Raw genomic sequence first — 103,234 nt, 5'->3', positions numbered from 1 at the left:
CCTGTCACAGGTCACTGTCACCTTGCTCTCTGCTCGTTTGCATTGAGGACCCTCGAATCAGACCGGAATGATTATTTCCTCCGGGCGGGAGGAGCCGGGACAGGGCGGGAGGAGCCGGGATAGAGCGGGAGGAGCCGGGAGAGGGAAGGAGGAGCCGGGATAGAGCGGGAGGAGCCGGGACAGAGCGGGAGGAGCCGGGATAGAGCGGGAGGAGCCGGGACAGAGCGGGAGGAGCCGGGAGAGGGAAGGAGGAGCCGGGATAGAGCGGGAGGAGCCGGGATAGAGCGGGAGGAGCCGGGACAGAGCGGGAGGAGCCGGGACAGAGCGGGAGGAGCCGGGATAGAGCGGGAGGAGCCGGGAGAGGGAAGGAGGAGCCGGGATAGAGCGGGAGGAGCCGGGACAGAGCGGGAGGAGCCGGGATAGAGCGGGAGGAGCCGGGACAGAGCGGGAGGAGCCGGGATAGAGCGGGAGGAGCCGGGATAGAGCGGGAGGAGCCGGGATAGAGCGGGAGGAGCCGGGACAGGGCGGGAGGAGCCGGGAGAGGGAAGGAGGAGCCGGGGCCCAGCAGGAGGAGCCGGGACAGGGAAGGAGGAGCCGGGAGAGGGAAGGAGGAGCCGGGAGAGGGAAGGAGGAGCCGGGAGAGGGAAGGAGGAGCCGGGACAGGGAAGGAGGAGCCGGGACAGGGAAGGAGGAGCCGGGACAGGGAAGGAGGAGCCGGGAGAGGGAAGGAGGAGCCGGGAGAGGGAAGGAGGAGCCGGGACAGGGAAGGAGGAGCCGGGAGAGGGAAGGAGGAGCCGGGGCCCAGCAGGAGCGGCCGCACCGGGCGCAGGCGCCGCTCCTCCATCCGCCGCTCGGCCCGGCCTGGCCCGGTGAGGATCCGCGGACCCCGCACGGGGCAGCGGAGCAAGGGGGGACAGCGGGGCGGGGGCTGCGGTGGGTCCGGGGTGCAGGGATGGGGGATAACGGGGGATGGTGATGGTGATGGTGATGATGATGATGGTGATGATGGGCTGGAGGCAGCACGTGGCGCTGGGGGTGCGCTGGGAGAAGGGGGAGCAGAGAGCGGGATGGGGGCCGGGGGGTCCAGGGATGGGGGATAACGGGGTGCGGAGGTGCTGGGGATGGGCAGGAAAAGGGGATTTGGGGATGGGGGATAACGGGGTGCAGACGGAGCCAAGCACAGGGGGCGGGTGAGATTTGTAAGGGGTGCTGGGTATCCATGGGCGGGGGTTTGCGGCTGTCCCTCCACGTGTGTCCCTGTCCCACCACGTGTGTCCCCATCCCTGTCCCTGTCCCACCACGTGTGTCCCTATCCCTGTCCCTGTCCCACCATGTGTGTCCCTATCCCTGTCCCACCACGTGTGTCCCTATTCCTGTCCCTGTCCCACCACGTGTGTCCCTATCCCTGTCCCTGTCCCACCATGTGTGTCCCTATTCCTATCCCTGTCCCACCATGTGTGTCCCTCTCCCACCACGTGTGTCCCTATTCCTGTCCCTGTCCCACCACGTGTGTCCCTATTCCTGTCCCTGTCCCACCATGTGTGTCCCTGTCCCCATCCCAGCGCTGAGTCCCCGTCCCAGCGCTGTGTCCCTGTCCCACTATTGTGTCCCTGTCCCCATCCCAGCGCTGTGTCCCTGTCCCACCATTCTGTCCCTGTCCCACCATTGTGTCCCCATCCCAGCGCTGTGTCCCTGTCCCACCATTCTGTCCCTGTCCCACCATTTTGTCCCCGTCCCACCATTGTGTCCCCGTCCCACCATTCTGTCCCCGTCCCACCATTGTGTCCCCGTCCCAGCTCTGTGTCCCTGTCCCACCATTCTGTCCCCGTCCCAGCTCTGTGTCCCCGTCCCAGCTCTGTGTCCCCGTCCCCGCAGCTCCCCCTGCTGCCACCCGGCTCTGTGCTCCATGGACGGGCTGTTCCTGTCGCCCAGCGAGGATGAGTTCGTGGGCAGGATCGCGGGGGAGCTGCAGCATTTCCTGGAGCAGGGGCAGCACCAGCGGTGAGTGCCTTGCACCATTTTTTGGGGTGAAGGCAGCAGCGTTTGGGGTGTGTCTGTGCAGCTCCAGCTGCTCAGGTTTCTGTGGGATGTCCTGTCCTGCTTCAGGCAGGGTTTGGTGGCCATTGGTGGCTTTTACTGGGTTCAGCTGGATCTATTCCCAAGCCAGTGACCTTTGGAGCCCTTGAGGTGGGTGCTGGGCAGGAGCAGGGCTGGCCATGCTGGGCTCAGCTTCTCATGACCTTAAATATTTGTTTCGGTGCTTTTTTTTAAAATAAAATATCTGGCAAAGAAATTCCCCGTGCAGCAGTCAAGCACTTGGGGACAAATTGTGCAGTGACATTGGATGTGGGGTTTATTTATCCAGTTATTTATCCATTCTTGGTTTGTTCCTGGTTTCTGGAGTGTGCTCAGACTGGGAGGATCAGGAGCAGCTTTCTGCTGCTGCTTCCCAGCCTTTCCCATATGGATACAGCAGGAATGAGAGCCCAGACCTCGTGCTCAGGCATTCCCACCCTCCCCAAACTCTATTTTATATATAAAATCTGTCGATAAGAGATTTCACCTCTTAAAAACCATTACATCCAGCTTGCCTTATTTCTGATTTAAATCCCGTGCTGGGAACGAGTTGGGGGTGAGGTTTGTCCAGTTTTCCCAGCTGGGTGATGCCCTGGGGTCTCTCCTGCAGGGTGCTGCTGTTCCCACCCCTGTCCAGCCGCCTCAGGTACCTGATCCATCGCACCGTGGAGAACATGGAGCTGCTGAGCAGCTTCTCAGTGGGAGAGGGCTGGAGGAGGAGGACAGTCATTTGTCACTCTGCTGTCAGGTGAGCTGGGCTTGGGGCTGGAAACCACCCTGGAGTCCTGGGGAGGGAGGCAGAACTCATCCCAGCCACCCTTTGTCACCTTCTCCTGCCATCCCGGGGTGTCCCAGCCTGGCTTTGGGGTGGAGCAGCCACAGCTCCTCTGGGAGTTCCATCCCAGCCTCTCACCACCCTCCCAGCCAGGAATTCCACCCCAAAATCCCATTCCCTGTGTCCTGGTTCTCTGTCCCATGTCCCCAGTCCCTCCCCAGCTCTCCCAGCCTGGCTCCAGCCCTTGGATCAATCCCATTTAAGGTCTCCCATTACCAGTGGCACCTCCCAGACCCTAAAGAACAGTGGGATTTCCCTTTGGGAATTTGCTGCTTCTCCTTTTCCCCTCTGGGAATTTGATGCTCATTTCCTCTTTGGGAATTTGATGTTTTTCCTCTTCCCTTTGGGAATTTGATGCTCCTTTTCTCTTTGGGAATTTTCTGCTTCTCCTCCTTTTCCCCATTGGGAATTTGCTGCTCTTTTTCCTCTTTGGGAGTTTGATGCTTTTTTCCTCTTTGGGAATTTGTTGCTCCTTTTCCTCTTTGGGAATTTGATGCTCCTTTTCCCTTTGGGATTTGGTTGCTCCTTTCCCCTTTGGGAATTTGATGCTTCCCCTCCATTTCTCTTTGGGAATTTTCTGCCTTGTTTCCTTTTCCTATTGGGAATTTGATGCACTTTTCCTCTTTGGGAATTTGATGCTTCCACTCCATTTCTCTTTGGGAATTTTCTGCCTTTTTTCCTTTTCCCTTTGAGAATTTGATGCTCATTTCCTCTTTGGGAATTTGATGCTTCTACTCCATTTCTCTTTGGGAATTTTCTGCTTCTCTTCCTTTTCCTCTTTGGGATTTGGATGCTCCTTTCCCCATGGGAATTTGATGCTCCTTTTCCCTTTGAGAATTTTCTCCTCCTTTTCCCTTTGGGAATTTTCTCCTCCTTTTCCCTTTGGGAATTTGCTGCTCCTTTTCCTTTTTGGGAATTTGATCATTCTCCTTCTTTTCCTCTTTGGGATTTTGATTCTCCTTTCCCCATTGGGAATTTGATTCTCCTTTCCTCATTGGGAATTTGATTCTCCTTTCCCCATTGGGAATTTGCTGCTCTTCCCCCATTGGAAATTTACTGTTTTCCCCCCATCCCTGTGCATCCCCCTACTCACCTCTCCCCATCCCCTCCCTCCCAGGCTTCCCACCGAGACCACGAGTGACCAAAAACCCGGGACCAACCCCCAACCCCGATTTTGGGGCCGGGGGGGCCGGGGGGGGCCCCGGCTGCGCCCCCCTGGGGACACCCACGGGGACAATTCCCGAATTTCCGTGGGATCAGGCAGGATCACCAGGCCACCCAGGAAGAGGCAGGACAAAGCTCTGTATGTGCCCAAAGGGACCAGGAAAAAAGCCAATTGGAGGGAGAGGGACACCCCCAGCCTGGGGGATGTGGCTGCAGGAGGGGAAAACCCCCAAAATTCCATTGGCAAGGATGGAGGGAAGCAGCAGGAGGAGGAGGAGGATGCAGCAAAAGGCAGCTCTGAGCATCCTCTGTGTGAGGAGAAGGTGCCTCCCTCAGGGGACAGCAGCAATTCCTGTCAGCAGGAAAATCAGGATAGAGACTGTTCCCACCAACAGCAAGAGCCAAGCCATGCCAACATCACCACTGCAGAAAACACAGAATTCCAGCACCAGGAAAACCAACCCAGCCACAATTCCACAGAGCTGGAGCGTGGGGAAAGCTCCTCCCTCTTGGAAAAGCACAGCTGGGCACAGCTGGAGGAGCAGAGCAGCAACAAATCCCCAGCTGCAGATTCCCAGAGCTTCTCCACGCTGGAAAACCCACAGCAGGTGGAGCAAAAACCCCTGGAGAACGTTCTGGAAGGTGCAGGGGAGGCTCAGGCTGATGATCCTGAGAGGATCCAGGGCAGGAGGGAGGAAGAGGAGGACAAGGAAGGCTCAGAGGTGGCTGAGGCTCTGAGCAGGAGGCTGGATTTGGCTGCAGGGGACAGAGAGGGGACGAGGCAGAGCAGCCTGGAGGAGGAGAGCACAGCAGAGCTGCTGGCAGAGGTGAGGGAAACTGGGGAAACTGGGGAGGAATTGGTGCCTGGGAGGATTGGAGGGGAAAATTTGGGGAAGAATTGGTGTCTGAGAGGATTGGAGGGGAAAAATTTTGGGAAAATTTGGGGAAGAATTGGTGTCTGAGAGGATTGGAGGGAAAAATTTGGGGAGGAATTGGTGTCTGAGAGGATTGGAGGGAAAAATTTGGGGGAGGAATTGGTGCCTGGGAGGATTGGAGGGGAAAATTTGGGGAGGAATTGGTGCCTGAGAGGATTGGAGGGGAAAATCTGGGGAAAATTTGGGGAAGAATTGGTGTCTGAGAGGATTGGAGGGAAAAATTTGGGGAGGAATTGGTGCCTGGGATGATTGAAGGGGAAAATCTGGGGAAAATTTGGGGAGGAATTGATCTCTGGAAGGATTGGAGGGGAAAATTTGGGGAGGAATTGGTGTCTGGGATGATTGAAGGGGAAAATTTGGGGAGGAATCAATGCCTGGGAGAATTGGAGAGGAAAATTTGGGGAAGAATTGGTCCCTGAGAGGATTGGAGGGGAAAATCTGGGGAGGAATTGGTGCCTGGGAGAATTGGAGAGGAAAATTTGGGGAAGAATTGGTGCCTGGGAGGATTGGAGGGGAAAAATTGGGGAAAATTTGGGTTCTTGGGAGGATTGGAGGGAAAAATTTGTGAAAATCTGGGGAGGAATCAATCCCTGGGAGGAGATTCCACATCCTTTTGGGGTCGGAGTGGCCAAGGTTGATTTGCAGTGGACGAAACCAAATCCTGACTCATTTTTATATTTGAATTCTCTATTATTTTTTAATTTTTTCATCATTTTGGCTGTTCCCAGATCGTTGGGAATTTGAAAGTGAAGGAGATCAGCATTGAGAGGATCAGCCTGGATTATCCCAGCCCAGGACAGGCTCAACTGAGTGAGGGGGACTTGGGTCACATCACTGAGATCTACGACTTCCCCTCCTCCCTGAGAACTGAGGATCTGATGGGAATCTTCTCAGATTTCCAGTGAGTGACTCCCCTGCACGTTCCAACAAAATCCTGAATTTTTGTTTCACTTTCTCCTCTTTGTGTGCCTCAAACTGCAGCAAAAAATCCCTTTAGGCCTGGTTTAAAACGTAGTGTTACACCAGGGATTGGCAGCAAAATCCTGAATTTTAATTTTTCATCTTCCCCTCTTTGTGTGCCTCAAACTGCAGCAAAAAATCCCTTTTGGCCTGGCTTAAAACCCAATGTTACACCAGGGATTGGCAATAAAATCCTGAATTTTTGTTTCACTTTCTCCTCTTTGTGTGCCTCAAACTGCAGCAAAAAATCCCTTTAGGCCTGGCTTAAAACCCAGTTTTACACCAGGGATTGGCAATAAAATCCTGAATTTTAATTTTTCATCTTCCCCTCTCTGTGCCTTAAAGCAGGAGCAGAGTCAGGCTGGAATTGGCAATAAAATTCTCAATTTTAATTTTTCACCTTTCCCTCTCTGTGCCTCAAACTGCAGCAAAAATCCCTTTAGGCCTGGCTTAAAACCCAGTTTTACACCAGGGAAAATTTCCTCTATAGATCCCTTCAATTAAACCCAATAAATTATAAAATTACATTTAAATTATTCTTTAAAATAATATTTTAATTTATTCTTCAGTGTGGGCAGAGCTGGTCCAGCTCTGATTTTCTCTCCCATTTTCCTTTTCCTTTCTTGGGATAATTCCTGAAAATTCCCTTTACAAATCCCCTTCAATTAAACCCAATAAATTACATTCAAAATTACATTTAAATGATTCTTCACATTAAAAAGGAGACATTTAATGTCATTTTTTTCTTCTTTTCCTACATTTTTTCCCCCCATTTAAAACAGAAATAAAACCATAAATCACTGAAACCCCTCTGGGCTGCTGGGATTTGTTGGGGCTTTGCTTTTCTTGCTTTTAATTAAATTTATTTTCTTTTTTTTTGCAGTGAGAGTGGCTTTAAAATCCAGTGGGTGGATGATACCCACGCCCTGGGAATCTTCTCCAGCCTCTCCACAGGTATTTGGGATGGGACTGGTTTGAACTGGTTTGTACTGGGATTTTGTTGGGCTCATCCTATATTTTATTTTATTTTATTTTATTTTATTTTATTTTATTTTATTTTATTTTATTTTATTCTATTTTATTCTATTCTATTCTATTCTATTTTATCTTATTTTATTCTATTTCATTCTATTTTATTCTATTCTATTCTATTCTATTCTATTCTATTCTATTCTATTCTATTCTATTCTATATTATTTTATTTTATTCTATTCTATTCTATTCTATATTATTTTATTTTATTTTATTTTATTCTATTCTATATTATTTTACTCTATTCTATTCTATTCTATTCTATTCTATTCTATTCTATTCTATTCTATTCTATTCTATTCTATTCTATTCTATTCTATTCTATATTATTTTATTTTATTTATTATTTTTATTTTTATTTTTCCTGTTCCTTTTCCATCCTGGAAAGGTTTTGAGGATTTTCTGGAATTTCTGGGATGGGATGTGGGAACTGGTTTTTAATTGTTTTGTCTGCAAGTGTGTGTAATTATAAATAATGATTATGATGATGATGATAATGATAATAGTAATAATAATAATTTTTATTTTTCCCTCCTTTTTTTGGTGTTTTTTACTGGAAAAAATTAATAATAAATAAATACTACTACTACTACTACTAATAATAATAATGTTTTTTCACTTTTTTTCCCCTTTTTTGGGTATTTTTAACTGGAAAAAAAATCATAATTGTAATAATGTTTTTTCACTTTATTTCCTCTTTTTTTTGGTGTTTTAACTGGAAAAAATTCCTACAAATATCCACTCACCTCCCAAGAACTTTGGGAACAGAATGGCACCAAAACTCTGGAAAAATTCTCTTTTTTTTTTTTGGTGGGGGGACAAAACCCTCCAATTCAGATCAGAGTGATTTCCACCTTCATTTATCCCAACTCTTTTATTTGGGATTTCCTCAAAAACCCTAAAATCTCTTAAAAAAAAACCCCCAAAATTATTTTAAAATAACATTTTTCCTATTTTTTTAAATTCTTCCTGCTATCCCCACCACATTCAGCTGCTTCAACCCAAACTTTGGGAAATGCTGGAATTTTTGAGGGTTCCTGGAGCATAATTTGATTTTTTTTGGGGGGGATTAATTGGAGTTTTTGTTTCCTGCAGCCTCCCAAGCTCTGGGGCGTCGCTACCCCTGCCTGAAGATCCGGCCCCTGATCCACGCCAGCAAACAGGCCCGAGCCAGGGCCCTGCAAAAACCCAGTGAGGCTGATGGCTAAACCCGGCCTAAACCCGGCCTAAACCCGGCCTAAACCAGGCCTAAACCCATTACACCCCCTAAACCCAGCCTAAACCCATTACACCCCCTAAACCCGGCCTAAACCCGGCCTAAACCCAGCCTAAACCAAATCCATCCCCTAAACCCGGCCTAAACCCATTACACCCCCTAAACCCAGCCTAAACCCGGCCTAAACCCAGCCTAAACCAAATCCATCCCCTAAACCCAGCCTAAACCCATTACACCCCCTAAACCCGGCCTAAACCCGACCTAAACCCAGCCTAAACCCATTACACCCCCTAAACCCAGCCTAAACCCGGCCTAAACCCATTACACCCCCTAAACCCGGCCTAAACCCGGCCTAAACCCGGCCTAAACCCATTACACCCCCTAAACCCAGCCTAAACCGAGCCTAAACCCGGCCTAAACCCGGCCTAAACCAAATCCATCCCCTAAACCCATTACACCCCCTAAACCCGGCCTAAACCCAGCCTAAACCCGGCCTAAACCCATTACACCCCCTAAACCCAGCCTAAACCAAATCCACCCCCTAAACCCAGCCTAAACCCATTACACCCTCTAAAACCAGCCCTAAACCCAGCCTAAACCCAATCCATCCCCTAAACCCAGCCCTAAACCCATCCCATCCCCTAAACCCAGCCCTAAACCCAGCCCTAAACCAATTCCATCCCCTAAACCCAGCCCTGAGTCCATTCCATCCCCTAAACCCAGCCCTAAACCCATCCCATCCCCTAAACCCAGCCCTAAACCCAGCCTAAACCAATTCCATCCCCTAAACCCAGCCCTAAATCCATTCCACCCCCTAAACCCAGCCCTAAACCCATTACACCCTCTAAACCCAGCTTAAACCAAATCCACCCCCTAAACCCAGCCCTAAACCCAGCCTAAACCCAGCCCTAACCCATTCCATCCCCTAAACCCAGTCCTGAGTTTATTTAATTTCCTAAATCCATCCCTGAGTTTATTTCATTCCTAAATCCATTAAATTAAATTTTTGCAATTGGGATTATTTTAGAATTGGGATTTCTGGGAATAGGGATTTGTTTAAAATGGGGATATTTTGGAATTGGGATATTTTGAATTGGGATTTTTTTTGGAACTGGGATTTTCTAGAATTGGGATATTTTGGAATTGGGATTTTTTTGGAACTGGGATTTTCTAGAACTGGGATTTTTTTTGAACTGGGATTTTCTAGAATTGGGATATTTTGGAATTGGGATTTTTTTGGAACTGGGATTTTCTAGAACTGGGATTTTCTGGAATTGGGATTTTTTTGGAACTGGGATTTTCTAGAACTGGGATTTTTTTTGAACTGGGATTTTCTAGAATTGGGATATTTTGGAATTGGGATTTTTTTGGAACTGGGATTTTCTAGAACTGGGATTTTCTAGAATTGGGATTTTTTTGGAATTAGGATTTTTTGGAATTGGGATTTTTTTTTGGAACTGGGATATTTTGGAATTGGGATTTTTTTGGAATTGGGATATTTTGGAACTGGGATTTTTTTGAACTGGGATTTTCTAGAATTGGGATATTTTGGAATTAGGATTTTTTGGAACTGGGAATTTTTTACAAGCAAAGCCATCGAATTTCCCAGGAATTTTCTCTTCCCTCTCCCCCTGCACAATCCAAAGGACACAAACCCAATCTCGTGGTTGGCAGAATTTTATTCAGGAAGGAGAAATGATGAAGCTGAGCCATGAACATCAGTTGATTGATTACCATTGATTGATTGATTATTGATTATTGATTGATTTCATTGCCTTTCAATCCCATTGATCACAGGAAAGCAAAGCCATGAACCTCAGCAGCAGCAGAGACTCTGAACCAACAATTCCTGGGATTTTCCAGCTCCCTGCAGTCCCAATAAATTCCAATTTTCATGCTCTGAAGGGACCCTGGCACAATGACAAATTCCTGAGTTTTCAGCACTGCTGGATTTCAAGGAAACACCCCAAAAATTCGATTTATTTGCGTCTCCCCTTCATCTGGTTTTTTTCATTTATTCACTTTTCTCAATCAGGAGAAATTAATTAAACATCATAATTAAGCATTCAGTTTCACTTGATTATTTTCCAAATACAAATTGGGATTTTAAACAGTTGAGTGTCTTTTTTTTTTTTTTTAATTAATTAAACTTCTGGAAAAAACAAGCAAAATCCCCCCTTGCTGTGTAGATAACTGCAAATTGATAACAGATTAATTAATTAATCCCCAAATCTAAATTTTTGTGGGCTTGGTGATATTTTGGTGGATTTATTCCTTGCAGATGGAATTGCAGCCATCCAAAAAAAAAAAAAAAAAAAAGACAAGGGAAGACCAAGGGCCTTCCCAAATTATCTGAAATATTTGGATATAATTTAAAATGCAGAATTTTTGGTTTTTTTCCTTCCATCTTTTGCAAGGATTTTGGGGAGTTTCAATTGGGTCAAACTTTTTTTGGATAAATGAAAAATATTTTGGTTTTGAGGATTTACAATTGGGATCAAGCTTTTTTTTTTTGGATAAATAAAAATATTTTGGTTTTGAGGATTTACAATTGGGATCAAGCTTTTTTTTTGGATAAATGAAAATATTTTGGTTTTGAGGATTTACAATTGGGATCAAGCTTTTTTTTTTTGGATAAATGAAAATATTTTGGTTTTGAGGATTTACAATTGGGATCAAGCTTTTTTTTTTGGATAAATGAAAATATTTTGGTTTTGAGGATTTACAATTGGGATCAAGCTTTTTTTTTGGATAAATGAAAAATATTTTGGTTTTGAGGATTTACAATTGGGATCAAGCTTTTTTTTTGAATAAATAAAAATATTTTGGTTTTGAGGCGTTTCAACTGGGATCAAGCTTTTTTTTGGATAAATGAAAAATATTTTGGTTTTGAGGATTTACAATTGGGATCAAGCTTTTTTTTTTGGATAAATAAAAATATTTTGGTTTTGAGGATTTACAATTGGGATCAAGCTTTTTTTTTGGATAAATAAAAATATTTTGGTTTTGAGGAGTTTCAATTGGGATCAAGCTTCTTTCTGGATAAATGAATAAATTAATTTTTCACAGGGGGATGAGACATTAGAAATTTTACCAGGAATAATTCCTGGAAGAAGATGAAAAGAAGAAAAAACAATTCCCCCACACACCACAAAAAACCTGAAAAACTTTTATGCTGACCAAAAATCCCACTAAAAAAAAAAATAAAAAAAATCCAATTTATCCACCGAGCCACAATAATTCGATACCTACAAATCAACAAAACCCATGGAAAAAATTTTAAAAAATCTGATTTTTGACTGATTTAACAATCAATTTCTCCCTCACCAAACCCCAAGTGGATAAATTTCTCCCATTTTTCCCTCCAGAATTCCTCCAGCTGGGAAAAGAGAGACCACAAACAGACACAGCAGTGGCCAAAAGACTCGTGTCCCACGCCCTGGGCTGGAGGCAAAGGCAGCAGGAACCCACAGAAAATGAAGATTTCCAACCAGAATCCTTGGATCAGCAGGAATAATCCCAAAAAAAACCCCCCAAAAAAAAAGATTTGGGGATGAGCGTGGCTGTTAAATGCAAGCAGAGCATCAGGAAAGTTGGGGATGGGAAAAGTTTTTGGTTTTTTTTGGGAAGTGCTGGAATTCTTTCAAATCACCTGCCAGGGATGAGGTGGTTTCTTTATTCCTGCTCTGTTGAAAAATGAAAATAAAAAGTGTTAAGAGTAAGGAAATTGGAATTTTTTTTTTTTTTTTTCAATTCTAAGCGAGGGTAGGAGTTGAAAAAATTTGTTCTGTGTTTGTTGTAATGTTGTTGTTCAGATATCCCAGGAAACTGAGAGGCAGGGAATCCAAGTTTTTGGGGATTTTTTTCCCTTATTTACAGAATTTCCCTTTTGGGATCTGCTCATTAGAGGGGGGAAAAAAAATATTTTTTTTTTTTTTTTCCCAGAATTTGCCTGTGCTGATGTGCTGGGTTTAAAATCAGCTTCCACCCCCAGCCCAGGCTCTGCTCCTGCTCCAGTCTGGAATTCTGAGGAAAAAAAGGAATTTTTCCAATTGCCAGGAGGTTAAAAACACTTTGCCACATCTGCCCTTTGGACCATTGGAGAAATTTACAAAATATTCAAAATATTTCTGCATTTTTAAACCTCACAACATCCCTGTGAGGTGGGTTTGGGAAGAGTTTGCAGCCAGTTGGAATTCCCTGTGGAATCAGCTGGAATTTCAGATAATTTTGGTTTAGAAGAAGGTGGAAAAACCCCCAAACTTCCCCAAATTTGTCCTCAAACAAACAGAGGAGCACTGGGAATTCCCACAGGAGCAGGGATGAGAGGCAGGAATTCTCACCAGGATTCCCACCCTGATTCATCCTTGGGAAAAAAAAAAAATAAAAAATGGAAAATCCAGTCAGGAGGTGATTTTTGCATTTGTTGGGATGGGAATTCCCAGCTCATCCCTGGGGAATCTGCAGAGTTCTGGGTGCTGAGGGGTCACTTCAGGGAGCTTTGATTCCATCTGAAATTCCATCTGAAATGAAATTCTGTATGAAATAAAATTCCATGTGAAATTCTGTATGAAATGAAATTCTGTGTGAAATGAAATTCCATGTGAAATGAAATTCTGTATGAAATAAAATGATATGTGAGATGGAATTCCATGTGAAATTTGGTATGAAATGAAATTCCATGAGAAATTCCGAGTGAAATGAAATTCCATGAGAAATTCAGAGTGAAATGAAATTCTGTATGAAAGGGAATTCCATGTGACATGGAATTCCATGTGAAATTCTCTATGAAATGAAATTCTATCTGAAAGTCTGAGTGGATTTCCCATGTGAAATTCTTAATGAAATGAAATTCCATCTGAAATGAAATTCTGTATGAAAGGAAATTCTCTGTGAAATGAAATTCCACGCGAGACGGAATTCCTTGTCAAATTCGGTATGAAATGAAATTTCCATGTGAAATTTCCGAGTGAAATTCTGGGTGAAATGAAATTCCATCTGAAATTCAGTGTGAAATTCAGTATGAAAGGAAATCCCATGTGAAATTCTGTTCAAAATTCTCTATAAAATGAAATCCCATGTGAAATGAAATTCTGTATGAAATGAAATTCCAGGAGAAATTCCAGGAGAAATTCCAGGAGCAGTTCTTGTTCTCCCCTCTGGATCCAAGCGTTTCACTGCAGCATTAAATTCAGCTTTACACTGTTCTGCTCACAAAAAGCTGCTCCTTTTTTCCTTTTTTTTTTTTTTTTTTTTTTATTCCCCTTATTTTATATTTTTTTTTTTTTTGCTTTTCCTTTCCTTGTATTCCCTTGCTGCTGAGGAGGAGCCGAGTGCAGGAAGCAGCAGCACGAACAGAGGCGTTGAGAGTGGAAAAAAAACCAAAAAACTGGAAAAAAAATCCCAAATAATGAAGGATTAAAGGCACTTTTTGGGTAGCTGAGTGCAGGAAGAATCTTTGGAATGGTGAAGAGCCAGAGCTGGAATTGCAGGAGGCGCCTAAACTGGGAAGGGAGAGGCGGGTTTTTTTTTTTTTGTTTTTTATTCAGGAATGATCCTGGAATTCCGAGTTTGGTTGAGGCTCGATGTCCTGGGGGGTGCAGTGGTTCGGGAAGGGAGTCCAGGCTTCCTTAAATTAGTGGGAATTCTACCGGGTGGACACGTTGTTATTTGTGAGTCCCCTGGAGTGGTCGAATTTCTGCTCCGTCTCCTCGCTGAAGGAACCGCCTGGAGAGGCCAGAGGGAGAGCAGGGGGTGAGCAGGGCAGGGAAAACAGCTGGAATACTGGGAGAGGGAGGGAAAAACCAGCTGGGAATACTGGGAGAGGGAGGGAAAAAACAGCTGGGAATAGTGGGAGAGGGAGGGAAAAAACAGCTGGGAATACTGGGAGAGGGAGGGAAAAAACAGCTGGGAATAGTGGGAGAGGGAGGGAAAAAAAACCTGGGAATAGTGGGAGAGGGAGGGAAAAAAAACCAGCTGGGAATAGTGGGAGAGGGAGGGAAAAAACAGCTGGGAATAGTGGGAGAGGGAGGGAAAAAAAACCTGGGAATAGTGGGAGAGGGAGGGAAAAACCAGCTGGGAATAGTGGGAGAGGGAGGGAAAAAACAGCTGGGAATAGTGGGAGAGGGAGGAAAAAACCAGCTGGGAATAGTGGGAGAGGGAGGGAAAAAACAGCTGGGAATACTGGGAGAGGGAGGGAAAAAAACCAGCTGGGAATACTGGGAGAGGGAGGGAAAAAACAGCTGGGAATACTGGGAGAGGGAGGGAAAAACCAGCTGGGAATAGTGGGAGAGGGAGGGAAAAAACAGCTGGGAATAGTGGGAGAGGGAGGGAAAAAACAGCTGGGAATAGTGGGAGAGGGAGGGAAAAAAAACCTGGGAATACTGGGAGAGGGAGGGAAAAAAAACCTGGGAATAGTGGGAGAGGGAGGGAAAAAAACCCTGGGAATAGTGGGAGAGGGAGGGAAAAAACAGCTGGGAATACTGGGAGAGGGAGGGAAAAAACAGCTGGGAATAGTGGGAGAGGGAGGGAAAAAACAGCTGGGAATAGTGGGAGAGGGAGGAAAAAACCAGCTGGGAATAGTGGGAGAGGGAGGGAAAAAACAGCTGGGAATAGTGGGAGAGGGAGGGAAAAAAAACCAGCTGGGAATAGTGGGAGAGGGAGGGAAAAAAAACCTGGGAATAGTGGGAGAGGGAGGGAAAAAACAGCTGGGAATAGTGGGAGAGGGAGGGAAAAACAGCTGGGAATAGTGGGAAAGGGAGGGAAAAAACAGCTGGGAATAGTGGGAGAGGGAGGGAAAAAAAACCTGGGAATAGTGGGAAAGGGAAAAACCACCTGGGAATAGTGGGAAAGGAAGGGAAAAACATTTGGGAATATTGGGAGAGGGAAAAACAGTCAGGAATAGCAGGAGGGGAATGGACCAATGCCTGCTGATCGATTGCTCTGGGATCCATTGCTAATTAATGTCATTTTTTTCTTCTTTTCCTGCCATTTTTTCCCATTTAAAACAGAAATAAAACCATAAATCACTGAAACCCCTCTGGGCTGCTGCCTTTTGTTGGGGCTTTGTTTTTCTTGCCTTTAATTGAATTTTTTTTCTTTTTTTTTTGCAGTGAGAGTGGCTTCAAAATCCAGTGGGTGGATGATACCCACGCCCCGGGAATCTTCTCCAGCCTCTCCACAGGTATTTGGGGTGGGACTGGTTTAAACTGGTTTGTACTGGGATTTTGTTGGGCTCATCCTATATTTTATTTTATTTTATTTTTTAAATTTTATTTTATGTTCTTTTCCATCCTGGAAAGGTTTTGAGGATTTTCTGGGATGGGATGTGGGAACTGATTTTTAATTGTTTTGTCTGCAAGTGTGTGTAATCTTTGCCATTATAAATAATAATAATGATAATAGTTATGATGATGATGATGATGATAATAATAATAATAATGTTTTTCCCCTTTTTTCTCTTTGGGATTGGGCAGAACCAGAGCCCTGGAAATGAAGGGCTTAAAGGTTTGGAGTTAATTAAATGAAGTTTTAATTAAATCTTGCCCTAACTGGCACAGCCAGCAGTCCCAGGAGGGTTGGATTGGTCTCTGTGGATTTGCAAAACTGAATTACCAAAATTTCACCAATTTGGTGCTTAAAAAATAAAGTGAGGCCTAACCAGGACTGGGAGGGCTCTGTTTGCTCTGAATCACAACCAGACCCAGATTTTTCTCTAATTAGGACAAAGTGAAAGTTAAAACTTTTATTTTTCACTAGAAATATCTCCCAGCTCAGCAGCAGAGCCTGTGCAACTGTTGGAATGGGTTTCACTTTCCTGAACTAGGTCACAGGCTGAAATGTGACACTCAAAATGGAAATTTTCTGCTAAAATCCCAACAAAATAATGAGAAAAATCTGTGGATTTTTTTTTTTTTTCCAGGAAAAACATTCCTTGAAGAAGGAAATTTTCAGAACTGGTTTGATTTGGAGCTGAGCATCATTTTCTGACCTAAAAAGCCCCCAAGTTAATTCCATTTTAAATGGCTTTGACAATGGACTAAGCCAAATTTAAATCAGTTTTGCTTTGATATTTCCATGACCAAAAAGAACATATCAAGTGATAATATTTTAAATTTTTCCAAGAAAATAAGAGATTTCCCTGACAATCCAGGGATATTTTAATTCCTGTCTGGCACAGCAGGAATTTTTTTCCCCACTTTTTCATTCATTTCCACTGCTTTGTTGGTTTTCCAAAAGAACCCTGGTGACCTGAAGAGATCTCAGCTTGGCAAAATAATTTGATTTTTGGGAAGAAGGGATTTCCCAGACTACTTGTGCCGATGCTGAGATTTCCTGAGGGGAAAACATAAAATTCCTTTTCCAAGAGGAATCCGTGGAGTATTCCTGTGTTGGAACCCTGAAGCCTGGGAGTTCTGAACTTTTTAAAAGTGTTGTTTATCCCTTCTAGGACCCATCCTCTGTGCAGGGAGATATCTCCTGCTAATGGGCCATGTTTAAACCAGCTGGGCAATCATCTTTATCTTTCCCATGACCCACCCTTCATCCAGGAGGTATCACCTGTTAATGGGCCATTGTTAAAAACTGGGTGGGGCAGTGATTCCTATCCCTGTGGGAGATATCTCCTGTTAATGGGCCATTGTTAAAAACTGGCTGTGGCAGTGACCCTGATCTCCTGGCACACGTTCTCTGCTAATGGACCATCTTTAAACCAGCTGGGCAATCATCTTTATCTTCCCACAGCCCATCCTCCCTCCAGGAGATATCTCCTGTTCATGGCCACTGAGTCCCAGGGCATGACTGATAAAATTCAATCATCCCTCTGGGAGATGCTCCACCCAGGGGAGGAGCCAAACATTTCCTACCCAGATAAAAACTGAGATATGGAACAGCAGAGCAGCCTTTCCCACTGGATTCCAGAGGAAAACCAGACCCTTCCACATCATCCCTGAAGCTTCAGAGGAAACTGCACCTTCTCCAGGAGCACTGCTCCAGCTGAGCCACATCTGCCCCTGCAGGAGGATGCAGCACCATTGAATGGGACTGTGCCACCACCCTGACTGACTGACTGTGCCAGCTTGGATTCTGACTCTGGCAGGGTTTGGGATTGTTCTGTGTAATACTGCATTTCTATTTTCATTTTCCTAGTAAAGAACTGTTATTCCTATTGCCATATCTTTGCCTGAGAGCCCCTTAATTTCACCATCACAATAACTTGGATTTAGGGGATTTACATTCTCCATTTCCAGGAGAAGCTCCTGCCTTTCTTAGACCTATCCTCCAAGCCAAGACAGAAAAGAAAAAAGAATAAAAGGACACAAACAGAGCTGGGGGTGCCAGCTCTCACCTATGTGGCAGTTGTACATCCAGATGCGCTGCCCGTCGTAGCGGCTCCGGCATTTCATGACATTGTTGGAATAATCTGACTCTGCCACCTCGTAGTTGGGGTTGATCACAACCTGGGAGGGATGGAGGGATAGAGGTGGAGTTGGTGATTTGGCAGGACGCAGGATCAGTTGTTTTTTATAGCAAATTTTTTTTTTTAGCAGAAAATAAAAATGCGTTTTGTAAGGAGAGAGAAATGACTTGAATAAAGATCAGGGAATAAAGCTTCGCTTAGGGAATCCTGGAATTCTTTGTGTGGGAAGACAGAAGTTGGAGGTGTCAAATGAACAAATTTGTTAAATTCTGGATGTGAGTGGTTAGATGAAAGCAGGAGGAATGTCCCAACCTGGAAGAGGTAATCCCCGGGGGGCACATCGGTGATGTCGATCCACTGGCAGTCGATGTCGTGCCTGTAAACGTCCCAGCAGCCAACTGTGATCCCCTGCTCCCCAAAATTGGCACACTCGTACTGCTTCTGCACATCTAAGGGAGGAGAATCCAGGGAAAAAAGGGTTAAAGCCACAGCAGTTCCCAGAACATTCCTGGTTGCTCCCCACGGGCAGTGATAAACTCCAGTGTGGGGTTTGGGTGAGATTTCAGGAGCTGCCATTGTCAAACACCAGCAGCTGGAGGCTTCTTCTGGAATTCCTCATGTGGTAGGGAGCAGAAAACGCAGAAAATTTGGGGTTTTGGAGCAGCTCAGAGCTGGGATGGAGGGAGCTGAGGGTGGGAAAGAGAATGGGAGATCTGGGGGGTTCTATCATCCATCCATCCATCCATCCATCATCCATCCATCCATCCATCCATCCATCCATCCATCCATCCATCCATCATCCATCCATCCATCCATCCATCATCCATCCATCCATCCATCCATCCATCATCCATCCTCCATTCATCATCCATCCATCTATCCGTCATCCATCCATCCATCATCCATCCATTCATGGATTACATTCATCCATTCATCATCCATCCATCCATCTATCCATCATCCATCCATCCACCACCCATCATCTATCCATCCATCCATCCATTCATCCATCCATCCATCCATCCATCCATCCATCCATCCATCCATCCATCATCCATCCATCCATCATCCATCCATCCATCCATCCATCCATCCATCCATCCATCATCCATCCATCATCCATCCATCCATCCATCCATCCATCCATCCATCCATCCATCATCCATCCATCATCCATCCATCCATCTATCCATCCATTCATGGATTACATTCATCCATTCATCATCCATCCATCCATCTATCCATCATCCATCCATCCATCCATCCATCCACCACCCATCATCTATCCATCATCCATCCATCCATCATCCATCCATCATCCATCCATCCATCCATCCATCCATCATCCATCCATCCATCCATCCATCCATCCATCCATCCACCACCCATCATCCATCCATCCATCCATCCATCCATCCATCCATCCATCCATCCATCCATCCATCCATCCTTTATCCATCATCCATCCATGACCATTTCCTGGCTCCATCCACCTTCATCCCCAGTGAGGAAGAGGATGCCATTCCCAGCACAGGGAGCCCTGGCACTCACCTGCCTCACATTCCGTGTCCTCCAGGCAGAAACTGGCCTTGTGTCCCTCGGCCACCTTGGTGCCATTGAGGTTCAGCAGGTCGTAGTGGGTGAACACCTCCATGCTGTGGTAGTGCCTGTGTGGACAGAGGGATAATTAATTCACCCCCATAATTAATTTTTATTTAATTACCAGGGCTGAAGGGCCGAGTGGAGCTGCCAGGAAATATTCCCTGGGTATGATCCTGTGTGGTTCCACCACTCATCCTGCTCCCTCCTGGGATTTATTCACATGGAATCTCAGGCTGGTTGGGTGGACAGGGATTTAAGGATCATTTAATTCCATCCATGATGGTGGGCAGGGGTTTAAGGATCATTTAATTCCATCCATGATGGTGGGCAGGGATTTAAGGACCATTTAATTCCATCCATGATGGTGGGCAGGGATTTAAGGATCATTTTATTCCATTTATGATGGTGGGCAGGGATTTAAGGATCATTTTATTCCATCCATGATGGTGGGCAGGGGTTTAAGGATCATTTTATTCCATCCATGATGGTGGGCAGGGGTTTAAGGATCATTTAATTCCATCTATGATGGTGGGCAGGGATTTAAGGAGCATTTTATTCCATCCATGATGGTGGGCAGGGGTTTAAGGATCATTTAATTCCATCCATGATGGTGGGCAGGGGTTTAAGGATCATTTAATTTCATTCATGATGGTGGGCAGGGATTTCAGGAGCATTTTATTCCATCCATGATGGTGGGCAGGGATTTCAGGAGCATTTTATTCCATCCCTGTCCATATTTCCCACCATCCCAGGCTGCTCCAAGCCCTGTCCTGGGACCTTTATTAATTCCCTTGCTCCAGCTTTTATGGGATCGCAGAATCCCAATTTATTGTGGCAGGAAGGGCAAAAAATCCACCCAAAAAATCATTCCTTGGAGCAGCCCCATCATTTCCTAGGAATATTCCACACGGAGCTGGCTGTGCTCAGACCTGCCTGCTTTTATTAATTAATTCTTTAAGCAGCAGAATGTGAATTTATCAGCAAAAAACAACAGCTGGAGCAGCTTCTCTCACCCTGCTCAGAGCTGGATTTTCAGCCAGGAGACATTTCCTAGTTTTAAATTGGGATGTGTCTGTGCCATCTCAGCCTGTGGAACATTCCAGCACTTCTGGGCACAGCAAAACTCAGGAGAAAGAGCCTGGAGTCCGTGTTTAAACCCCTGATTAGCAAAGCCAGGCCCAGCAGGGTTTGGGTGATGTTGGTCTCAGGGGACGTTGGGTTTTTTAAGCCCTGCTGCTGACTCGTCAGAGAATTAAGCTGAGCTTTAGCCCAGCTGGACTCCACGGGATTAGCAGAGCAGGAATGACCTGGAAATACCAGATTAAAGCTCAGCTTTGGCTCCATGTGGTCAGGGCTGGGCACAGCAGTGTGGGTGATGCTGATGCAACACCTTGGATTTGAGCCCAGCCTTAGAACTGGGAGCAAATCCAGGGTGAGAGGGACCAGGGAAACAACTGGAGTGGGAGCTAAACCCTCTGTGTGTCACCTCAGCTTTGGGGATGGGTGTCCCAGATTTGGGAATGCCCTGGAACTCTGCTCTGAGACCCAGCAGGGCCCATCTGCAAAGCTCAGCTCAGAGTGAAGCCCAGGTAGGGCCTAATTCAGAACCAGCTGATTAAGAATCAAAAAAAAAAAAATGAAAAAAAAAAAAAAAGAAGAAGGAAAAAGGGCATAAATCCACTCCTTTCCAGCTGTGAAAATAATCAAAGCTTAAACACTTCCATCCACCACCATTGCTCATGGATTTACAGATGGGGGAGGAGCAAAGAGGGAAAGGGTGGAAATTTTTCCTGCTTTACACCTCACAAAAAAAAAAATTAATAAAGAAAAAAAAATGCAGAAATTGCCATCTGCCAGAATGAAATAATTTTTCTCTCCCTGCCTGGGGTCCTCCCCATTTTTATTCCACTTTCACATCCAAACAGGAGCTCCCAGGGCAGGAGGCAAAGCAGAGGCCCAAGGCTGAGGCTGGGCTCTCAATTTGAGGCAGATTTGGCTCAAATCAAGGAATCTGATGTGAGTTTGAGCTTCTGGAGCCTGACTCAGTTTCTGAGCTATGCCTGAGTCACTCCCTGGGCTGTTTACACTCTGCTGCTCACAGACTGGAAAGATTGAAGAGGGATTGAGTTCATCCCTGTCTGCCTAAACACAATCCAGTTTGGAGCACAGATGGCTCCTGCCCTTTTCCTCACCCTTTCCCATCTCACCTCCCTCCCACGCTGTCCAGAATTGCTCCAAGATCCCCCTTTTCCAGTGCTACCTGCACATCTCAGCTCTTTGGGAAGATTAGAAAGAACTCTTAGGTTTAAAATTTACCACTCTGGTGTTTCCTCAGTTTTTTAAACAGGACAGGAGCTGTGCACAGTTATTTTACTGCCGTTTAACTCAAGGGAAAATTCACCTTGTACCAGCCCTGATTTCACAGAAAAGCACCTGGAGGGCCTCCAGCTCCCTTTCCCTGCTAATTTACTGTCTTAATTCCTTGTTAATTACTGTCTTAATTCCTTGAAAATGATGCATTTATGGGATGAATTTTGTTAAAAATGAGCACAAAAACACCTCCCAGCAGAGCTTTGTGTGTGACACTGAGCCCTGTGTGACACTGTCTAGGGCTACAATACAGGATGTGGCCAGAAATGTGAATTCTGTCCCCATCTGCTGGAGCTGGGTGGGGCAGTGACCCTGATCTCCTGGCACATATTATCTGCTAATGGGCCATTGTTAAAAACCAGCTGGGGCAATCATCTTTATCCTTCCCTTGACCCACCCTTCATCCAGGAGGTATCACCTGTTAATGGGCCATTGTTAAAAACTGGGTGTGGCAGCGATTCCTATCCCTGTGGGAGATATCTCCTGTTAATGGGCCATTGTTAAAAACTGGGTGTGGCAGTGACCCTGATCTCCTGGCACACATTATCTGCTAATGGGCCATCTTTAAACCAGATGGGCAATCATCTTTATCTTCCCACAGCCCATCCTCCCTCCAGGAGATATCTCCTGTTCATGGCCACTGAGTCCCAGGGCATGGCTGATAAAATTCCATCATCCCTCTGGGAGATGCTCCACCCAGGGGGAGGAGCCAAACATTTCCTACCCAGAGAAAAACTGAGATTTGGAACAGCAGAGCAGCCTTTCCCACTGGATTCCAGAGGAAAACCAGACCCTTCCACATCATCCCTGCACCTTCAGAGGAAACTGCACCTTCTCCAGGAGCACTGCTCCAGCTGAGCCACATCTGCCCCTGCAGGAGGATGCAGCACCATGGAATGGGACTGTGCCACCACCCTGACTGACTGACTGTGTCAGCTTGGATTCTGACTCAGGCAGGGTTGGGATTGTTCTGTGTAATGCTGCATTTCTATTTTAATTTTCCTAGTAAAGAACTGTTATTCCTATTCCCATATCTTTGCCTGAGAGCCCCTTAATTTCACAATTACAATAATTTGGAGGGAAAGGGTTTACATTCTCCATTTCCAAGAGAAACTCTTGCCTTTCTTAGCAGACACCTGTCCTCCAAACCAGGACAGGCACTGAGCCCAGTGTGGCACATGTGGCACTGAGCTCCACGTGTGCCACCGACCCCCCGTGTGCCACCCACCGGTGACAGTCGTGCCACACCCAGGCGTGGCGCCCGTTCTTGGGCCGAAAGTCGGACTGGCCGTTGTTGTGGATCTGGGAGGAGAAGCGCAGCAGGCGCCGGTAGCCCGAGGTCAGCGAGGTGTTGTGGGCTGAGCTGGCCAGGCAGTTCTCCTCCAGGGCACACTGCAGCAGGAACATGGGCCTGTCCTCCAGGTACGCCGTCTGCTCCACCAGCTCCGCGTTCAGCACCAGGTCAGGGGCGGCTGCAGCGGGGAATGCACGGGTGGAATTAAATAAAACCACCCCAAACGCGGCTGCTGGAGGTGGAGGATGGTCCTGCTGCTGGGGAAGGGGTTTTAAGGATCAGACATTTCCAGATTCACTATCCCAGGTTGCTACAAGCACAGTCCAACCTGGCTTTGGACAGTTGTAGGGTTAGGACAGCCACAGCTTCTATAGAAAATCCACACTAGCCTCTCCCCACCCTCCCAGGGAAGGATTTCTCCTGAATATCCAATCTAATCCTACTCTGAGTTTGAGGAGGAAAATCCTGAGGGGAATCATTCACCATATGGAAATATGGACCTAAAATCCCGTCCTATGGGATGCCATGGGCAGGGACACCTTCCACAATCCCAGCTCGCTCCAAGCTGGCCTTGGACACTTCCAGGCACTGGGCAGCCACAGCTGCTGTGGGAATTCCATCCAGCCCCTCACCACCCTCAAAGAGAACAATTCCTCCTGAATATCCAACCTAATCCTGCTCTGAGTTTGAGTAGGAAAAGGCTGGGGGGGAAGCCATTTACCATACGGGAATAGTTGGCTTTAAATCCCATCCCATCCCAAATCCTACCGCATCCCATCCCATCCCAAGTCCCATCCCATTGATCCTAATGATCCCATCCCATTCCATTGATCCCATTAATTCCACTCATCCCATCCCATCAATCCCATTGATCCCATCCCATCAATCCCATTGATCCCATCGATCCCATTGATCCCATCCCATCCCATCCCATTGATCCCATTGATCTCATCCCATTGATCCTACTGAACCCATCAATCCCATCCCATTTATCCCACTGATTCCATTGATCCCATTGATCTCATTGATCCCATTAATCCCATCCCATTGATCCCATCGATCCCATCGATCCCATCGATCCCATCGATCCCATTGATCCCATTGATCCCATCCCATCGATCTGATTGATTCCATTGATCCCATCCCATCCCATTGATCCCATCCCATTGATCCCATTGATCCCATCCCATTGATTCCATCGATCCCATCCCATCAATCCAATCGATTCCATTGATCCCATCCCATTGATCCCATTGATCCCATCAATCCCATTGATCCCATCCCATCGATCTCATTGATCCCACTGACCCCATCCCACCTTCCCCACCCCCATCTCTCTCCAAGCCAGACTCTCCCACAGCCAGCCCCTCTCTGCCAGGAAGGATTTGCCGCAGTTTTGCCGATCCCAGGTGCCCCCGTGGGATCCATCCCCAGCCACTCACTCTCCGAGCAGGACACGCCGGCCCCGAAGCGTCCCCCTCCCCTGGGGCAGGCCACGTGCGCCCCGTCGTGCCGGCAGTGGGACAGGGACATCTCTGTCCCCGAGCACTTGACCCCGCTCATCACCACGTCGTCGGCGCTCACGTCCCCGTGCCAGTACCACGTTTCCTGGGTGAAACAAATAAAGGCAGGGAAAGGAATTTAACACATTTAATGGTTCTTAAGGGAATATTTACCTGCCTTAAAATGTGGGTTGTTACTCTAGAATAAGATCAGGGCAAGACCCTGAATTATCTAGGAGGATCAAGCCAAAGGATGCTGGAGCAGGGAACTCGGGGAAGCAGAAATTTTGTCAACAAATCCTTAAAAACCTTGAATCCCATCCTGTCCCACCCTTGTCATGGGCAGGGACACCTCTCAGTGTCCCAGGCTGGAACAGCCTGGGCTTGGACACTTTCAGGAATCCAGGGGCAGCCACACTCCTCTGGGAATTCCTCACCACTGTCCAGGGATGAGTTTATTCCCAATATCTCACCTAACTCTGCCCTCTGGCAGTGGGAAGTCATTCCCCTTTATCCCATCATTCCAGTCCCTCCAGAAACTCCCTCTCCTCTCATCATCCCCCATGGGAACAACATCAACTCCCAAACCCCAAAACCTGGGAGAAAAGGGAGAAAGAACCTAAAAAAATCCGATGAGATTTGTCTGTGCCCGCACTGGGAGCAGTTTCCAGGAAAAGAAACCCCCCAAGTCCCACGGCTCCCGTTGGCCCTGGCTGTTTGGGAAGGCTGGGAGCACACAGGGCTGCCCTGTTCTGCACACTGGGGCTTTATGATCCCAGAGCTGGGGCAGCACAAGGGCCTTTTCTGTTCCAAATTCCAGCAGCCTCAGCTTGGGGAAAAAACGTCTTTTCCTTGCTGGACTCTCAGGGCTGTGTCAACAGAGCCAGGAAAGGGCTCAGGGGTGTGGAGATCCTCAGCTGCTGGGGTTTGATGGGGGAAATCAGCTGGAGGAAGCAGTTGTTGGAGCAGGAAAGGGCTCCAGCAGCAGGTGGGCAGCTCAGCCTCCTCCCTGCTGGGTGTCCAAGCCCAGAGTGTCCCCTGAGGACCTGCAGATCCCTCCCTGGCCATGGGGTCTGTCCACGAGCCCAGGGTGGCAGAGATCATGGAATGGTTTGGGTTGGAAAGGACTTAAAGGTCATCCCATGGGCAGGGACACTTTCCACCATGCCAGGCTGCTCCAAGCCCCACCAGCCTGGCCTTGGACACTCCCAGGGGTGGGGCAGAGCTGAGGAGTCATTCCTGGCCCTGCAGAAGCCAGAAGAGTTTGGGGCAGGAGAGGAACAGGGAAAGAAACAGTTGATGGAGATGGACCAAGCCCCACTGCTCAGGGCTGCACTGGAACAGCTACAGGAGCAAAATCTGATTTTTTCAGGTGACCTGACACCAGTTTGAGCCTGACCTCTGCATTTCAGGGAGGGACAAGAACCTGCATGCAGCCAGCAGCCCAAGCAGGGATTGGGGAATGTTGGGAAACCTGAGCTGTGAGAAAACAACAGAGAACTCAGGGAAGCAGAAGGTTTATCACCAAACCCTTAAAAACCTTAAAGCTCATCCAGTCCCACCCCAGCCATGGGCTGGGATATCTCTCATTATTCCAGGTTGCTCCAAGCTGGCCTTGGACACTTCCAGGGATGGGGAAACCACAGATTCTCTGGGAATTCCACCCCAGGACCTCACCCTGGTCCCAGGGAAGAATTTATTCCAAATATTCCACCCAACCCTGCCCTCTGGAAGTAAGACGCCTGTGTCCCATGATTCCAGCTCCTGCTGAAATTCCCTCACTTATCATCCCCATCTCCTCCTGCTCCAAATCCCCACCTCCAGCACCTCTGTCCCACAGAGATTTCACCCTCAGCTCATTCCAGCTCAACCCTCCACTCACCTTTTGGAACTTCCCAACCCCACCCACCCAGAGGCGGTGCCCAGGTAGGGCTGGCGCAGGGGCTCACCTGGAAGGCGTGGCTGGCAAATCCCAGCCCCAGCTGCCTGCAGACCACCATGGCCTCCACGGTGCCCCAGTTGTGGCTGCAGACCGTGCCCCACCGCAGGGTCCCGTTGCGTTCTGCCAGCACCTCCACGCGCCCCTCGTAGGGGTTGCGACCCCCGCTCAGGCGAAGCTGCAGGCACAGAACCCCTAAACACACGGCAAACTCCCGAGGAAAAGCAGGTGGGGAAGAAGGTTTTGTTCCCCCCAAATATTTTGGAATTGTTGGATATGCCCAGCTGGAAGTGACCCAGATTGAAAACCAAGTGTCAGCTTATCATTCCAATTTGTAGGTGAGAATGCTTCTAGTATTTTTTGAAACAAAACTTAAAAATTTTCTTGAAGTTCTTACAAAATGTGTTCTAAGCAAATGAATATATTTTGCTTTAATAACATTGAAACAGGAGAAAACTCCCACTTTTAGCACAGACCTGGAGGAATCCTGGAGGGGGATTTTTTCCCCCACAGACTGGGAAAAAGGAATTCGAACAAGGCTGCCTGAACACATTCCCAATTTTAGAGAAAACGACGCAGGGCACTAGAGGTGTGCAGTGTCTTAGGGTGCAATGCAGGATGTGACCAAAAGTCTGGATTCTGTCATCAGCTGTTAAACCAGCTGGGCAGTGACCCTGATCTCCTGGCACATACTCTCTGCTAATGGGCCATCTTTAAACCAGCTGGGCAATCATCTTTATCCTTCCCATGACCCACCCTTCATCCAGGAGGTATCACCTGTTAATGGGCCATTGTTAAAAACTGGGTGTGGCAGCGATTCCTATCCCTGTGGGAGATATCTCCTGTTAATGGGCCATTGTTTAAAACTGGGTGTGGCAGTGACCCTGATCTCTTGGCACACATTCTCTGCTAATGGGCCATCTTTAAACCAGCTGGGCAATCATCTTTATCTTCCCACAGCCCATCCTCCCTCCAGGAGATATCTCCTGCTCATGGCCAGTGAGTCCCAGTGCATGGCTGATAAAATTACATCATCCCACTGGGAGATGCTCCACCCAGGGGAGGAGCCAAACATTTCCTACCCAGATAAAAACTGAGATTTGGAACACCAGAGCACCTTTCCCACTGGATTCCAGAGGAAAACCAGACCCTTCCACATCATCCCTGCACCTTCAGAGGAAACTGCACCTTCTCCAGGAGCACTGCTCCAGCTGAGCCACATCTGCCCCTGCAGGAGGATGCAGCACCATTGAATGGGACTGTGCCACCACCCTGACTGACTGACTGTGCCAGCTTGGATTCTGACTCTGGCAGGGTTTGGGATTGTTCTGTGTAATACTGCATTTCTATTGTAATTTTCCTAGTAAAGAACTGTTATTTCTATTCCCACATCTTTGCCTGAGAGCCCCTTAATTTCAAAATTACAATAATTTTGGTTTATATTCTCCATTTCCAAGAGAAGCTCTTGCCTTTCTTAGCAGATACCTGTTTTTCAAACCACAACAAGCACCCATCTTTGTGTGGGATCTGGAGGATTGAGGGGAAAACCATCCTGGAATGGAGCAGCTCTCAGAGTCTCCTCCAGGCTCGAGCTCAGGGAGTTCAGTTCTTCTCCCAGCTGGGCAGGGGAAGGTCCAGGCAAACCCAGCAGCAAAATGGGTAGGACCAGCTGCTGGAATTACATTCCCTGGAAAAGCTTCCCTTCCCTGCTCCTGTAGAGCTTGGGAAGGAGCAGTCACAGGAATCTGAGTCTGATTCATGCAGTTATCACAGAATCATGGAATGGTTGTGTCCGAAAATATTCAAAATTTGGTTAAAAATCATCCAGTGCCAAAGGCAGGGACCTTCCCCCATCCCAGGTTGCTCCAAGTCCTGTCCAATCTGTCCTTCCTCATTTTAAGGACTCTGCCTTGTCCAGAGGAGCTCACAAAAGGGAGACTCATCCTCATTTTTCCTCATTTTTTAAATAAAACCTAAATTAAATACTCGCGTCTTGGCTGAAATGATTCCAGCCTGATTCCAGCCCAAAATTCCCGCCCAAAATTCCCTCACACCTGGATCCCTCAGCTCCCCACCTGGTTCTGGAAGCCCATGGCTGGCACGTTGCACCTCACAGCAGCATCTTCCTCGTGGTTGCAGCCCTGGGACTCGGTGTTGAACTTGCAGTCCGTGACCGACTTCTCAAACCCCGTGCAGTCGATCTCGTTCAGGTGGATGGGACCCATTCCTTGGGGAAAAGTAGAGAAAAAAGTAAAACACTCCTTCTGTGTGGTGAGGGAATACCCCAACAGGTTGTGAACACCACAGTGAGCTCCAGAATTCAAAACTTGGAAAAAATCCGCTGATGTTTTTTTAAATAAAACAAACATCTGCTTAAAAATAAAACAAAAATATGTTAAATTTTTTTCCAGTATTCTCTGCGACCCAAGCGTGCAAAAATCCCAGGAAAAGCCAAGTTTCCACTGTTTCATAATTTACAAACTTCTGCTGTAGGGAATTCACAAATTGTGTCTTTTTGGATGGGTCTCTTTGCTGGAATCTGCTCCCAGTCAAGACCTGACATTGAACTGGGACATCGACACGTTGGCTGTGAATAAAAACATCCACAGGGAGGGATGAGGAATCAGGAAAAGAAATCTGGGAAAGGAAAGGAAAGGAAAGGAAAGGAAAGGAAAGGAAAGGAAAGGAAAGGAAAGGAAAGGAAAGGAAAGGAAAGGAAAGGAAAGGAAAGGAAAGGAAAGGAAAAGGAAAGGAAAGGAAAGGAAAGGAAAGGAAAGGAAAGGAAAGGAAAGGAAAGGAAAGGAAAGGAAAGGAAAGGAAAGGAAAGGAAAGGAAAGGAAAGGAAAGGAAAGGAAAGGAAAGGAAAGGAAAAAGGGCAAGGGAAAGGAAAAAGGGCAAGGGAAAGGGAAAAGGGAGCCAAGGGATGCTAATGACATTGAGCAATGAGGGATGAGCAGAAAGAAAAGGGGAAAAAATGTTAAGGGAAGTGTGTGGGAACGCACAGGGAGATCCCAGGCTGTGGATCTGCAGGAACAGCTCATTCCACGTTCTCCTCCCTCACGTGGCAGTCCCCAGGATGATGGAGCTGTTTCTACATCCCATAAACACTGGAATCAGCAGATTCCAGCCTGCCACAAAGAGCGTTTTTGGCAAATCCAGAGGATTTGGTCATTCTTTAAAGCTTCCCAGACTCAGGACACCCACGTGTTGTTTCCTTCTCTTCCCTTCTCCAAGCTGAAGGAATCTCCCCCATTCCTTTATTCTCAAAATTTCTCCCATTCCTTTATTCTCACAACAAGGATTCAGTGTCCTTTTTTTTCTTTTTTTGGTGGTTATTCTCACAACAAGGGCTTGGTGTAATTTTTTTTTTTTTTTTGTTATTCTCACAACAAGGTTTTGATGTCTTTTTTTCTTTTTTTCTTTTTTTTTTTTTTTTTGCAAGTCCACCCCGGGAATGAGATGTGGGAATCACCAGGTGGTTTCAGTTCGCCTTTGAGCACATTTTGGGATTTAAACCAACTCCCAAAGACAGGAAATCCAAACCCAAACCTGGCTCTGAGCTGTTCAAATGCCCTTCTATTTATAATGAGCTAAATTACTGTCCTGCTCTTAAATTGGAGTGTCTGAAGTCTGAGTCCAGGATTTAATTTTTTGCCAGGAACCTTCTAGTAATGCATTACAGCATGGTGTGGTTCTGAAGAACTCAAAGGGAATTTCAGAACAGAAGATGAGATAATTAAGAATTAATTGCTGGAACAGCTGCCTGAGCAAAAGGTCAAACTCATCATCCCCAGGAGTTTTTTTTCAAGGAATCTTTTTAAGTGACAGAATTCCAGTCTGGCCTCAAGATAATTATTAAAGTTAAGGAAGAAATTCCTGGTCCTCAAATTGAACATCCCAACCAAAAATCCTCTGTGCCTTTAGTTATGGGATGTTCTTGGGGGTGGAACATTCCATTCAGGGCACCAGTGAAAGGAATGAGGGATTTGTCTCTACAAACAAACTGTGGTAGATAAAAAACCAGCACTGAGAGATAAAAGAAACAATGGGAAGGATTCCACTGATTGATAAATGGAATGAGAGAGATTTGTCTTTTCAAACAAAGCTGATAAATAAAATTGGATACTGAGAGATGAAAGAAACAATGGGAGCAACCATAAATTCCATAGGAAAAGACAAAGAAGGGGTTATCCATTAGAAAGGGGTCTCAGGTGATTCAGGACCTCTTGAGTACCTCAGCAATGGGGAAAGAAAGAGGGAAATTGGGATAAAAAGGAGGATGTGCCCTCTAAAAACTGGAGACAATGCCCTATGGCCTCTCCCTTTACTCAAATAAAGTTCTGGACTCCTCTGCCTCCTTTCTGGACAGAAATCTCTGGTGTTTGTGGATTCATTTTCCTGACATTCTTTAACATAAATTCCATAGGAAAATAAGAAGTGGGGGTTATCCATTAGAAAGGGGTCTCAGGTGATTCAGGACCTCTCGAGTACCTCAGTTAATGGGGGAAAAAAGAGGGAAATTGGGATAAAAAGGAGGATGTGCCCTCTATAAATTGTAGAGAACGCCGCATGGCCTCTGACAGTCTTTGCCATCAATTCCATAGGAAAAGACAAAGAAGTGGGGGTTATCCATTAGAAAGGGGTCTCAGGTGATTCAGGACCTCTCGAGTACCTCAGTTAATGGGGAAAGAAAGAGGGAAATTGGGATAAAAAGGAGGATGTGCCCTCTATAACTTGTAGACAACGCCGCATGGCCTCTCCCTTTATACAAATAAAGTTTTGGGACTCCTCTGCCTCCTTTCTGGACACAACCCCCCGCTGTTTGCCGACCCACTCTCCTGCCCCCAGGCCTCCCTGGGGCAGTGCTGGGGCTCACCTTGTCCCAGCCTGGCCCCCGTGATGGCCTCCCTGGCGCTGCCAAAGCCCAGCTCGCGGCACACCACGCTGGCCGACACCAGGTTCCAGTTGTCGTCGCACACCGTGCCCCACTCGCCGTTCTTCAGCACCTCCACCCTGCCTTCCCCCGTGTTGGCTCCTCCTTTCAGCCTCACCAGGGGCTGCTGCAAAGGAAACACACACAGCACTGTGATGCTGGTTTGTCTGGCACTGCCCAAGGTGTCTCCTTAGACCTGGGATCACTCAGGGGGTTTGGAGCCCAGGCTCTTCTTAGAGGTTTTCATGGCTGTTTATTGTTTCTTATCTCAGGAACTCTCTGCCCAGCTAGCAGCAATCTGTCCAGCCAGACATCCAGGGCAGAACCTGCCTGGCAGGGCAGGACTCATCTTTTATACTCTAAATTACACCCTAGATATTGACAATAACTTTCCAACACAATACAATCTTGTTAAACTGTCCAGCTTTGTCCCCATCACGTCACCCAGCATGGATGACACGGAGCAGAAGGAGGAAGAGGATCCACACCCCAAATCCTCCATCATGGCCACGAGCCCCTTAATATAAACATTCTAGAAATCTGCTAATTCTACATTCTAACAGTCTAATTTATACTCTATTGATTTTTGCAGCTTGCATTTATTTTCTCAATTGTTCCAAGGAGATAAATCCGGCCCCTGAGACAACTGGGTCTCATTTGAGGGTCTTTGGGGACCCCACCAGGGGGGTCTTAAACCTCCCAGGAAGGCCAGAGGAATACTCTGGGCTCCCACATTTGCCCTTTTTCTTATTTTTTTTTTAATTTTATATGTCCTCTCTTTTCTTCACCCGTAAATATTTAGAGCTCTGTTGGCACTGTTGTCTTTTCCCCAGCCTGTAAATGAAACTCGAGGCAATTTTAGGAAGGAGGGAAAATAAAAGAGGATTTTTTGTATGGAGAATTCAGGAGCAGTTATGGAAAAAAAACCCTCACGCCCATAGGGATATTTATAGGTTGTAGGAAATTAGCATAATTGTTAAAAAGCACTAATTGAGATGATAATGATGCAATTCCCCCCCAGGTTGGAGCCCTGAAGCCTGGGAATTTTGAACTTTTTATGTTTTCTGGCACTGACCCTCAAAAGAATGTTGCTTGTGACTTGAGGCCTTGGAGAATGCTTCCAAAATTGAGTGATTCTTTATAGGGGTAATTTATGGAAATCTGGGCCTAAAAATTATCCTAGAATCACCTGAGACACCTTAAAAAATCCATCATTTTAGGCATTTATTCCAATGCCTAAAATTGCTGGAGGAAAGGTGATTTTTATCCTCAAAGGTTTTGGTGAGCATGGATTTGTTCCTCACACTCTCTTGCGGGCAGAGAATAAAAAATCCCAGTTCTTGGATTTAGGAATCTTTTCCATCTGGGAAAAAAAAAATGGAAAAAACCTCATTTCTCATATTTCTTGAGAGTTTTACAGGAGGGTTGGGAATGGCCCTGAGCCACCAGTGCCCAGCTCCCACCCCTGGGAGGGTAAATAAACCTGAAGGGTTTATTTGCTGTTCACACCTCCAGCCATCCTGGCTTAATCCAGGACTAACGCTGAGCTCCAACCTATAAAACCCACCTGAGTGCTCAGTTCTGACCAATAATAATATATAAATCATCTATCATAAATAATAACGAAATCATAAAGAACGAATGAAAAGCAAAATTAAAAAAAAAAAAAAAAAAAATCGGGCGTTTGCAGTCAGAAATACCCAGCTCCAGTTCCACTCATTTCTGGGTTTATAATATTTAATTATTTCCTGTTAATCACCCACTCCTCTCCCCAGTGCCAAGCAGGGAGCTGCCAATTCCTGGAGCTGGGTTGAGGCACTGAGAGCAGAGATTTGGGTTTGGGAACACCCAAAATCTTTCACTGGGATGACGCCTGGAGCTTTTTCTCCAGGCTGGGGTCACACCAGGGACAAGCAAAGCCTAAACAAAGGCTTAAGGAATTACTTGGCAGCGCGTGCAGGCTCGGGAGATTAACAACGATTTACAAAACCTTTCACCTCCCATCCTGCTGCAGAGAAGAGCCCGGGAGCCAGGCAGGAATTGCATTATTCCCACCAATAATTATTCCAATAATTGTAATAATTATAATAAAAAATATACACAGATATATAAATAAATATACATAATAAAATAATACAATTATTGTTGTCATTCCCATAATAATAATATATAAATACATAAATATAATAGAAATATTATACCTATAAATATATACACAACAATATAAATATAAATATAAATATAAATATAAATATAAATATAAATATAAATATAAATATAAATATAAATATAAATATAAATATAAATATAAATATAAACAATACGACAATAAAATTATTATCGTTCTTATCATAATTGGAATTATTATTATTATGGGTATTATTATTATTATTGTTGTTGTTGTAAGTATTATTATTATTATTATTCCCTAAAACCACTCATGAACAGCCAGAAAATCCAAAATTTCACGCTTTCACAAATCCACAAAACTCTTCAATAAGAAACCTCCAAAATTCCCTCCCCAGCTGGAAAATTTCCCTTGGCACACACCGAGCTCGTGTTTGGTCTTTTCCCAACCCCTGACACTGGGAACGACCAATTCCAGCCTCGTTTTCCAACATTTTTGGAAATATTTTGGAATACCCTGGGATTTTTCCGCTCTGCTCTCCTCCTCTTTAGACTAAACAAATCTTTGCAAGCTCCCTGCGTTTTCCCAGCCTCCCCACAGGACATTTCCTCGCTGAGGACATGGAGGTAGAGGAAATTCCAGCTGATTTCCAGGGGGAAATTCCAGCAGAATTCCAGTGGAAGAGCCCAGCCCAGCAGAGCCGGGCACGGGTTCAGCTGGCTCAGAGCAGGAACGTGACCCAGGGATTTCCTCACTCTTTGCCAGCTGCCCTGGGAGCTGCTCTCTCACCCTTTGGAGGGAAAAAAAAAATGGAATTTGGGAGGGGGAGAGCTCAGCTTATTGCTGAGGAGACATTGGGGGTGAAGGGTTGTATCCCCAGGGTTTCCTGCTCTAATTGGTGGGATTTTGGGAAGGAATTCCTGGCTGGGATGGAATTCCCAGAGGAGCTGTGGCTGCTCCATCCCTGGAAATGTCCAAGACCAGGTGGAGCAGCCTGGGACATTGGGGGTGTCCCTGCCATGGCAGGGGTGACACTGATGGATTTTGATTCCCCTTCCAACCCAAACCATCCCATAATTCTGTTTTTGAATCCATTCAGGAACAGCCCTGAGTTCTGGGAATCTGCTGGGCAGGAAGGACTGCAACCCAGAGAAAGAATTTTTTAGATAAGAAAGAACAAACAACCTTGGAAACCTCAGAAAATGGATTCTGCCTTTCCTTCAGTGCTGGGGCTGGGAAAAACACAGACTCTAAACTGTTGGGGAGGAAATAGAAAAATCTTATAAATATGAGTGCCTAGTGAAAAGTTTTGAAACCATAAGTGAGGTAGAAAATATAGCAATTTTTGACTTTAAGGCTGAAAACAGCCATGTGAAGGTTTAGGGACTCTTCCCTTGTTCAGATAAAGCTAAATGCCACAAATACTAAAAAACCAACAAATATTCTCTTCTAAGTATGTCAGGAAAGGTTTAAAGATAAGCTTTATAGATTAAAAAGCCATAAAACATGGTAATAGAATGATTCCTATAGGTTGCTTGCAAATATTAGGAAATTAGTATTGTGCAGAAGATTGGTTAATGAAAATTAGAATATTCAACATAGAAGAATATTTATAGTATTGTGTTATGAATGTACAAACATGTTGGCTCTATGCAAATATTGGGATAAATGCTCTATGTATAATGTTAAAATAGCATTTTTATATGGATATAGTCTTAGTTAATAGTAAAAGTTAGACATAAGTTTTTTAGAGATAGTTTGCTTAAACTACCTGCTTAATCAAAGATAACAACCCATGAACATGTGATGGGGACCCTGCAGCTGACAAGACAATTATCAACATGCACCAACTGGACCACCACCCAAATTAAAAGGGATAAGGAGAAGAATAAACCACAAGACAAAAACCAGGCATGTTCTAAAAAGGCAGACCCAAGGTCTATGAATATGTAACAAATAGATAAATTGTAAAAAATATTTAAAGGGGTGTTGCCAAGCACCCAGCTGTTTTAACCCTTTGCTTTATGGATGTCTCCTGTTGTCTTTTTATTAAACCTTTTAATTCTCCCAAAACAGTGAATGTGTTTTTCACTTATTGTAAACGGGAAATCGCCTTTTACGCCTCTCACCCTCTTTTATTCTCTTTATGCTCCATCCTCTTCCTTACACTGGACAGTGTAAAGAGTGTTATGTGTTGGAAAATAATTTATGGTATAAAAGATAAGTGCTGCCCCAAGTGCTAGACAGACTTCTGTAACCCAGAGAAAAATTCATTTATCTAATTTAGCCGCGCCCCAATAATAAACTCCAAACTTCACCACCGGAATACAGAATCCTCCTGACTCTGCCCTAACAACCAACAGCACCCCTCACTCTAAACCCCCAGATGTGCTGCCGTGGGGGGGTCTCAGCACACAGACACCCCCGAGGTCCCCCCAGCTCACCTCCTGCCTGAAGGCTTTTCGGAAGCCGCTGTGGCTGCTGGGGGCGAAGGCGCGGCCGGGCACGCAGCTGACCACGGCGGGCATCCCGCTGGCACAGCTGCTGTTGTGGCCAGCCTGGCTGCCCAGCTGGCAGCTGGAGATGTGAGCCTCGCTCCCGCTGCACTCCATGGAGTACGGCCAGTAGTGCTGCTTCCTCCTGCTGGCAAACATCCTGCGGGACAGGCAGGAGGAGGAGGAGGTCAGCGGGTTGCAAATTGTAAAAGGGGGGTTTGGGGGGAGTTGTGGGAGGGAAGTTTTGGGAGGGAAAACACCCTAGGATGAAGTGAGGATTATTTGGAGGATGATCTGTTCATCCAGAGCATGCCTCTGTTGAGATATCACTTAAAAACATGGAATGGATTCCAATATCAAGTGCAGCCACTTAAAGGAAATAAATCCCTACAAGAGATAAAAAATCTGATTATTTGGAGGCTGATCCGTTCATCCACACCATGGATCTGTTGAGATATCATTAAAAGCATAAAATGGATTTCAAGATCAAGTGCAACCACTTGAAGGAAATAAATCCCTGCAAGAGCTAAAAATGTGATTATTTGGAGGCTGATCCGTTCATCCAGAGCATGCCTCTGTTGAGATATCACTTAAAAACATGGAATGGATTCCAATATCAAGTGCAGCCACTTGAAGGAAATAAATCCCTACAAGAGCTAAAAAATCTGATTATTTGGAGGCTGATCCGTTCATCCAGAGCATGGATCTGTTGAGATATCATTAAAAGCATAAAATGGATTTCAAGATCCAGTGCAGCCACTTAAATGAAATAAATCCCTGCAGGAGCTAAAAATCTGATTATTTGGAAGCTGATCCGTTCATCCAGAGCATGCCTCTGTTAAGGTATCACTTAAAAGCATGGAATGGATTCCAAGATCAAGTGCAGCAACTTAAAGGAAATAAATCCTTGCAAGAACTAAAAAATCTGAGTAGGAATCAAAGGTGCAGCTCCAGCCAAGCCACGCTCCCAGAAGTGCAGATCCCACCCCAGGCAGGGACAGGGATAATTCCAAAGAGGATCTGTGCAGATAACTGGGCTGCAGAGCCCCCAAAAAACCTTCCCCTTTCCCTGACCAGCAGCTATCAGCTGGGATTGGGAAAAATCCAAATCCTCTGCGAGTCTGTGTTCACAACCTGAGAGCAATTTCCGAGAGCAGGAGCAGTTCCCCTGCTGACTTGTTCACAGCAGAGCAGCTTGGCAGCAGCTCCTGCTTTGGCTCCCAAAGCTCCTGGAGCTGCTCCAGGCACTCCTGAGGAGGAAAGGGGCACGTGTGATAAACTGGGAAGGGAAGGGATCCAGCTCCATCCCAACTGGGAGGATGCTGGAGAGGAGAGGAATGGAAATACTGGAGGTCAGCTTTAAAAAAGGAGTTCAAAACACAGGGAAGGCTCAGGGGAGCTCAGGCCCTGCTGGGATCTCCACGTGGCTCTGTGGGATCCCAGTGCTGCTCCTCATTCCAGGAATCCCTGCCATGCAGAGCTGGGATCCAGGATTAGCTGTGATAAATGGCACAGCCAGGTGGGTGGAATTTGGGGAGAAAACAGCAGATTTTGGTTTGCTGCAGCACAGAGAGCCTGGAGAAGCACAAAGAGATTTTTTGAGGGGGGTTTTTGGGAGCCCCACTGGGCAGCTCCAGTTTTTCTTTTTTAGGATTCAGATTTTGCAGGGTCACAGCTGTTTGAGGGGACACTTTCCCCCCTGTGCTCACTGAGCTCTGTTGCTCAGCTCAGCATTTCTCCAGCCTCTCCTGGCTCCCAGCCTCTCCCTAATCCTTCCTGGAACCCGATCTGGGCTGAGGCTGGGGCTGGATCCAGCCAGGCTGGAGAGGGAGCTGTGGTTGCATCCCATGATGCTGGAAAATGATGGAGCAGGGCTGAGATCCATCCCAGGGAACAGCAGCAGGACCCTGCCTGCCCTGGGGGCTGTCAGAACCCACCTCTGGCACAGCAGGGACTCCCTGAATTGAGAAAATGAAAAAGAGGATGGGAAAATAGGAATAGAGTTAAAATTTTAAAAATAAATCCTGTGAGGATGAAACACAAAGCAGCCACTTCCCAGGTGGGCTCAGCACAGAAGGAAAGACCTGAAGGAGCTTTTTTTATCCTTCACAGACAGGTCCAGAGAGCTCCATGAACTCCAGAGCAGACAAGAACCAGCCTGACTCAGGGAAGCAGGGATGGGGATGCCTTAGAATAGCAAACAATGACCTCATCCTGGAAATTTCATGAGGCATCAACATCTGGATGGTATTAACAGCCCTGGGGAGGCTGGGGAGAAATGAAGCCCCACCTCGTGTCCCCAGACTGAAAAAAGCAGAATTCAGCTGATCCCCACAGGCAGAACCTCGGGGCTTTGCTGATGTTTGGTTTTTAACACAAAAGGGATCAGTGGGAGCCCAGGGTGATGCTGCTCAGGTCAGAGGTGGGAATGAACATTCCTGCTGGGAGAGTTCAGACAATTCCAGGTCAAGCTGGAATTCAAACCATTTCTAGTGGTGAGGAGAGAGGGATTTTCATCCCAGCAAAGCTTTAAACAAAGCCCCAAGGCTGTGGGAAGGGCTGAGGGGTTGGTTAAGAGAACTCAGGATATTCCATGATTCAGCAGAGAACAAATCATTGCACAAACTCCAGGAAAATTCACCCAAATCCCACTGAGCAGAGGCTGGGGGGCTCCTCCTGGGGACTGTGAGCACATTTGGGAAATTCCAAAAGTTATCAAAGTGCTGCCTTCAGCCTCAGGGAGGAGGGAGGGAAGCCAGGCCTACCAAAACCCTCCAGATCCAGAATTTCCAGGGAAAAACAAACCAGGAGAGTTCCTACTACAAATATTGAAGTGATGAGCTGCTCTGTTATAAACTCTGGGTTTATAATGGGGGAAGCAGACTGGTTAAACTGGGAGTAATGATTGATCCTGGAGCCATTTCTTTGTCCAGTCACAAAGATTCAAAAAGCCATCAGCTCCATCTCTCTGCTCCCAAATTTCTCCTCTCTCCATCAGCAAAATGCATTAAATCCTGCTTTCCCAGCCAGAGCAGGAACTGAGAGAAGGAGTTTCAGCAATTCCTGTATAAAACCCACTGAGAGGAACGAACAAGAGCAGGGACTCAACTTTAGATTTGTTCCATTTCCGAACATAAATCAGCCCCAGAGGCCGAGTTCCAGTCAGGAATAAACCCCTGGCAGTGGGACAACGATGAACTCAGTTGTTTTCTTTTGAGCAAGATCCATCTGCAAATCATTTCACCTCCCAGCACTGTGCAGGGGCTGGGGGCAGTGGGATGTGGGAAGCCTTGAGTAACCTGATCCCAGCTTTTTCTTTTTTTTCCCCTCCAGGCTGCAGAGCAGGAGCAGGATCTGCTCCAGGGAGAAGGGGATTCTCAAATTAAATGGAGGAATCAGGAGAAAAGATTTTTCTGTGGCTTCACAGAAGGGGTTTAGCTCCAGGATGAGCTTTTCCCTCTCCAAAACAAGCCAAGCATCCCCTGGCCCAGGTGAGAAGGTGCCACTGGTCATCCCAGAGCCTCGACCACAAATCCAAGCTCATTCCCAGCCCAGAACTGGGAGCTTTCCCAGTAACACCAGCTGAACATGATGCATCCACCCACAACACAGAGGGAAGCAACCCAGGGAAGAATTCAGATTTTAAACTCTGCTGACAAACAAAACTGTGCAGCTGCCAAAGCTTTACAAGCCTCTCCCATCCAATAAAATGCCATCCCCCTTTATTTTTTCCAACCTGGGATAATGTTTGGCGTGTTTTCCTAAATATTTGTGGGTGCTGGAGCCCAGCAAGGCTGAAAACAAAGAAAGGGAGGGAGGTCTTGGGGTAAACAAGGAAAGGGAGGGAGGTTTTGGGGTAAACAAGGAAAGGGAGGGAGGTTTTGGGGCACTGAGGCTCTTCAGCAGCTGAGATCTCCTGGGCTGGGATTTGGGAGCACTTCCTAATTCCAGCTCAATTCAATGGGATTTTCAGCAGTGCTGAGCTGCTGCTGAACAACCTTCTGTCAGTTTTTCCATTTCCATGTGTCCAAGAGACAGGACAGCTCCTGAGCAGCCTTTTATTTCAGGCAGATGGCTCCAGATGCTCTGGTTAATGCTTTTCTTGGAAAGGCCACAACTGGAAGCAGGAAAAATCTACTTTGTCTGTCTGGAGGTGATTTATTCCCTGCTCCTGCAGGGGGTGAGAATCTCAGGGATGGGTTTGAGGGAAATGTGCTGCACTGGTGGAAGCAAACCCTCCTCAAACTAATATCCAGGGCAATGAATTCCCTGCTCATCTCCTAGGAATCCTGCAGACAGAATTCCAGTGGGTTCATTATTCCTGATTTTCCCTGGTGTTCAGGGCAATGAATTCCAAGTCCTGCAGACAGAATTCCAGTGGGTTCTTTGTTCCTGATTTTCCCTGGTGTCCAGGGCGATGGATTTTCTGCTCATCTCCCTGGGAATCCTGCAGACAGAATTCCAGTGGGTTCTTTATTCCCAATTTTCCCTGGGCTGTTCCAGGCCAAGGATTTCTCCAGCAGATCAGGATTTTGCTAATGAAAGGAACAAACGTGGCCAGGCTGATCCAGAGGGGATGTTCAGAAATAGCAATTCCACAGGCCAGAAGGAGCAGGCAGGAAAACCACAGCTCCTGCCTGGAGCACTCAGCCCTCCCCTGAAGCTGCTCTCCCACTCCCCAGGTCACAGAGCAGCAAAGCAACGAGACAGAATTTCATTTAAACTCTTTTCCATCTGCTTCAGGGGTGTTTTTCCTAAGGAACTGGTGATGAGGGCTGGTGACAAAAAGCAAAGAGAAGAAGTGACAACAAAAAAGTTCAGAGCTCCTGCCTCCCAAGGAAGGGGAAATACAGACTAAACCTTTCCACTTGCAGGTCTGGAAAACACAATGTTCTCCCTATGAATTTATTCCTTCATTTTAAAGGAATCTACAAATCTAGGGAGGAAAAGCAGCACTGAGACCACAGAGGATCCTGTTGCCAGCACCTCCTGGGATGCACGGGCAGGAATTGCACTCAGGGTGGGAAGGAGGAACCTGGGCACAAGGAAGGTTTGTTTCATTCCAAGGAGACTTTTTTGGGAGCTTCCAGCACATCCAGAACTGATCCCAGCTCTGGATCTCTGCACTGGGATGGGGTGAGCAGTTGGAGACTGTTTCCATTATGGAATGACAGGACACAGAAATGGCTTCAAACTGTCAGAGGGCAGGGATGGGGGGATTTTGGGAAGGAATTCCTGCCTGGGAGGGTGGGAGGGGCTGGGATGGAATTCCCAGAGGAGCTGTGGCTGCCCTGGGATCCCTGGAAGTTTCCAAGGCCAGGTTGGAGCACCTTGGGATGGTGGAAGGTGTCCCAGGGAGGCACTAGATGTAAATCCCTTCTAACCCAAACCATTCCATGGTTTTCCCATAGTTGATGGATTCACTGGGACAATTTGCTCCCATCCCTGCTGGAGGAAATGCTCACCCTCGAGCTGGAATTACAAAACAAAACTATTTTTTGGGCCAAGTTTCCCATCTCCCATTCCAGACCCTGTCAAACACTCATCAAGGTCTGCATACCATGGAGCAGCATCTCCTGCCTGCACCAGGGAATTCTGGACCTTCCAAACATTTACACAGATGGAAAATGCCAGAAGGTGCAGTTTCCTCTGAAGCTCCAGGGATGATGTGGAAGGGTCTGGTTTTCCTCTGGAATCCAGTGGGAAAGGCTGCTCTGCTCTTCCAAATCTCAGTTTTTATCTGGGTAGGAAATGTTTGGCTCCTCCCCCTGGGTGGAGCATCTCCCAGTGGGATGATGGAATTTTATCAGCCATGCACTGGGACTAACTGGCCATGAACAGGAGATATCTCCTGGAGGGAGGATGGGCTGTGGGAAGATAAAGATGATTGTCCCAGCTGGTTTAAAGATGGCCCATTAGCAGAGAATGTGTGCCAGGAGATCAGGGTCACTGCCACACCCAGTTTTTAACAATGGCCCATTAACAGGAGATATCTCCCACAGGGATAGGAATCTCTGCCACACCCAGTTTTTAACAATGGCCCATTAACAGGAGATATCTCCCACAGGGATAAGAATCGCTGCCACACCCAGTTTTTAACAATGGCCCATTAACAGGTGATACCTCCTGGATGAAGGGTGGGGCATGGGAAGGATAATGATGATTGCCCAGCTGGTTTTTAACAATGGCCCATTAGCAGGAGATATCTCCCACAGAGATCAGGGTCACTGCCCCACCCGGCTCCAATAGATGGGGACAGAATTCACATTTCTGGACACATCCTGTATTGCAACATGGTTTCACCTGGAATGGTTTGGGTGGCAAAGGAGCTTCAGTCCCAGGGACACCTTCCACTGTCCCAGGTGCTCCAGCTTCTCCTTGGGCATTTCCAGGGATCCAGGGGCAGCCACAGCTGCTCTGGGAATTCCATCCCAGCCCTTCCATCCCGGATAAGAATTTCTTCCCCATATCCCTCTAACCCTTCCCCCTTTATTTCAAACCATTTCCCCCATCCCGTCCCAGCTGGAGGAACAAACTTCTCCTACCCCAGGGTGCCAAAAAGGAATATCTGTGGCTCCCACCAAGCCCTGCCCTCACTTGTAGACGTTGGTGTTGTATTTCCTCTCGCTGGGGAAGCCGAACATCCCGCACACCACCCGGGAGTTCTTCATGGTCCAGTGCTTGTCACAGATCTGCTTCCAGCTGCCCTCGTCCTTCACCTCCACGTAGCCCTCGGTGACCGGGACCCGCTTGCGGTAGGTGGCCAGGATGGGGCGGATGCGGATGTCCTCCACCTGGATGTTCATGTTCTGGGGTAGGAAATAAATGGGAATGATGGTGGGTTAGAGAGAAATGGGTTTTGGAATTTGGAAATGGGGATCACAGCCCAGCTGTGGTTAAAGTTCTGTGGGTGGGGATAAATGGGAATGATGCTGGGTTTCGAAATCTGAGATTTGGAACAGCAGAGCAGCCTTTCCCACTGGATTCCAGAGGAAAACCAGACCCTTCCACATCATCCCTGGAGCTTCAGAGGAAACTGCACCTTCTCCAGGAGCACTGCTCCAGCTGAGCCACATCTGCCCCTGCAGGAGGATGCAGCACCATGGAATGGGACTGTGCCACCACCCTGACTGACTGACTGTGCCAGCTTGGATTCTGACTCTGGCAGGGTTTGGGATTGTTCTGTGTAATACTGCATTTCTATTTTAATTTTCCTAGTAAAGAACTGTTATTCCTAATTCCTATCTCTTTGCCTGAGAGCCCCTTAATTTCAAAACTATAATAATTTGGATTTAGGAGGTTTACATTCTCCATTTCAAAGAGAAGCTCCTGCCTTTATTGGCAGACACCTGTCCTTCAAACCAGGGCACTGGGTTAGATGGAATACTGGGAAAAATTCTTCCCTGTGAGGAGTTGGGATGGAATTCCCAAAGATGTGGCTGCCACATCCCTGGGAGTGTCCAAGGATCAACCTGGGATCATGGGAGGTGTCCCTGCCAATCACAGGGGATGATTTTTAAGCTCCCTTCCAACCCAAACTTTTCTGGAAGTTTATGAAACAAACCTTTCCACCTAGTCTAAATCAATCCTCTGGAAGAGGATTTTTTTTTTTCATTTAAAAAACCCTGTAATTTATTTTTTAAGTAGCCCTACAACAAATCTGCTTTGTCACTTTGATTTCCAGCACTGTTTTCACCTTAATTTACTCCTTGGGGAAATAAATCAAGCTCAGCTTTGTTAGGGCCAGCCTAAACCCCAGAATAGCTCTGGGTGCAGGGAGCTGGAAGCCCTGGCAGGGAAGGAATTTGGGGTTTCCATCCAAAGCCATGATTTCATGTGGAATCAGGGATTCCAAGGTGCTGACAGCACTGCTCTGGCTCCTCCTGCACAGCCAGGACAGGAGCAAATTGTGGAGCAGGATGGATTTCACAGGAGGGCACAGAGCAGGGGCAAAGATTCCAGGGGCAAATCCTGGCTGGAAAATAATCCATGAAGGCACAAAATAGCCCTGCTGGACTCCAGGGGTAAATCCTGGCTGGAAAAAAAATACCTGAGGGCACAAACCAGCCCTGCAGGGCCCCAGGGGCAAATCATGCCTGGAAAATATCCATGAGGGCACAAACCAGCAGGGCCCCAGGGGCAAATTCTGGCTGGAAAAAAAATCCCTGAGGGCACAAACTGGCCCTGCAGGATGCCAGGGACAAATCCTGGCTTGAAAAGATCCACAGGGGCACAAACCAACCCTGCAGAGCCCCAGGGGTAAATCCTGGGTGGAAAAAAAAAACCTCTAAGGACATAAATCAACCCTACATGATGCCAGGGACAAATCCTGGCTGGAGGGGGTAAATCCTGCTTGGAAAAAAATCCTTGAGGGCACAAACCAACTGTGCATAGCCCCAGGGGTAAATCCTGGCTGGAGGGGGCAAATCCTGGTTGGAAAAATAAATCCATGAAGACACAAACCAACCCTGCAGGTTCCCTCAGGGGGAAATTCTGGCTGGAAAAGATCCTTGAGGATCCAAACCAGCCCTGAAGGGCTCCAGGGGCAAATCTTGGCTGGAAGGGGCAAATCTTGGCTAGAAAAAAAATTCCTGAGGGCACAAACCAACCCTGAAGAGCCCCAGGGGTAAATCCTGGCTAAAAAAAAAATCCCTGAGGGCACAAACCGGCCCTGCAGGATGCCAGGGACAAATCCTGGCTGGAGGGGCTAAATCCTGCCTGGAAAAAAATCCTTAAGGGCACAAACCAACTCTGCAGAACTCCAAGGGGCAAATCCTGGCTGGAAAAATAAATCCATGAAGACACAAACCAACCCTGCAGAGGCCCAAGGACAAATCCTGGCTGGGAAAGTTCCTCTGTGGCAAGTGGTTACAAAAGAGCTTCTGAAAAATGGGTGAATTCCTTTCCAGGAGCCCTTTCCTTGTCAAATATGTGCAAACCCACGTGGTCCTGCTCGGGGTTACATCAGAACTGAGGAATCCTCACATTCAGCCACTCGGAAAAGAAAAAAATTGCCCGGAGCTTTAAAGGGCCACGGGGCTGTGGTCAGGGCTGGCAGGGAGGTGGGAGCAGGACCTGCCCAGTCCTGCAGATTCCAGGCTCATCCATTCTCCAGATGCTTTCAGCAGGGCTGGTAGAACAAACAGAGCCCAGGGAAGGGCAGAGAAAGGCATCTGGGGGAGAAAATGGGTCAGGGAGTGGGGCTGGCATCTCCTCCTCAGCTCTGCTCTCTGCCCACACCACCTTGGATAACTCACTTAAAGCTTCCCCCTCTCCTTTTCTTTATTCCTCCCTGCTTTTCTGCCTTTGATTTATCAACATTTACCACCCAGTTTTGCAAATCACTGATTCCCCCTCACCCCCTCAATTCTCCAAAAATCCCACTGGAGCATCCCTCAACCCCAGGAAAACAGGATTTATCCAACACAGGCTGGGCTCCAGTTTTGAAATCCCTCAAGAATTAAAAATAACCCCCGACATACCCAAATTTGTCACATCTGAGGCAATCTCAGGTGTTCCAAGGGTCTGATGTAAGAGGGGATTTAAAACCTCTCTGCTGGAGCCTGAGAAATCCATTTGCAACACGAAGTTTCTCCTGAGCTAGGCAGTTTCTCCTAAAACCTTGCAGGATTTTTTTTTGCCTACGTGCTGTCAGGAAGGTATCGGAGCCTCAGGGCATTCCAGGCTGCTTTCCAAACCCTGCAGCTCGCTTTTCCCTGGTGCAATTTAGGAAATGTTTCCAGCTTTTGCCTTGATGGAGAAATTGTGTTTACCCAGGGTAGTCAGAGGGAACCTTGTTCTTCTGCTTTCCTTACCCTGCCTCATTTTCTACACCAGGGAAAAAAAAAAAAAAAAAAAAGTAATCAAAGCCTTAAATCCACTTGGAAACAGTTCTGGGTGCTGAAGATCTTCAAGTGTTTTTAATAAAACCTTTTAAAAGGGATTAACCCAAAGGCCAGGGAGCCAACACTTCAAATTGTGCTGGGAAAGCACCTGGGAAAAGATGGGAAACAGGAGGAAATCTGCACTGGCAGCTGGGAAAAGTGGGAGAGGGATTTTTCCATCTGTGAGTGTGGGATTTATCCACCCTGAGTAGATTTGGGAGCCACAGTGAGGTGAGGATCAGCCCTGCTGCACATTAGAATCACAGAAATGGGACATGTCTTGGGATGCAACCAGGATGTGGCCAGAAATGTGAATTCTGTCCCCATCTGCTGAAAGTGGGGCAGTGCCCCTGATCTCCTGGCACACATTATCTGCTAATGGGCATCTTTAAACCAGCTGGGCAATCATCTTTATCTTCCCACAGCCCATCCTCCCTCCAGGAGATATCTCCTGTTCATGGCCAGTGAGTCCCAGTGCATGGCTGATAAAATTCCATCATCCCACTGGGAGATGCTCCACCCAGGGGGAGGAGACAAACATTTCCCACCCAGATAAAAACTGAGATTTGGAACAGCAGAGCAGCCTTTCCCACTGGATCCCAGAAGAAAACCAGACCCTTCCACATCATCCCTGGAGCTTCAGAGGAAACTGCACCTTCTCCAGGAGCACTGCTCCAGCTGAGCCACATCTGCCCCTGCAGGAGGATGCAGCACCATGGAATGGGACTGTGCCACCACCCTGACTGACTGACTGTGTCAGCTTGGATTCTGACTCTGGCAGGGTTTGGGATTGTTCTGTGTAATACTGCATTTCTATTTTCATTTTCATAGTAAATAACTGTTATTCCTATTCCCATATCTTTGCCTGAGAGCCCCTTAATTTCAAAATGATAATAATTTGGAGGGAGGGGGTTTTACATTCTCCATTTCCAAGAGAAGCTTCTGCCTTTCTTAGCAGACACCTGTCCTCCAAACCAGGACAGAACATTTCAGCAATGTGTGCTGAAGCCCACATGTGGTTTTCACATGTTTTTTCCTTTCCTTTTTCCTTGGATTTAGACTGGCTGGAGGCCACAGCCAGTCTTTGGGATGAGTTCACACCCAGGGATGCTGCCCCAGGTGCTGCTCCACAGCTCAGCCCTCTGGATTTGTGCTGATTCCAGATGCTGAACATCTGCCCAGTGCTTCCCAGCATCAGCATTCCCACATTTCACCTTTTCCTCATCATTAAACATCCCTTTACTCACTGCTGGGCCACCCCAGGGAAATGGAAAACCTGGAAAAGCCCCCAGGCAAACAGAGGAGTCAAAGGACTCCTGGTTTTATCTTTTGGGTTTGATCTTTTCCAGCCTTAAGGATTCCTGGGAGGGAGCAGCAATTCCCAAACAGAAATCAGGTTCAGACAGAGCAAACTGCTTCTGCAAAGGCCAAAAAATCAGAGAATCAGGCAGAGGAAGAAAAGACCCCACTGAGGATGAGGAGGAGAAAAGTCACCATGATGCAAAAAAAGTTATAAAAATAAAAGCCTCTTGAAAAATGGGAAGCTTGGGAATGCTGGGAGGTACTTTGGGATTTGCCTGTTATTTTTGCAATTATTTCTGCAGCTTAACAAATCAAAAGAAGTTGTTCCAGCTATTTCCAGAAGAGCTCTGAGCACAGCAGGGGTGGGATATCCATGGCTCCAGGACTCCAGATCCCAGAATTTCCCACTCCTGGACTTGAAATTCCTGTATTTCCAACTCCAGGATTGAAATCTCTCAATTTCCTATTCCTACACTTGAGATCTCAGAATTTCCCACTCCAGGACTCCAAATCCCTTAATTTCCCCCTTCCAAGCTGGACATTTGGATGTTTCTTCCCCCCTGACTGACTGGGCTGAGTCCTTATTGGTTTTTTTTTGTTGTTGTTGTTTTTTTTTTTTTTTTTTAATTTTTTTTTTTACAGCAGTGAAAAAATAAGTGGTAAATTGAATTCCTTGCTCTTGGATTTGGGAAAATGTTCCCAGGGCCAATGTGCCACCTCAGGCTCTGGACAAAACTCTCCCATCCCATCCCTCTGCCCCAGAGATGCTGACTCAGACATGAAAAGAAATCCTGCTCCAACCTGGGATTCTGTTTTGTGCATCCAACTCCTTTGTCATCATTATTTCTTTTTTGACCTGTGTTTGCCAAGGACGATTAAAAAAAATGAGAAAAGCAGCAAAAAATGAGGTAACATTTCATTCCTGGAGGGAATTCTTCTCCTGATAGATCCAACAGACCACAATGACATTTTCAGGATCTATCTAAGAGAAAAAACCAATCCAAATCCTATCCCCTTCTCCCTTCCAGGACTGGTCTAGAGCAGGAATTTTTGTGACAGCAAATCCAACCTAAATCCCATCCATTTTTTCCTCCCAGAGCTGGTTTAGAGCAGGGAATTTTGGAATTTTTGTCTGGAACCAAACCCAACCTAAATCCCATCTCCTTTTCCCTCCCAGGGCTGGTTTAGAGCAAGGAATTTTGGAATTTTGTCCGGGAGCAAAATCAACCCAAAATCCATCCATTTTCCCCCCCAGGCTGGTTGAGAGCAGGAATTTTTGATGGAGCAACTCAAGGGTTTGCTCTGGCTCTAAACAAAGAGCAAAACCTCAGAGAGGAATTCAAGGCACTGCAGAGCTCAGCTTTATATTGGAAAAATCAAGAACAAAGGATCAGAATCAGCACACTGAGGGTTCTCCAGGAGAAAAGGCTGCCAGGAGCTTTTTTCCCAATAATTCTTTGGGATTTGAACGGTTTCCTTTGGCTGCAGAGGTTTTGTTGCACTGTTCAATAATGCAAACCCAGGCAGAAATGGTTTATCCTCCACCAGCAGCTGGGCTGATGGTGAAAACAGATTCCAGAGAAAAACTGGGAGCAAACAACACCTGATGGATAAAGCAGATTCCTGAAATCCCCCTCTCTTGTGCTCCAGGGACACGTGGAGAGCAATCCCACAACAAGGAAAACTCTGGGATTGAGAAAAAGCTGAACCCAAACCCTAAACCATGACTGGTTTTAGGGAAACAAAGCTGTGATGGGGATTTGGGATAAGGTTGGGACAGGAGGGAGGGAATGGTTTAAAATTAAAGGGGTGTCTTGGGTTGCAATACAGGATGTGGCCAGAAATGTGAATTCTGTCCCAATCTGCTAAACCAGGTGGGGCAGTGACCCTGATCTCCTGACACATATTATCTGCTAATGGGCCATGTTTAAACCAGCTGGGCAATCATCTTTATCTTCCCACAGCCCATCCTCCCTCCAGGAGATATCTCCTGTTCATGGCCAGTGAGTCCCAGTGCATGACTGATAAAATTCCATCATCCCACTGGGAGATGCTCCACCCAGGGGAGGGAGCCAAACATTTCCTACCCAGATAAAAACTGAGATTTGGAACAGCAGAGCAGCCTTTCCCACTGGATTCCAGAGGAAAACCAGACCCTTCCACATCATCCCTGCACCTTCAGAGGAAACTGCACCTTCTCCAGGAGCACTGCTCCAGCTGAGCCACATCTGCCCCTGCAGGAGGATGCAGCACCATGGAATGGGACTGTGCCACCACCCTGACTGACTGAGGGTGTCAGCTTGGATTCTGACTCTGGCAGGGTTTGGGATTGTTCTGTGTAATACTGCATTGCTATTTTAATTTTCCTAGTAAAGAACTGCTATTCCTATTGCCATATCTTTGCCTGAGAGCCCCTTAATTTCAAAATTATAGTAATTTGGAGGGAGGGGGTTTTACATTCTCCATTTCAAAGAGAAGCCCCTGCCTTTATTGGCAGACACCTGTCCTTCAAGCCAGGACAGGGAGGCAAAGCTGTGACGGAGATTTGGGATAAACGAGGGATAAGGTGGGAGAAATGGTTTGAAATAAAAAGGGGGCAGGGTTAGATGGGATATTGGGCAGAAATCCTTCTCTGAGATGGAATTCCCAGAGGAGCTGTGGCTGCCCCTGGATCCCTGGGCGTGCCCAAGGAAGGGTTGGACAGTGGGATTGGGATTGAAACTCCTTTCCCACCCAAACCATTCCAGGATTCCACGATCTCAGCTGGGACTTCCAGCATCCTACAACACAAACCAGTAAAAAACGAGAGAAAAACACACAAAAACTCTTCCAGGCTGGGCCGTGTTTGCCTCCATCCCAACGCTCTCCTTGCCAGGAGCCACCTCCAGGGCCCCAGAGCTGCTCCTCTCTGCGGGGACACAAAAGCCCTGGCAGAGGCTCCGAGCTCCGTTACGAAACCAGGGAGGGAATCGGGGCCAGCCCAGAGAAAAGGGTTTGTTTTTGAGCCCTCACAAAAGGATTCCTGGCTCGGAAAAGTTTTCACATGAGCCTCCAGTGCTTTTGTTTCCACCCTCTGAAGCAAAGGCTTCCCCACAGCTCTGGGTCTGACCAGGATCCCACCCGATTTTGGGAATATTCCCCTTTGCTTTGTGCTGGTAAATCAGTGATGCCCAGGATGGGTTTTTTGGGTTTTCTCCATGCTCAAACCCAGCCCTTCCCTTTCCTTTTGAAGGGCCCTGAGGATGCTCAGGAATCAGTCCAGGGAGATTGATTCCTGAAATTCCTGTTCCTAGAAATCCCAGGCTGCAGACGCTGCCCTGGCGCTGAGTCTCCCTGGAATTTGGATTTCTCTCTGCTCTGTCCTTGGATTTTTCCATTTCCATTCCTCTCCTGCTTTGAGAGCTCCATGATCCACTCAGACTCCTCTTTCCTTCCCTAAGCCTGACCTGCCCCACTGCCCCTTAAGTAAAATCCATTTAGATCCTTTTTCACTCCCAACAGAGCTCCAGGATTTGTTAGCGTCCAAACATCAGGAATTAAGTCTGAAACTTGAACAAAAAAATTGATTTTTTTTTTTTTTTTCTCCAATCCACAACACACCAAAATCTTTCCTCAGGGGCTTTGTCCATCATAAAAACTCCACTTCCACTAAAACCTCAGCCACCAGAGGAAAACAACTCTTTTTTTCTTCTTGTTTGGGTTTAAACATCTGGAGCTGAGCCTCTGAGTCACCCCAAGGTCCTGGCTGCTACATAAACACGAGAGGATGGGACAAAGCCCTGGGGACAGAGGCTGCACAAAGGGTGAGGGAGCAGAGTTTGAGCCAGGCTTAGGGGCCAGGAGCAGATTTGGGCTGACAAAAGCCTGGCTGAGCTGGGAAAGGCTCCGTGGAGCTGGGGCAGAGGAAAGGGACACAGAGGGGACAGAGCAGGAGGGGCTCAACTTGGGGCAGGCTCAGATTAGGGCAGACTCAGTTTAGGGCAGGCTCAGCTCAGGACAGGCTCAGTTTAGGGCAGGCTCAGCTTGGGACAGGCTCAGTTTAGGGCAAGCTCAGCTCGGGACAGGCTCAGTTTAGGGCAAGTTCAGTTTAGGGCAGGCTCAGCTCAGGACAGGCTCAGTTTAGGGCAAGTTCAGCTTGGGACAGGCTCAGTTTAGGGCAAGCTCAGTTTAGGACAGGCTCAGCTCAGGACAGGCTCAGTTTAGGGAAAGCTCAGCCCTGTCCTGGCAGCCCCAGGGCTGGGGGTTCCTTTCTGTCCTTTCTGCTGAGCTCAAAGTGTCTGGATCAGGCACTGAAACCCGGGGGAATTTATTGCCAAGACACAGCAAGGTCAGGAACACAGAATTAATTAAATTAAATCTGTGCAAAAGACTCCCAAGCTCATTAAGCCCAACCTCTGACCAATCAGCACCTTCTCACCATGACCACCCCACTCTGTCCTCAGGAGAAGTTCAAGATTTGAACAGGAAAATTATCTTTAAAGACCTTTCCAGCCCAAACTCTGATTCCAACCTGCCACAAAGGAGCCACTGAGGCAAATGATCACATTCACTTCGAATTTACAGCACTAAAACACAGTGGGCTCCCCCAAAATCTGATTAATTAACATTTTCCTGAGGTGAGGAGAGGCTGAAGACCCAGAGTCACAAAGCTGCAGAATTTGGCTGCACTTGGGTTTGGAGGAGTAAATATTTATAGCAGAGGGAAACCCAAAGCCTGTTGTCACAACAAACAGGAAAAATAAAACTTAAACAGGCAAAAAAACCTTTTAAACTAATTTTTTACTCTTTCTTTTTACTAATTAAACACTCATGGCTGCAGGACACAGAGATGGGCTGGGGGTGACCTGTGTGACAAATCCCTGCAGTGGGGACAGAGATTCCAGAGAATTTTATGGGGAAAAAAAAAATAAAAATAAAAAAAAGCGTGAAAAGAGGGAGATTTACCTGAGGACAAGGTAAATCTCCAACAGAGCCTGATTTGACTCAAAGCTCCTGAGCAGAACCTCACAGAACCTTTCCCCACTCATTAAAAATCTGGAATTTTCACCAGAATCATGAAATGCTTCGTGTTGGAAGTGACTTAAACCCTGGGACACCTCCCCCCATCCCAAACCCCTCCAAGGACACCTCACCCCACTTTTAACCCAGCACAAGCCAAGCCTTTGAAGAACTGGGCTTTGAAGTGAGATTTTTTTTTCTGCCTCACAAGTACCCAGAGGGGAAATGAAGGCCAGAAATAGCAGCAAGGTCTGACTTGCTAAGCCAGACCTGTCTGGGATAAGGTCTGGCCAAAGCCCCAGGTACCAGAGCTATTTGTGAGCCTCTAAAAGCTGCAGAAATTTGATATATTTAGAGCTTTTTTTATATTTGGAGGCTGTGTGGGAGCACACAGAGGGGAAAGGAGTGGACAGCAAATATTTTGTTCAGGATGTTTTGGGGCGTGCATTGAATCAAATCTCTCTGGTGTGTTGGTTTAAGGAATGCATTAAGGTAAAAATCAGTGACTGTGGTCCTGAAAAGGCAGGAAAGGAGCTGCAGGTGGGTCTGGAATGAGCTGGGATAACACAGAGTGTGAATTTTTCCCCTGGAAAAGCAAGGATGCCATTCCCAGCTTGGGGAACACGAAGGGAATTTGGATTTTCCAGCTCCATCACCCTCCAAGAAATCCTCTAAAATCTGCAGTGAGAGTGGAAAACAGAAAAAAAAAAATGGAATTTTAACAAGGGAGGGATGGAATTCTGGTTTTGCCAGAAGGATTAACCCCTTCCTGCCTGTCTCCCTCCTCCTCGTCACAACTTTCCCACTATTCACCCTCCCCCAAAACACTTCAGGGTTTGGGTTGGAAAGACCTTTAAAGATGATTTTTCTGTTCAAATATTGAACTTTTCTTAAGGACAGCATGGGATGCTCTGGGTGAGAAGGGGCTGATTTGGCTTAATGAGCCTGGAGGTCTTTTTGCACAGATTTAATTCAATTAATTTAATTAATTCTATATTTCTCTGGTCCTGACCTTGCTGTGTCTTGGCAGTAAATTTTCCCAGTGCCCCTTCCCAGCAGGAAAAGGGATGGAAAAGCTCAGGGATGGGAAGAGATGTTTCACAACCCTCAATGGGAAGGGATCTGTCTGAGCACATCCCTATGGAATGGCTGAGGGATTTATGGGATGGAAAATTTCATCCCATCCCACTGACCCACAACTTCTCCAAACTGGGAAGCTGAGCTGGGCTGGTGTCCAATGAAAACAAACTCAGCTCAGGGTTATGGAGTTCCTTGGGAAGGACTGGGGGCTCCTTGTGGGGCACAGCTGAGCCAGCCAGGCCAGATTTGGGCACAAAAATTCACTCTGGGGTCATTTCCTCTCCTGGATTTCCCTGTTCCAAACAATTCCCAGCCAGGCCAGATTTGGGCACAAAAATATCACCCTGGGGTCATTTCTACTCCTGGATTTCCCTGTTCCAAACAATTCCCAGCCAGGCCAGATTTGGGCACAAAAAAATCACCCTGGGGTCATTTCCACTCCTGGATTTCCCTGTTCCAAACAATTCCCAGCCAGGCCAGATTTGGGCACAAAAAAATCACCCTGGGGTCATTTCCACTCCTGGATTTCCCTGTTCTCAGCAATTCCCAGCCAGGCCAGATTTGGGCACAAAAAAAAATCACATTGGGGTTAATTCCACTCTTGGATTTTCCTTGGTCCCAGTAATTCCCAGCCAGGTCAGATTTGGACACAAAAAAAAAAAATCACCCTGGGGTCATTTCCTCTCCTGGATTTTCCTGTTCCCAGCAATTCCCAGCCAGGCCAGATTTGGGCACAAAAAAATCACCTTGGGGTCGTTTCCACTCCTGGATTTTCCTGTTCCAAACAATTCCCAGCCAGGCCAGATTTGGGCACAAAAAAATCACCCTGGGGTCATTTCCTCTCCTGGATTTTCCCTGTTCCCAGCCAGCCCCAGGAAATTTGCACCTAAAGGGTTTTAGGACTTTCTAAATGATGAGGAAAGTCTGTGGGAATTGGGGTTTTTCAGAAGTTTTGGGGTGATCTCATTGTGGCCTTGCAGAGCCTGAAGGAGCTGCTGGAACACAGAGAGGGATTTGGGATTTGGGATGGAGGGACAGGACACAGGGAATGGGTTCCCATGAAAAAGGGGAGATTTGGGTGGGATATTGGGATGGAATGAGGGTTTGAGGGGCTGGGATGGAATTCCCAGAGGAGCTGGATCCCTGGCAATGCCCAAGGCCACCCTGAAGGTGAAAAACCTTTTCCCAAAATCCAGTTAAACCTCTCCTGGCCCAGCTCCAGCTGCTCCCTTGGATCACAGGCACCAAAATCCTGTGAATCCACAGCCTGTGCACACAGATTTGGGATTTGGGAATCACAGCCAGGCTGGGAATGCAGAACCCAACAGCCAAGCTTGGTTTAGCACCTCCAGCCAGGCCTGGTTTAGTAAAGCCTGGTTTAAACAGCAGCTGAAGGACAAACTGACAAATCCCTTCCCCTGGGAATCCTGGTGGGATTGAGCTGGTTGTGCTCTGTCAGAGGTTTCTGACCACAGCAGGGCTCAGAGGAAATTCCAGCCCCCCTCACCCCTCATTCCAAAGGGAAAACATCACTGGGACAAGCTGTGGGCTCCAGGAGGAGCTCACAATGAATTAATGTGAGGAATGATCTACAGAATTCCCAAGAATTGTTGGAAAGGGTAAAGATTTCCAAATTCACCTTCACAGGAGGTTTTGGACTCCCCTAATTCAAGTTTATGACCCCCTTAGGTCACCCTGTTCCTTATTTTAGTCTCCCACTGCTGCCCAGGAGACAAAGCAAAGATAAGAGAAGGAAAAGTCAGAGGGGGAAGGAACTGGAAAATTTGACAGCCAGTTGTGACCCCATGATGGCATCCCAAACATTCCAACTGCTCAGCCCAGCCTCAAGGACAGCAGGGAGGGAAGGGAAGCTCCAGGAGAAAAAAAAAAAATTATAGAGAGAGAATAAAAATCAGCTGGGTTTTGCACAATGGAAGCAGTGGTGTGGTGGTTCATGAAATTCAGGGAGAAACAGAAGAGGTTAAAATTATTCAGGGAGATAAAAATCTGGGAATGGTTTGGGTGGGAAAGGAGGTTAAAATAATTCAAAGAGAAAGGGAGTCTTGGAATTGTTTGGGTGGGAAAGGAGGTCAAAATTATTCCAGGAGATAAAAGATTTAATAATGGTTTGGGTGGGAAAGGAGGTTAAAATCCTATCAGGGAGATAAAAAATCTGGGAATGGTTTGGGTGGAAAGAAGCTTAACATCATTCAGGGGGATAAAAAAAATCCTGAAATGGTTTGGGTGGGAAAGCTCAAAATCACTCAGGGAGATAAAAAAAAAATCCAGGAATGGTTTGGGTGGGAAAGGAGCTTAAAATCATTCAGGGAGAAACAGAATCTTGGAATGGTTTAGGTGGGAAAGGAATTAAAATCACTCAGGGAGATACAAAATCCGGGAATTATTTGGGTGGGAAAGGAAGTTAAAATCCTCCAGTGCCACCCCTACCATGGGCAGGGACAATTCCCAGGTTGATCCAATCTGGTTTTGGGCACTTCCAGGGATGGGGCAGCCACAGCTTCCCTGGAATTCCATTCCAGCCTCTCCCCAACCTCAAAGGGAAGGGTTTTTTCCCTGATTTTCACCTGCTCTGTCAGTTTGTCAGTAAAACAACCTCTGCCCAGGAAATGCAGCATTTCCATCCTGCTCACTGCAACTCCCCAAAAACAAACCCACTTCTCCCTTTCCCATCCCTTTTCTTGCTGCTGGATTCAGGAATCTCTTCAGTCTCATGATCCATCTGAAATTTCAGCACCCCCAGAGCAGCAGCTGAGCTCATTCCCAATTTTCTGCTCACCCAGCCCCGGTGCTGAGCTCATGGAAAAGCAAAAAAAACTCCTCCAAAACTTCCCTGATTAATTCCTGGAGCAGCTCAGGGTGAGGTGACCTCTGTCTAGACTGAACCAAATTTTCTTCCAGGTGTTTTGAGGACTCTCTGTGGTTTCAGAGCAGCCAAAGCCACCCCTGGTGTTCCATGATCCCTCCTGGACACAATGGAACCATTGATGGAGCAGCTTGGGATGATCCCAAGGATTGAGATCCTGGACCTGCAGCCCTTCCCTGGAACTCTGAGCGCTGCCTGCTCATCCCACTGCAGCTCAGGGATTTAAAATTCAAGGGTTCATCCCACTGGCTTTGCTCTGGATGCTCAAATTAAAATGTTTATAGGGGGGTCTTCCCATAAATTTTTGGCCAAGGGTAGTCAGGGAATTGAGACAGATAAAAATCCAAGTAAAGGGAAGTGCTTGAGGGATCACAAACTCCCCAGGATGAGGAGATGAAGGAAAAAATTCCCTTTTAAAAAAATCCCTTTTTTTCCACTCTGAAGGTCTCATCCCAGCTCCCTTCCAGCAGGGAATTGAGACAGCAAAAAGTCCAACAGGGAGGTGCCTGAGGCACAACAAACTTCCCACACTGAGGAAAAAAAAATCTCTTTTTTACCCTTCTGAGGATAAATTGATCATGGGAATAAACTGGGATAAATTGATAATGTGAATAAATATGGGATAAACATGGAATAAATTGATAATGTGAGTAAATATGGTATAAACATGGAATAAATTGATAATGTGAATAAATATGGGATAAACATGGAATAAATTGATAATATGAATAAATTGATAATGTGAGTAAATATGGGAAAAACATGAAATAAATTGATAATGTGAATAAATGTGGGATAAGCACAGGATAAATTCATAATGTGAATAAATATAAGATAAACATGGAATAAATTTATAATGTGAATAAATATGGGATAAACACGGAGTAAATTGATAATATGAATCAATATGGAAAAAACATGGAATAAATTCATAATATGAATAAATATGAGATAAACATGGAATAAATTCATAATGTGAAAAAATATGGGATAAACACAGAATAAATTGATAATGTGAATAAATACGGGATAAACACAGAATAAATTCAGAATGTGAATAAATATGGGATAAACACAGAATAAATTCATAATGTGAATAAATGTGGGATAAACACAGAATAAATTCATAATGTGAATAAATATGAGATAAACACGGAATAAATTGATAATATGAATCAATATGGGAAAAACATGGAATAAATTAATAATATGAATCAATATGAGAAAAACATAGAATTAATTGATAATGTGAAAAAATACGGGATAAACACAGAATAAATTCCTAATGTGAATAAATATGAGATAAACACGGAATAAATTCAGAATGTGAATAAATATGAGATAAACACAGAATAAATTCCTAATGGGAATAAATACGAGATAAACACAGAATAAATTCCTAATGTGAATAAACACAGGATAAAGTGACAATTTCCATCCCTGTCCATGGGACACACCAGATCACCACTTTTACCCCAATTACCTCGATCTGGTTAATCAGGGAGTTGTCAAACTTGAAGCCAGGGATCCTCTTCTCGCTGCACACCACGCCCACGTCCTCGCTGTGCTTGCAGTCGCTCACGCCCCAGCCATTGGAGCCACAGGCAGCCAGGCTGCTCTCCCTGCCCGTGCAGTGCACGTTGTCCAGCCAGATCTTCCCTAAAAAAGGAGGGGAACACAGCTGAGAATCCCACAGGAGGGATCCAGGCTGGATTCCCTAAAATCAGGAATGCAGGAAGTGTTGGGTCTCGCTCTCAATAGCGCCTTGGGTAGTGCGTGTTGTCCAGACAGATTTTCCCTGGAATGGGAGGAAAATAGATGAGATTCCAAGAGGAAACAATTGAGATTCCAAGAGGAAACAATTGAGATTCCAAGAGGAAACAATTGAGATTCCAAGAGGAAACACAACTAAGATTCCAAGAGGAAACACAACTAAGATTCCAAGAGGAAACACAACTAAGATTCCAAGAGAAAAACACAACTGAGATTCCAAAAGGAAAACACAACTGGGATTCCCAGAGGAAACAATTGAGATTCCAAGAGGAAACAATTGAGATTCCAAGAGGAAACACAGCTGAGATTCCAAGAGGAAACACAGCTGAGATTCCAAGAGGAAACACAGCTGAGATTCCCAGAGGAAACACAACTAAGATTCCAAGAGGAAACACAGCTGGGATTCCAAGAGGAAACACAACTGGGATTCCAAGAGGAAAACACAAGTGAGATTCCAAGAGGAAAACACAAGTGAGATTCCAAGAGGAAAACACAACTGGGATTCCCAGAGGAAACACAACTGGGATTCCCAGAGGAAACACAACTGGGATTCCAAGAGGAAACACAACTGGGATTCCAAGAGGAAACACAACTGGGATTCCCAGAGGAAACACAGCTGGGATTCCCAGAGGAAACAACTGGGATTCCAAGAGGAAACACAACTGGGATTCCCAGAGGAAACAACTGGGATTCCAAGAGGAAACACAGCTGAGATTCCAAGAGGAAAACACAACTGGGATTCCAAGAGGAAACACAACTGGGATTCCCAGAGGAAACACAACTGGGATTCCCAGAGGAAACACAACTGGGATTCCCAGAGGAAACACAACTGGGATTCCCAGAGGAAACACAACTGGGATTCCCAGAGGAAAACACAACTGGGATTCCCAGAGGAAACACAACTGGGATTCCCAGAGGAAACAACTGGGATTCCCAGAGGAAAACACAACTGGGATTCCCAGAGGAAACACAGCTGGGATTCTCAGAGGAAACACAACTGGGATTCCAAGAGGAAACACAACTGGGATTCCAAGAGGAAACACAACTGGGATTCCCAGAGGAAAACACAACTGGGATTCCCAAAGGAAACAACTGGGATTCCAAGAGGAAACACAACTGGGATTCCCAGAGGAAACACAGCTGAGATTCCAAGAGAAAAACACAACTGAGATTACAAAAGGAAAACACAACTGGGATTCCCAGAGGAAACACAACTGGGATTCCAAGAGGAAACACAACTGGGATTCCCAGAGGAAAACACAACTGGGATTCCCAAAGGAAACAACTGAGATTCCAAAAGGAAAACACAACTGGGATTCCAAGAGGAAACACAACTGGGATTCCCAGAGGAAACAACTGGGATTCCAAGAGGAAACACAACTGGGATTCCAAGAGGAAACACAACTGGGATTCCCAGAGGAAACACAACTGGGATTCCAAGAGGAAAACACTCCTGCTCTGCCTCCAGAGCCAAAATCCACAAATTTGGGAGCAGATTCCAGGTTTTCAATTTCCCTTGGGTCCCACTCACTCTTTCACAGGACATTTATAGGTGTGAGCACTCAAATATTGTTAAATCCACCCAAACCAGCACCTTCAGCCCTGCTGAGTGGAAGGCTCCAGGGAGGGCAGGAAAAATCTTCTGTAGGATAAAATTCAATCCCAAATCTCGATAAATCCCCTGGGCTGTTGTTATTCTACAGATTTGTTGTTATTCCTGGATTATTTCAGAGTTTTCCTTCTCTAACTCGGTGATTTCAGGAATTCCCACCTGTCACACACAAATATTCTCCTTTCCAGGGGTTTGTCAGGCAGATATTTGGGATTCAGGATATTTGGGATTTTCCACATTTCCACCAGGTGCAAGTTCAGAGGGTGAGAAAGGATAAAACACATCCCAGGATGAGGGGAGTGAAAAAGGTGAAAAAAAGGAAATCTGGATGGTATTTTGGGAAGAAATTCCTCCCTGGGAGGGTGGGGAGAGGCTGGGATGGGATTCCCAGAGGAGCTGGGGCTGCCCCTGGATCCCTGGAATGTCCAAGGCCAGGCTGGAGCAGCCAACAATTTATCACTTCACCGAGCACAGCATGAGAAAGGAACACTCAACATGATCAATTAAACTCAAATTAGGGATTATTTGGGGCTGGAAGATTCTCTCAGTTCCCTAAAATCCAAAACCAAGAACCTTCAGCTGCTCCAGACCCTTCCCCATCCCTGATTTCCAACACTTTCACCTCATGGATCCCAAATACACCCAGCACAGCACAAGAAAAAAAACCACTCAAAACCATCAATTAAACTGAAATTAGGGATTATCTGGGGCTGGAATATTCTCTCAGTTCCCTAAAATCCAAAACCAAGAACCTTCAGCTGCTCCAGACCCTTCCCCATCCCTCTGTCCATCCTTTGGATTCTTTCCAACACTTTCACCTCAAATATCCCAAACATACTCAGCACAGCACCAAACTCCCCAAAACCATCAATTAAACTGAAATTAGAGATTATTGAGAACTGGGAAAAGCCAATTCCCTATTCCAAGAGTTCCTCACCTTCTCCTTTTCCATACTTGGAGCCTGGCAGCCAGGACACAGCCTCCACATATCCCAGCTCCTGATAGAGCAGGAGAGACAAACACCCCAAAACCATCAATTAAACTGAAATTAGAGATTATTGAGAACTGGAAAAATCCAATTCCATATTCCAAGAGCTCCTCACCTTCTCCTTTTCCATACTTGGAGCCTGGCAGCCAGGACACAACCTCCACATATCCCAGCTCCTGATAGAGCAGGAGAGACAAACACCCCAAAACCATCAATTAAACTGAAATTAGAGATTATTGAGAACTGGGAAAATCCAATTCCCTATTCCAAGAGCTCCTCACCTTCTCCTTTTCCATACTTGGAGCCTGGCAGCCAGGACACAGCCTCCACATATCCCAGCTCCTGATAGAGCAGGAGAGACAAACACCCCAAAACCATTAATGGGACTGAAATTAGAGATTATTGAGAACTGGAAAGAGCCAATTTCCTATTCCAAGAGTTCCTCACCTTCTCCTTTTCCATACTTGGAGCCTGGCAGCCAGGACACAGCCTCCACATATCCCAGCTCCCTGCAGGCCACGTGGGCAGCGTGGATGGAGAAGTCGTCGTCGCAGACGGTGCCCCACTCCCCACTGTAGAACACCTCCACCCTGCCCTCATTGTGCTTCCTCTTCTGCCCTGCCAGCCTCAGCTGGATTTTGGGGACGTTTGGGGCTCTCTGGGGGGGCTGGAACACCTGGGGGGCTGGCTCAGGGTAGCCAGGCAGGTATGGCCAGTGCTCGTACTGGGCACAGCTCAGCTCGGCCAGCAGCAGCAGCAGCAGGCAGTGGTTGGAGGGGAAAATTTGGGATCTTCCCATTTTCAGTCCTCAGAGGCTGTCCTGGAAAAAAACAAAAAAAACAAAAAAAAACAAAACAGATTTTGGTTTAAGTTTGTAGTGATGTAAAATTTGTATCTCTTGGAAATTGGGGTTACCAGCCAAAATCGGATCAATTGTTTCTTGTGTCGTGGGCAAAGAAATTGAAACCTCCCCTGTTTATAAATTTAGGTAATTTGCCACATAATTCACCCCAAAAATATGTTTTCTCCAGGGAAAATTCTCCAGGTTGGGAGGTGTAGCAAATTATTTTCCTGTTTCTCCAAAAATCCAGCAGGAAAACTTCATCCAAATCCTGCCAGGACAGAATTGAACCATTTTTTTTCTCCCCATCAAGAATCCAAACCAGGAGGGTGAGGAAATCTCATGGCCAGCAGTGAGGGATTTATCCTAAAATCTGGGTTCCCAATGGGATAAAAGATTTATTTATTTTCCTGCTTCCATCTGTAGAAACTCCAAACATCACCAGACACTTGGCAGAAGCCTTGGATAACCCTGGAATAGTGGAAAATGTCTCCAGGTTTTGGTTGTAAGTCTGGATGGGGATTTATTGACATCCAAGTGCTCCACAAGTTTAATTTTCAGACAGAAAGTGGAAACTTCTCCTGACTCAGAAGAGGAATTCCATGCAGGAATTGAAGCCTGGGAAATCCTGTTCTATTCCTGCTCCCCACTCACACGTGAGGATCCCAAAATTCCTGAGCAATTCCAGAGCTCAGTGGGAAAAACCTCCCCAGACCTTTGGAGTTCTGTTATTTCCTGGCAGCCACAGGAGGGGAGGGAGAAGATTTGGATCCAGAGAAGATGTCTAGGAACTAAAATTCTCTGAAATTTCAACTAAATCTGAAAAAAAAAAAAAAATCCCGGAAAAATCTCGTCTTTGCATAGAGACACAAAATCCATGAAAAACCTTCAAAGCTGCTTGAGGAGGATCAGAATTCCGGGCATTTCCAGGGCTGTGCCTCAGTTTCCCTGGGGGGTTAAACAGGGATGGGGCTCAGAAAATCGAATTGTTCCCCTAAGGGAAGGAAACGCTGCCAGCTCAACCCTGGGGGTGATCAAGGAACAGCTCCAAGCTCTCAATTCCCTTTTTCCTGCTCGAATCCAACCTCTGCAGCCAAGGAGAGGAGCCAAAAGACACAAGAATTTGGGGAAACCATCGGGAGGAGGGGCTGGGGTGGCTCCCGGAGGTGTTAATGACCCGAGCGCTGCCAGATGCCAGAACCTTTCCAAAAATCCCGACCCTGGGAGACCCCGGGAGCAGCTGGGAGGGAGGGAGAGGTCAGGGAAAAGCTCCAGGATGGTTTAATTAGATCCAAGATTAGCCTCGGAGGCTCTAATTGGGATTAGAGCAGATCCAGGTGGTGGAAGTTGAATTTTTGGCAAAGCTTGGCTGAGCTGGAGCCCAAAATGAGTTTGGCTTTTGTTCCCCAGGAATTTTTGGTAAAGGACCCTCAAGGATTATCCTGGCCCTGCAGAGGGAAAGGAGAAAACTCAGAAATCCTGGAGAGAGAGAGAGAGGACAAAGCTCCCTGAGGCAGAGGGGGAATTCTGGCTGGGAAAAATGAGTTTAATAAGGTTATAGCATCACATTCCCAACTCATCCCTGGGAAAAATGGCTCAGGTGGAGCAGCACCACGTCCCAGCTTTGCTGTGGGGTTGGGAGAAGCTCCTGGAGGGGAAAACCACTCAGAAATCCCATTCCAAGAGGAAAAATCCTGGGGGGATTCTGCACCAGATCGGGACAGCAACCAGGAGAAAAAACTTCCACAGGGTTTGCATCCCCCAAAATAAACTCCACCACTCCCTGTGCATGGAGGGTCAAGGAAATTTCCTCAGATTGAGTCAGGAAAAGCAGAATCCAGAGGGATTTGTCCATACTTGGGATTTGGGATTCTCACAAAAAACATCAGCCCAGGGGAAAATTGGGAACTCGGCAGAATCCAGGGAAAGCTTCAGCACTGGAAGGGAATTCCATGCAGGAATTAAATCCTGTGAAATCCTGTTCTATTCCTGCTCCCCACTCACATCCAGGCACGTGGAGATGAGGATCCCAAAATTTTTGAGGGGAGCAGTGCCAGAGCTCAGTGGGAAAAACCTCCCCAGACCTTTGGAATTCCATTATTTGAGCTTCCAAATAATTATTCCTTCACAGCCACAGAAATCCTGGATTTATTCTAGACACTCCAAGACATTTTAGGGCTCTGATATCCAGGAAAATGCTCCTGGGGATGGTTCAGCCACAAGACAAAAAAAACAATTTAAAGGGCACAGGCAGCATCAGGCAGAGCCAGCTGCACCCACACATTATGGGGGCACCAGAAAACCACAAGAAAACAACTTAACATGGAAAATATTCCAGCAAAACCACGGCCCTGCTGCTGGCAGCAGCACTTGGACTCATTTCTGCCTCAGGGCTGAGGGAGCTGCACGTGCTGAGCTCCCTGAGAATAAATCCAGGCTTAAATTTGCAGGAGGTTTGGTTTGGGCTGGATTTTCCCTGTTCTTTTTTTAATATTTTTTTGGGGGGTTCATTTCTCCCCTCACAGCTTTTAACAACCTCCAGATTTATCCCTGACGTCAGGACAATATTTTGGTCTCTCCATTCGAGGGAATCCAAGAGAGAACATTAAAAAAAAATCGTTTTAAAAACGAGAGAATATTATTAGAACATTAAAAAGACAGAACATTTAAAAAATGGAGCAGAGCTGGTGGGGAAGGCAGGAAATGCTCCAGCTCTCCGTGCTCCAGGCTGGAAGCTCAGCTCCATCCCCACTGCAATGTGGAATTTCAGGATTTTAGGTGTTGACTCAGCCCTTTGCTTTCCTGAAGGGAGAAGAGGTGCTGGATTGGAAAAAACATGGAATTGTTTTGGAATGGTGGGATGGGTGGGAAGGGATTTAATCCCACCCAGTGCCGTGGCAGGGACAGCTCCCACTGTCCCAACATTTCCAGGGGTCCAGGAGCAGCCACAGCTCCTCTGGGAATCCATCCCAGCCCCTCTCACCCTCCCAGCCGGGAATTCCATCCCAAAATCCCACCCCTCCCTGCCCTCTGCCAGCGGGATAACACTGCCCCTTGTCCTGGCATTCTCTCATTTTCAATCCCTCTCCCTCCTTTCCGTGGATCTCCCGAAACTCCTAATCCTGACTTTTTCCTCCTCCATCACTTCCCAGGTGTAACAGAGCCAAATCCAGCCAAAAATTCCCTTTTTAATCCAATCCAATCACCAGAAAAATGAAAAACCCCAAACCCCGGCGGGCGCTTCCCTGCTCCCATCCTCATCCAGAGGACAAAAGGAAATTTTGGAATGCAGAACGGGATCCAGAGACGCTCCACAAATGTCCCGATTGTCCCCGGGTGCAGCCGCCTGGAACTGGGAATCCCAGGAATTCCTGCATTCCCAATTCCCCCGTGCATTCCTGGCAGTGGGAACTGGATTTCCTGAGAGTTCTCCAGTCTCTTCTCCACCGGGAACCTCTCTGGAATTATTAAAGGGAATAAAAATAAAACCCTGCCATGAGAGTTTGGACACTTTCTCACGCTGCTCCAAAATCTCCATCCTGTCATGGCTTTCCAAGGGTTAAATAAATCCCCATGGATTAAATCCTAAAAATCAGAGCACAAAGGTCTCCCACAAAGGAAGGATCAGAGGCAGAAAATCCCAATCTCCAGCAGAGACCCCAAGGGAACAAACTCAGAGATTTCCCGGTTGGAAAAAGAGCCACGGGAGGGTTTGGAAAAGACTTTTAACATCCCATCAAATCCAGACCAGCACCTCGTTCACCACCAAACCACATCCAGCTGTTCCAGGGGTGGTGGCTCCTTTTGGGAAATGTCCAGCCCAGGAGGGGGAAGTGCAGCAGGCAGAGGATGGAAAAGTGCAGGTGAAAATTCCATGATTGAGGTTTGATCATTTGATTAAATCTGAGAATCCTGGAATGGTTTGGGTGGGGAGAAAATTTAAATTTATCCCATTCCTGCCATGGAGGGGATAGTGGGGGATAATTCCCACTCTCCCAGCTTGATCCAACCTTTCCTTGGACATTTCCAGGGATCCAGGGGCAGCCACAGCTCCTCTGGGAATTCCATCCCAGCCAGGAATTCCTCCCCAAAATCCCACCTGTCCCTGCTCTTTGTCAGTTTGAAGCCATTCCCTGTGTCCTCCCTTCATCCCTGCCCAGCAAATCCCACAGCTTTTCCTGCAGCACCCACAGAGGGATGGGAAAATCCAATTTTTGTGGTGAACTGGGAATTTCTGGTTCCTCTCAGCCAGGACAGGGATAACCTGGATCCAACATTTCCATCCCTGCTCCTTCCCCACAGCAGGCACAGGGAGCAGAGCAGGAAATCTGGAAATTCCAGGTGGATTCCAGCTGTGCCATGGACAGAAGATGCTCCACCTGTCCCTCTCTTCCCAGCAGAGCTTCTTGTGCCTCCTGGGATGCACTGAGGGGCCAAAACTGGGAGCAAATGGGAATTTGGGGAGATTTGGGGAGAGGCCACGACCTGGATTTGGGAGCTGTTCAGCCGAGCTCCTTCAGGACAGATGCTGGCTGTGGATCCAGATGTTGTTCCCTGAAAAAATTCCATGTCCTTGCAAATTCCAGGGCATTTATCCTTATAAACATCAATATATTATCCTTATAAATCTATCCTTATGGGGATAAATATCTCCTTATAGTGATAAATGTCTCCTTATAAATTTTTCCTTTTAATGATAAATTACTCTTGGTAGAGATGAGGAAAAGTTTTCCTGCTACATTCCCAGATTTCTAAACCAGGATCTCTCTCTCTCCTGGTCTTTAAATCTTTATTTATTTTTATCTCCACACAGCAACATCTGCTTAAATTAAACACCAAAAAAAAAAATCATCTGAAGGTGAAAATTAACCCCAGAGAAAAACTCTGTGTGTGCTGAAGGAGCAGAACTCGGGGTGGAACATCCCAAATTTCCACAGAGAGGATTTCCAGGAGGATCTGGAATCCTGCAAGGCGTGGGGGGGGGGATCATTCTGATGATTTAATTATTTTATGTTTTAATTAATGCTCCCTAATCCACCAGCGGGACAGACGGGCTCCAAACCAGGCTCTTGTTATTCCTGGGAAATCCCCCTTGGAATAACAAACTTGAATGGATTTGCAGTGGAACTTTTCCCCCTCCTCTCCTTTTTTTTTGTCAGATGGGCACAGGAAATGTGGGACAAAGTGGCCAAAAAAGGCTCTGAAAAATCACCTGGGTGAACTGGGGATCATCCCAGTGCCCAAACTGGGAGCTCTGGTTTGAAACCACGCCAGGAATGCTCTGGAAGGGTTCAGGAGGAGAAGGAATAAAAGGGAAAATTAATAAAAATTGCAGAACAGAAAGAAAAGCAGAATGGAGCACAGGGACAGTGAAAATGAATTTAGGAGTGGGATGATGGATTAGAAACCCAGAGCTGTGACTGGGGAAGAATTTTGGGGTCTCAACCTGTCAAAGGAGTGAATTTCCTGCAGAACACGAGGATTTTCCACTCCTTCACCCCGCTGGAGGCAGAACATTGTCCTGTGCAAATCCTGAGGGATTTTTCAAATTGCTCAAACTTCCCTGAAGTTTCTTTTCCCTAAAATTCTCATTTCTGCACCCACCAACCTCCTGCTGGCTTTGACTGGAGAGGAATTCTGACCTTCAGTCTGATTTAAGGATTAAATTTCTCTTAACCACTCATTTTCGGGTTTTTTCCTGCCCTTGGGACCGGGATTATCCAAATTCCCTCCTGGAACACCCAGCATTCGCCCCAAGGTGTGATTCCTCCCTCGGATATTCCAGCAATTCCCATTTTTATTTCATTTTATGTTATTTTAACTGCTCCCTCTCCCCAGCCGAGGAAATTCCACCACTGTGGGTGGCTCAGTGCAGAAGAAGACTGCAAGAAGAAAACTAAATTCAGGATTTTCAGGCTGAATCCAGGAAAAATTGGAATCACTGTGCTGTCACCTCTGTGAGCTGATGGTGGAGATGCTGAATTATTTTCCTGCCGCACTCCCAGATATCCAAACTTGCATCTTCCCCTCTAATATTCTAAATTATCTGGGCTTGGATTTTCTATCTACACGCGGCAACAGCTGTTTAATTAACAATAAAAACTCATGGGGAAGGAAATATTAATTACAATTATTTGTGAGCTCAGCCCGGCTCGGGTTGAACATCCCACGTTTCTCCGGGGCAAATTTCCAGGTGGATATCCCGAAGTAATCCTAAAAATGACCAGGATAAAACAGCAAGAACCCCCAGCAGTGACAGCAGAAAACAATCCTTAATTAATGACATATTTAGCACTTTCTGCCAAACATCTGCCCCGGAGTTTTTACTCTAAATAAAAAAGGAATTATCCAGAGAGGAGAACCCGGGGTGACATTTACCCAACGCTGAGGGCACGAGCCGCGGTTTTCTGCTGGAAATTTGGGATTTTTTACCAAAATCCCTGCTCAGGCATTGCCCGAACTCGCGGGCAGTTTGCAGCTCGTCCTTTATTCCAAAATAAAATTAAAAAAAAAGATAAAATCTCCAGCTCTAAAAGCACCAGGACTTTTTAAAAAGTGAAAATCTTCAGCATCGCAGCCCCACCAAACCAGCTCGGGGCGGGGGGAAGAATTAGGAAAAATACAAATTGATTTTTCCCCTCGATGAGAGAGGGAGAAAAACACATTCGGTGAGAAGAAGGGAAATGAAACTTCCAGCCCCGAAGAAAGGCTTGGAAATGTTGAAATTAATGAACCAGCCGCGCTTTTTGTGGCGATCAAACCCCAAATCCGGCTGGCAGCCCCAAATTTACCTCAATTCGCGGCGGCTTTGCTGGGGGGGAGCTCAGCCCCGTCCCGCTTCATCCACTTCTTCTTTCTCCCGGGCTGGAAAAAAAAAAAATCCTCCTGCAGGCAGGGAAATGTGCGGCGAGGAGCTGCTGCTTCCTGCCAAATTTCAGAGGATTTGCTCCGCAAACCCCTCCCCGGAGCCGCCCCGCCAGCAGCGCTCCTCCCGAGCGGGGGGGCGGCCGCGCATCCCCCCAAAAATTAAAAAAAATACAATTTAAAAGGATGAGAAACATGGTTTTGTATTCGGGGTGTTGGCAGGGAATAAGTGCTGGGGGTTATCGCGGCCCCCCCCGTGGTGAAATTTTAATTTTTAAGTGTTCCGAGGTGATTAAATCCATGGAATTCCAGGTTTTAGGATCCTGGAATTCCCGGGGTTCACCCACATTTAACCTGTCAGCATCCTGCTTTTCCAGCTGCTGAATGTTCCTAAAATTCACCCCTGCAGTCCAAGCCACTTCCAGAGAGAAGGGATCTGTGGGATTTGGGATCTCTAGGATCTCTGGAATTTGGGATCTGTGGGATCTATGGGTTGTGAAATTTCTGGGATATGGGATTTCTGGGATAAGGGATCTGTGGGTTGTGGAATATCTGGGATCTCTGGGATAGGGGATTTCTGGGATGTGGGATTTCTGGGATAAGGGATCTTTGGAATCTCTGGGTTGTGGGATCTCTGGGATATGGGATTTCTGGGATGTGGGATCTCTGGGATAAAGGATCTTTGGAATCTCTGGGTTGTGGAATATCTGGGATATGGGATTTCTGGGATAAGGGATCTCTGGGATGTGGGATCTTGGATAAGGATCTGTGGGATTTGGAATCTGTGGGTTGTGGAATCTCTGGGATCAGTGGGATTTGGGATCTCTGGGATTTCTGGGATATGGGATCTCTGGAATAAGGCATCTGTGGGATTTGGGACTTCTGGGATATGGGATCTCTGGGATTTGGAGCAACCTGGCCTGGGGGAAGGGGATGTGATGGGATGAGCTCTCAGGCCCCTTTTCCCTGCACCAGGAATTCTCAGGGAAGAGACCAAAGCCTGGGAATTGCAGCAGAGCCTCCTCCCCCCGGCTCCGGGGGAAAAGGTGGCCCAGGAGAAGCTGCAGGAGCAATTCCAGGCTGGAAGGAGGGAGGAAGGAAGGAAGGAATGTGTCAGAGTCGGGTCGGGCGAGGACACGGCAGCGCATCCATGAAAAATTCCAGCTGATGGATGGAAGGGAGAGCCCGGGATGAAACATCCCGCAGGAATCCAGCGAAGCTGCTCCGAGCTGGATTCAGGGAATTTGCTGCCCCCTTCGTCCCGCAGCTGGGTAAAACCAGGGAAAAGGGGCTTGGAATCACACAGGGAGAAAGTGCTGCCCGAAAGCTGGGAAATAGGGAAGGCAATTCCCAGATTCCTGAGCCTGTCCTGTCAGAGTGGATCCCGATTTTCAGCATCCAGTGATTTTGCACATGGATTTTTGTCACTCCAAACCCCAATTCCAGCTGAACCCATGGCCTGGCCTCTCTCCCAGCCCCCATTCCCAATCCCACCTTTTCCTCGGGGTGTCCCTGAGGACACACCTGGGCTTTGACCGAGGAGTCCCAGTCATGCTCCCTGCTCCCAAAAATGAGGCACGGGCCGCTGGGTGCTGTAATTCCCCTCATTTGCAGTTCTTTGGGAAAGGCTCATTGCCTCCCCATCCTGCTGTTTGCACCCTGCGGGGCGATTCGACCTCGACAATTCCCGGAGCAGCTCCCTAAAAGCTTTTCCCTGCAGAGATGATCCCGGAGATACCCAAAAATCTGCAGGAATTTTAGGGCCACGTGGTCGTTTTCACACCCAGGGGATCCAGTGGGAAGTTCCTGCCATGGGTGATTGAAGAGCTGGATTCCAATGGCTGAGAAATCCCAAAATTCGGGAGAAATTAATCAGTATTTCCCCTAAAAAAGTTATTTTTGTGTTTAATCCCTGTGGGATTTTCTCCAGTTTAGAATCATGGAATGGTTTGGGGAAGGGACATAAAATTATCATAAAATCTGGGGATGAGGGTCACATCCCAATATAAATCTGGGAATGAGGGTTTGGATCAGGGGTGGGATCCAGGTGATGGCAGGGACAGGAAGGGAGTGTGTCCAGACAGGGACAGAGGGACACAGGGACAGGGGAGATGGGGACAGTGATACAGGGCTAGGACAGGGACACAGGGATGGGACAGGGACAGGGGGAAGGGACAGGGACACAGGGATGGGACAAGAACCCACAGTGGGACAGGGACATAAAGAAGGGACATAGGGGTGGGGACACAGAGACAGGAACAGGGACACTGAGATAGGGAAGGACATAGGGACAGGGACACAGGGACAGGGACAAGGACACAGGGAAGGGACAGGGACTCCGGGATGGGACAGGGACACAGGAACAGGGACACGGGGACAGAGACACAGGGATGGGGATGGAACAGGGACAGGGACTCAGAGACAGGGACATGAGGACAGGGACACAGGGATGGGACAAAGGGATGGGACAGGGACACAGGACAGGGACATGGGGAAAGGACACAGGATGGGATGGCACAAGGACATGGGACAGGAACACAGGGATGGGACAGGAACAGGGGCAGGGACACGGGGACAGGGACACAGGGAAGGGACTCAGGGATGGGACAAGGACAGGGACAGGGACATGGGGAAAGGACACAGGGATGGGACGACACAAGGACACGGGACAGGAACACAGGGATGTGACACAGAGATGGGACAGGGACACAGGGAGAGGGACATGGGGAAGGGACACAGGGATGGGACAAGGACAGGGACACAGGGATCGGACAAGGACAGGGACACAGGGACAGGGACACAGGGACAGGGACACAGGGATGGGACAGGAACACAGGGACAGGGACACAAGGATGGGACAGGCACAAGGACACGGGACAGGGACACAGGGATGGGACAAGGACAGGGACAGAGGACAGGGACACGGGGACAGGGACACGGGGACAGGGACACAGGGACAGGGACACAGGGACAGGGACACGGGGACAGGGACACGGGGACAGGGACACAGGGACAGGGCCACCTCGAGTCCAGCTCGGCTGGCAGCAGCTTCACGCGTTATTTGTCCCCAACAATGGCGAACAATGGGATCGGGAGTGACAAACAGACAATGGGACCGGGACTTTGGGGACAACAATGGCACCAAAGGGACAATGGCACCAAAGGGACGAGGTGGCCCCGGTGTCCCCTTCCCCCTCTGTCCCCCGAATTTCCATCATCACCGGGCTCAGCCTCAGCTTCCCTTTGGGGCTGATTTTCAAGTATAGAAAAAAATATTTTCTATATAATTTATATATCTATAAAATATTTCTATTATACATATATAATATATAATATATAATATTAAATATGTAACATATAATATATAATATATAATACATAATATATATCTATAATATATAATATATATTATATATATTGTATATTATATATAATGTATAAAATGTAAGATATATTATATAATATATACTATATTATGTACTATATGTGCTCTATATTAAATGTTATAGCTCTAAAATATATCTATTTTACATTTTCAATATATATATATATATATATCTATAAAATCTAAAATTTTACTCTAATTTTTTTCTCCTCTATTTCATTTTTTCCCTGATTTTTTCCCATTTTAATTTTTTCCTCTTTTTCCCCCTGGGTTGTTTTTTTTTTAAATAAAATATAAATAAATAAAACCACCCAATTTTCCAGCATTTTCCCACTTTTTGGATGTTTTCCAGCTGAAGAATTCTCAAATTAAAAAAAAAAAAACAAAGCCCAAAAATTCATAGAAATTCAACTTTTAATCATGGACAAATTGACTTTCAAGTAAAATCAACAGTTTTTAAATAAAATATAAATTACCAGAGGACTGGGAAAGACCCTGTGCATGTTCTCCTCTGATTTTCCAGTTTTCTTCACATTCCTGGAGTTTCTGGGAGGTCTCTCCATGATTATGAAACAGAAATTTGGGATTAAAAGGAAAAAGAAGGAGAAGAAATGATGATTTTTATTTTTTTTTTAGAAGCACAGCATTGGATGTGAGAGATTTTCCTTCTCCATCCCAGCAGTGATTCCAGAAAGGAAAAAAAAAAATAAAATCTCCTTAATTTTTTTTTTTTTCTGGTTTTTGGAACTTTTTTCAGATGGCAATTCTGGAATCCAGCAAGGAAAATCCAAGCTCATCCTGTGGGATTTCAAAATTTGGGAATTGAACTCATCCTCTCCTGCACATCCCAAAGTGCAAAATCATTTTTGGCATTTTTCCCTCAGCACCCCATTCTGGAATTCCCAACTCTTGCTGCTCCAAGGGGCAAAAAAAAAGGAGGAACCCTGAGGTAAAAATGGCTTTTTTTTTTGTATTTTTGTATTTTTGTGTTTGTGTGTGTGTGGATGAATCCTCCATCCCAGAAGCTCAGAGGGATCCTGGGATTTTCTCTTTGAAATTTAGAGATTTTGGGGATTTTCTGTTTGAATCTCAGAGGGATCTCAAGATTTTAATGGATAAATCTCAGAGATTTCCTGGGATTTTCTATGGATGAATCTCAGAGGAATCCCAGAATTTTCTCTTTGAGTCTCAGAGATTCCCAGGGATTTTCTAAGGATAAATCTCAGAGATTTCCCAGAATTTTCTATTTTAATCTCAGAGATTTCCCACGATTTTCTATGGATAAATCTCAGAGATTTCCCATTTTAATCTCAGATATTCCCAGGGATTTTCTATGGATAAATCTCAGAGATTTCCAGGGATTTTCTATGGAAAAATCTCAGAGATTTCCCCTTTGACCCTCAGAGATTCCCAGGGATTTTCTATGGATAAATCTCAGATATTCCCAGGGGTTTTCTATGGATAAATCTCAGAGATTTCCCATTTTAATCTCAGATATTCCCAGGGGTTTTCTATGGATAAATCTCAGATATTCCCAGGGGTTTTCTATGGATAAATCTCAGAGATTTCCCATTTTAATCTCAGAGATTTCCCAGACTTTCCTCATTGAATCTCAGAGATTCCCAGGGTTTTTCTATGGATAAATCTCAAAGATTTCCCATTTTAATCTCAGATATTCCCAGGGGTTTTCTATGGATGAATCTCAGATATTCCCAGGAGTTTTCTATGGATAAATCTCACAGATTTCCCATTTGAATCTCAGAGATTTCCCAGACTTTCCTCATTGAATCTCAGAGATTCCCAGGGATTTTCTATGGATAAATCTCAGAGATTCCCAGGGGTTTTCTATGGATAAATCTCAGAGATTTCCCATTTTAATCTCAGATATTCCCAGGGATTTTCTATGGATAAATCTCAGATATTCCCAGGGGTTTTCTATGGATAAATCTCAGAGATTTCCCATTTTAATCTCAGAGATTTCCCAGACTTTCCTCATTGAATCTCAGAGATTCCAGGGTTTTTCTATGGATAAATCTCAGAGATTTCCCATTTTAATCTCAGAGATTTCCCAGACTTTCCTCATTGAATCTCAGAGATTCCCAGGGGTTTTCTATGGATGAATCTCAGATATTCCCAGGGGTTTTCTATGGATGAATCTCAGAGATTTCCCATTTGAATCTCAAAGATTTCCCAGACTTTCCTCATTGAATCTCAGATATTCCCAGGGATTTTCTATGGATAAATCTCAGATATTCCCAGGAGTTTTCTATGGATGTATCTCAGAGATTTCCCATTTGAATCTCAAAGATTTCCCAGACTTTCCTCATTGAATCTCAGATATTCCCAGGGATTTTCTATGGATAAATCTCAGATATTCCCAGGGGTTTTCTATGGATAAATCTCAGATATTCCCAGGGGTTTTCTATGGATGAATCTCAGAGATTTCCCATTTTAATCTCAGAGATTCCCAGGGGTTTTCTATGGATGAATCTCAGAGATTTCCCATTTTAATCTCAGAGATTTCCTGGGATTTCCTCTTCGGATCTCAGAGATTCCCAGGGGTTTCCTATGGATAAATCTCAGAGATTCCCAGGGGTTTTCTATGGATAAATCTCAGATATTCCCAGGGGTTTTCTATGGATAAATCTCAGAGATTTCCCATTTTAATCTCAGAGATTTCCAGGCATTTACTCTTCGGATCTCAGATATTCCCAGGGGTTTTCTATGGATAAATCTCAAAGATTTCCCATTTTAATCTCAGAGATTCCCAGGGGTTTTCTATGGATAAATCTCAGAGATTCCCAGTTTTCTATGGATAAATCTCAGATATTCCCAGGAGTTTTCTATGGATAAATCTCAGATATTCCCAGGAGTTTTCTATGGATGAATCTCAGATATTCCCAGGAGTTTTCTATGGATGAATCTCAGATATTCCCAGGAGTTTTCTATGGATGAATCTCAGAGATTTCCCATTTGAATCTCAAAGATTTCCCAGACTTTCCTCATTGAATCTCAGATATTCCCAGGGATTTTCTATGGATAAATCTCAGATATTCCCAGGAGTTTTCTATGGATGTATCTCAGAGATTTCCCATTTGAATCTCAAAGATTTCCCAGACTTTCCTCATTGAATCTCAGATATTCCCAGGAGTTTTCTATGGATAAATCTCAGATATTCCCAGGGGTTTTCTATGGATAAATCTCAGATATTCCCAGGAGTTTTCTATGGATGTATCTCAGAGATTTCCCATTTGAATCTCAAAGATTTCCCAGACTTTCCTCATTGAATCTCAGATATTCCCAGGGGTTTTCTATGGATAAATCTCAGATATTCCCAGGGGTTTTCTATGGATAAATCTCAGATATTCCCAGGGGTTTTCTATGGATGAATCTCAGATATTCCCAGGGTTTTTCTGGGGGGGCAGCCCCTCCTGGATCCAGAGGGAGGCCGGGCAGTTGCTGTGGATGTGGCGCAGGCGCAGCAGGTACAGCAGGATGGAGAGCAGCACCACCAGGAAACAGGCCAGGAACAGGTAGTGGTTGTACACAAAGGAGAAACTCCTCCAGTGGGAGTGAATCCCACGGAAATTTTCCTGCTGGATGTCCCTGGAAAAGAGCAGAGGGACAAGGGTCACGTCTTAGAGGCAAAATTCTGCTTCCAGCTCGGTGGGAATCAGGCAGGGTGGGAATCAGAGCTCATTTTGGGGAATAAGCTCTAAAAAGCACAATTCAGGCTCTAAAAAACACAAGTTCCCATCTCAAAAATTCCCATCCCAAATGTTTTTCCCAAATTTTTGAGAGGATGTCCCTGGAAAAGAGCAGAGGGACAAGGGTCACGTCTTGGAGGCAAAATTCTGCTTCCAGCTTGGTGGGAATCAGGCAGGGTGGGAATCAGAGCTCATTTTGGGGAATAAGCTTTAAAAAGCACAATTCAGGCTCTAAAAACCACAAGTACCCATCCCCAAAATCCTCTCCCAAATGTTTTTCCCGAATTTTTGACAGGATGTCCCTGGAAAAGAGCAGAAGGACAAGGGTCACGTCTTGGAGGCAAAATTCTGCTTCCAGCTTGGTGGGAATTAGGCAGGGTGGGAATCAGAGCTTATTTGGTGGAATAAGCTCTAAAAAGCACAATTCAGGCTCTAAAAAACACAAGTACACATCCCCAAAATCCTCTCCCAAAGGTTTTTCCCGAATTTTTGAGAGGATGTCCCTGGAAAAGATCAGACAGGTTTTGGAGGCAAAATTCCGCTTCCAATTTGGTTCTGGGCAGGAGTCTGAGCCCATTTGGGGAATAAGCTCCAAAAACCACAATGTGAGGTTCTGAAAACCACAAATTCCTATCCCCAAAATCCTCTCCCAAAGGCTTTTCCCAAATTTTTGAAAGGATGTCCCTGGAAAAGAGCAGAGGGACAAGGGTCACGTCTTAAGAGGCAAAATTCTGCTTCCAGCTCGGTGGGAATCAAAACTCATTTGGTGGAATAATCTCTAAAAAGCACAATTTGAGGTTCTGAAAACCACAAGTTCCCATCCCCAAAGTTCTCTTCCAAAGGTTTTTCCCATATATTTGAGAGCTCTGGAAAAGTTCAGACAAGATTTGGAGGCAAAATTCCACTTCCAGCTTGGCTCAGGGCAGGAATTAGAGCCCGTTATGGGGAATAGGTTCTAAAAATCCTAATCCAAAATCTAGAAAGCATCACCAAAATCATCTCCCAAAAGTTTTTCCCAGATTTTTTAAGAGGATATCCCTGGAAAAGAGCAGAGAGACAACAACCACACTTTGGAGGTAAAATATCATTTCTAACTCAGTGGGAATCAAACAGTGGGAATCCAAACACATTTTGGGGGTATTGTATCTAAAAATCCCAATTTGAGGGATCACCACCTCTTCCCATCCACAAATTTCCCTCCCAAAGGTTTTTCCCATATATTTGAGAGCTCTGGAAAAGTTCAGACAAGATTTGGAGACAAAATTCCACTCCCAGCTTGGCTCAGGGCAGGAATCAGAGCCCGTTATGGGGAATAAGCTCCAAAAATCCCAATTTGAGGGATCACCACCTGTTCTTATCCCCAAAATTCCCCCTGGCCAAGGCTCCTGGCAGGTCCCTGGGGTACCTGAGGGGCAGGAAGCGGGTCCTGTAGAGGATGGCCCCCAGGGTCCACTGCACCTCCTTGTCATAGACCTGCAGGGCTGTCTTCAGGCTGCTGTAGCTCTCAGGGAAGGAAAAGCCCCTGTGGAAAACCTCGAACATCCAGGCAGATTTAAAGCACTGGAACCTGGGAGAACAGGCAGGGAAATGGGGTCAGGCAGGGAAATGGGGTCAGGCAGGGAAATGGGGTCAGGGACAGTGGGGTCAGGCAGGGAAGGAAAAAAACAATGGAGGGCAGTGGAGTCAGGGACAGTGGGATGAGTCAGTGACAATGAGATCAGTCAGGAACAGTGGGATTGATCAGGGACAGTGGGATTGATCAGGGACAGTGGGATTGATCAGGGACAGTGGGATTGATCAGGGACAGTGGGATTGATCAGGGACAGTGGGATTGATCAGGAACAGTGGGATCAGTCAGGAACAGTGGGATCAGTTTAGCACAGTGGGATCAGTTTAGCACAGTGGGATCAGTTTAGGACAGAGGGATCAGTTTAGCAGAGTGGGATCAGTTTAGGATAGAGGGATCAATCAGACACAGTGGGATCAGTTTAGGAGAGAGGGATCAGTTTAGGAGAGAGGGATCAGTAACAGTGGGATCAGTTTAGGACATGGGATCAGTTTAGGACAGAGGGATCAGTTTAGCACAGTGGGATCAGTTTAATACATGGGATCAGCCAGGGAGAAGGGGTTAAGCTCAGCTCAGCATTCCAGCGACCGCAGGATTAAACACTGAATCTCCTCCTTTTTGCATTTTTTTTTCCACAACTCCCAATTTTTTTCCCCCCACTTCCAGCAACCCAACGAAACACACAGACCCTGGCAGCCATGCAGGGGGGATTCTGGCACAAACCCAAAGCCCAAAGCCCCAACCCCTCTCACTTGAGGCGGTGCAGGTCGGCGTGGGGGGCGTAGAGGCCGCGCTCGAAGCGCTCGCGCAGCACCGACCACCTGGTGGCACAGTAATCCTGCAGGGACACAACAGGGCATTCCTGGGGGGACAAAATCCTTGTGCAGATGCTAAATTAGGGATTGATCTCAGTTTTGTCACCTGTGCAGCTTTGGGGAATTGGGATCTCTTAGGGAAATTGGGATCTCTTATGAATTTGGGATCCGTTAACGCAATGTTTTGCTGCAGGACTTTGGGAATAAAATCCTTGTGGAGGTTCTAAATTAAGGATTGATCCCCATTTTTTCACCTGTGCAGGTTTGGGGAATTGGGATCTCTTACTGAATTTGGGATCTCATGGAATTTGGGATCCCTTAAAGAAAAGTTTTGCTGCAGGACTTTGGGAATAAAATCCTTGTGGAGCTGCTAAATCAGGGATTTATCTCAGTTTTGTCACCTGTGCAGCTTTGGGGAATTGGGATCTCTTATGGAATATTTGGGATCCCTGATGAAATTTGGGGTCCCTTAAGGCAACATTTAGCTACAGGACTTTGGAAACACAATCCCTGAGGATAGAATCTGTAGGTGAGTGCTGCCCACTGTCCCACCTTTGGTGAATTTAGGAATCTGGGATCCCTGATGAAATTTGGGATCCCTTAAGGCAACATTTAGCTGCAGGACTTTGGGAACACAATCTTTGGACAGAATCTGTAGGTGAGTGCTGCCCACTGCCCCACCCGAGCAGCTTTGGTGAATTTAGGAATTTGGGATCCCTGATGAAATTTGGGATCCATTAGTGCAACATTTAGCTGCAGGACTTTAGGAACACAATGTTTGGACAGAATCTGTAGGTGAGTGCTGCCCACTGTCCCACCTTTGGTGAATTTAGGAATCTGGGATCCCTGATGAAATTTGGAATCCCTTAGTGCAACATTTAGCTACAGGACTTTGGGAACACAATCCCTGAGGATAGAATCTGTAGGTGAGTGCTGCCCACTGCCCCACCCGAGCAGCTTTGGTGAATTTAGGAATTTGGGATCCCTGATGGAATTTGGAATCCCTTAGTGCAACATTTAGCTGCAGGACTTTGGGAACACAATCCCTGGACAGAATCTGTAGGTGAGTGCTGCCCACTGCCCCACCTTTGGTGAATTTAGGAATCTGGGATCCCTGATGAAATTTGGGATCCCTTAAGGCAACATTTAGCTGCAGGACTTTGGGAACACAATCCCTGAGGATAGAATGTGTAGGTGAGTGCTGCCCACTGCCCCACCTTTGGTGAATTTAGGAATCTGGGATCCCTGATGAAATTTGGGATCCCTTAAGGCAACATTTAGCTGCAGGACTTTGGGAACACAATCCCTGAGGATAGAATGTGTAGGTGAGTGCTGCCCACTGCCCCACCTGAGCAGCTCTGGTGAACCTGGCAGCGCTGTAGTCCCCTCCCATCCTCAGCACATCCTCGGTGCAGTAGTAGAACTCGGAGAAGCCGTAGAACTCGCTGCTCTGGAAGTGCAGGGGGGGCTGGAAGACGCCGTTGAGGGAGCTGAGGCTGTCGTTGGTCCTGTTGAGCAGCGGCTGCAGCAGCTGCCGGCACTGCTGGAAGTGGCCGGTGCCGCGCAGGTGGAGCGTCCGCCCCGCCCGCCGCAGCTGCTGCCGCGCCTCCCGCGGCAGGCACGGGTCTGCCAGCGGGGAGTGCGGGCTGAGCCCGGCCCCGGAGCCCGGCAGCCTGCGGGGACAGCGACAGGGACAGTCAGACAGGGACTGGGGACAGGGACAGAGCTGAGAAAGAGCCCTGCAGCCTGCGGGGACAGCGACAGGGACAGGGACAGTCAGACAGGGACTGGGGACAGGGACAGAGCTGAGAAAGAGCCCTGCAGCCTGCGGGGACAGCGACAGGGACAGGGACAGTCAGACAGGGACTGGGGACAGGGACAGAGCTGAGAAAGAGCCCTGCAGCCTGCGGGGACAGCGACAGGGACAGTCAGACAGGGACTGGGGACAGGGACAGGGACAGTCAGACAGGGACTGGGGACAGGGACAGAGCTGAGAAAGAGCCCTGCAGCCTGCGGGGACAGCGACAGGGACAGTGAGAAAGGGACTGGGGACAGGGAGAGAGAGCTGAGAAAGAGCCCTGCAGCCTGCGGGGACAGCGACAGGGACAGTCAGACAGGGACTGGGGACAGGGACAGAGCTGAGAAAGAGCCCGGCAGCCTGTGGGGACAGGGACAGGGACAGTCAGACAGGGACTGGGGACAGCGACAGGGACAGTCAGACAGGGACTGGGGACAGGGACAGAGCTGAGAAAGAGCCCTGCAGCCTGCGGGGACAGAGACAGGGACAGGGACAGTCAGACAGGGACTGGGGACAGGGACAGAGCTGAGAAAGAGCCCTGCAGCCTGCGGGGACAGAGACAGGGATAGGGACAGTCAGAAAGAGCCCGGCAGCCTGGGGACAGGGACAGTGAGAAAGGGCCTGGGGACAGGGACACAGCTCAGAAAGAGCCTGGGGACAGAGAGAGAGCTCAGGAATGTCCTGGGGAGAGGGACAGGGACAGTTCAGAAATTCCCATCATTCCATGATCATTCCCATCATACCAAAACCATTCCCACCCTTCCATGGTCACTCCCATTTTTCCAGTAACATTCCCATCTTTCCATGACCACTCCCACCCTTCCATGATCATTCCCATTTTCCCAGTAAGATCCCCACCTTTCCATGACCACTCCCAGCTTTCCAACATCATTCCCACCTTTCCAACATCATTCCCACCTTTCCAACATCATTCCCACCTTTCCAACATCATTCCCACCTTTCCATGACCACTCCCACCTTCCCATGACCATCCCCACAATCAATCCCACCTTCCCATGACCATCCTCACCTTTCCAACATCATTTCCACCTTTCCAACATCATTCCCACCTTTCTATGACCATCCCCACCTTCCCATGACCACTCCCACCTTTCCATGACCATCCCCACCTTCCCATGACCACCCCCACCTTTCCAACATCATTCCCACCTTTCCAACATCATTCCCACCTTTCCATGACCACTTCCACCTTTCCAACATCATTCCCACCTTTCCAACATCATTCCCACCTTTCCATGACCACTCCCACCTTCCCATGACCATCCCCACAATCAATCCCACCTTCCCATGACCATCCTCACCTTTCCAACATCATTCCCACCTTTCCAACATCATTCCCACCTTTCCATGACCACTCCCACCTTCCCATGACCATCCCCACAATCAATCCCACCTTCCCATGACCATCCTCACCTTTCCAACATCATTTCCACCTTTCCAACATCATTTCCACCTTTCCAACATCATTTCCACCTTTCCAACATCATTCCCACCTTTCTATGACCATCCCCACCTTCCCACGACCACCCCCGCCTTCCCCCCACCGCAGGCTGCTCCCAGCCCCTCCCCAGCCCCAGCCCATTCCCCAATTCCCCTGGAATTGCCCTGGAATTGCCCCGGAGCTGCACCTGCTGCTGGCCAGGCTCTGCTCGTAGCGGCCGCGCGCGGCGTTGCCGCCGAAGCCCAGGAAGGTGGCCACGTACACGCGGTACACGTGCTCAGCCTGGTGGGTGTCACAGCCCAGGTTGAACTCTGCCAGCAGGTTCTTGGCCACTTCCTCCTGCAGCAACAAAATCAGGAGCCATCAGGGTTGTCCTGGTCCGAAAATGAGTTTTTGGGGATGTTTTGGAGTCCTTTGAATTCACCCCTTGCTCGTCTCTTTAATCGTTTTCCTTTCCTCTTTCCTTTTTCCCCTTTCCTTTCCTTTCCTTTCCTTTCCTTTCCTTTCCTTTCCTTTCCTTTCCTTTCCTTTCCTTCCCTTCCCTTCCCTTCCCTTCCCTTCCCTTCCCTTCCCTTCCCTTCCCTTCCCTTCCCTTCCCTTCCCTTCCCTTCCCTTCCCTTCCCTTCCCTTCCCTTCCCTTCCCTTCCCCAAACACAGGGATTTGATGCTGTTTTTCTTTTAGATAATTCCCAATTAATTTCGTGGGAAGTTAAGCTTGAAAAATTCAGGAATTGCTCCAGAACTCAGTGAAATTGGATTCATTTCTGTTCCATTTGCAACAAAGCAATTTGGTGACATTTGTAACAGTCAATACCATTTCTCCCAAAAATTAAAGCAAAAAGCCATTTTTATGGAAAGGTTTTTTTTTTTATAGGAACCACCAGGAATCTTTTGAATTTGAAACCCCAGGATGGAAACATTGGAATTGAAAAGGATTTAAACTTGTGCACGAAGATGCAAAAATGGAAGATGAATGCAGGGTTTGAGTGATGGGAACGGGATTTTTAGGTGGAATCTTTGTGCTGCTTTTTGGAAATGGGGATGGGATGGAGGATTCCAAGGGATGGAGGATTCCAAGGGATGGGAAAGAGCTGCAATCATGGCAGAGGGAGGAGGGAATTGAGGGATAATGGTGGGGGGAGGCAAGGCTTACAGTCTGGGGCACCTCGTAGGCGATCTGCGTGGAGACCCCGCCCATGTCCAGGATCCCCACGGTGCGCTTGCGGAACAGGGGCTGGTGGGGCTCCTTCCCTGGCACTTCCACCACGGCCTCCTCCTCTGGGAACAGGGAGAATCCATGGGGAAATCAGTGGGAAAACAGGGGAGAGTCCATGGGAGAATCCATGGGATACAGGGAAAAATCCATGGGGAAATCAATGGGGAAATCAATGGGATACACAGAGAAATCCCTGCGCTCCTTCCCTGGCACCTCCACCACGGCCTCCTCCTCTGGGAACAGGGAGAATCCATGGGGAAATCAGTGGGAAAACAGGGGAGAAAACATGGGAGAATCCATGGGATACAGGGAAAAATCCATGGGGAAATCAATGGGGAAATCAATGGGATACACAGAGAAATCCCTGCGCTCCTTCCCTGGCACCTCCAGCACGGCCTCCTCCTCTGGGAACAGGGAGAATCCATGGGGAAATCAGTGGGAGAACAGGGGAGAAAACATGGGAGAATCCATGGGATACAGAGAAAAATCCATGGGGAAATCAGTAGGAAAACATGGGAGAATCCATGGGAGAAAACATGGGATACAGGGAAAAATCCATGGCAAAATCAATGGGGAAATCAATGGGATACACAGAGAAATCCCTGTGCTCCTTCCCTGGCACCTCCACCACGGCCTCCTCCTCTGGGAACAGGGAGAATCCATGGGGAAATCAATGGGAGAACATGGGAGAGTCCATGGGAGAATCCATGGGATACAGGGAAAAATCCATGGGGAAATCAGTAGGAAAACATGGGAGAATCCATGGGAGAAAACATGGGATACAGGGAAAAAATCCATGGGAGAATGCATGGGATACAGAGAAAAAATCAATGGGGGAAACCATGGGATACAGGGAAAAATCCATGGGAGAATCCATGGGATAAAGGGAAAAAATCCATGGGAGAATCCATGGGAAAACATGGGAAAACCTATGGGAAAATCCATGGGAAAACATGGGAAAATCCATGGGAGAATCCATGGGATACAGGGAAAAAAATCCATGGGAAAACATGGGAGAATCCATGGGAAAACCTATGGGAAAATCCATGGGAAAATCAAGAGGAAAATCCATGGGATACAGGGAAAAAAATCCATGGGAAAATCCATGGGAAAATCCATGAAAAAATCAATGAAAAAATCAATGAAAAAAATCAATTAAAAAATCAATGGGAAAATCAATGGGAAACAGGGAAAAATCATTGGGAAAAATCAATGGGAAACGGGGAAAAATCAAGGTAAAAATCAATGTAAAAAATCAATGGAAACATCAGTGGAAAACAGAGGAAAAAAATCAATGGGATATTGGGAAAAATATGGGAAAACTCAATGGGATACAGGAAAAAAAAAAAATCAATGGGAAACTGGGAAAATTCTCTGGGATGGAGCCAGGGAGGGCCCAGAGCTGCTGTTTGTGGCTGGAACATCTGGCTGGAAAATCATCCCAACATCTGGAATTGCATCCCCAACATCTGGCTGGAAAACCAACCCCTGGAGCTCCCAGTTCCCCCCAGTTCCCCCCAGTTCCTCACCATCATCTGTGTGCTCAAATCTTCCAAGGACAAAGTTGATCCCAATCCATGCATAGACTCCTGTAGGTGGGAAATAAAAAAATAAAAATCATCAATTAACTTTTAAAGGAATTTTTAAAAAGCAAATTGAAATATTTAAATTTTTTTTTTCCTATTTATTGCTCGTTTTTTGTTAAAATTGGAGTGAAATATTCCTGAGAATATTTCTCCTTTCCCTAATTAATGCCAGGATAAAATTTTTGATTAAGTGAATTTAAGATGCTCTAAAATTCAGGAGAGAAATGAAGGAAAATAAGTTTTAAAGGGATTTTTTAAAAAATCTCTAAATTAAAATAAACTAAATTATCTCTGCTTTGATTAAATTCCATTAAATTTTCAGAGATAATCAGCAAATATATTTGGACAATCAGGAGTTGAAAAAACAACAGAAATTCTCCAAATCATCCCTTGGAAATCAGATTCAATTCCATTAAAAGAAATCCCAAATATTTTCCAGATTCAATTCCATTAAAGAAATCCCAAATATTTTTTAGGGTCAATTCCATGAAAGGAAATCCCAAATATTTTCCAGATTAAATTTCATTAAAATAAATTCCAAATATCAATTCCATTAAAGAAATCCCAAATATTTTCCTGATTCAATTCAATTAAAGGAAATCCCAAATATTTTTCAGGTTCAATTCCATTAAAGAAAATCCCAAATATTTTCCAGATTAAATTTCATTAAAGGAAATCCCAAATATTTTCCTGATTCAATTCAATTAAAGGAAATCCCAAATATTTTTCAGGTTCAATTCCATTAAAGAAAATCCCAAATATTTTCCAGATTAAATTTCATTAAAGGAAATCCCAAATATTTTCCAGATTAAATTTCATTAAAATAAATTCCAAATAATTTTTATATTCAATTCCATTAAAGAAATCCCAAATATTTTCCAGATTAAATTTCATTAAAGGAAATTCCAAATATTTTCCAGTTTAAATTCCATTAAAATAAATCCTAAACATTTTCCAGATTCAATTCCATTAAAGAAAATCTTAAATATTTTCCAGATTAAATTTCCATTAAATTTTTGAGGAAAATCAACAAATATTTGGCCAATTAGGAGTTCCCATCATCCCCACACCAGAGAAATAAAGGAAAATTCTTCTCCTGAGGAATTAAAGATTCTCAAGCAAAGCAGGATTTGAAAAAAACATTAAAAAAATCCCCAAATTATTTAAGAATTTTGGAATTCCTGAATTTTTTTTCCCCCAATTTACCTTCCTGTTTCCCAGAAATCACCTCAGCATGGGAGTCAGAGAAGAGAAAATCAAAGTGCACAGGGATGTCTGTCAGTAAATCCTCCAGGATGGCTTTTTGCTGGCTGCAAAAATTCCATGGAAAAGTCAAAAAAAAAAAAAAATTTAAAAAATTAAAAATTCAGGATTGCTGCTGGAATTCCCCCCAAAAAAACTCCACCAAAAAATAAACAAAAAAACCCAAAAAACCAAAAACAAACCAAAACAACAACAACAAAAAAACCCCCCACACACAAAAAACAAACAAACAAAATAAAAAACAAAACAAAAAAACAACAAAAAAAAAACAACCACAAAAAAAAAAAAAACAAAAAAACCCAAAAAACCCCCAAAAATCCCAGGGAATTGTTAGAAACTTGGAAATTTAGGATTTTAGACTTTCTGTGCTGACAGGCACTGACACCCCCCAAAAAAGAAAAATCTGATTTTTATCACAGAATGTGGAGAAAAAAGTTGAAAAATTCCAAATGGGGAAAATTGAAAATTTAGAATTTAATCAGAATATAATAATGGAGGTTTTATTTTTCTTTTTCATCCCTTTCTGGGTGATTTTGTTTAATTGGAGAGAAAATTCTGCATTGTGGGTCAATGATTGATTATTGGGTTCAATAAAATAATTAAGGTGTCATTTCTTAATTGCAGAATTTAAAAAGATTTATAAAGAGACAAAAGTCCATTTTTAGTTTTTTAGCTGGAAGTGCTGGAGGAATCACTGTAATACAGATAAAAATTAATAAATATCTGAATAAAAAATATTGTTTGGAGTTTTTGAATCTTGATTGTGGGGAAGGGAAGAGAAGAAAAGAAAAGGAAAAAGGGGGAAAAGGAAAAAAGGGGGAAAAGGAAAAAAGGGGGAAAAGGAAAAAAGGGAAAAAAGGAAAAAGGGAAAAAAGAAAAAAAAGGAAAAAAGGGAAAAAAGGAAAGAAGGAGGAAAAGGAAAAAACAAAGAGGGAAAAGGAAAAAAAAAGGGGGAAAAGGAAAAAAGGGGGAAAAGGAAAAAAGGGGGAAAAGGAAAAAAGGGGGAAAAAGGAAAAAACAAAGGGGGAAAAGGAAAAAAGGGGGAAAAGAAGAAAGGAAAGGAAAGGAAGGAAAGGAAAGGAAAGGAAAGGAAAGGAAAGGAAAGGAAAGAAAGGAAAGGAAGGAAAGGAAAGGAAAGGAAAGGAAAGGGAAAGGAAGGAAAGGAAAGGAAAGGAAAGGAAAGGAAAGGAAAGGAAAGGAAAGGAAAGGAAGAAGGAAAGGAAAGGAAAGGAAAAGGAAAGGAAAGGAAAGGAAAGGAAAGGGAAGGGAAGGGAAAGGAAAGGAAAGGGAAAGGGAAAGGGAAAGGAAAGGAGGATAGAAGGTTCTGACCTCTCAGGCAGGATCCTCATCCCTGCTGTGCACAGGATGTACAGAGGGGTCTCCTTGTGCTTGGAACGTGGCACGTGCTCGGCAGCGAAGCTCAGCAGGGGGGAGATGTAATCACTGACCTTGTCAGGAGAGCTGGCAAACTCTGAAATCCCTGGCAAACACAAAGGGCAGGGCAGCAGCTCCAGCATTCTCTTTGCATTTTCCTGTTGATTTTCCTGCTGCTGTCACTCCCCTGTTTCCTACCCCATTTCAAATTTTAACCTCCACAAACCTCCTGCAAACCAACCCCAAAAATCCCTGCAGCTGTTCCATACTGGAAATTTCCTTTGGACCACAGGAGGCAAAGCTAGGACAGGAAATCCTGCAGAAATTCCATGTTTTTCCCAGTACCTGTTTGGATTTTCCTGTTGATTTTCTGTTGCTGTCACTCCCCTGTTTCCCTCCTGCCCTATTTCAAAATAGGGTACAAACCTCCTGCAAACCAACCCCAAAAATCCCTGCAGCTGTTCCATACTGGAAATTTCCTTTGGAGCACAGGAGGCAAAGCTAGGTCAGGAAATCCTGCAGAAATTCCATGTTTTTCCCAGTACCTGGTTTGATTTTCCTGCTGCTGTCACTCACCTGTTTCCTACCCCATTTCAAATTTTAACCTCCACAAACCTCCTGCAAACCAACCCCAAAAATCCCTGCAGCTGTTCCATGCTGGAAATTTCCTTTGGAGCGCAGAATGCACAGTTAGGACAGGAAATAATGAAAAAAATTCCATGTTTTCTCCCAGTACCTGGCTTGATTTTCATCACCACAGGTTTCCTGTTGCTGTCCCTCATCTGCTGGATGTCCAGCAGGTCCTTGGGGTTCCCATTGTGCCGGGGCCAGCAGTACACAAACACCCTGGAGCCGCTGCTGCCACAATCCACCACGATCCCATAGTTCAGGTTTGGGTTCCTGGTGTCTGTGGCTTCTGTGTCTGTCACCCTGGCCAGGTATCTGGGGGAAAAAAATGGGAATTGCTGCGTGGAATTTGGGTGAAAATTTGGGGTGTTTGGAGTAGAATTTTTAAGGAGTTTTGGTGGGATTTTAAATTTTATCCAGTGATACCCCAAGGGAAAATTTGCATTGTCCCAGGTGCTCCAAGCTGGCCTTGGGAACTTCCAGGGATCCCCAGCTCCTCTGGGAATTCCAGCCCATCCCCTCCACACCCTCCCAGACTGGAATTCCATTTCACTCTTTTCCATGGAATTCTCTCCCTGTTTCCCACAGAATTCTGTGCCCCCTCACCTGTGGAATTTCCCATACTGAGCTCAGCTGGAATCCCCCAGAGCAGGAGCAAAGCAGCATCTCCCCCTTCCCCTGGGATCTATTCCCTGTTTTTTCCAGGATCCATTCCCTGTTTCCCATTCAATTCCCTTCCTGTTTCCCATTCAATTCTTTCCCTGTTTCCCATGGATTTTTTTTCCCTGTCTCCCATGGAATTCCCTCCCTGTTTCCCATGGAAATTTTTCCCTGTTTCCCATGGAATTTTTTCCCTATTTCCCACAGAATTTTTCCCTGTTCCCCCTAGAATTCCCTCCCTGTTTCCCATGGAAATTTTTCCCTGTTTCCCATGGAATTCCCTCCCTGTTTCCCATGGAAATTTTTCCCTGTTTCCCATGGATTTTTTTTCCCTATTTCCCATGGAAATTTTTCCATTTCCCATGGATTTTTTTCCCTATTTCCCATGGAATTCCTTCCCTGTTTCCCATGGAAATTTTTCCCTGTTTCCCATAGAATTCCCTCCCACTTTCCCCAGGAATTCCCTCCCACTTTCCCCAGGAATTCCCTCCCACTTTCCCCAGGAATTCCCTGCCCTCACCTGTGCAATCTCCCCTCCCCACCCCACCTGTCCTTACCCCACAGCAGCAGCAGCAGCAGCAGGGAGCAGAGCATCACTCCCCCTTTCCCTTGAGCTCCATTCCCTATTTCCCATGGAATTTTTTCCCCACTTTCCCCTGGAATTCCCTCCTCCTCACCTGTGCAGTCTCCTGTCCCCAGCCCAGCTGTGGCTGCCCTGCAGCAGCAGCAGGGAGCAGAGCAGCAGAGCCCCAGCAGCAGCTGCAGCCCCCAGCAGCAGCAGCAGCTGCCTCAGGGAGGTGTTGGGGACACGGGGACACCCCACAGGGGACAGGCTGAAGTGCCACCAGGCTGGCAGCAGGCAGGAGAGGCTGATCCTGGAATGGAATGGTGAGTTTGGGGGGGGGTCAGATCTTCATAGGGAAAATCAGGATCCATGTGGGAATCCCACAGGACATGGATCAGCCCCAGCCTTCCTTAGAAACACACAAAATTACAAATTTAACTCTGAGCCTGGACCTCATTCCAGCCCCATCCTGAGATCCAAAAGGAGAAAGGAGTGGATTGAGTGATGGGTTTGGAAATAAACACAGAAAAAATTCCTCCCTGGAGGGTGGGAGGGGCTGGGATGGAATTCCCACTCCTGCCCCATCCCTGGGCTCAGGAGGATCCCACAGGATTTGCTGACTTGGGGCTGGAGCTCCTTGGGATCTCCTGGATTGCTTTCAAAGTCTCAGAAATGAGAGCCAGGAAGGAGGGAAAAGGCTGGTTTGGGATTCAGGGAATGGAAATGTGGGGACAAGAGAATGTCAGGGGACACCTCAGGGCCTGAAGGGGCTCCAGGAGAGCTGGAGAGGGACTGGGGACAAGGATGGAGGGACAGGACACAGGGAATGGTCCCAGTGCCAGAGGGCAGGGATGGCTATTGGGATTTTGGGATGGGATTCCCAGAGGGGCTGTGGCTGCCCTGGAGCCCTGGCAGTGCCCAAGCCAGGCTGGGATAATCTGGGACAGTGGGATGTGTCCCCATGGCAGGGGTGGGATGATCCTTGAGGCTCCTTCCAACCCCACCCCATCCCAGGATTCTTGAGCAGACCCAGGACACCCTTCCCACGCTTAATTCACGATTAAATTCCCAAAATCACCCAACAGCTCCTGTGTGGGATCCTTACCTGCCCATTTTGGGATGGGGGAGCTGCTGCAGCCTCAGCTGGTGCCCTGGGAGGGGCCGGGAATGTCAGAGCTTCCTGCAGCCATCCCAGCTCTGCTCCTGAGGAAAACAGAAGGGATGCAGGAAAATGGGGATAGAGAGGGTGAATAAAACAGGGGGAAACAGGAATGGAAAGGGAACAGGAATAAAAAGGAAAACAGGAATACAAAGGGAAACAGGAATGCAGAGGTGATGGAAGCACTGAATCCCTCGTGAGTGGTGAGGAGGGGCTGGGATGGAATTCCCAGAGGAGCTGGGGATGCCCCTGGATCCCTGGGAGTGTCCCAGGCCAGGCTGGAGCAGCCTGGGATAGTGGGAGGTTTTGGGATAAAGGGACTGGGATAAAGGGAATGGGATGGAGACAAGGGCAGGGAAGGGACGAGGAGTGGAACGAGCTGCCCCAGCCCGGCTCTCCCAGACCCTGAGCCCCGGCCACCTGATCCCGATCCCATCCCCATTATTCCCATCCCATCCCCATCCCCATTCCCATTCCCATTATCCCCATCCCCATCCCCATCCCCATTCCCATCCCATCCCCATTATTCCCATCCCATCCCCATTCCCATCCCATCCCCATTCCCATTATTCCCATCCCATCCCCATTATTCCCATCCCCATTCCCATCCCATCCCCATCCCCATTATTCCCATCCCCATCCCATCCCATCCCATCCCATCCCATCCCATCCCATCCCATCCCATCCCATCCCCATTATCCCATCCCCATTCCCATTATTCCCATCCCCATTCCCATCCCATCCCCATTCCCATTATTCCCATCCCCATTCCCATTATTCCCATGCCCATTCCCATTATCCCCATCCCCATTCCCATTATTCCCATCCCCATTCCCATTATTCCCATTATTCCCATTATTCCCATCCCCATCCCCATCCCCATCCCCATTCCCATTATTCCCATTATTCCCATCCCCATTCCCATTATTCCCATTCCCATTATTCCCATCCCCATTCCCATTATTCCCATTCCCATTATTCCCATTATTCCCATTATTCCCATTTCCATTCCCATTATTCCCATTATTCCCATTCCCGTTGTTTCCCCCTCTCTCTCTCCCCCGTTTCACCTCCCGGGCCGCCCCATGGCAACCGGCCCCACGCCACTTCCGGGTGCGCCGCCGGATGTGACGCAGGCGTCGTGACGTCACGGCGGTGCCGGGAAGGGATTCCCCGGGGGCGTGGCCATGGCGGGTGGGCGTGGCCAGATCATCTACCGGTAAAAACGGCCTAAAATCGTTACAAAACCAGCGTTTAACGGCAGAAATAGGAATTTATGGCTATAAATATGCCAAAATCGAGAAATAGATAAAATTGTAGCTACAACTATGTCAATACTTTGATGTGTAGAAAACTTATAAATGTGTTAAATCTTAAAATATATATAAAATTTATAGTGGTAAATACGTCAATATTTAGAAATGTATTAAGGTTATAGCTCTAAAATGTCAATATTTTGAAATATATTCCACTTATAGCTATAAAGGTGTCAATATTTTGGAATATATTCAATTTATATTTCTGAAAATGTCAATATTTTGGAATAAATGTATACCTATAAATGCGTCAATATTTTGGAATAAATTCAATTTATAGCTAGCACTGTGCCCATCTTTTAAATAATATTATTATAAATATCCACCTGTAACAAATATTTATGATATAATAAATTTATTTGTTTTTTTTAAAAGAAGGAAAGGGTGGAAATTCCATGGGGAAAATGGGAATTCTCCTGTGTTTTGCCACTGAGGGGCAGCACTGCCTGTGCTCGCTCCAGGATTCCCCTGTGGAATTAAAAGTTTTTTTCCTGGGATAAGGTGGAAATAATGGGAATAAAATCAGGGATTTGCAGGGAAAACAGAGCGGGAGAGGAGGGGATTTGGGATGGGAAATTATCAACAGGGGGAGAAAAAAAGGAATAAGGAAAGGGGAAGGAAAAAGGAACAGAAGAAGAAAAGGGGAGAGGAATAAAAAAGGAAAAAAGGAAAAGGGAAAGGAATTAAAAAGGAAAAAGGGAAAGGGAAGGAAAGGAAAGGAAAGGAAAGGAAAGGAAAGGAAAGGAAAGGAAAGGAAGGAAAGGAAAAGGAAAGGAAAGGAAAGGAAAGGAAAGGAAAGGAAAGGAAAGGAAAGGAAAGGAAAGGAAAGGAAAGGAAAGGAAAGGAAAGGAAAGGAAAGGAAAGGAAAGGGAAAAGGAAAGGGAAAAGGAAAAGGAAAAGGAAAGGAAAAGAATAAAGAAAGAGGAAAGGATTAAGGCTCTAATTTCTCCGTCTGCTGGAAAACAAAACCAGGCTCTGCCCAGTGCCACCAGTCCCTCCCATTGTTCCCCCAGGGCTGCAAACCAGAAAAGCGAGTTGGAGAAAAAACAAAACAAAACAAAACAAAACAACAACTTCAGTGCAGGAAATAATCCCCAAAGCAGCTTTAATTACACTCGGCGGGCAGTTTTTAGGGAGAATTATGTCAGGTTGGGTGAGCGCTGAAAAAAAACCCAGCGGGGAAATTCCAGGCAGTTCAAACCTTCAGTGGTGGGATGGGAAATGATCAATAGGGGAAGGGGAGGAAAAAAGGAATAAGGAAAGGGAAAGGAATAGGATAAGAAAAGGGGAAAGGAAAAAGGGAAAAGGGAAAGGAAAAAGGGGAAGGGAAAAGGGGAGGGGAAGGGAAGGGAAGGGAAGGGAAGGGAAGGGAAGGAAAGGAAAGGAAAGGAAAGGAAGGAAGGAAAGGAAAAAAGGAAAAAAAAGGAAAAAAGGAAAGGAAAGGAAAAAAGGGAAAGGAAAGAAGGAAAGGGAAAAAAGGAAGGAAAGGAAAGGAAAGGAAGGAAGGAAGGGAAAGGAAAAGGAAAGGAAAGGAAAAAGGAAAGGAAAGGAAAGGAATAAGGGAAGGGGAAAGGAAAAAGGAACAGAATAAGAAAAGGGGAAAGGAATAAGGGAAAGGAAAAAGGGAAAGGAAAAAGGGAAAGGAAAGGAATAAGGGAAAGGAATAAGGGAAAGGAAAAAGGGAGAGGAAAAAGGGAAAGGAAAAAGGAACAGAATAAGGGAAAGGAATAAGGGAAAGGAAAAAGGGAAAGGAAGCTGGAGCTCGCTGGTGGGCGGATTGGGGCTGGAATTACCCCTGGGAAGCAGCAGCGCTCGGCTCTTTGTGATTCCTTGGCCGGCACCGCCTCTGGCTGTGCTGACCTTGCACAGAAAGCGGTGAAACCGAGCCCGGTGACTCCGGCACAGGGAGAAAGTTCAGGGAATGTGCTTCAAGTTGGGATGATCCTGCTCTGCCTACGTGGTTCTATTTTATGGCTCCACCAATTTTTTTGGGGGGTGAAAAAAAAACCATTAATCCCTGCTCAGAGCTTGTAGCAGAGCAGGAATTCCCATTTTCTATGGTTTTCCAGCAGCCAAATTCCTGGAATCCACATGCCTGGAATCCAGAGTTTCCCTCAGAGCTGCACAAACTCAGAGGGGCTGGAGCTCCAGTGCTGCCTTTTCCCATTTGGGGATGGTTTGGGGCTGGAATAATTCCCTGAGAACCATCAGGGCTCAATTCTCCCAAATTTTCTTTGATGGGGACTCTGGTGAACTGGCGGAAAAATTCAGGAATTAAAGTTGGGAATGATCCTGCTCTGCCTACGTGGTTCTATTCTGATGGCTCCACCAATTTTTTTGGGGAAAAAAAACCCCACATTAATCCCTGCCCTGAGCTTGTAGCAGAGCAGGAATTCCCATTTTCCATGATTTTCCATTATTTTCCATTGTTTTCCATGATTTTCCATGGTTTTCCATGGTTTTCCAGCACTGATCTCAACACCAGCAACTCATGAAAGCTTCAAACCAGGAGCTGAAGCTCCCAAAGTGGGTCAGGTCACCCCAAAGACAAAACAGAATTGTTTGTTTATATTCTTGGAGTTTGTAAATGGAAAGATTAAAAAAAAAAAAAACAGAAAACAAAACTGGGACATGTCAGGTTTCCAAGCTGATGAATTTCTCTTTCCCAGAATTCAGGAGAATCCAGGCTGGAGCTTTTTTCAGGGATCTGCTGAGTCTGGCATTGCCTTGGATCTCAGGATGGGGCTGGAATTAGGTCCAGGCTCAGAGTTAAATTTGTATTTTTGGGGTATTTTGGGTGTTTTTAACGAAAAATGGGGCTGATCCATGTTCTGTGGGATTCCCATATGGATTCTGGTTTTCCTCTGAGGATCTGACCCCCAAACTTGCCAAAAAAAAAGCTGTGAGGACATAAAATTCCAGCTGGCTGTGCTGCAAAGAAGATTAAAACCAAATCAACCATTTCTATTTGCTCTGATCCTTCTTTTAAACCTTTTTGAAATGCCATAAACTGGGGCCTTTTCCTTTCCACATTAAAAATCATGGATTGGTTTGGGTTGGGAGAGATTTTAAAATTATCCACGGGCAGAGTTTCACCTCGGACACTTCCAGGGATGGAACAGCCACAGCTCCTCTGGAAATTCCATTCCAGGGCAAGAAAAAAAACCCACAATTATCTGGTGCTTTTAAGCAATTAAAAGAAAACAACTTTTGAATTTGCTGCTTGGTGTCTTTGGTGGGAAGGATAAAACCCCCAGAGCCAGGTGGTGCTCAGCTGTTAGAGGAGCTGGAGATTTGCAAAGTGAAAAAAAAAATATAAATACACCCCCCTGGCTCCTGGAGATAAAAGCCAATTGGGGTGCCCACCTTATCAGAGGGGGAGCAGCAGTGGGGCAGAGTGCTGAGCTTTGATAAGGAGCTCCAGGTGCTCTTATCAGCTGGGAGGGGCTGTGGGTGCTGCCCCAGCCCCAGGAGCCTTTCACTGCCTGATGCTTCCCCCCAAAATTTCTGGGTGCTGCTCCATCCTCTGGGATGCAAATCCTGGGGTTCATTCCTGGATTTTTTGGCTGCTGGCACTGAGGGAATGTGGGTGAATTTTGGGGGTTCTGCTGGGATTTGTTGGGGTGTAAGTTATTAAGTTGTGGATTCATGGAAGGGTTTGGGTCTCGCTCTGTGTCACCCCTGCCATGGGGACACATCCCACTGTCCCAGATTATCCCAGCCTGGCTTGGGCACTGCCAGGGCTCCAGGGCAGCCACAGCCCCTCTGGGAATCCCATCCCAAAATCCCAATAGCCATCCCTGCCCTCTGGCACTGGGACCATTCCCTGTGTCCTGTCCCTCCATCCTTGTCCCCAGTCCCTCTCCAGCTCTCCTGGAGCCCCTTCAGGCCCTGAGGTGTCCCCTGACATTCTCTTGTCCCCACATTTCCATTCCCTGAATCCCAAACCAGCCTTTTCCCTCCTTCCTGGCTCTCATTTCTGAGACTTTGAAAGCAATCCAGGAGATCCCAAGGAGCTCCAGCCCCAAGCCAGCAAATCCTGTGGGATCCTCCTGAGCCCAGGGATGGGGCAGGAGTGGGAATTCCATCCCAGCCCCTCCCACCCTCCAGGGAGGAATTTTTCCTGTGTTTATTTCCAAACCCATCACTCAATCCATTCTTTTCTCCTTTTGGATCTCAGGATGGGGCTGGAATGAGGTCCAGGCTCAGAGTTAAATTTGTATTTTGGGGCATTTTGGGTGTTCCTAAGGAAGGATGGGGCTGGACTTAGATCCAGTCTCATAGTTAAATTTTTAATTTTGTGTGTTTCTAAGGAAGGCTGGGGCTGATCCATGTCCTGTGGGATTCCCACATGGATCCTGATTTTCCCTATGAAGATCTGACCCCCCCAAACTCACCCAAAAAAAAGCTGTGAGGACATAAAACTCCAGCTAGCTGTGCTGCAAAGAAGATTAAAACCAAACCAACCATCTCTATTTGCTCTGATCCCTCTTTTATTTTCTAAAACGGGATACTTTCCTTTTCCACCCAGGAAGGTGAGGAAACCCCCTCTGGAGCAGCAGCAGGAGGATTTTAACCACTGCAGGGTTAAAATATAACCTGGCAGCAGAATTGCTGCACCTGAGAGTGCAGGAGAAAGGGCTCATTAAGGTGACACTAATTCCCCCCTCCCTGCCTTGCCAGAAGGAGATTAAAGTTCTTGCTCAAGGAGAGGAAATAAAAACCTCGATAAACCCTGTGGAGCAATGTTGGGAAATGTGTCCCTGCCGGTTTTATTTCCTGGGATCACTGTGCCCGGTTTGTGGCTGGAATTTCGGGGGTGGGTGTGGCTCGCCAGCTCTAAAATGTCATTTAATTGTGGAAAACACAGTGACAAACGCTGCCGGCAGCACAGGTTTGGTGTCTTGCCCAGGAAATCAAGGTGTGATAATCCCAGAGGGCAAGAAGGGGAGATTTAAAACAATTAAAAAATTAAATTTGAAGGGTCTCAGGGATGGGGGGATGGCTGGGACACCGCAGTGAAGAGTTTTTCCAAGTGCAGGAAAATGCTGCCAAATCCCCCAGATCCATCACGAGTCCCATGCACGACAAAAACATTTATTATTCTTTTTTTCCAGCAGCTCCGTGTTCCCTTGACAAATAAAAAAAAAAAGGAGGAAGGAGAACATCTCGTGTTTCCCCCAACACCTGGATTCTCTCAGCTCATTTCCAAACCCAACACTTTATTTTCCTGGGTTTTTTTCCCCGTTTTTTAAGGATGGTTCTCCTCCTTCCACCCAGCAATAAATTGCGCTGCAGTATCGTGGCAATGGTTAACCTTGATTTGAGATCAACACCTCCTTCCCTGCAAGGTCGAATTCCAAATAATGAGGAATGAAATCAAATCAGGAGCCGCAAAGACTTTGCCTCCTTTCTGCTGGATTTTTTTTTTTTTTCTGATTTTTTGGGTTGTTTTTTTATGGTGGGGTAATTGTGTAAGATGAGGGGAAATGAGTTTTTTGGGGAGCAGCGAGGATGCTGTGGATCCCAAAAATGAAAAGCAGGAAGGTTTTTATGAGTTTTCCATCAGTTTTTTTTTTTTTTCTCTCACAGTGAGATACAGGCAGGGGAGGAGCTGCTGAGACTCCCTCAGAATACCCCAAAAAAACCCAAAAAACACCTAAAAAACCTTGATCAACAGCACAAGAGCTGAGCACGGCCCCTTGTGCTTTGGGGACAATTTGGGGCGATTTTGGGGACATTTTAGGGCTTTTTTGGGGATAATTTGGGGCTGCTATAGCGATAATTTGGGGCTGCTATAGAGATAATTTAGAGCTGCTTTAGGGGATATTTTTAGGACTTTTTTGGGGACAATTTGGGGCTCCTTTGGGGATAATTTGGGGCTGCTTTGGGGACAACTTGGGGCTGTTTTGGGGGCATTTTTAGGGCTGTTTTGGGGATAATTTGGGGCTGCTGTAGTGATAATTTGGGGCTGCTTTGAAGATAATTTAGGGCTGCTTTAGGGGACATTTTAGGGCTTTTTTGGGGACAATTTGGGGCTCTTTTGGGGACAACTTGGGGCTACTATAGCGATAATTTGGGGCTGCTATAGCGATAATTTAGAGCTGCTTTAGGGGATATTTTTAGGACTTTTTGGGGGACAATTTGGGGCTGCTTTGGGGACAACTTGGGGCTGTTTTGGGGACATTTTTAGGGCTCTTTTGGGGACAATTTGAGGCTGTTTTGGGGATATTTTGGGGCTGTTTTGGGGATAATTTGGGGCTGCTATAGCGATAATTTAGAGCTGCTCTAGGGGACATTTTATGGCTCTTTTGGGGACAATTTGGAGCTGCTATAGGGATAATTTAGTGCTGCTTTCAGGGATAATTTGGGGCTGCTTTGGGGATAATTCAGGGCTGCTTTAGGGGACATTTCAGGTTTGCTTTGGGGATATTTTCGGGCTCATTTGGGGCTGTTTTGGGGACCTTGCATGGTAAACAGCCCCTTTGCCCACGGAATCTCCAACTCCTGGTGTGATTGAACCTTCCTCTGCTTCACCAGCGGGTGGGGAGGAAACTTTTGTGGCGGTGCCCGTCCCTTTATGAGGGTGCCCGTCCTGGCACAAGGGGGGGGTGCCAACTCTCAGGGGCTGTGAGCTCGCACAGGACACGCGACATTCAGGTGACACCCCGGGAGTGGCAGGAATCGCTAAATCTCCCGTTCCTTCCCTTTTCTCCCGGCCGGACGCCGATCGCGGCGGGGACACCGCGCTCGGTGACAGTTGCGATCCCCCTCAGCGGCCGCGCCTCAGCACCGCCCTCCCCTCATGAAATAGCCCCGCCCCTCCAGCGTTTCTACCAATCACATCCCTCTGCCGCGTTAATTGTCATATTTTATTGGTTCATAATGCTGCCAATCATTTTCCCGCCCGGCGATGTCATCAATGCGCCCCGCTCTGATTGGTGGGGCGTGGCGAGCGAGGCTTTAAAGGCGGCGGCGGCGGCGCGCGGTCCCAGTGCCCGTCCCCCCCGGTGCCGGTGTCGCTCCGGTGTCGCCAGCCCGGCCCGTGTCCCCCCGGTGGCGGCGCATGGAGCTGAGCTGTGCCATGGGGGGCAGCACCGCCGCCCCCCCGGGCCCCGGCCCGCCCGCCGCCGCCGCGGGGGCCGGGCTGATGGAGGGCGACGACTACGAGAGTTTGGGCAGCGGCGTCGCGCTCAGCACGCACATGGTGGCCGGGGCCGTGGCGGGGATCATGGAGCACACGGTCATGTACCCCGTGGACTCGGTCAAGGTGCGTGGGGACAGCGCGGGGCGGAGGTGCCCGGGTGGGGGGACACGGGCGGGGGATGCTGCGGGACAGAGCGGGGAGCGTGCGAGCGTTATTTGGTGGTATAGGGGGTTATTGGGGTGCGGGGGTTATTGGGATATAGGGGGTTATTGGGGTGCGGGGGTTATTGGGGTATAGGGGGTTATTGGGGTGCGGGGGTTATTGGGGTACAGGGTATTGGGGTACGGGGTATTGGGGTATAGGGGGTTATTGGGGTGCGGGGGTTATTGGGGTACGGGGGGTTATTGGGGTATAGGGATTATTGGGGTGCGGGGGTTATTGGGGTACGGGGGTTATTGGGGTACGGGGGTTATTGGGGTACGGGGGGTTATTGGGGTGCGGGGGGTTATTGGGGTGCGGGGGTTATTGGGGTATAGGGGGTTATTGGGGTGCGGGGGTTATTGGGGTACGGGGGGTTATTGGGGTATAGGGGGTTATTGGGGTAGGGGGGTTATTGGGGTATAGGGGTTATTGGGGTATAGGGGGTTATTGGGGTATAGGGGGTTATTGGGGTAGGGGGTTATTGGGGTGCGGGGGTTATTGGGGTGCGGGGGTTATTGGGGTATAGGGGGTTATTGGGGTATAGGGGGTTATTGGGGTACGGGGGTTATTGGGGTATAGGGGGTTATTGGGGTATAGGGGGTTATTGGGGTGCGGGGGTTATTGGGGTGCGGGGGTTATTGGGGTACGGGGGGTTATTGGGGTATAGGGGGTTATTGGGGTACGGGGGTTATTGGGGTGCGAGGGTTATTGGGGTATAGGGGGTTATTGGGGTGCGGGGGTTATTGGGGTACGGGGGTTATTGGGGTGCAAGAAGTGCTGAGGATTCAAGGAAGGGAGGGAACAGGAGTGTGCAAAAGGTTTTGGGGTGCCAGAGGGGAGTGTGCAAAGGGTTATTGGGGTGCGAGGAGTTTTTGGGTACAAGGGGGAAGGAGGGCAAGAGAGGGTGAAAGAGATTTTGGAGTGCAAGGTTTTTTTTGGGGTGCAGGGGGTTATTGGGGTGCAAGAACTGGGGATTCAAGGAGGGGAGGGAACGGGTGTGCAGGAGGTTTTGGGGTGCAAGGTTTTTTTGGGGTGCAAGAGGGGAGTGTGCAAGGGGTTTTTGGGGTGCAGGAAGTTTTGGGGTGCAGGGAGATGGGAGTGGAAGAGATGTGCAAGAGGTTTTGGGGTGCAAAACGAGGAGAAGTGTAAAGGGTGTGCAAGGAGCTGTTGGGGTTCCAGGGAGGAAAATCTGCAAGAAATTGGGGTGTTGAGGTGCAAGAAAGGTGGGAATGTGTGAGAAATTTTGGGATGCAGGTGGGCAGGGCACCCATGGGATTGTCACCAATAATGTCACCAGTAATGGGATGGGACTGTGGGGGTTTTTTTTGGGGTCAGGGTGTTCCTAGAGGAGCTTCCTGGTGGATTTTGGAGCTGACCACACTCAGGGAAGGTTTTGCAGTGGAATCATCCTGAAGGATAATCCTTGCTGCTGTGAGGAGAAGAGGGAAATTTGGGAAAAGCCAACCTGCCTCACTGGTGGTGTGGATGAATCACAAGATGTTGCAATCCTTCTCCTTTTTCAGGGCTCCCTGAAAAAGTAGAAAGAGCAGAGCAGAGGAAATACTTTGGTTTTTGCAGGTCCTTCCAGGGTGACAAGCAACTCAAAGAAAATCTTTTTTGTTGTTTGTGTTTGTTTTTTTGTGATATTTTTTTTTGGGTTTTTCCCTGCTGCACCTGCCTCCTAGATTTGGGATATCCCCCCTGACATAAATTTTTATGCCTGAGCAGTTTGATTTTCCCTCTGGAATCCTGGACTTGCTCACCAGGGCATTTCAGCAGGGAAAAGCAGAGTGAGAAATGAAACGTGTTGGCTTCCTGCAGTGGGAGGTGCTTTGGAGGAAAAAAAATTCCCCGAGTTCTGATTTCCAGCACTGGGGTAATCCTGCCTGGAAATGCTGGGAGAGGATAAAACTCCAGGAAAACTCAGCTGTGTGTGCTGGGACAGAGTGAAATCCCCACTGGGATCTGCCCCTGTTCTGCTGCAGGGAAAGGGTGACCACTGACCCAAAAAAAAGGGAATTTTTTAATCCTCAAACAGCTTTTTGTTTGTTTAGCATGGGTGCAATCCAATAATAAGTCAGTTCCTGAGAGCAGCTTTCACCTTGGATGGGGGGAGAGAAAGGAGCAAAACTTTTCCCGTGGCATTTCCAGGGTCCTTTACCAGGCTGGGGGTGGGTTGGGATTTTCTGCTGCTCGGGGGGAATGGCAGAGTCATTTCCTGCCAAAGAGAAACCGAAATGTCATTTGGGGAATTGTTGCACTTGCACAACCCCTGATTCCTCAATGGTTTGGGTGGGGAGGGACCTTCAGATCCTGCTAGTGCCACCCCTGGGCAGGCAAATGTCCCTGTCCCGGTGTCACCTGGCACCTCTCACTGTCCTGGTGTCACCTGGCACCTTTCACTGTCACCCTTTCACTGTCCCAGAGTCACCTGGCTCCTTTCATTGTCACCTTTCACTGTCCTGGTGTCACCTGGCACCTTTCACTGTCACCTTTCCCTGTCCCAGTGTCACCTGGCACCTTTCACTGTCCTGGTGTCACCTGGCACCTTTCACTGTCACCTTTCACTGTCCCAGTGTCACCTGGCACCTTTCACTGTCCCAGTGTCACCTGGCACCTTTCACTGTCACCTTTCACTGTCCTGGTGTCACCTGGCACCTTTCACTGTCCCGGTGTCACCTGGCACCTTTCATTGTCACCTTTCACTGTCCTGGTGTCACCTGGCACCTTTCACTGTCCTGGTGTCACCTGGCACCTCTCACTGTCCCGGTGTCACCTGGCTCCTTTCATTGTCACCTCTCACTGTCCCAGTGTCACCTGGCACCTTTCCCTGTCCTGGTGTCACCTGGCTCCTTTCATTGTCACCTTTCACTGTCCCAGTGTCACCTGGCACCTTTCACTGTCCCATTGTCACCTGGCACCTTTCCCTGTCCCAGTGTCACCTGGCACCTCTCACTGTCCTGGTGTCACCTGGCTCCTTTCATTGTCACCTTTCACTGTCCCAGTGTCACCTGGCACCTTTCACTGTCCTGGTGTCACCTGGAACCTGCTCATTGTCACCTCTCACTGTCCCAGTGTCACCTGTCACCTTTCACTGTCCTGCTGTCACCTGGCACCTTTCCCTGTCCTGGTGTCACCTGTCCCCTTTCCCTGTCACCTTTCCCTCTCCCCTTTCCCTGTCACCTTTCCCTGTCCCATTGTCACCTGTCCCCTTTCCCTCTCCCCTTTCCCTGTCCCATTGTCACCTGTCCCCTTTCCCTGTCCCCTTTCCCTGTCACCTTTCCCTGTGCCATTGTCACCTGTCACCTTTCCCTGTCCCCTTTCCCTGTCCCATTGTCACCTGTCCCCTTTCCCTGTCCCATTGTCACCTGTCCCCTTTCCCTGTCCCCTTTCCCTGTCACCTTTCCCTGTCCCACTGTCCCCTGTCACCTTTCCCTGTCACCTTTCCCTGTCCCCTTTCCCTGTCCCATTGTCCCCTGTCACCTTTCCCTGTCCCCTTTCCCTGTCCCACTGTCCCCTGTCACTTTTGGCAATTCCATCCCAGCCCCTCAAATGCACCAATTCCTTCCCAATACCAAATTTTAAATTACACTTTTTTTTCCCCCCAGTATTAAATAATAAATATTAATTTTTTTTTCCCCTTTGACCTCCAGCCTCTCCTTCCTCTCCCCCTCAGCTCTGCCTGTTTTATTTTGTTTTTTTTGTTTTGTTTTGTTTTGTTTTGTTTCTGCCTGTTTGGACACTGTTTTTTTGGTTTTTTTTTTATTTGTTTCTGCCTGTTTGGACACTGTTTTTTTTATTTTTTTTTTTATTTTTCTTTCTCACACTTCTCAGGCTTGTTTTTGCAACCAGCTGTGCTGGGAGCCCAAATTATTTGGAGGCATCAGCATGTCAAGGACTTTTCCTGGCAGAAAAAAAAAGAGTTTCTCCTCCTTTTCCCTTCCCTTTTCCCTCCTTGGCTGGTTGTTCTCCTTAATTCTGATTTTGGTTATTATTTGGACAATTTATCCTCCTAAATTCTGATTTTGCTTATTCCTAAATTCGGATTTTGGTAATTCCTTGGCTGTTTGTCCTCCTAAATCCAGGGTTTTGTTATTTTCTTTGGCTGTTTATCCTCTGAATTCTGAATTTGGTTATTATTTGGGTAATTATCCTCTTAAATTCTAAATTTGGTAATTCTTTAACAGTTAGTTCTCCAAAATTCTGAATTTGGTTATTATTTGGACAATTTATCCTCCTAAATTCTGATTTTGGTTATTCCTAAATTCTGAATTCTGTTATACCTTGGCTGTTTGTCCTCCTAAATTCTGATTTTGATTATTCCTTGTACTTTTACTTCTATTCAATCCTAATTTTTATTACTTCTTGGATTATTTTTCATGATTTTGGTTATTCTTTGGGCACTTTGTCCTCTGAATTCTGCTTTTGGCACCTCCTGGAGTTGCTGAATCCTGGTTTTATCTGTTCCTTGGGCTTTTAATCCTGTTAAACCTGAGTTTTGGTTATTCCTTGGGCATTTAGTCCTGGTTTTATCTCCTCCTTGGGCTGTCAATCCTGTTAAACCTGAGTTTTGGTTATTCCTTGGGCATTTAGTCCTGGTTTTATCTGTTCCTTGGGCTTTTAGTCCTGTTAAACCTGAATTTTGGTTATTCCTTGGGATATTAGTCCTGATTTTATCTCCTCCTTGGGCTGTTAGTCCTGTTAAACCTGAATTTTGGTTATTTCTTGGGCACTTAGTCCTGGTTTTATCTGTTCCTTGGGCTTTTAATCCTGTTAAACCTGAGTTTTTGGTTATTCCTTGGGATGTTAGTCCTGGTTTTATCTGTTCCTTGGGCTTTTAATCCTGTTAAACCTGAATTTTGGTTATTCCTTGTTCACTTAGTCCTGGTTTTATCTGCTCCTTGGGCAGTTAATCCTGTTTTACAGGTTTTGGTTATTCCTTGGGCACTTAGTCCTGGTTTTATTTTCTCATTGGGCTGCTAGTCCTGTTAAATCTGAATTTTGGTTATTCCTTGGTCAGTTAGTCCTGGTTTTATCTGCTCCTTGGGATGTTAGTCCTAGTTTTATCTTCTCCTCGGGCTGTTTGATTTTTCAACCTTTCAGAGCAGCTCAGATCCACTAAAAAAAAAAAAAAAAATCCTATTATCCTTCTATTTGACAGCTTTACCCACCTCACATCTCTTTTTTTCCCTGAAAACTGAGGAGGAGGCTCCAGGGGACACTAAATTGGCATTTTCCTGTTTTGGGGGGAATTCCTATTC

At 46.7% G+C, this 103,234-nt stretch overlaps 3 protein-coding genes across 3 annotated transcripts; 1 reads left to right on the top strand and 2 right to left on the bottom strand.

Annotated features, from left to right (window-relative positions):
- Window positions 1-1,869: 1,869 nt before the first annotated feature.
- On the top strand, window positions 1,870-11,779 carry R3HCC1 (R3H domain and coiled-coil containing 1). Its single transcript, XM_079328763.1, has 7 exons — window positions 1,870-2,001; window positions 2,687-2,824; window positions 4,029-4,902; window positions 5,739-5,911; window positions 6,854-6,924; window positions 8,098-8,193; window positions 11,587-11,779. The coding sequence occupies exons 1-7, from the start codon at window positions 1,907-1,909 to the stop codon at window positions 11,733-11,735; spliced, it is 1,596 nt and encodes a 531-aa protein (XP_079184889.1). The 5' UTR covers window positions 1,870-1,906; the 3' UTR covers window positions 11,736-11,779.
- Window positions 11,780-13,505: 1,726 nt separating this feature from the next.
- LOXL2 (lysyl oxidase like 2) lies at window positions 13,506-61,219 on the bottom strand (the record flags this gene model as incomplete). The annotated part of the gene is made up of 13 exons (XM_079328747.1): window positions 13,506-13,945; window positions 17,565-17,676; window positions 17,949-18,085; window positions 19,188-19,303; window positions 22,837-23,080; window positions 24,345-24,510; window positions 26,354-26,521; window positions 28,419-28,570; window positions 31,220-31,403; window positions 35,849-36,059; window positions 42,497-42,708; window positions 57,531-57,706; window positions 60,868-61,219. 13 exons carry the CDS (start codon window positions 61,217-61,219, stop codon window positions 13,866-13,868), a joined length of 2,310 nt encoding a protein of 769 aa, XP_079184873.1. The 3' UTR covers window positions 13,506-13,865.
- Window positions 61,220-74,902: 13,683 nt separating this feature from the next.
- Window positions 74,903-90,463, bottom strand: ENTPD4 (ectonucleoside triphosphate diphosphohydrolase 4; the record flags this gene model as incomplete). Its single annotated transcript, XM_079328950.1, has 13 exons — window positions 90,380-90,463; window positions 89,256-89,353; window positions 88,263-88,460; window positions 87,035-87,240; window positions 86,254-86,404; window positions 84,868-84,971; window positions 83,605-83,664; window positions 82,013-82,137; window positions 81,047-81,198; window positions 78,948-79,272; window positions 77,537-77,622; window positions 76,623-76,784; window positions 74,903-75,116 (listed from the first exon to the last, which is right to left on the bottom strand). Exons 2-13 carry the CDS (start codon window positions 89,261-89,263, stop codon window positions 74,903-74,905), a joined length of 1,791 nt encoding a protein of 596 aa, XP_079185076.1. The 5' UTR covers window positions 89,264-89,353; window positions 90,380-90,463.
- Window positions 90,464-103,234: the final 12,771 nt, after the last annotated feature.

The sequence above is a fragment of the Erithacus rubecula genome (genome assembly GCF_903797595.1).
Source record: "Erithacus rubecula genome assembly, chromosome: 29".
In the NCBI taxonomy this organism is placed as follows: Eukaryota; Metazoa; Chordata; class Aves; order Passeriformes; family Muscicapidae; genus Erithacus; species Erithacus rubecula.
Note: the sequence above shows the minus strand (reverse complement) of the source record. Positions and strands in the feature narration are given on the sequence as shown.

Excerpts from the sequence above, each read along its gene's own strand:
- R3HCC1 (XM_079328763.1), top strand. The coding sequence starts at position 1,907 with ATGGACGGGCTGTTCCTGTCGCCCAGCGAGGATGAGTTCGTGGGCAGG. Across the intron at positions 5,912-6,853 it reads GGAATCTTCTCAGATTTCCA|TGAGAGTGGCTTTAAAATCC; the intron begins GTGAGTGACTCC and ends TTTTTTTTGCAG. Across the intron at positions 8,194-11,586 it reads CAGGGCCCTGCAAAAACCCA|AATTCCTCCAGCTGGGAAAA; the intron begins GTGAGGCTGATG and ends TTTTCCCTCCAG.